Below are 121,896 nucleotides of genomic sequence, written 5' to 3'. Positions count from 1 at the left end.
TTGGTGTTCGTTGAATCCTGCACAGGACCTCTAATGCTATGGCCGCTCCCACTTGTCGCTTTGGTGGAGGTATTAAAATAAATTATTCGCATTTAATGAGATATCCTCAAAAGATTGAAAAAGAAATATAATTGCCATTTTCCTATTCGGATAAATTAGACCAGAGCAACAAATAACCATTTGGGGAATAACCACTTGGGGAAACCTATTAACAAAATCTACATCAGCAAATGCATCCCTCGGAATACGTTACAGTTACTAACTAACATTGGGGAGGGGCTCGAAATATTTATAAATTTGGACATCTCAACTGGCCGACCAAGGCTTGAAGTAAATATGTTGTGTCTACTTGCCTCCTTTTGACTGTTACATACAACCTCAAACCAACCCAGGATATTGCTACAAATGTGGAACTCAAAACAAATACAAGTAGAACTAAGTTTTAGAAATAAATTTAAAAAATGTTGTTTCCTTATTTCTTAACTCGAACTGCACCAAATCGAAAATGTTTAGAAAAACTGTAGTAAGAAATCTAAGATTTTTGTGAGCTAAGAAATAATTATCTGTTTATTTTTTAAAATTTGTTTAAGGCCCCAGATTGACGGTGCCAAATAAATGATGAGGTTCTATTGCAGTGTATTCACATAAAGTTAAATAAAATCAACTTTTGCGCGAAACTTATTTGAATATCCATTCTCGGTTTTAATATCGGAGTGAAATCAATTCAAATATTACAACTGATAATATTAATAACATATTGGAATTCAAATCCCTTAAAATACTGCTATTGCTATTGTAATTTGGCCTTCAAATTTGAACTGCAAATTCCGAACAAATTAAATACATAGTTCTAATTTAATTGTGTGGTGAGATTTTTATAACGCTATCCGTTACAATATGTATGTTATCGCGCCAGATAAGCTTTCGATTTATTCCAATTGGATAAGCGTGCCCGTTATCGGTTCATCTGCCCAAGGACTTAACGGGACAAGAGTAATATCGAGTGATTAATGCTCTGCTCAGTCACCGTTTTGAACTAGTTCCGATTCGCTTTTGTACCTGCTGCTAACAAAAAACGTCACTCAAGACCAAGCCACCAACTGTGAACCCACCACCACCCATCATTTGAGAGCGTAACGGTAACGGCTCTCTCTCGAATGGGGCACGGGCACACAGCATCACGCGGAGAGCAAGAAAACAGTGCGAGAAAATCCCTCTGTTTCTAGTTGTGTGTCCGACTACGCCACGAATAAAACTAAACCAAAATCTGTTTAAGGTATGAATCGTGGAAAAAAGTCGAAAAAAACAGAAACAGTTTGGCATACATTTGACGAGTAATTGCACTGATTTGTGCTACAGTACCGTTATTAACTAAAGTAGACAGGAGAAGAAAACGTTTAGCGCCTCAATGCAGCATCCCTTGGGACTGCATTAGTTTCGTTACTCCCCGTTTATTGTAATGGTCAGGTATCAGTGCACGTCTCAAATGGCAGCAGACCTTGGATAATCCAAGTGCATTTCGAAGCTGAGTCGCGTAATTGAGCCAAGGTCACGCGAATCCAACTTCGTGCCACATGCGACTCGAAAAATGTGGACAGTTGAGATGCATACCGCCCAGTTCTTATAAGAAATAAGAAATAATCACCAATAGGCGATTCAGGTTCTCATTTATTTATTTGTTTCAATGCATTTCTCTCCTGATGTCTGTGTGATGTGAAGAAATGTACTATATATACATATGTACATATGTATGTACTATATATCCATGTGTCGTGATAAAGTAATTATTGACATTGCTATCGCCAAAGTCACTCCGAAGCAATTGTTATCCCATATCCTTGAAGTCTGTCTGCTGCAGCGTGCTGAACATGATGAGTGTAAACATTGTGTTGTGTGTTGTTTGTTTGTAAAAGCTCATTTCTGTTGTTTGCCTGAGGCTGTGGATGAGAGAGATGTTTGAAATTTTTCGCAATATTAAAAATGCTGACTGACACAGCCATAGACACAGCCATAGACACAGCCATAGACACAGACAGAGACAGAGACTCAAGCAGACTTGTTACTCGACAGGCCCAGCCCAGTCCAGTCCAGCTCAGTCCAGCCCAGCCCACTCTGCATAATTGAGCGTGTGTGTTTTCAGCGTGAGGAGCAGGCACAGTCATGTCATGGGAGAGCATCGCATCTAAAGACCTGCTAAGGTAATTCTCTGAAAATTCTCCTGGTCCATTTAGCTAATCAGTAATCGAAATTTACAGTAGCATTCCACCTAGTCACAATCTGTCTGCCACACATCTGTTGGCTTCTCCGGATGGGTCGCGCTATTTGCTGGAAAATTCAAATGGTCAGTATTTGTGTGGGTATGCGGAGATATCGTCTATTTGAATTTTATTTATAGATTTTTGTCAACTAGATGAGAGCTATTCGCGAATCGCAGGCTATGGTTCCAGTCCGGAGGGAGGTTCATTGTGGGCACGACAGAGTCTATTACGTCCAGGCAACTCGGTGATTAGCTGCTTCTGGGCTTGCCAACGCAGCTTGCGTCAGTATATGGCCAAACGAAAGGTGTGTAGCTCCCAATCATCTACCATTCCCCACTCCTTAGGGACTCAAGCACTGAATTCGTTGACAGATCGAGCGGGGCTTGCGTCTGTATGAGCAACATAATCAAACCGCAGCCGTGCGCACCTGGCGCAGTGCTCTGGGCACCTGTAGGCGGGAGGATTGCTTTCAGCTGCTGGGCTATTTGTATCAGGCACACATGGACTGGGGAAAGTACCGGGAGGCCATCGAATTTGGACACCAGCAGTTAGGCATATCCGAGGAGCTGGACTCTCCAACCATGCGAGCCGAAACCTATTTGAATCTGAGTCGAGCACATGCCAGTCTGGGTGGCTTGGAGCGGGCTCTGAGCTATGCCCGGCATTCGCTATATAATGAGTGTGGCACCAAGTGCCGTACTGGAGGTTTGGTACATTTGACCGTGGCACGCGTGTACCTAGAGATGGGCGGCTTCTCAAGAGCTTTGGAAGGTCTGCAGGGTGCCCATAAAATAGCCACTGCCATTGGGGATCCCTCGCTGGAACTGCAGGTCTATGTGGCCCTTTCAGAGCTATTTGGACGTCTGCAAGATAATGACAAGAGCGCCACCTATGCCTCGAAAGCCTACGATCTATCTAGATCATTGCAATTGGGCGATCTAAACTCTTGTCACCATCGGGCTGCACTGCTTCGCATGGCGGCCTCGCTGCGCAAACAGGGTGATCTGGGGGATGCCCACGACTACTGTATGGAGGCAACTAGACTGTCGCTAATATCCGGTGATCAAGCAACCTATACTCGGTGCATTCGCGTCATGGGCGACATATACCGCAAGAAAATGGATATCGATGTAAGCACTTTGGAGCATTCCCCTTAGTTCTTAGCCCAATACGACAAATATTAAACTCTTATTTAATCGGCGCTATAGCGCGCTTTTAGGCAATACGAGCAAGCGATGGGCACCTCAGCTTCTTTGGGTGATCGCATGGCACAAATGGAGGCAATGGATGGAGCCGCACGTTGTTTGGAGGCGCTACGTCTTCAGCAGAAGATTTGCAATTGCAGACCCCTGGAGTTTAACACCCGTTTGCTGGAGGTCGCCAGCTCTATAGGTGCCAAGGTATAGTGCACCAGATGTAGTTGTGGTAGCCAGGCATGAATATGTCCCTGCCTTATTTCAGCTATTGGTCCGTAAGATACGCAGCCGATTGGCGCTGATCTACCGTGCCCTAGGCGATGAGGATCAGTACAACACGCACTTTCGCTTGGCAAACCAAACTGATGCGGCCCTGGGCTTAAACTGCGGCGCCTGTGGAGAGCTCTTTGGCTTGCAGCCGGATTCATTGGAAGCGCTACCATGCGCCCACATTCTCCATGCGAGGTAGAGTTCGACGGAATGAAGGAGAAATCCCTCTCTCTCTCTCTCTCTCTCTCTCTCAAGTTTATACATTATTTATGTATCCTTTATCTATCGGATCTCCAATTGTATAGATGTGCCCATGACATAATGCGACGGCGGGACAAGAACACACCGACACGCTCTTGTCCGGCCTGCAATAAGGTGCTCAGCTCCCGACTACACTTGTGCGGAACGGGTGGTGCCAATGCTGAGAACGAGAGCACTGATGGAGGCAGCGCAGCGACCGTAACGCTCAATGCCAATGGGCTGGCAGTTGAGGGATTCCTGGGTCTGCATAATGAAGCACTTTTGCCGCTACCAGTACGTGGCAATGAGTCGGCCGTATTCTGCAATGGTTTGAATAACAAGTCCATGCCCAGCATTGAGAGTACGACGCTACTGCTGACAGCCAACAACTCCCCAAAGGCTGTCTATCGAAGCAACCTGTCCCTCGCATCGTTGAGCATGCGTGCGTCCAGTCTGACCATCGACAGTGATCGCAACGCCACATCCTCCGTCTGAGGCGGCAGGGAGGCGCATAGAGCCTTGGACCACAACCGCCCAATATAGAGGCTAGCAGCAATTTACATCAGCGCACACACACACAGACACACTAACACACACACTAACACACACAACTTTCCTGCCCGCTCTAGCAGTTGATTCTTTGTTGTTCGATCGTTCCTGGCATAGCAAACAGAAACTGAGAATTCCCACATATGCATTTTGTCAAAACATTTGGCCAGTCGCTAGTGGAGCGCATGCGCACCAGCTCGTGAGTATTGTGATTATATCGATCCAATAGATAAATTATAGCTAGATAGCTTACACATAGTCGGATGCATCACAAATGCACATTAAAGTTAACAATGAACTCATCTCTTCCAAAAGTGTTTCCTGAGTGAAAGCGAACTCCTTTTAGACAATGGCTCTAGGTACCAGATTGCAGGGCATTTGCAGAGCAATATATAGTACCTACAGCAATTGTTTGAGATATTATAGTTTTTCAAGGCGACGACATAGCTTATTTAAATCTTGCAACGTACTCGTATGTAGATTCAACGAACCTCGTTAAAAACCTTGATAATGAAGTGAATAGTGTACCTTAATCGAAGTAAGATGCTAGGATGGTCTATTGAAAGAATATACTTATAAAAAAAAAAAAACATAGCAGAAATAGAGAAAAACACAGACATGCTGTTAAAATATTGAAATTCCATACAACATATAGAAGATATACATGATATATATGTATGTATATATATATATAGTATATATATACACACGAACATACACAAATACCTTTAGACTCGATATTAAAGCGAACAATTCAGAAAATAGAACAGAGAAATACAAATGAAACCAAAAGAAACTCAAGAAATATCGAGTTACTATTTATGACATACGAGAAACCCATTTTAAATGTTACTGCTAGACGATGCTTACGATGTCGATCATAAAGCTGTTATTAAATTAAGATACATACAAGTACTTATATGCTATACACAAATTTGAAAGCGTCAGAGTCGCAAGTGAGTTAATACGAGATATATAATATTTTACTTCAAACTAGCACTGCAAATTTTTAAGCACAGTTTCCATTAAACTGATTATTAATATTAAATCTACTATGTACATGAATATTGAAAAATGAAATGATACACGGCATAATCAAGCACTGTTTAGTTATAATACAAGAAAAAGATATAGTATGGTATAAAGAGATTAGAGGAGAGTGTATGTGTACTAGTCGTGTGTAGATCGCGTGTAGGCGTAGAAAGCCAAGCTGTACAAAACAAAAGTAGGATAGGCACTATATGTAGATGAAGAAGAAGGAATGCATCGATCTCGTTAACTCAACCGATCGGCCGCATTTAATGGATCGACGTCGTTTTGACTTTGCGCGCAATTTGTACATACTACGTTATCCCATCGCAGCTTTTAATTGGCAGTGAAGCTTTTAATTGGGCGAGGGTATCCCAGAAGGATATAATGTATATCGTATATCGTATATTCTACTGATCTGCCAAACTAACGACTAATGCAATGGGCACCTGTAACTGGCCCCCAAGTCATGTAATTGTAATAGAATGTCAATCACTGATCAAATCAAATGTAACTGCTATAAATTTGTTGTTAATAAAGAGTCGTTGGAAATCTGAACTAGCAAATGGAACCTGATAGAACAATTTATATATTACACTATTATACAGTTGGCCCCTAACAACTCGACTCGCTAGATGAAGTTGTTGTGGCCAAGAGTGACGCAGTAACCGGGTGTTTATATACTCGCATACTCGTATATTCTTCTGTGGGGCTTGTGTAATTGTTGTGGTGTTTTGGAAGCTCCAGAGGTAGGCGCATGCGTCCTATCAGTATGCTAACTAAATTTGTGTCATATCTTACTCTAAACAGTATGCAACATTAATGCACACACACACACACACACACATATATATATACATATGTACATGGAAATACGTCAAGTCGAGGTGAAAGCAAGGGGGTAGTACAAGTAGAAACAAGTGATTAGGGGTTAGTGGTTACAGTTGCAGCGTTTTCTTGTTCATTGTGGCGAGTGAACTTTCATGGAGAGCGAGCCCAACAGAGAGGTAGGCACGGTGAGAGAGACAGAGAGGGAGAGAGGGAGAGAGAGAGCCAAGGAAAAGGAGAGCGAAAGCCACTATGAGGGTGAAAATGAGAGCGCAAATGAGAGCAGGGTGTTTGAGAAAACCACCAAGGGTTGCGTTGCTCAGATGTTGCCACACTTGTGAAGCTCGTATGCCTGGCTTTAACGGTAATACAAGCAGTTGCTTCCGAATATACCAGCCAGCTGAACATATCGTCGGGAATACGCAATCATAGGTATACATATGTACATACATATATGTTTTTGTTTATTCAACGATATCGGCGCTTCGACGACGCTAGTTAACCAGCCTTTTGGCCCAAAATGTGTGGCAGCTTTCACTAACAATTGGCAATTGAAAACAGTCCGATTGGCAACCACGTAACGGGCAATCTTTGAGGGGTGGATGGATGGATGTACAAGTATATGGATGTGGATGGGTACTGTGTATGACGTTGACGACGTTGGAGAACGAGAACAAGAACGAGAACGAGCACGAGCCCCGAGAACATTGCTGATGGCGCTGGTTCAGCTCGTGTGTATGTGGCTGTTCATTTCAGTTTAAATTGGTTATATTCTGCGTGAGGCCGTAACTTCACGGAACGCGAACGCGGGCGCTCACATAACACATAACAAAGTTTTCACCACACACACACACACACACTCACAAGCAAACAAACCTACACACACACACACACACACACAGAGAGACATACACCAACGCATACGGACATACGAGCAGACGAACAGACGGACAGACGAACACCAACCACACCAATACAATAACACGTACGCGTGCACCACAGTGGCGTGCATGTGTACACGTATACACATATACCCGTGCATACAAAATTTTCCAACAATTTCATTTTGGCCACTTTGCGCTGTTAAAGAGCAAATTGGCAAAAGGCACCCACGGCAGGCACCACAACCAAAAAAACTCGTCGCTCGGTGGTCGTCTCGCTAAATCGCAGTAATCGCAATAGTCGCAATAATCGTAATAATCGTAATAATCGTTGAATTCCCTAAAACTCCTAAAATCGCTAACCCCCCAAATCGCTAATGTCGCCAATGTCGCTAATATCGCAAAAATCGCGCAAAGTTTGATGGAAAACAAAATTCAGTGGCATACAATTGTGCGAAAATTGAAACGAAATCAAACCGTAAAAGTTAATCAACATTTTAAGCAATTGAAGAAAAGAAGCCCGAGCTCCCCAGTTGCCTTAATTGTGAGGAGCTGCCGTGCCAGTGCGCGAACCGAACGAACGTCATCATCATAGCCATTGCCAACATCATAATCAACATCTCTATCATTATCATCAGCAATAGCAATAGCAGCAGTATCATTGTGTCGTGTTGGAGGGCTAGAAAAAATGTAGCCAAGAGCCCGAAGACTCCTTCAAGGTAATTCAAAGTGTTTTTTTTTCTTTGGTTTCAAATGTTTTTGTGAAATGCAATTTTAAAAATCAGCGCAAATGTTTAACAAACAACAATAACAAAAAAATGTAAAAATATTTTTATGGTGCAACTGACAACGACAACGACAACGACGACAACGGCGACAACGACGGCAGCAACGACGATGAACGAGCAACCCCAAGCAACCCTCTTTTTTTTTTTACATACGTAGTATAAAAACATAAACACGCACACGGACACGGACACTACATAACAAATGTGCCTGTATTTGTGTGTGTGTGTGTGTGTATGTGCATGTGTGTGTGTGCGAGTGTGTGGGCGCACGTATGTAGGTGTAGTAGGTACAGTGAGCTAGCCTATGAAGGCTGCCGCCACAGGACAATGCCGACAGAGGAGCGCGCTCCACTTGCCTCACGGCAAACACACGCGAGTGACCGTTGCCTTACCTTTGAATGCTCACCACTAGCGGCCGTTGGTGGGAGCGAGATGGATAGCCTGAGCACTGGCTGTAGGAAAGCAACCATCAACCCTTAAAGGGCCACAACGGGGGCATATATAGCGAAACGTCGGCGACAACGGCAACGGCAACAGCAACCAACGGCCAAAAACAACAACGAACTCGGGCGGCTGACAACAAATAAGAAATACACACATTCTGCATACACGCACACACACACGCACACACACACACACGCATACTGAGACCCACACATGCACATATATACAAGTAGGAAGTGTAAAAGCTAGGCAAACCAGATAAAACGGAAGAGCTGTGAGCAGCAAGACAGAGCAAAAGAAAAACAAGTTTTTTGTTTTATTTTTAAGTGCAACCCAACATTGCAAATAGCCAGAACTGACAAATAACAGTTAGTTTAATGTTTATGTGAGTGAAAACAAAATCTTTTAACCCCAACACATACGCACATTTTGGCAGCACTGCTCTGGAGTCCTGAACAGAAACTTTCAGTTAAATTTTGCGTGATGGATGGCCACCGGATGGCGAGGGGTGGAAAGTTTGTGGAGTGGGGCATAGGATCCCTTTGCCGTGGACGAACTAATCCCTAATATGCCGGCAAGGAAAACTATATTTGTTTTAATGGGCAGTTAGGACAATGCTTCCTTTTGTGAGGGGCCTACTAACCCCAAAAGAAAACGTCTCTTAAATATCTCGCTGTTAAATTCACGGTGTCTGTCAGTGCCGATTTACAAAAGAACGGGGGTAGAAAGTGAACTAAAGGGTTGTCCAGAACAGGTGAGTGTCAAGAGGTAGCAGGGTTTGTTTTGGAAATCTGATATTCAAATAAGTTTAAAACGGGTTTTAGGGCATCGAGAGAACGCGAACTTCACCACAGGATCTAAGGAGTTGGGCTATTGTCAATTTTATTTTAAAACACGTCTTTTATTTACCTCCATTTTTGCAACATTGCTCATTGGCTTTTGTATTTCTGTTTTAGTTTACCGCTTAGCTGGTAGCTGGAGCTGTTCACCTGTTACCTGAGGCACACGCCACACCACTTAGCTACAGAGGAATGGAATCAATAAACGAGATAATCGATCCTCAAACATTTAGCCGGCAATTGGTAGACGAGACGAGTGAATTAATTGCCGTTGGTCACGGGCACGGGCACAGTCACCAGGACGAGGGATCGCCGATATCGGCGAGCGGCGGTAACCAGGTGCACGAAGTGATCGTTGATGAACACGATGTCGCCGTCGCACAGACTTTGATTGCAGCTACAGGTGACAGTCGCTTAGGAGGGGACGAGGAGCCTAGTTCCGTAGTGATGGTGATTGACGGCATGGGCCACAGCGGTGTGCAGACAACCTATCAGATTGTGCCTCAACATCTACAGCTGCAGGGAAGGCCGTTGTCAATGCCGTTGCGTCAGCAACGCCACGATCGTCTAAACACCAGCAGTCCAGTGGACTTTGTGGGCACCGATATTACGTTGGATGCACTGTCCAATACAAACGGCAACGGACCACAAATAGTCGCCGTCAAGCAGGAGCATAAGTTGGTCATCGTACATCAGAACGATGGCCTGACAAGCGGTGCCAGCCTCGGCAACCGACGAGTCAACCACTCACTGGACATGGCAAACGTTAGCGTAAGCGTCATGGATGAGCTTTCGTCAGATGGCGTGGAGGTCACCCTGAACCAGCACCACCAGCATCAACAGTTGCTTGAACAGCAGCAGCAGCAATATAATCATCGGCATGTCCAGTCCTCGGATATGCTCCACCACCAGCGTCTGCAGGAGCATGTGCCACTCTCGCGACGTGGCGGACAACTGGTGCACCACATACACGCTGGGGGTCACCATGGAAATCTGCACAGTGAAGCGTTGTCGGTGATTGTGCAGTCGCAGGAGGACGACGACGATGAAGATGATGACGACGATGATCGCGACTCTGCCGGCCATTTACTTAGTCCGGCTCTGGGCGTCGGGGGTAACTCGCTGGAGCACAGCACCTATCAGACTCTGACCTCAGTTAACGAGCGCATATCGCCGCCTGGTTTTAGTCCCACGTCGTACGCAACGCTCACGCCCATTCAGCCGCTTCCGCCCATATCGACCATGTCAGATAAGTTCGCATATACCGGTCACATCTCGGTAGGCAGTGCTACCTCATCGGGCAGTGTCACAGGTGGCAGCGGCAGCAGCGGGGGAGGTGGTGGTAGCAACGACTGCGGTCCTTTTACTGGCCTGCCTATGCCAGTGCATCATCAGAGTTCCCTGAGTGGCCTAAGCTTAAGCGGTCTTGGCGGTGTGCAGTCGCCGTACTCCTCCTACGATAAGCTGCCTTCGATGATTTCACCACCACCACACAACTACGCTAGTTCGCCATCGCATACGCTATCCGGGATGGTTGTCTCGTGCGACTTGCATGGATCATCCGTGTCGGTGCCGTCGCCAGGTGGTTGTGGGGCCCTTTCTCCGCAGTCGGAGCTGCATTCACCTCAGCTGAATGGTCGAAAATCGGATGGAGGTCATGGATTGCAAACGGTGCCCCTGCAAAAGCAGGTGATCTGTCTAAGCCCGCCGGGTGCCATCAGCGACGGCGTCGTGGTCTCCGACTATGAGTCTAGCTACAGTGGACATCAGCATGATCACGATCACGATCTCATAATGGCCACGTCCTCATCCAGCTCGACGGGCGGTCGCAACTCAAATTTGCGACTTCAGCACAGTCCCACGCTCAGTCCGCACTCGGTGTCCGCCGGTTCTGTGGTCTCTATGTCCCTGCATTCGCCTGGCGGCTGCAGTATCTCAACAAGCCATCCCACATCGGTCGTTACGCTGCCGCACATTAATGGATCAGTGACCCAATTGACAGGCGATTTGCCTGGCCTGCATCGAGATGCGGTTGTTGTGTCTTTGACGCCGACACCACCGCCTGGCGATGCATCGACAGCTCTCGGCATGAGCGACATGATTGTGGGAAACAACAACCACAACAACGTGACGAACTCAGATCAGCAACAACGTCAACAAGTGCTTCACAATCACAAAGGTGGACACCAAATCAACAGCGCATGCAATCCCAATAACGGCCTTCATCTAGCTAATATAGCAACTAGTAATAATCTAAATGTGTGCAATATACAACAACAACAACACCAGCAGCAGTTGCAGCAGCAGCAGCAGCAACAGCAGCAGCAACAGCAGCAACAACAGCATCAACAACAAAATGGATTCTCAAGCAATGGACAACAAAAATTAAACTCACCCAAGTCCCAAGGGTCCGGGTTGGGAACAACAACAAACAATAACAGTAACGGCAACACAACGGCTTCATCGAGTGGTGGTGGTGGTCGCTCCGGTGGCGCAGGCTCAGGTGGTGCAGGCACCGTCAGCGACATGGAGGAGATCAACACCAAAGAGCTGGCGCAGCGCATTTCGGCCGAGCTGAAGCGCTACAGCATACCACAAGCGATTTTCGCCCAACGTGTCCTCTGCCGCTCCCAAGGTACGCTCTCCGATCTACTACGCAATCCTAAGCCCTGGTCAAAGCTCAAGTCAGGACGCGAGACCTTCCGACGCATGTTTAAGTGGCTGCAAGAACCGGAATTCCAGCGAATGTCTGCGTTACGCATGGCTGCGGCTCAGATACCCCAACGCAGTGGAGCTGTGACTGGTGCCACCGGCTCAACTGGTGCCCAGGTAACGGCCACATCGGCTGGTGCATCCTCAGTAGGCGGCGGCGTTGGCAGCAGCGGAAGCGCCAATTCTTCAGGCGGTGTAGTGCCGAGCATGTCTGGAAATGGTGAGATTACTATAACCATTTTTCGAATGAAAACCTTTGAGCCTTCGCCTAAATTGGGGGATTATTGTAAAGAACCGCCCTAAGTATTTAGCTTAAAACTCCAATATTTTGTCTTAATTGTTGAAAGTAAGGGACTTAAGAGGCGTCCATAAGTCGCTTAAAGTGCGTTAAGGAAGTGAACGGAAAAATACAATTTCAAGTGAAATTTAAATATCACAGAAAGCAGATAGGCCATTGTTATATTTTTTGACTATATAAATTGACTAACACCGTACTTAAACTTTGGTAATGAAAAGGACTCTACTGTAAAAGTGATCTAAAGCTACGGTTAAGTTGTAAAAAGAAAGATCATGTCTTCTGTGATGGTTAACTAAATCCTAGAGCACATTGTCAAGCTTAGGTCCGGGTGTGTAAGTAAGGGTGTTCTCGACGACGGATTCTTAATACACGCCATATTACTTGTAAATAAATACGTATTTGGGAGTTTAAGAGTGTGAGGCTTTTTTTTTTGCGAGAGCTGAAAATAAATTTATTTAAAGTATTACCCGACTTCTTAACTAGCTTCCTTCTCCATTCCAGGCATATTAGCCAGTGCTGCCGGTGTGCCTAACTGCCGACGCAAAGAGGAGCCGCATATAGAACAAATGCCACAGCCTAAGAAGCCGCGTTTGGTCTTCACCGATCTGCAGCGGCGCACACTGCAAGCCATTTTCAAGGTAGGACCCAGTCCCTTAGAGTCTTGCTAAGCAGCTAAGCTTAATTGTTTTGCACCCCTCCCCTTCAGGAAACAAAGAGGCCTTCAAAGGAGATGCAAGTGACAATTGCACGTCAGCTGGGACTGGAGCCCACCACGGTGGGCAACTTCTTTATGAATGCGCGTCGCCGTTCGATGGACAAGTGGCGTGACGATGACTCGAAAAATGCGCAACACGCTCATCGGCAGCATCAACAGCAGGAGCAAAGCAATAGTTCAGGTCAGGTACACTATGGAAGCGGTGGAGGCGGAACGCTGCACACGACGGCGCTCTCCCCACTGGGCAATCAACAGTCGTTGGACTTTGACGACGATCAGGGCGACATGGATCTGGAGCTGGAGCACAATGATTTTGACTTGGTTGATGAGCACGATGATGGTGATGATCACGATGACATGTTGTGACAGCATCAAGGACCAAGTCAAGCCCATCCACAGCCCCTAAGCAACAAGCAGATCCAAGGTCGCACCCGCAACAGCAATCGCAACCATTCGGAATTAGCATCGCCATCCAGTCCCGGTCCCGTTACCGTTCCCAGTTGCAGGCAGCGACAGTCGCAGCGTTGCTCGACTCTCAAGCAGGAGCAACCATCCACGGACAAGGATCACATTGTGATGACAAATTTGATTCTGAAGCAGGAGCAAGACGCAATTGGCAACGAGGTGGCAGAGCAGGAGCGATCCTTGCTGGTGGCCAAGAGCAGCTCCAGCCCAGCCTGGAATTTCGGAACTCTGCGGGACGACGATGAGACCGATGGCCAGGACCATGCCGCCTACAGCTTCGAGACCAACTCCAATGACTGCTTCGTTGTCCAGCAGACCGATATTTGCATCGACGGCCTTGGCGTAGACGATTGCATTGAGTACTTGAATGGGGAGGTGGAGGTGGATGACCTGAAGGTCATGATAGTTTGCTAGATCGACCGATTGTTCCGAGATGCCTCTATCAAGGCTCTGTAAGAAACTATATCACATCTGCACATGCATAGAAAAAACCAAAACAAAAACAAAAACAAACTCACTGAGGCTAAACAGCAATTAATAAAATGTATGTACTTATAGATATATATGTCTCTGTATGTGAAAGCGAGTGTGTGCGTGTGTGTGTGTGTGTGTGTGTGATTGTGTGTGTTAGTAGCTAATTTTAATGAGCTGCCTTCAGTGGTTTGACCTTGGGCAGAAACTCACACTCACACACACACACACACACACACACACACACACATGCACACACACATGTGCACATGGAAGGCCACTTGGACATGAATTATGCAAATAAGAAAAACAAAAAATTATAATAATCTAGTCAAAAACAAAACAAAAAGAAAAAGTACACACATATATATATATATATATTTAAATTCATATAAATTTATATATATATATATGTATATGTACATGTCTAGTCAATGAGCGCCTCTCAGCTAAATAAAATACATATAAATAATAATATTAATATTTGCAGTATCATTTGAAATGAAAATATATGTAACTGTATATATAAAACAAAGATTAAAAACCAAAACAAATAACGATGTGGTATTTTACAAAAACAAAGCAAACAAAAGGCGAGCAAACATAAATGGCCAGTGTGATGATGAACTCGATGATTATGATTATGAATGCAATTATGATTATATTGAGGACGTATGCATGTATGTTTTCAACACACACACCCTCACTCTCACACACACACACACACACTCACACACAGAATGTATGTCTTACATACATACCTAAGCATACGAAATAATATACATATGCGAATCTATATATAAATGATATATAAATGATACTGATATCTCTCACTTGGCATAGAAGCGAAATAACAAGACAAAACAAAACAAAACAAAAGAAAACAAAAGAAGAATTAGTGGAAGAGGAACTAAAGAAAACCCAGAAAATTAAACCAAAAACGTAAACACGCGTAAAATGTATTTATTATATGAAACCTAGTTATGTACTATGTAACAGTTATGGAATACTCATATGTATGGAAGATCTGTGCCGTTTGCGGTGGTGGCCGAGGCAATCGGAGGGGCAGGTGGAGGCTGCCATCGGAACGCACAGATGTATGCTAATGCTAGTCAATTTAGTTTAAATGAAATTAACACAAACACAAAACCGCAATGAGAAACAAACAAAATGGAGTAAGCAAGAAACTAAATAAAAAATATATATATATGCAAGCTGGCAAACACAGACACACACGCACAAATACATGCACATGCAACTACCTACACATCCATAGTGATGCTACATGCTAATTGATATATGTATGTATACCCACATATGTATGTTTGCATACTATACACACATACATACAAGTATGTGCATTCAAATACCCCCTCACATATGTATGTACCTTTCTACTGCATATGTATGTATGTATTTTTGTGGCGCTGGGCTGAAAAACAAAAGAAATTTAAATCAAATAATACATACTATAAAGAGAGTAATAATTAATGGAAATGGAAATGTTAGTTCCGCCGCCTTTGTACGCCTAAGCCCGAGCCCGAGCCCAAGCCCACGTCCCCGCCCCTTCCAAGGATCCATTCCAAAGTCGCATATGTATGTATGTATGTATGAATGTATAGTATGTGTATATGTACATAGTTTGTATGTATGTATGTTCATCCACACACCCACACCCACACCCACACACACTCACACACATGTGCCTGTGTTTGTTCGTGAGTACGTGTATTGCTTTCACGTACATATGTATGTATGTGTACATATGTATATGCGATGATGCTGAATGCTGGCGAATATGGATATATATGTACATACCATATGCATGTACATACATATGTAGGTACATACATATGTATGTATGTGCATATGTACATATATTGCCCACAGCTCGCAACACACCCGCAGCTATTAATAGCAATGAAGAGCATAAATTTCGTAGATTCATTCAGAAAATAAATATGTATAAAATAAATAAAGTTAATGCAAAATAATTACAAATCCATCACAATTTTCATTCAAACACAGCATTTGTGTCTTAAGGGGGTAAAGAGCCAATATTGTTTAAGCATTTTATTGCAAGTCTAGCCACTTCCTCTGTGCGCAAAGATTATTAACAAATTCTAAGGCGCTCGACCGTTTTTGTTTTTTTTTAATTTTTAAAATAATGGAAGATGGTCCGATTGGCAATTGAAAAAGCAAATATGTGCAATATATCTTCTTCCAAACACTCTTAGAAGGCTGTCCTCAAAGGTTCTCAATTTTCAATTCGCTGCAATATTACCAAATATCCTTTACCATCAATAATTTTGGATTAGCAAGAAATGATGTGCCCATCAATTGTATAAATAATCACACAATCTTCAAGTTTTAACAAAGAACAAGCTAAGTAATCTCCAAAACTGAAGAGTAGATTAATACTACAACCAAATCAATACAATTATTGATGATACAATTAATTCCCAGGCAATCTAAAAAACTATTGAGACGACACTGAACACTGTTTTATTCAGCCTGACTTATCTCCGATATTTTAAAATTGTTGATTTATTTTTTAGATTAAACTAAATCTAAGGTAAACTATAGTTTAAACATATCTGTATATACAAATTTCAATAATAGCTTTTTAAAATCACTCCCCGATCCCAAATTGCGAACCAACTCAAGCCCCTACACTCAAACAGGCGGATAGACCCATAGACTACTTTCTCCTGTGCATGAGAAATATTTATGAAAAGAAACTAACGCGCTGATTAAAAAATGCCTTTACGATATCATTTTATTTCTAATTAACGTATTTTGGCGTTTTCTGGAGTATCGCGTTACATATACACAGTATATTATGGATCGAGAACAGTGGGATTAGTGCTGATTAGCAAATAGATCACTACTTCTATTACTATTCTACAATTATGGGCTAATTATAGCCGAGGCTGTAGAATTGAAAACGCCTTGAGCGGCGTCCCTCTGTTACAGAACCAAAACAACAATAAATTTGCGAGAGAGCGAGACGGGGCGATAGAGAAGGATGGCTGATATGCTGCTCTATTATGCGATCTCGCTCATTTGCCATAAATAGCAACTGCCATTATTTATGTGTTTTCTTGTTGAGGGAACTGAAGAAAAATGCTGTCGGAGTTTTTACATTCAACTTGTTTAATGGAAGAATTTACATTCGTGTACATTCGCCTTAACATTGAATAGAATAGTATATAAGTAGGTATTATTTTACATACACTTGCTTAATTGCATTTAATACAGAGTACAGCGTACAGATTACAGGATATAGAGCTGCAACTATAAAACTTATGGGGATATCAATTATTTATACATAGCCCGTGATCGGCAGTCAGCTTTCGATTTTCGTTCTCTATGTCAAGTTGCCATTGCGTAATAAATTGTATTTTAAGATCCATCTGATTATCTATCGGGAGTGATGACGTGATATATATTGGAATAGCATGTGTCCTTCAGTGAAAAACAAACAAACAAAAAAAAATATAGAAGTATATATATATATATAGTAGAACAATAAAGGAAAGGAAACACATCTAATAAGCTAATTACAAATCTTATTCGGAGAGACAGCCCTAATGCTAGATGTTTTCGATGCGTTGATCTGATCTATTGCGCTACTTTGTGCAGGCCAAGGCGATGCTTATTTGTTAACGAAGAAAGCTGGATTGGGCGATAGGTTGGGCGGCATGGCGTTCATATTTCCAGCGCCCTGCTGTTGCTGCTGGCTCCTGGTGTTTGTCGCATAAAGCTGCTGCTGGAAGCTGTGGTATTGTTGAGCATACTTCAGGTCGTTGGATGAGGGTCCAACAAAGGGCTTATAGTTCGGATTGGCATTGTTGCCAACCCCCACGCCTCCGCCGACACCTCCTCCTCCACCACCGCCGCCGCCGCCAGGGCCAACGGCAGCGCCGCCTGGCGGACCACTGTTGCCCACACCAGCCATGACATTGTTGTTATTCGGTCCCATAACTGACTGGCCCATGTCGCCGGGCAGCATGACGGGGCCGCCAGTTGCTGGACTATTGCCTGGAAGAACAACATTGCCGCCAACGCCACCTCCGCCGGGCGCATTCTGACACATGCCCGCGGGCATGCCCTTCAGGTGTTGCGGCTTCTGTTGCGCTTGCTGTTGCTGCTGTTGTTGTGACGCGGGAAACATGGGACCGACACTATTGCAAGGTCCGCCTGCATTGTTGAACATGGCAGTGGGATCGTTGCAGTCTAGGCCATCTGGCGTGCCCGGAAACTGGGGCTGCTGTCGATTAACAATGTTGCCTCCAGGCGCCTGAAGGCGCGCCCCCAACCCGCGCATACCATGCGGACGCATGCCACGTATCATGGGCGGCTGTCCGATCCCCAAGCCATCATGGCCGGGCATCAGACCGCCTTCATCGTCCAGGCCAGGCAGTTGATTGCAGTTCTGAAAGAAGTTCATCCCATTGCCATTGCCGCCCGCATTGTTTGGCATGCCGCCCGGTTGGTTGGCCATCTTCAGCTGCTGCTCACTGGGCGAGTTCATGTTGATGGGTCCGACGCCGACCATCATACCCAGATCATTGCCCATAGGTGGACCACCGCCGCCGGCCATTTGTGGATTGGCGTAGCGCTGCAAGAACTCCAGACTGGGTGGCATACGAACATTGCTGCCATTGTTGTTATTCTGGGGCCGCACTGGCATGTATTGTATGGTGTTTGGTGTGCTCGCCTTCACCTGGATGTTTGGATTGAAATTGGGCCCAAAGTTGACGGGCATGCGACTCATCATACGTGCTGGCGGCATAATGCCATGAAAATTGGGATTGGGACCACCGGGTCCGTCGCGTATAACCCCATTGGCAGCCGCATTAAAGCCACCGCCAGCACCACACATCTTGGGGTTGAGCATTCGTTGTCCCATGGAGTTCATGAGTGGATTTATCGGATGACAGCTGTTGGAGCCAGCACCCACTCCTCCATGATTCATGTGCTCCATGCTGCCACCGTCAATACCCGCCATCATGCCATGCTCAACGCCCTGGCCAATGTTCATGTCCCCAGGACCCATCATGTTCATCCCGCCGGCGGGACTTCCCACGCCAGACACACAGCTCGTCAACTGCTGCGACATTTGCGCCAGCGACGATATCGGATCGAAGTTCTGTGCCATTTTATTCTGAGGCGGGCGATTGCTGCTGTTCGGATTCAATGGCATGTTGTCGGAGCGACGAGCGAATTGTACGGGTCCGCCGGGACCTGAATTCTGACGCTAAAAGAAATCACAAATTAACATTAATTACGCTGAAGCGGATGATGGGCTATATCGGACTCACCTCCAGCGCATTGTTAGAGCCGGGTCCCTTATAGGCATTCATGGCAGTGTTTGTATTGCTTTGCATGTGGGTATTGAAGTTTAGGCCGGGACTGGAGGCCGGAAAACGGGGCTCCATATTGTTGGGCTCAATGAGATGACTTCCTGTATTGCCCGGTGAACGTGGTCGCTGTGGACTCGGTCGCGTGCCCTTCATATCACCTGGTAAATAAAATAAAATAGTAAAATTAAATACTTAAACATACATAGTCTTATGTCGTCTGATATTGCATATAGAATGTACGTCTCCGACTAAACAATTTAAGTACTATTTAAGGGACACTTGGAATTAATTTTCAAACCGTTCAAAAATTAGTTGTTATTCTAAATTGAGCTTTAAATTAAATAATTAGTTCTCGAAAATGTTTAAACAAATGTTGATACATTTTAGTTAGAAATAATAAACAAAAACATATTGCGTTCGTATTCCACACATTCACATTTTATCGTAATTTATATTCAAATTGTTGTTTACTTTCAATACAAATGCCTTCTAAAGTGATGTTTGTAATATACGATGCTATTGTGTGGAATTGAAATTGGAAACCCTTTCTTATTCATCTCAATTGATTTTCGGGATTGGCAACCAATTGTGTTTCCGCAAAATTCGGTCGAATTCCGAACGCGGTTATCGAATATGGTATTCAATTCAACAATTTCATTGGAAATTAAAAACTTACCAGCACTCGAAGCCTGACTGAAGGAGTCCAATTCCTTGGGCGACAAATGCGAAAGTGGTGTGCTGGGATTGCTGTTTAGGTGATTCATGACATTCCCCGTGTTTCCTGCGCCAGGACCAGCGCCGCCGCCGCTACGCTGTCGATTGGAGGGCGAGCCGGCATCAGATTGGAAACAGTTTTTGGATGCCGCTAGAGCATTCATAGCGCCTGCCGCGCTTGTCGCTGTGTTGCCGGCCGCAGATGTGTTCGTTGCTGTGGCCTCCATGCTGGGTGAGTTCGATGGTATGCCCAGAGCGCCGCCGGTGGTGCGTGGTGATGGCAGCGATAAATTGTTGGGACTGGAGGGGTTCGGCGATTGGGTAGCAATCGGCACTGATGCCGAACGCTGGGTGGGATGGTAGGGTGGCGGTGGTCCCTGTACATTATTGCGCAAGGATTGCTGTTGCTGATTTGCAGGACCTCCGCCCATTGGCGGTGGTGGTACAGCCCCGCCAGAGCCCGGACCAGCCATTCCTGAGGGTCGACAGCCACCCGGCTTGTTGCCTTTTAAGCGTTCCTCGAAGAATTGATGCTGGATCTTAGACCATTCCATTTGAGCCATGCCCACCTGCGGCATACCGTCCGGATTGGGCACGTTTTTGTTCATATCGCCACCGGGACCACCACCACCAATGACGCCACAATTTGTGCTACCAAAGGCGCCCATGATTTCTGGCGAGTTCGTCATTAGATTGCCGCCAGGTCCACCGCCACCGGGACACTGAATGTTGTTGCCGACGATGTTGGCGACATTAACGTTCATTACGCCGCCAGGTCCGCACTGCAGGCCGCCGGGAGCATTGACAGGACCACCGCCGCATCCCGATTTAGGGCCACTATTGCAGGGCATACCGGGTCCCATATCGGACATGACATCGCCCGGCAGGAGGACATCTTCGCCCAACGTTGCCGGCACATGTTCAGACTTCTGTGAATTCTGAGCCAATAGATTCGACTGCATCTGACGCATTTGCGGATTCAAGGCGGGGTTAACCATTGTGGGTCCAGGTCCGCCGGGACCTCCGCCTCCCATGCTCATGATCATGTTTGGTGGCAAATTACCGGCCATAGCCTGCTCGTTAGTCAATTTGCCGAGCTGATTGCCAGCACCGGGCATTTGACCGCCACTGTCGTTCTCCGGAAACAGAAACTGATTCATCTTTTTGATTTTCGCCAATTGCTCCTCTCGATGCTGCCGCTGTTGTGGTGTTAGATTCTCATCGGGCACCTTGACGCCCTGGAGAGATATGATGTTGCTCTCATTACTCAGATCGCCGCACTTGCCCAGGCCGCCTACAATGCTGTCGACACCGCCCTCCAGCAGCTTCAAGGCCTGCGATTCAGTTGGGTTCCCCTCCATATTGTTTCGACTGCCAGTCTCCCAACACATAAGTTCGCTCTCATTGACCAAAGAATCAGAATTGTCGCCGCCGAAATTGCCGGGCATGGCGCCTCGCAATCCCGTTGCCTTGTTACTATTTTCGGCTTGGTTGAAGTGAGCCTTGGGTCCACCTTGTTTTTGCTGCTGCGGCTGCTGTTGCAACATTTTTGATACCACACTGGGTCCTCCTCCTCCCGCGCCGCCACCTCCCGGCATCCAAGGCTGACCGCCACTTCCGGGCATATTGCAAATACCAAGCGAGTTCTGTCGCTGCAGTTTGTTCATTTTCATTGGATTCTTCATAAAGAAATCTTCAAGAAAACTTTTTGTTGCCGGCTGAGTGCAATGATAGGCAATAATGGTCTGAAACTGGCCGCTTAGTACAGACTCGGCGCCCTTGTTGGCCAATTGCGTGGAGAACACGAAGATATGATTTTGCTGTTGCATATAATCCAGGCAGTTGCCCAAAGGACCACCGGCATTGCCGCCAATGAAATTTCCGCCAACTGGTGGCACATTAAGACCCCCAATGCCAATACCTCCTGGGCCGACTCCGCCGCCGCCACCACCACTACCAGCTGGACCGCCGCTGACAGTGCTACCAGGTCCACCACCAGCTCCCCCCGTTCCACTGCCTGGTCCACTGTTTGACGATTCGTTGATGTTATCGGCGCTCAAAGGATTGCAGCCGGCAATATCATCCAAGGCGGATGATGTCTTTTCAGTATTGTTGTTGTTATTATTGTTGTGTGTCCCACTGCCGCCACCACCGCCATTGTTAGGATTCAGCTCCATTTTGACTAGAATTAATGGAAATATAATTTTATAGAGCATCGTTAGGAGGCCTGTTTCGATTTGCTTCACTTACCAGGGGTAACGGATCGATCCTGGACACTGCCTGGTGGGCCACCAATAGATCCAAAGCCCACCGGTGACATGTTTGGTGAAAGATTTTCCTCTTTCTTTAAATTCACGAAGCTGCCAAGTATGTCTGTGGGCTCTTCCTTGACGGTCACATTGGCTAGCGTGCCGGCAACTGCGCCTTTCACATTGCTACCACCATTGCCCCCGGCACCACTTCCACTACCACCGTTACCGCCGCTACTGCTGCTGCTGCTGTTACTTTTGTCTGTTGAGATACCCGGCTGCGATTTGCCTGCAACAGGATGAAGGATACCGATTTCAGAGAATGTATTGAATTGCTTCATTTTACAATGCTCACCACCATCCTCCTCTTTTATGTTGATTTTCTTTTTCTTATCATCCTGCAGCAAGTCACAGCTGGACGTACCTCCTCCCTCGACAATTTGAGCAATGCTGGCCGAGACATTGCTGCTATTGGAGTGATCGCTTGTGTTGTTCGGTGAGCCAGCGAGGCAGGAATTGATGCTCCCGCTGGAGTTTTGTCGCAGCATGTTGGGTGTGCTGCCCGTGGCGGACGGAACACCTTCAGCAGAGGCACCGCTGGCATTGCTGGCATTGTTGCTACCGCTGCCACTTCCACTTCCGCCATTGTTGTGACTGGCGCCGTTTTTATTGCCGCTGCCGCCACCAACGCTGGTGCCAGCGCTTGCATCGTCCGACATTGTTTGATTGCTTGCGTTTTCTGCACATTTCAAATCGACATTGCATCACAAATTGAATAATTGCAGCAAACAATTTGTGATTTAGACTTACCTGGCGAGAGGGTCGAGTAGGGCTCGCCCTTTACCGTTTTGAGACCACTGCTGCTGCCCGTGGGTGAAGAGCCAAGGGCCGCTGCCGCATTGCTTGACATGGTTGCGCCCACATCAGCGTTTTGCTGCTGGCTGCCGGTGGTGCCGCTGACTGTGCCTGGCGTTGTGGTCGACAGCATTCTGGGCTCACCTACACCTACAGCGACAGCCCCGAAGTTATGCGTGCACAGACGACCACATGGAATTGTAGGGAATTGCAGTTGTGTTCAGGATCAGAATCAGGGCTTTGGCTTTGACTTTGTAAAACTACAACAGACTATTATAATTGAGGCGAGTGTATCGCCGCAAAAGCTGGTAGTGAGTTTTGTTTAAACAATAGCTTCTTCTTCTGCTTCACACACACACACACGAACAACATCCGTGCATACGTCTGAAGTTGGAATCGGAATTTAGCGTGAACGTGATGAACTCTCTCTGAAAAGCGAAAAAGCAAAGGCTATTAGCGAGCATCCCGACGCGAGCGACGATTTTAAAGCAATGCGGCCAATTCTGCGTTTTTTGCTGGGGCTTTAGGTTAGTTTATTTACTGTTTTAATACACTTGTGCACACACTATTGATATTGCTATTGCTTTTCAATTGTATCAAACAGATTTAGACTCGAACTCATGTGTGTGTATGTATATGTACACAAACATTCAGTTCGACTATTTTCTGTATACATAGACTCATACATACACATATACACACACGCACAAACATGGCACAATTGGTAAAGTGTGAGTATGAATAATGCAGACACAGGCACAATTAGTTAGTGATCAATACTTGATTAATTAATTAATTAATTAATTTACTTTGCCGAAAATATTTGATATTGATATTGTTTAATTGTATACGTAAAATGCAGGGATGTAAAAAGTCATCGATGTTGTTATCGATATTTGTTGGCTGTAGATTGGAACTTCTACTATTCGATAAGTCTCAACAGCACTCAAAGCTGGCACACTCATTTAATGCATATGACCACCCTACAACACGTATTGGCGTTGCCAGCTCAACTACAACCGCTGCTATTTCAGCTGAGTTGGCACTGACTGCCCCAATCAACATCAAAAACCTTTCAGAAATTGTGCCTGCAGTCCAAACTTAATTCACGAGGAAGTAAATGGCGTTCACCAATATTGTGAAGCGCTCGGTGGGCGCCGGAGTGCACATTTTCAAGGCACAGTCGGCAGCGGCAGCTGGCACCAGCGTTCTGAGGTAATTTGCATTCTCGGGCCACTTTACTTCGCTTACATAATTCGCTCACCCAGGCGCATTTATTGTTGCAACTTAGCTTATGAATGGTATGCTTACTTGGTGTATATACTATATCTTATTTCAGCACCCATCAGCAGAAGCGTGGTGCTGCAAAATGGTATCCCGATCCCGAATTCATGAAGCAGTTCAGCGGCGCTGTAATGTATCCCGATGAAGTCACTTCTTTGTGGAAAGTGCCACCATGGAACAGTGAGCTTTAATTTACAATAACAATTAACTCGGTACATTGCAAACCCTACTTTGTTTTTACTTTCAATAACTTCAATTAGGCAAAGTCGTGCCCGTGGAGAAATCGGTTCGCAATCTGACGCTCAACTTTGGACCGCAACATCCCGCCGCTCACGGCGTGCTTCGCCTGGTGTTGGAACTGGACGGCGAGACGGTGATGCGCGCCGATCCGCACATCGGCTTGCTGCATCGCGGTACTGAGAAGCTCATCGAGTACAAGACCTATACGCAGGCGTTGCCCTATTTTGATCGCCTCGACTATGTGTCCATGATGTGCAATGAGCAGTGCTACTCCCTGGCTGTGGAGAAGCTGCTAAACATCGATGTGCCACTGCGCGCTAAGTACATAAGAAGTAAGTGTTTGGGGTTCATAAAATGTGAAATGGAACTCTAAGGCTTGCCCGCTTGCAGCACTTTTTGCGGAGATCACGCGCATTCTTAACCACATCATGGCTGTGGGCACCCATGCGCTCGATATTGGCGCACTCACGCCCTTCTTCTGGCTGTTCGAGGAGCGCGAGAAGATGATGGAGTTCTACGAGCGCGTGTCTGGCGCACGTATGCATGCCGCCTATATTAGACCCGGCGGTGTGTCGTTGGATATGCCGATAGGCCTGATGGACGACATATATGAGTTTTCGTCCAAGTTTGCTGAGCGTCTGGACGAGGTGGAGGATGTGCTGACCACAAATCGCATCTGGGTGCAGCGTACAGAGGATATCGGCATTGTTACTGCCGAGGAGGCATTGAATTATGGCTTCAGCGGTGTCATGCTACGCGGCTCTGGTATCAAATGGGATTTGCGCAAGCAACAGCCCTACGATGCCTACGACCGAGTTGAGTTTGATGTGCCTATCGGCACCAAGGGCGATTGCTACGACCGATATTTGTGCCGTGTGGAGGAGATGCGTCAATCGCTGCGCATTATTGATCAATGCTTGAACCAAATGCCCGCCGGTGACATTAAAACCGATGACAACAAGGTGTCGACGCCATCCCGCGCCGAGATGAAGACATCGATGGAGGCGCTCATTCATCACTTCAAGTTGTTCACCCAGGGCTTCCAAGTGCCGCCGGGTGCTACCTACACGGCCATTGAGGCGCCCAAGGGTGAATTTGGCGTCTATTTGGTGTCGGACGGTTCCAGTCGTCCCTACCGCTGCAAGATTAAAGCGCCTGGCTTTGCGCACTTGGCTGCTCTCGAGAAAATTGGCAAACAGCACATGTTGGCCGATGTGGTCGCCATTATTGGTACTCTGGATGTTGTTTTCGGCGAGATCGATCGATAGGCGGACCCCTAATATATATATATACATATATAAGCGAATCCCTTCTGGCATCAAATGTATGACGTTTCTAAAGTTGTTAATGCGAAAAGGCTATTAAAGAAACATAATTACCTTCATTGAAGCGAAAACAACAATAACCATCTCTCAGGACTATTGTTTGCAACAGTAAGTAACGCCATTGTGTATGTAAAGCATTCATATATACATAAATAAGTAAATATGATGCATGGTACGTATTGTTTGTTTTTTGTTTTTTTTTTTTCGGTTTAATAAACTCGTTTAATTGTTTTTGCTTAATGCTCTTCTCCATTTACATATACAAATGTATGCTAGATACTGTGTACAATGTAATGTTTTGTCTGTATATGTGCTATATATCTTGATATATGTATATATATATCTATATATTTATGTATGTGGAGTAATTGCTTGTCATTTCCAACTATGTATGTTACCTATATCCGAGCCCCCTCTATTCATTCTCCAAACTCCTCGTCCCACTCGGCATTTATCTCTAATGCTCTCTCCAACATCAACCGTTTCTCCAACAACCCACCCCAAAATCCAATTAGGTTCTACACACACACACACACACACACACACACAGGCGCACACACCAACACCGACACACGCACACAGACACAGACACAAATGGACTCAGGAGAGAAGGGATTCAACTACTGAGCTGTAAAATATTATTGCACTCTATGTTGTTTGTAATTATTTAAGTATGTATGTGTGTATGTGTCTGTGTGTGTGTGCGTGCGTGCGTACATATGTACATGTGTATGCTTTTATACAAGTCCGAATATTGTTTACGTAACCCTACCTACCTACCCAGGTAAGCAGATCATCATCACTTGAACGCCACACTTGTCTGCAAATTGAAGGTTCAATTCTAAAGCCCCCACCCCACTATATACTCGTAAGTATGTATGTGTGTGTGTTGGTATTTAACATGCATACACACATATGTATTTATGTATATATGTGTGTGTGTATGCATGCATGGTGTGTGTAGACTCGTCTTCCTGAATTCTACAGAGTTGTCGTCTCTTCTTCTTACACAAGTTACATAATTGTTTGTTCTTCTTATTTTTGTTTTCGTTTTGTTTTGTTGTTGTCCTTTAATTTGACTATTCCTTAAACTTAGAGTATGTTGTTGCTTTTGACTGTGGAAGGCGGAATGGGGAGGGGGAATTGGTGGTCTATTATTGGAGGGAGGGAGGGAGGGTAAACAACCATGAGATTTTGGGAGGCGTTTGCTCGAACCCTTAATGGCCACTTGGGACAGGGGATAGGGGAGTGGAGCTGGGACTGGGGCTGGGACTTGGGGTTGATGTGATTGCGAAAGAAGAAACGGAGCCAGAATCCATCCTTCTATGCATCATTATTAGCAGCAGCCGCTCGGTAATTAAACTCCAGGGCTTATGGGCGCTGCATTTAAAACTAGTTTACATATCTTATGTATGCTTATAAGTATATAAAAAAAATTTGACAAAAAAAATATTTATATATTATTTATATATTTATATGGCGTTTATCGCAAGTCAATTTAGCGAATCTCGAACCCCTCTAACAACTATCTATCGCATATTTCTGTGACCCTTCCGCGCCTCTCACGGCCCGCCCAACTCACACGCAAACACACACAGACACACACACACAGGACACCCATCCCACCGACTGGGGTCTCCCTTCTCACCGTCTCCATGTTCCATCTTCCATCTTGGCTCTCTCAGCTCTTTGCTCTTTGCTCTTCCCTCGACCCTCAACTAGGCTCGCTCTACCCTCAAAGTTACTAACTATCTAAATATTTATTTCGCTATGGCTATGGCATTGGTGCGTGAATGGCACAAAAATTGCAACGATCGCAATGGATCCGAACCGAGCGTTTCTGTCACTTCCTGTTCCTATTTATCTGGTCACTGATATCTTGTATAAGCACTGGAAGGGGGGAGGGATTGCTCGTACGCTTGGTGGTTATGGTTATGTCTTAAGATCAGGGAGTCGAACCGAAACTGAAACCGACACGAACCATCTCCCAATTCTCTAAACATAGCTCAAAAGTTGTTCTTGCTCGTACTACTATTGTTGTTGGGTCCGATTCGGTAAGATTTAGTTTCGTTTCGGTTTGATTCCCTGCTTGCAAAAAAAAAAAAAAAATCATCTTATTGCATCCAGCGAACGAGTCCCAGCGACTATTTTTGCTTTTTCTTATAGTTTTTGTTTTGTTTTCTTTCTTTCTTTTGTTTTTGGGGAAAATTAAACGTAAGTAATGGCACTTCAACTGAAACTTAAGGGACTATACACGGATTCTAGCCTAAGTTGTCGTATTTACACCGCCGCTGTCGCCGCCCACGGATTGGAGAATGATGGTGATGATGATTATGATGATGATTGGACAACTCTCAGGCGACGCACTCCTGCTCCTGCTGCTGCTGCTGCTGCTCCTGCTGCTGGCTAGCCTGGCTCAGCCTCTGTCTCTGTCTCTATCTCTGTCTCTGCATCCGCCACTGCCCCCGTCCCTTGTGGGTCCATCCGTCCTTCGACGTTCGTCGTGCGTGCGTACATCCTGTTGAGCCTCTGAGTTGGTTGGATGACCACCACTTCTATGCAACAAACGCGATCGCTATGGCACTGATTTTTTTGTTTCTCTTATTATTGTTGTTGCTGTTGTTTTGCTTTTGCTTTTGTTGTTGTTGCTGTTGTTGTTGTTGCTGCTGCTGCTATAACTTGTCTATGGGCGGGCGACTGCAACGCTCCCCCACCCCCACCTCAATCGTCATCGCCGCGCAGCGAGTTCATCTCCATTTCCTCGGAGGAGAATCCCGACGGCGACAGGCTCTCCGGAGGATAATAATACCCGCTGCTCGCCCCCGGACCATTATGCGTGGGCGTGCCGCCATCGAGCAGTACGCCGCATTCGTCTCCATGCACGCCCGCTGCCGCCGCAGCCGCCGCTACTGCCGCCTGTGTCATATCCTGCAAATGGTAGGCGGCCGCAGCGGCGGCTGCCGCTGCCTGGACGCTGCCATCTCCGGCACAGGCATCGCCGGAGGCATTGGGGGGACCGCTGCCCCGACACCACAGCTGCCGCATCTCGGCCCGCCGATTGCGCATCAGGATTTTGTACTCGGATATGCGCATCTTCTTGCCGTCCACAATGCAAGTACGTTTGGGGCGCGGGCGATAGCGATAGTCCGGATGCTGTTCCATGTGGAGTTTGGAAAGACGCGACTGCTCCTCGTAGTAGGGCTGCTTGTCGGCATTCGACATGGCCTTCCAGCGGGCGCCCAGTATCTTCGATATATTCGAGTTGTGCATGTCGGGGCAGGCCTTCAATATTTTGCGACGCTCGTCCTTGGCCCACACCATGAATGCATTCATGGGCCGCTTGATGTGCGGCTTGCTGTGCCCATGGCCATGACCATGGCCGTGTCGTTGGGGCTGGGTCGGTGGCGCTGTTCCAAGCTGTGGCTGAGCATGACACTCCGGATCCAGCACAGCCGATCGTTCCGAGCTCGTGCCACAGCTGTTTATCGAGTCGCGACTCATGCGAGCTGCCCTGGCACTGGCCCCTCCAATCCCACCTCCAACGCCCGTCGCCGACAATGTGGGACTGGGATCGCCGCCACCTGTCGCGTGCCACAGTCGACCCTGCAAAGAAATCAAAAGAAATATATAAACATGAATCTTGGCATCAACATAAATGCATGAAAACAAAGGAACTGATCCAAATATTCTCGAATGTAACTCCAGACTGGTATAGCCATAGAATTGGTTGCCAGCGAAATAGGAAACAAAACAGATAATAGATAATAATAGAAGCTTCAATTGCAGCTTGCCTACAAAAAAGTTGATGGGTCTTCCCCACAGATTAATCCTGAATCTACGCTCAATTAGTCTTATAATTATTTAGAATTCTTTTTTATACCCTGCACCCAAAGGGTAAGAGGGTATACTAGTTTTGTGCGAGAGTGTACATGTAACACATAGAAAGTGCACATATGCTTGATCAGGGTGACCAGATGAGTCGATATAGCCATGTTCGTCTGTCCGTCTGTCTGTCCATCTGTCTGTATGAACGCAAAGATCTCAGAAAGTATAAGAGCTAGAATAACCAAACTTGGTATGTAGATTCTCCTAAGCCCGAGAAAGGGCAAGTGTGTTCATTTTTTCCAATGCACTCCTCCACTCCCCCTCTATTCACGATTTTCTCTAACTCACCTAATTCTTGGAATTTTTATATAAAATTCGGTAGTCACATCCAGTTAGTGATTATGTGTACGTAAATTGAGTTTCATAATGATTGATAGAAAGGAAGTTATAGCCATAAATATAATCTCTGCCCAAGCTCTGCAGCTGTTGTTGACATAATTCTGTACTTCACACATATCTTTCCACTTATGTATGTATGTTTTGAATAATTTTTATTTAATTAATTAATTTTTTTTTAATTCAAAATTTTTTCTTATTTTTTTTGGGGGTGTGTACAAGGTATTTAAGAGTTGAGCCAGTAAGACTCTACTATTCCTTTCTTGTTTTATCAATTTCAAGAATGCGGCCCATCAAGCAAGTTTTCAGCATTTTCCAAACATCTATTCGATCGGAGGGAATCACTCGAAGGAAGGTTTAGAAAAATTGTTTTATATCAGCTGTGGCTCCTAGGATTGCAAATGTGTATGTAGACATAATCTGTTGTTTCTAATTACACTTTATATGCTCGCACATAACTGAGTTTAAATAGGAATGCGTGGATTTATTTTCAAGCAGACACTCCTTCCTTCAAGGTTCACTAACACAGTTTGTCCAAACCGAACCAAGCTCGACTCGACCTATTGAAATGTACTTGTAGTTCCATTCATTTCATTATTCTTGAACAAATCTAGAGCTTAGAATGTTTCAGTATTATCTTTGGTCTTAGGCTGTTTTCTTTTTAGAATCATGCTGAGCTGTTCAACAATATTTGAAATGATTATACAAATAATGAAAAAATGGCTTCTGAAATTAAAATAAAAATCTCCAACGAATGTTCCTATTTATACTTATGTATCACTTATGTACCAGTAAATGGGATAACCACTCCCGAGTTTCATAAACAGAAGCTTTGTTGAGTTCCCTTTGATTTATGATCAAAACTGTATTCAAATATACTAGTACTTATTTTTTAAAATATTAATTAATATACTATAGTCCATTCACTAAAACTGGAAGGCTAAATTGTTTTGATTTGTAGTTTTGTAACATAACCCCATATCCAGAACGAAGAATGTTGGACCAGATGCTTAAGACACATACTAATTGTGAAGAAGAGTAGGGCATGGAGGAGTAAAGTTTTTGAAGGATATAAGGCTTCCGTGCGCACGGAGATAGTTTTTAATCTCGTTTTAAATGTTGCTTGCTGTTTAAGCAAAAAATAAAAATTAAATGAGGCAATAAAAATAAAATGAGAAAGTAATATTTAACCACCACACGGTCCATTTATAGATGTATTCAAAACAAAAATTTTAAAAACCCATAACACTAGCTTCGGTTCTGATAAAGTAGATCCCAGAGAAGCAATCCACAGTATTTGATGGTAATTTTCTATCCAAATGGAATGAACATCTCTCATTTATTTTTAAAATAAAATGTAAACATACTATATAACGATAATAACTGGGGTTAGAAGTAAAAACCTTCCTAAAACCTCATCTGTTCTAAATTGCTGGACTTGGTAATAATTAGTCAGATGTATCCCTAAGTATTTAGCTTAGGGTTTGGATGTCTATAGCCGGACATATTCTCAGCAATCTCGTTAGCAAGCTCTCAGTGTAAAAAAAGTTTAAGGTGCTTCAGACTTAGTTTTTGGGAATATTTGAATTCTTAGCAGGGATCTCTCAATTAAATCTGAACTATAAATTTGCTCTATAAATGGTTTTAATGATAAGAAAATAAAAACGACTTACCCGGGACTGTAAGTAAGTGGCCTCGACATCCGGAAATATGGGAGACGACTGATGTTGGCCAACTGGAGCTGCTTGGGCCATTTGTTGCCAATTTAGCGGCGGGCTGGGGACAACAGGGGTTAGACGCTCCCTTTCCCGCTCCCGCTCCCGTTCCCTTTCTCGCTCCCGCTGCTCACGAATGCTGGCGCTGCTTGGCGAGGATTCGGGTGAGCCCTTGGGCTTCGATAGATTGAGAGGGGCATCCATATCAGAGTCCTGCACCTCCGATCTATTGGCTCTGCAATGCTGGTGGTCGGCTGGTGAAGAAGGATAATTGATCGAATTCTCCTCTGGGCTAAGATTCTGTGCCGGAGCCGCGGCCCGTGCCTGCGGGGAATCGGGGGGCGTGTTGTGGCTATACTTAATGGCGTCGCTGTTGCCAGGGTTCGGCGATTGCGACTCCGGTCGCGCCTCCCCAATGTCGAGGGCAGGCAGGGAGGCGACCACCGCCTCCGCGATGGCTGGCGCAGCGCCTGGTGATGAAATCGGCATTTTGTTGTTGTTGCTGGCGGCAACGGCCGCCGCAGCCAGAGCCGCTTGAATGTGCGCCGCCGCGACCGCCGCCGTTGGCCACATCGGCTGCATGGCCGCCAGCTTGTGGGCGTGATGATGCTGCTGATGCACGTGGGCGGGCATCATGTGCGGATGCAGTGTAGCCAGCTGCTGCGCGGGCGCCGGCGGGCGCAGAAAAGCGGGCAGGAATGGCACCAGACCGCCTGTACTCGCCGCCGCGGCCGCCGCCTGCTGCTGCTGCTGCTGATGATGGGACTGAGGGAAGCGACTGGCGTTAAACTGGGCGCTCAGCTGATGGTGCAGCTCCTGCAGGCAACTCTCCTGCTGCATCCGTTGCACGTTCTGCAGATGTTGCTGCTGTTGAATATTCGACTCGATGTCTGTCATATTCTCGAATTGTGTCTGCAAGGAGAATCGGAGAGTTCCGAAGGCAAGTTTCAGTTATAGATCAACGAAAATAATATGCGGTCTCAGGCGAGAAAGCCTATTGGTGCAATAATTTAATTGCTTTGCCATTTTGGCAAACCATTTCTCTTTTAAAACGAACCATTAAAGTGAACCCAATGACCAGTTTTCAAAACATACATACATACATAAGAATAAATCAAGAAATAAAATAAAAAGACACTTCGGATTGATGGTTTCAAGTCTTAAGCTTTTATTTGAATAATAAAAAAATAAGTTTAAATTTAATTAGTAAGTAAGCAGGAACAATCATATAGAAGACCAGCTTAAAGTCCCTCACGATCCATTTGAGAAACGTTCGTAGTAATACTTAGTATAGAAATTGTATAATTAATTGGTCCCTAATAGGACAGGCTCGACTCACAATAGGAGGGTATCCTTGCTTACAAGATGGGCCGAACTTCTCGCCGTAAATGGAACACTAATATTCGAATATTAAGCACTATTTAGAAAAAAAGTATTTCACTGCCAAGCGTGTAGTTTATATTTATATTTTTAAAATATTCATTGGGTCCGACAATGCGACAATAATCGGTATATCTGTATAATGTATTGTATATTCGTATGCACTCGGCACTGCTTGCAATTTTATTGATAGATTTTCAAATAAATTAATACTGAGATGCACTTTGATATTCAAGTTCATTAGAGGCGAAATGGACTAGTATTATTATTTAATTTGATTTTTATTTTGTTGTTGTAAATTCATTATTGATGCTTAACGGATTTTAAGACACTTGTGTAGATAAGTCTCTGCCTTGGTGTTCACGAATTTGGCACAAAAACATGTCCGATTTTCTCGGTTCTTTATGGATGGGTCAATTTCTCGAGTTTGAATTTTATTCGCAACTTTTTGAATTCACTGTGACTGATACATATGTGTATGAGTAGTGTGTACACATAAACTCGTATATAGGCATATCCACTGGATTAGTAGCACTTTTGGGCAACTTGAAGAGTTGGCTAATTGGACCGTCTTCCATTTGGTAAGGCAATTAGTTCACCACGCGCTCACCTCCAGCATTGTCAGCAGTCGCGCCATCACAACGAAAATGCGAAACTGCGGAATCCCAGAAACTGTGAGTGCGCCAGCGCCCAGATACCGGAGTGAAGTCCGAAGCCAAAAACCGAAACCGAGACCGAAATACAGAAACCGAAACTGTCAATTGTGTTGTCGCCTTCGCGAGTCACTGAGCAGCTCTGCCCGCGATTGGCTGGAGAGGCGTCTTTGTTGTTGTTCTTGTTGCCGTCGCGTGCGCTGCTTGGCGCCTTTTGTCTTGCGTTTGTTGCGTTTGTTTCCCAACTCCTCAACGTCGTTTACAGCACTACCCAGGTCCTAGAGTCAAAGGAAATGGCCAAGTTGCCAAGAAGCGGGCGAACGGGGGGTCAGCAGCTTTGAAGGTACGTCCCCGTTTGTCTGCGTCGTCGTCGCCGTCGTCGTCTGTCCGGCAAAGAGTTTGTATCTTTATTGCTGTTACTGCTGTTGTTGTTGTTGATGTTGTCGCCCCACTGCTCCCCATACGCATTTCACAGTGAGCACTAAACTTTTGTACTCACTGTTCGCATCAAAGCGTCGCGCAGTACTGACTACGCGACCGAAGGCTAAGCAGCATCCAAGTCTCTGCCACCGTTAACAACTTGTGCCGCCAACTGAAGAGCAAACTGAAAATCTAATATTTCGAACATTGCGCATTGCCGAAAGAGAGCGCGCAGCATTCTCGTTCCCATATCTTTGCTCTCGAAGCGCACTCGCCGCTTGATTGCGTCTCGCCTCGCTTCGCCTCCTCTCACCACTTCACTCCACTGCTCGGCGTTGCGCTCTCTTCACATTACGACGTCAGTCTGTGTGTCTGGCTGTCTGTCCAAACGCACCCATCGAGGAGGTCTAGGAATCGCAATCAGCAGCAGCGACGGCGACGACGACGGCAGCGGTGTTCGTTGTGATGTGGGCGTGCGTTCAATTGTTCTACTGTGCCGCTCACTCGTTCACTCGTTGGTTGGCTGGCTCTTTCTTTCTATTGTTTCGGTATCCAATACACACTCAACCTTGCAAACGTACATCCATACATATGCACGTTCGTACGAGGCATATTGTTGCACGAGTTATTGTCTCTCTCTCTCCATGGGCATGCCTCTGTGTGTGTATGTAATGTTGGGGCGCATTTGTATGTATGTATGTATGTATATAAAACGGCAACAAAAGCAAAAACAAAAACCTTTTCTGCTCGTCCAAAAATCGATAGATGGCGAAAGCAACGGCAACGGCAACAGCAACAGCTACGTCAGCGCAGCAAAAACAACAGCAACAAAAACAACGACGACTACGAACAAAGGGGCATTGTATAATATGAAGCTCCTCCCCTTATCGTTCTGGTGCTGCTGCTGCTGCTGCTGCGATGATGCTACAACAAGAATAATAACAACAACAGCAACAGTAGAAACGTAGACGACGACGGTGGTGAATGCCTCGTTTGTCTCAGCCAATTGTCTCGTCAATTATTTGCGCTGGGAACGCGCCATGCCGGCCATTGTTAGGGCTCGTTTTGCCGTGTTGTGTTTCGGTTGGCGGACGGGCAGCAAACCGGAACGTATGTATATAAGAGAGCACACACACACACACACACATACCTACGCACATAGACTGCTCACATGTCGTCTCTCTATCTCCATGCCACGGCCAAGAACCTTATTCATATACATACATGTACATACATACAAGTATGTATATATACGTACATATATGATGTATGCATGTGTAGTATAGTATATAGTACATGCCCAATATGTATGCATATGCAGTTACAAGTACATATGTACATACATACATACATACATATGTACTTATGTATGTTTTAATGGTATGTATGTATGCCTGTACTGTATGCCCAATGTACAGTAGGCCCAAGTTGGTTTTACAAGGTGCCACCCACGCAATCAACGAAGGCGACAATGATTATCAAGGTAAAAAAAAACATTTGTAGATACATATGTACATGCATATACATATATCAAAAATGCCCTTTGTCTTACATTCGGTCGATATAGACATGCACATACATATGTACATACACACGTATATGTACATACATAGACGTGTTTTGAATAGCGCATAATGCGCAAAACGAATGCGATTACATAGGCAAGCTTGTAAGCTTGTAAGCTCAGCCAGAGCATCAATTAGACACAAAGCAAGCAACAACAATGCCGACAAAATTCCTTTAAAAAAAAAACCTCCCAGATATTTCTTCTCACTTTATGTCAATGTCAAAAATTGCTCTTAAATTGTTACATTTTACCAATATCGAGCTCTGCAGCAGTCCGTCTGTTCGCCACTCATGCATTTGTGTTAAATAAATATGTGCACACACGCATGTGTACATACATAATGAATTGCAAACTGAATGGGAAAATATTAACATTTTTAAATATTTTATTAATTCGATTTCTGTCATTGGATAGACAAATGCGCACACTGACACACACTCATATTAACATTTGCGTTTGATTTAAAGAATTTTATGCTATTTTAATCATGTATATTTAAATTTATTAAAGCAGCAATTAGTAGAGGCAATAACTCATTTGAACAATGATTTAAAGCTGAATTCGTTAAATGGGCGCAACTTGTAATCAGGTACAAAGTATACATATAATCGTATATCACGTTTCGTTTATGTTTTTAATTTTAAATAAATGATCCTGCCAGATGAATGAATAGCACAGACATGTTTTAAGAAACGTCTTTAAATATATACATGCATAGTAGTCTGTGGAACTTTTCAAATATGAACTACACCTGTCATTTATTCTTAATCATGGCTAAGCCATGTCCGATTGGTTGCAATCGAAAGTAAGCCAAGGCAGTAATTCTGAAGAATTATATTTGAATTACATGAAAATATAGTAAAATGTTCCTCGTATTTTTTTTAACGTTACACATAAATGAACTAAATTTCGAGTGAACTTATGTAAGTATATAGAATATTTTTAGAACATATTTCTGTTTCCATTTAAAACTGGTTGATATTTTTAAAGACAGAGCTCATGTTTTTGTTTGCTCATCATTTTATAATAGTCTTGGGCTATCTTTTTTCAACTTTAATTTATTACAGCGCGAATAAGCTCACCAATCAACTTAATTAATCATTAATCCGTGAGAAACCTCGAGCTCAAAATAATATATTTCAATGAATTGAATTCACTTTTTCGAACCTTTAAGAATGGATTTTGGGAACCGGGGCACATCGGCTTTTGGTCAGTCAGTTATCTAAAACAAAACACCTATTTGAGGGAGAGAGCTTTCTAGAATTCTGAGAGATCATGACTTAAGAAAACAATTATTCCGATCAGGCCGATTAATGATGATACGGAACTGTCCCACAACTTGCCACAGCTGCCAATGTCTTCCATAATTGCTCGCTAAGTTAACATCATCACGGAGCATGCCCAACCCAACAGTGAAGAGGCTCTCATCTTGGCCTGCTTGTGCCTGCATCTGCATGTCGTTAGGTGCGACAGGGCCATATTATTTCTGCCCCATGAACAGATTTAATTATGCACCAACGGAATAGTGGCGTTGTGGACGCCCGCCTCGCAAACAACTGCATTTGGGCGATCTGCCGGCCTTTCACTTTTCCAAAAGACCTGATTCTCCTGTTGGCCAAAATCCACCTTCTGTAGATGGAATGAAGGCAATATCGCATAGGCAGTTGGTCAGGAATTTTTCCTCTAATGAAAATGAATGTGGAGAATGTGGAAAATATTGTATTTGTAGTATTGTGTGCGTGCTGCACGGTTCGTGCTCTGGAACCCAACATCAGCAGCAACCCCATCGCCGCGGCAACGATGGCAACGACAAATACATACCAACGAATTCATGTTCATTTTTGTCTCATTTTCAATTTAAAATTAAATATTATTTACACAGTATTTGACATGTCTCGACCAATTTATTTAAATATGTAGATATGTACATACATACATCTACTACTTATAGTATAGTACATATATGCATGTGTATGTCGATTTGCTTATTCCGCACTTAAAACAACAAGAATAAATAAGGAAGACGCCGAAAATACATTCCAAAAGTCGAAAATATTTAAAATAGAAATGCAAAGATTAATGGCAAAGCAAATATTCCTAATCGTGAAAACTCATAATAAAATGTTGTCTTCCATTCTGTTTGAATTTGTCGTTCAGATTTTTATGATGCACATTATCGGTCAAACGTACTTGTCGACTGGCCCCTCACATTTTACGACTTAATGCCCACGGATTAAGTCTTGTGGCCGGCCATCCCATATGTGACGTCTCAGATCTTTGAGGATTTTCGGCGCGTATTACTTGGCCATTAAAATGATACATCCAGTTTGCTAGAATTCCCCATCAGTGGATATATTTTGAGTGCACTTCGTCAGACACCGGTCCAGCGCGCATTTCAAATAATGCGCCATAAAATTAAACACCCGAATAGTCCGAATGAGTCAAAATACAACAGCCTAGCTTCAGCTGGATGGGTGCTATTGGATTTTGAATTAAAAAACTTCACTTCACTTCAGTCATAAATCAAATGATGTCGATTTCAAAACAATAGCGGTAGGCTCATCGTTCTTCGTTAAAACGAAAAGATGGGCGGCATTGAAAAATATTGTCATTAATTACTTCAATTTAGAATACTCCACAGATACTACTCAAATAAAAACAAGCAATGACAGTCGAGCAAGGCCGACAGTAAAATACCCTGTTCACCCAAAACGGGCTCTCTCCAAAGAAGAGCAAGCAGTTTGGGGCGAAGTATTGGAGTAAAATTATTTCGCTAATAACTTTATTTAAAATCAACTGATTATTTTAATTCAGTAGCGGGGAAAAGGGTATTGCCTTTGGAGCTAGGAAAGTCTACATAGCAAGTTTGGTCAGTCGTTTTCAAAATGCAGGCGTACATCCAGCCGGACGGACATGCCTACTTCGTCTTCTTTATGGAGTCTGCTTCCCTCTGGCTGTTACATAATGTTCAGAAGTCGAACACACTCTTTTTACCCTTTGGATAGGGGGTATTATAAACCGAAGAATAGCATAGTGTGTCTGTTAACACGTACATATGTCTAATATCTAATAAAACCTCGTACTCATCACTTAAAAATGAATTGGGAATGGGCTGGAAGGTAAGTAATATAAAAAAAATATTTAAGATGTTGTAACCTTAAGATGTTGTAAACTTAAATGCTATCACAAATATCCATAGCAAAGTCACATATACCTTAAGTACGCTTTGACCGAGGGTTCAAAGGGTATGAACTAGATAAAGACTAACTTTTTACGTTTCTTAATGATTAAGCTCATTAAGCTCTTTAACAAATAGCTCTGAATCGTTCAGCTTAGAAATAGTGGTTCATGTACATACATACTATATGTTTATCAAAAGCAAACAGTTTATATTTATGAGACGTAGCCCTAGACTGGGGAATTCCTATCACATTTAAGAATGACGCACATGTAGGAAAATAACTGAGGAATGTCAAGTACAACTTGCGACAAACTTAAGCCTAGTCGGTGTACAATTTCGTATGCCATTTCTTTCCCAATATATAAGACAAATAAATACATACTTAACTACTTATTAAAGTATTGTCGAAGAGATCGTATTGAACCCGCATGGAGCAAAATTATTATTACAATTTCGGTCGAAAATTGGCACTTTAACTGGCTTTGTCATCATATTTTTGGTGTAGAAACGAATTAGAACGATTTTTATCTTTCCTATGTGGCTTGGAATGCTTTAGTTGACTTATTGTTCATCTTTTTTAAAAAAAAAATTTCGACACTGCTTGGTAAGATGTCCAATTTCGGAGTCGAATCGGTGGCCATCTCGTGTTCGTAGTTGCATCAGTAATGGGACATGATGGCATGTGCGATTAGTTGCGTATATAGTATATAGTAGTTGAATAGGGAGGATTATGGGAGGATTAAATTGGCGCGGACATAAACTAAATATGCATATATATACATAAATATACGCATGTACTTCTATTTGTACACACACACATACATGTATAATATATACATACAAACATATAGCACATAATTATTTATTTTTTTGATGTTATTGCAACTCTGAGAGCGAGTTAATGGCAGGGGGGAGACGCATTTAAATGAATACGCCAGAGATGTTCTCTCTACAGTGTGTGCGTGTGTGTGTGTGTGTGTTTGTTTATTTGTTTGCGGGAGTATGGGATTGTGGAGTGCGGGCTGGGGTCCGGAATGGGATGGGATGGGATGGGATGGGGGTGTGCCCTTACCTTTGTTTGGCATATTGATTATACGCGTGTTTATCTTTCAGAGTAAATCGCAAATTACATAGACGAATTTGATGTGATTTTATTTGTTTAACTTGTTAATTTCGGTTATGGCATCAAAAGCAGCAACAACGAGTAGAAAATTACGCTGACATGGTTGATGGCGCGGTTGGTGTGGCGCGGTGGCTCGGTGGCGGACAGGGTGGTTGGGCATCATGGCGAAAAAGATCAAAGGACAATTTCCTGATTGTTTTATTCCGTTATTTTATTTTGTTTGCGTTGTGTTGTGCTTCTGTCTTCTTTTTGTTGTTTTTGTTGTCGCTGCCGTATTTGTTGTTGTTTTATGGGCGTGTTGTCTTTGCCTATTTATTCCTCATCGTTTACTTTGTCAGCCGCCGACGTCCCTTGCCATTGCTTCCGACTTCCATTCCCACTCCCATCTCCATCTCCGTTCTCATCTTCTGTATAGCCAGACTTATTTGTTTGTTTATTTGTTTGTTTATTTTCATTATTAAATCGTACTTCATTTGTATATTCCATTCCGTTTCGTGCCGCCCAAAGCAGATAGCATGATGCCTTTTAACCCCACACATCCCATAGACCATCATCAAGCCATCAAACCATCATCCCACAGATATAACGATGCAGTCTCGAGCTCGGTTCGAGACCGAAAACTAACTTCTACAAGTATGTACAAGCCTATCGACCATGTTGCTGCAGCGACTGGCTGAAAGAACTTGCAACTTGCTGAAGAAATCAGTACGAGTTGCTACTTCAAAGGATCTTTGCTAATTGATTAAGTGCTCAGGTCGTTGTATTATCATCGCAGGCGCATTCTCTCGCCGATCCCGCCAGTAATTACCGCTATATGTCGCATTCATTTCAAAGTGCGCAATACACGGTGGTTGCTGTTGTTGTTAGTCGTGGCTAAGTGGTGGTGAAGGTGGTGAAGGTGGTGGTAGCGGTGGTGGTTGGTGCTAAACGAGGTGTATGTCAATTAATCCCTGCGAGAACGCCTCGTACGAGATTTATCAGCAAAGCGCTTTGAGTGCGACCTTCTGTTGCAATTACATACAAATACAATGAAATTGAAATGCAAATGCAAATGGGAACCAGCTGCCACAGTTGTCATTCAGTCGTCACGGCGGGGCAGGGGCTTAGAGTGTCGTTCAGCGAGTGGGGCAAGCTTGGCCTTGAAAAAGGCACTCGTATCACCTGTTCGATATCGCCATTTTTATGTTTTTCAAAATATTTAATAGAAGTATTGCACACTTAACTCTAAATTCTAATAATAAATTGTAGCCAGAGAATAAAAATCTGCTAGATATGGTTCGAAAACACCCAATGAGACGGGTCTTCCCATTTTACAAAGCACAGATTTCCACTGTCGGTCCCACATTCAAGATGCTCCCCAGCCTCCCTAGATGCTTACATCTGCATCACATCATTGATGCGTCAAAGTTGTTGAAAAGCTTGATACTATACGTTTTTTGATAAGCAATACTTTGATATACTTCGTAAAATAACAGAGTTTAATACTTATATATGTAGATTGATGGTTTAATGCCATCGCAAGAGTGTTTCAAGTCGTATTTCGATATCAAAATATTCAATAATTGCAGAAAACATGGGGGACAGCTAAAATTAATTCTATATGTGAACACGATTTTCTTTAAACTTCATATTATAAACCCCACTATAACTAATGTGAATAGCAATATTAAGGCCTGTGTTCCTTTGGCCCTTACCTAAAATGCCTAAATATTGTTGATTGTTAATTGTAATAATAAGTGCTAATAAATTGTATGTAAATCATATTGTTTGCAATAAACCTGTGCTATTTGCTATTGATAAGAAAAGAAATACTTTCACACGGACACATGGACATGACTATGGCGAATCGTTTCGTCATATTCTTTGGTCTGTAACAAGGCGATAGCTCCGTCTAATGTCTTTTATTTGAAATAAAGGGTACAGTATTGTAAACAAACATATATGTATGCACTTATTACTTTACATTGTATTTCTTTCGGGCAATTTGATTTTGCTCATTAATATTTAAAGGTGTTGTAAACTGAATCTATATCTGCTTAATACACATATTTTAAATACGAAGAGTCACACAATTCAAGTGTTGGGGACATTTTAAAAATGTGCGGCATTTCGCACATTGACTGAACACTAATTGTCCGGATTATCGAGGCTATAGCACTTATCGTATGTGTATACATATGTATGCACTTGTAATTTCCAGAAATTGGTTCTTTGGCTTCTCAGACATCATTGTTTCGGCAACGAAAACATCATCAGTATTATTTATTTATTGATGGCCTTTTAATTCGCATCTAGATAAAGTGTAGAAATATTTATACAATTTTTAAATCTGTATTTCTAAAGCTGTCCGTACAAGAGAACTGTGCTATTTATATAAAAAACTACGTTTTAGTGCCGAACCTGAGCTGATCTGAAGGGCAATTCTTTATTCATGCTATTCACCTATGGAATCAACTACTTCTAGATTTAAAAAAAATTAGTACAGCATCGCAATTTAATTAAATTTGTTCGTAAAAAAATAAGTAACTAACAATTTAAAATGTTTGAAGTATAAAATAATCCATTAAATTAAATTCTAAACTTTATAAAATAGGTAAAGTTGTTTAATCAAATAGTTTTAAATGTTATTTAATTGTTTTTCAAAGAAAATTGTGTGTTTTTGCGACTAGTGATTTCATTTATAAATAATAATAAATAAAAAAAAAGCTATAAAGTCAGTAAAAGATCAGTATCAGTATCAGATCAGATTTTTAGACAATATCTTGAAGTCTTAAGTTGTTAAATAGAAGCATATAGGTATGTATATGTACTCGTATGTATGTACATATAGTACTCGGTGTTGAATTTTGGCCAAATCCCAGAAATTTGTGAGGGTCTTGCAATGCGATCGTGTTTGCTTGAGGATGCTGCGACAATCGCATTAACTGTTGTTTGTGCTCCTTCGGCTTAAACGTGGGTGGGCGGGGCGGAAAGGGGAGGTGTTGTTGTAGCTGTAGGTGCGCCATCTCACCCACTTGAAACAGTAGCAGTATCAGCAGCAGCAGCAGAGACAGCAACAGTGGCAGCGCGCACCTCATTAACGCTTCGAATGGCAACACAATGACAACATTCTGAAGTGGACATTCAAGCAGCCCAGAGCTCTGGGATTGGGATTGGGGCAGATGCAGAGACAGAGGCAGAGTCTTTGTTGTTGTTGTGGCGATGCTTTTATTTGTTTACATGATGATAAAGCATCGCTCGCTGCCGCTGCCGCTGTCGTTGCTGTTGCAACTGCCGAGACTCATTTGTTATTCATTGACGAGTGGGCCAAGCACCAAGGCAGTCGCAAAGTGTGCCTGAATGAGAATGTAAAAGTTGTGGCGGTCTCACAGCTCCTCCCCCTCCCCCTGTCTGTCCTCACACATCTGCTTGCTCTACCCATTGCTCATTCGCACAATGAATGAGCTCGTACATGCGAAATGTCAGTGACACACACACACACACACACACACACACACACACTCATGTACATGCATCCACAAATATGTGTATAGCAACGCCTGAGAACACATGTATCCATTTAGCCCTTCCCACCCACAAACCGTTTCACAAACTCTCACCGTTTCACTTGCATTTGTATGCGAATGTGTGTATGTGTGTGTGCGTGTGTGTGTGTGTGTGTGTGTGTGTTTGCCTCGCATATTCATCCTTTTGACGCCGAGTCGTGGATCATTTCCGTGCGATTCGAACACGGAACTCAACTGGGAGGACGCACTGGGGTTGTAACATTGCCAAAGGAGTTGCTTGTCGTTCGTTCTAGTTCCTCGTTCTTATAGTCGCGTTTTAAGACCCAAGTGCTCTGCGTTCGCTTCGCTGCAATTTCCTTTTATTATTATTGTTATTGTCGTTTGTCGTTTGTCGTTTGTCGCTCGTCGTTTGTCGTCGCCTGGTGGCCTCAAGAAGAGTAAGAAGAAGAAGAAGACAGCGCAGAAAAAAGAACACGTGTAACAGCAACGATGATATAAATACATAAATAACATTAGACAAGAGCGGGTTGCTCACATATCAGCCCAGGAACGATGCAAAGTATGGGACTGAATTGTGGTATCTTTATGATAAAGTCAGCGGCGATTGTACTACCAATTTAAAAGGAATGTCTTACGACCATTTTGAAATTTCTAGTCTCACAAAAGCCTCATGATAAATAATGAATGCGATTTTCAGATCACACTTAGTCAGCGGAGGATTGAAGTTCGCTTTGAAAGGAAAAGGTTGCAACGATTTTCCAAATTCTAGTCTCACAAAAGCTCGCACCATTTTCATCTAGGAACCATAAAAAGTATAGTAAATTAAATAAATCAAAGTGTGTCTGTCAATATAAAATCAAACTAACCTACAGAGTTCTTCAAGGAGAAATCAAATTGAGCATACTTAGTACTATATATAACGTACATTAAAACGTAATCGAATTTAATGCCATTCTCACTAATAAAAAATACTATTTTCCAAATAAATGTTAAATTCTTTAATTTCTTTAGAAACTTAATCCCAAATCAAAGGTTAATCAAAATAACAAACAAAGTCGAATCGCTTTTAACGCTGGTGCTGCTGATCGACAAAATAAAGAGCTTAATTTCTTATGAAGATCAGCAGAATCGGTTCCTCTGATTAAGCAAATTATATTACCTCTTTGTTAGAAACAAGTTTTAGATCTAGTATTGATTATTAATTTGGGATTAATGTAAAAAACTCTTAAGAATAAAATAGCAAATACTTTCCAGTGATTGCCTTATTTGTTTACCCATTGTGGGTTGTTCCAGACTATACCAAGATGTATGGTATGTCTATCAAATCCAAGAATAATGTTGTTAATCTTTTCTTTAATTTGGGGTAGACGATGATCAAGATTTTTGGAAATGAAATAAATTTAAATTGAACAAGAATTTGCACTTGTAATTACGAGTTGACGGTATTTTGTCATAATTTTCTAGCAAATTAGAATAATCAAAAAAATCTCTTTCTCTATATTCTCAAATATACAAAAGATATGGTAATATATATTTAGCGATATAGGTTAGCGATTTATGAAATTGAATAGGAAAATATTTGAACAAGTTAGACATGTGTGGCTTTGTTCAATAATAGATCTAGTAATTGCATGATAATTAATTGTAGGATCGACCCACCTTAACTGCTGGGAAAGTGTGCCTCTGCTATGTGCGTGTGTGTGTGTGTGTGTGTGAGTGTTTGAGTGTGTGTGTATGTACCATACATAGTAATAATCCCCCACCACTCACCTAATCAACAATCGCATCTTGCCAAAGCGCATGGTAAAAGCGCAAATAATTGGGTGCTAGTCGTGAGGAGCGGGAGGCGGGAATTGGGGTTGCGGGTGGCGGGTGGCGAGAAGCGGAAAGCGGGTGTCACATTTTCCAAGTACTCGCCCCCGCTACCGGACAGCAGACGACTTCAAAGCAACTTTTAGCTGGCGCGCCTGAGGATGCGCTCTTCAATGTCTGCCCGACTGCGACTGTTCGCCTGCTCCCTCTGCTCCCTCTGTTTCCTCTGCTTCCACTCTGCCCACTCTTTCTCAACCTGGGCATGTCGCTCCGCTTGCTCGATGATGGAGCAAAGAGCGACACTTTCCGTAACGCTTGGAACGCGCTCCAACACACACACACACACACACACACACGCTCTCATAGAGTCACAGAAAAGAACATGCATATGAAAGAATGTGTGAATGTACAATACTTCTGCGGCTACGGTTGAAGGCCCTTTAGCGAAGGCATTGAATATTTATAACGCTCGGTTTACTTCAATTTTTAGGCTTTGACAAATTCCCACATAAATACAAGCATATACTATACGTATGTACGAGTATGCATGTGTATGTGCATGTGCGAGTACCTGTGCGTTTGATACGATGTGTGCTAATGCAGGGGCTCTGGGATGCAGGGGTGCTGGGATGCAGGGGTGCAGCGGGCGGTAATTGTGCGGCAGCCAGAGGGGAGGGAAGGGAGGGGCGGGGGTGTTACGCATTCCAGATGCCGAATATTCGGCAAGCATTATGCGGAACATAAACTATATAGGTATAGAAGGGGCTGCGACAAAGCCTGGCCCAAGGCCTTCCTCTAGTCTCTCGCTTCAGCCCATCATTAGGTCTAAAAATGTAGATATATGTATGGAGTTGACCAACACATCTAAATCGTGTTGAGCTATTCCCATTCTATTAAGTTATTCATATTTCTGTTTGTTTTTAAGTAAAAAATACATTTCTCATATCCATTGATTTGGGGATGTTGTCGAATAGTCGAATGTACAAGTATTCTGTAATATGTGAAACGTAAATTTTGAAAACGATTTCCTCAGTATTTGAACCCTGAAATTGCACACTCCCCTTGAAACCAAACAGCAACATTGTTGCAGAACAAATTGAATTATGCCGAACAATAATTTAAAATCCAATAAACACATTTGCAGCCGGAAATAATCTGACTGCCTGAAAGCAATTAGATCGAGCAACAATTTAATAAATTTGCAAAACTGATTTCAAGGTGGCATGGTTTGTTGGCGATTGTACAAAAATGCTTCGAATATGTATTCAAAAACGAAATACTCTAAAGTATGGGAAGTATAAGAGCAAATATTAGCTTGTTCGAACAAAAGTAATCAATCAACATGATGCGGCTAATCGAATCCCCTTACCCCTTACAGCAGACAGGGAAGAGCTCCTCTTAGGCCGAAATTCTTTGAAAACTATTGCATTCGACGACATCAATCAAGTTTTTTAACCAAAATACTAAAAGATCAATTGTTAAATTGAAAAAAGGAAGTTACAACTGACGAGTAAGAAAGAATATTACCATTAAGGGTTGCAAGAAAATAACTAAACAAACAAATCTGATCGGTACAACACTACCAGTAAAATGTGGCATAAATGCCAATAATGGTAACACTAATGGATGGTGGGGCGACTGAAAGGAACCAGATTTGAATCTCGATGTCACATTTTCCAGGCATGATCGTGATCCTGATTACTCAACAGGTAAGTTTGTACTTTAACAATTGTAATAATTTATGTCGAAAATGGATTTCCTAAACACCAATTTTGCCAGATACCATTCGGATAAATAATAGTGAGTTATTAAGCATGTTTTCGGCCTATTTTATTCCTACTTATATGCATTTAGAAATGCCTATTAATGGGTTCCTTCAAATATCATCGAATGAAAAACGACATACAAATGGCATCAGTATAATAATTTTTTACATCAAAGAGATATTTAGTCTAAAGAACTGGGGTGGCTTTATACTCGTACTGCCCAGATTCTGAGCTAAAGCGGTCTTCTGCAATATCTTCCACGCGGGAGTATTTGTCACAAGGAATGCAATGGATGATATTTTTGTGAGCAGACAGGCAGCCAAATATCCTGGCGGGCAAGGACCATCAACACGGACCACAAAACATTGTGTTTCTCTTGCACTTGCGTTAGAATTTAATATTCTTTTGTAAACGAAAAAAGGAATAATCCTAACATTTTCACATTGCTTTCTTGAATCGATTGGCTTTTCATTTAAAAGGAACAGTTTTACCATCACATTGATATTAATCATTTCGTAATGTCAATAAGTAGTTTTCCTTATAGTCAGCATTAGCTAGAACATTAAACTGAAATACACCAAATTCTGTTTTTACACGGTTTTGATTTAACACGGCTTGAAAACGAACAATTTTATATATGTATGGTTACACGGCCTTATTGCATTTAGCACGATTTATTTTGCATATGATAAAAGTCTTTTTTTACACGAACCAATCTACACGATTTGGATATAACACGGCTTGAAAATGAGAGATTTCATATACAAGTATATTTTTGCACCTACCCATTTACCGTGTAAAAACAGAATTGGGCGTATGGAAATATTCCCTAGCTGCCAACATTCTCCCATTTCAGTCATGGGTCATGTTTAGAGGAGCTGGCTCTGCTATGGTCCAACAATATTTCTGTCATTGTTGCCGAATTGACAGATCGCCGATTGTCGTTGGTCGGTCTTTCGTTTGTCTGTTTGTCTGATGCTGAGCTTCCATCAATCTATTCAGCAAGTTGCCTTGCCAGCAGTTCCACACTCTCATCCTGCCTTGCACACAGCCATGTGTGTGAGTGTGTGGGAGTGTGTGTGTCCGTATTGTTATCAGGTTGTCAAAATCATGGAATTGGCAACCGCCAACATTTTGTTACGATTGTCATTAAAATTCATTGGCACGCCCGGCCGTGCGCATTGTCGCGACCTCAGCGAAATCCGATAAGGCGAACGCAACAGAGATTTCGAGTACACCAACAACAACAACAACAACAACAACGTGAACATGAACAACAACAACAACAACAACATGAACACCAACACTACTACTACAAGCACCACCCCCATCCCAGCGACCACAGATGACGGCTGAAGAAGTTGCGACGACGACAACTTTGGCAGTCGATTCCCAAATGACAGTCGATGCGGCTACTGCTGCTGCTACTGCTACTGCTGCTGCTGCTGCTGTCGCCTAAAGCGGTAACGTAAACCGTTAATATTACAACAATCCCCGAGGTAGACGCAAATCCGTTCAAAGGCGGCTGCAAATTACACCGATGACACGCTGTGTCATCGCTTCATTGACTTGCTCGAGTGGCGGTGCGTCGGACTGGATGGGTCTGGTGGGGCAAGGGGGCAAGGGGTGGGGGAGGCACGGAAATGAATGAGTGCTGCTGCTGGTTGGGGTCCCTGGCTTCTGCTTCTGCTTCGGCTTCTCCCTGACTTATATAGCTTATACTTGTATAGCGGGCGTCCTTCGCGCTGATGACGCTGCCAAAAAAAAGTTTTCGTTTCCAACACAGAATTTCTTTCAATTTCGATGAATAATTTCGCATTGTTACTGTTACTGCTTTTGTTGTTTTGTTACTTTGAAGCTGCTGCCTCTGCCGCCTCTCCCGCCCCTGCCCAGCCGGTGCCATTTTGCGTTCGCGTTATTAAAAAATAAATTACATAAACAGTTTGCTGGATACTTCGAAAACAGCTGAGATTTCTCTAAGAGATAAGCAGATTAAAAGCAAAAGAAAAATGCAAAACCGCCACTTTTCTTTTTACATGTAATTTTTTTTTTTTGTATTATAATTATTTATGTATGTATGTATATACAATTTTTGCTTTGTTGGTGTCGCTGTCATTGTCGTTTTCGTTGTCGTAGTCGTAGTCGTAGTCGTTGTTTCGCCCTTCCAGAGAACCTGGAGTAGATTTGTCGCGATGTTAATTTTAGGGTTGGGGTGAAATCCGATGACATTCCTGATTATTGATCAGCAGACTGTGCAAACAATTATAAACACTACTCGAACGCACATGCACATGCACTGGAACTGCAATCAGATCTACTTCGACTAATCTGTAGCTTACCGGAAATAAGGCGAACGAAAATATTACGTCCACCTATGTCATAATTTCATCAGATCCATCAAATGGAAATGCAAAATGTCGATTAGGCGCACACCATTGTTTTGAGCTCGCAACAAAATAAAACTTAAGGTCGCTATAGATCGGAACAGCACTATTCGTTGCTTAGATCTTATAGAGAATGCATTTTAGAAAATTTGAATTATTTGATTTATGTTGCAAGCTATCGTTTCTTCTTATATTTCTTCTGGGGAAAACATGATTTTGGATTCAACATGATGGGCCAGTTCTGGTAATTTGATAGACATTCTTCTGTAGACAAGCCATTAAATAACATACGAGGTCTGTTCAAAGGAAAAGGCGAAGGAGTTCTTGCCAACAGATCGTACGGCTAATAAGGAATACTACAAGGAAGTTATGTTATGAGTTAAGTTATCAATGCTTGTAATCATGCCTCCCTGCGACTTTTTCCTATTCCCAAAACTGAACAGACCCATTGATGAGATAATGCTGATGACCATACCGAATAGCGCATTTCAGAAGTGCTTCAAAGATTGGAAGAAGCGCTGGCATAAGTGTATTATATCTGAGGGGCATTACTTTGAATGGGATCATTGATGAATAAATGCATAGTTTTCAAAAATAATTCAACACCTTAGTCGAAACTTTTCTTTTGAACAGGCCATGTACTATGCATAGAAATCAAAGTCTTCCCATTAGGCCGATTCAAGTGCGAATTCAGATCATTTAAAGACATTACTATTACATTTGAATTTCGGATAAGGTTTAATTTGGTCAACCAACCCGTCGCCGTGCTTCTCACGCCTGCCGCATAAGCGACATCGTTTAAAACGCGAAATTCTGTTATTTTTCAAATTGATTTATTAATTCATTAATTCTCTTTGGAGCAATCAGCGCGCTGCTCTGTCGGCCCATATAAAAAGAAATGGGCCAATACGGTTCAGCACAACAATCAAATGGGGCCGGGAAGGAGGCAGGAGAGCAGGAGAGTTGTGGCTGTTGTTTAATTAATGCGAAAATTGTACAAATTGTGCTCGTTGCCGATGCTGTCATTTAAAACATATAAAAACATATATACATATATAGTATATGTATGTATTTGTATTTGTTTTTGTATATGTACGTACTATGCTGGTACTTGCAATATATGTATTTCCCCCCCATTTGTATTCCCATTTTGCATATTCCCCTTTGTTATCAACGCCAACGAAAAGGCCCTCAAACGAAATAAAATAAAATAATGAAATGTAATATAAAACTGATTATTCAGATTCTCATTTCCATTCAGGCTCAAAGTGGCGTGAAATTCAAATGAGTTCAACTCAATTATAATAATAAAATGGTCGTTTTTGTTTTTGTTGTTGGTTGTTGTTGTTGTTTTTGCTTTTGCTTTTGTTGCGTCGTTTGTCGCAGAAATGTTCTCCTCGTACTCGTACACTGTCGTCTGTTACACTCACCTACAAACGCCCACCTCGAGACGGGACGGGACGAGACGAGACGAGGCGGGTAATACATTTTTCTTCTGAATTTTTGATTCTAAATTAAGAATGTTCTTAAGCGAAGCTTGATTAAAATTGAGAGGAGAATCGTTCCTTAATAATAAGACTAATCAGATATAATTATGAAGTGCAATCCGGATAATGGATAGTCTTGGACTGGCTGGCCACTTGCCTTCCTTGAAAGTTGCAGCCGTTGCCGGTTGGATCTGGAACTGCAACAGTTTGGGAAACGATTGACTTCTGTGGCCTCAGCACGTGCAGCTTGTTGAGCATTGTGGCTTGGTCAAGGGCTGGGGTTGTGGTCGTGGTAGTGGTAGTTGGGTCGCTCGCACGCTCTGAACCCTTTCGAGGCAGACGACGCGACGTCGCGACGTCGTTGTCGCACTTCAGAAGGCGCGCTTCGAAAACAACGAAACAACGGCTCTAAAGGCAGCAGTGCCTTAGAGAGCGGACCAGCGATCCACTCGACATTGCCTTAATTCTAATTATGATGCTCACACTACCCGAACCAAACAACGAACCACCCATCCATCCATCCATCCATCCACTCATACACCCATCCACTAGAGCAGCGGCAATCAGCCGGGCCGGGCCGGGCCGGGCCCACCCGCCTGGCCTAACGTCAAGTGCAAACGCTTCGCGGGCTTCAGTCGCGACATGGCTATATGGCGACATGTGAGGTGTGGCCCAAGCGCAATTGTTGTTGTTTTTGCTGCTTTGGCTGTTGCTGTAGCTGTTGCTGGCCCACTGGACCGCCCAGCGTGCTCAAGGTAATTGTTTTTCTTTCTTTGGCTGACTTTTCGTATTTTGCCCTTACGGGGCAAAGAGCTGAGATGCTGGGATGCTGGGACGCTGGGACGGAAAGCTAGGCCTAGTCGGAGGCCGGTAACGGCATCCTGCGTCCGCGACCACGGCGGCGTCAATTCAATTACAAGTCATTCCACGTACGCGCTGCCTGATGCCACACGCACGACGAAAGCTTCCACATGTCGTCCTCATCGTCGTCGTTGGCTCGTGACAGTGACTATGACTGTGGGATTGTGATTGTGATTGTGATTCTGTGACTGGGGGGCAGTGGCTGGCACTGAGGATGGTCAGGGGGCAGGAAATTCAGGCACAAATTGGGGAAATTGAAATTTGAATTGAAAACATCATTTGTACAAATTATTACAGCTTGTGTATATGAGTGTGTGTGTGTGTGTGTGTGTCTATGTGTGTAGCCGGACGAAAACAAAGACGGGCTTTGTAACAACCCTCCGCTCCGCTCTGCTCCGCTCCCCACCCCACCCCTGCCCGGCCCTGCTCTGGTCTGCTCTGGTCTGATCTGCCCCTCCCACAGTTCGAGTACAACAAGGAGAACAAGAGTAGCTGCAGATTTCGATCACATATTAGTCTCGCTGATAGCAAATTGTCGTCCTGTTGCCAATGGTAGCGTACGCCCCACTCCCCCCTCCTCCCTCTCCCCATTCCATCCCCATTCCATCCCCATGCACACCCACACCTACTCGACCCACACATTGTGTCGAAGAATGGGACAAGAGAGCTGCTCATTCATATTTCGAAACAATGGCAGCTCTAATGATGGGAAAAAGAGCCGGCGCGTCGCCTTTAGTCCGGGGGCAGGAGATGATTAAATCTGGGACAACAAAGGGCAAAATAGCATTCAAATTAGAAGCTCATTGTCGCACGTTATTGTTGATGTTGTTGTTTTTGTTGTTTTTGTTGCCAAAGCAGCCAAAGCAGCGCCCAAATCTAAGCCTCTGAGGCTACGGCGACGGATATCTTTTTGTTCCCAGCCAGACAATGGTGACACAAATGACGACAGTGTCCGGATTGAGCAGCCCATGTCCCATGTCCCATGGCCCATGGCCCACAACGGAATAAGTATATGGCACGTCAACACGTATGACGCCGATAGCCCGAGCCATGCACATAGATTGAAAGTTCTACTGGAACTGATGGCCAAATGGCAATGATACGTATAATAATGATCATCAATCGGCATCATCAATCTTCATCCATTACGACGCGCGCCAGACGCGTAAAAATAAATGCACAATAATTCCTTGGGCAAAAACTTTTTCCGGCCCCCATTGGGCGAAATTTAGCGGCTATTCAGCGTCTGTCAACTGACAAGCCTTGCAGGCAGACGGGCAGACAGGCAGGCGGGCAGACGGGCAGACAGGCAGGCGGGCTGACAGACAGACAGACAACAGGCCCAACTGGCAATTCTGGCATCTAAGGGGTGCAACCCTTAGTGTCGTGCACTTGCCCAATGCCAAGGAGCTAAACCAATATCAGGAGCAAGACCAAGACTCGACACCAATTTCAAGTGGACATCAAATCAAGTCAGCCAACAGGTGCCTCAAGTTGCACGAACCTTCGACGCGATGTCACGATGCCGTGAATTAATTGCTCGGGAATTGCTTCTGTTTGCATTGGAAATCCCAAACCAGGCCCACATAATCCGCGTATTTAAATTGTAATCTGTTGGATCTGTTGTCACGAACAGCAGGGAGTGGGGCGGCGGGCGGTAGTTGGGGGAGTATGTATATGGGGATGGGGTGGGGTCCCATGTTGCGCCTCATTTGGCCGCTTCCATTTTACCGATTTCCATGCTCTGCGATCTGTGTCAGAATTATGTCACTATAAATTTTATTCATGTCTAAATATAACATTTATGATTTCCACATGAAATAATTTATAAAAAGTCAAAAATTTTTGACAAAATATCCAAGTTTTTCTAGAACAAAGACCAAAACAAAAATAGACGATGGCAATGAATAGACAAACATACATACATACAAGTAGTACCGAGTGGGGGAGTGGGAGACTGTGAGAGAGGGAGAGGCAGAGGCAGAGGGAGAGAGGAAGCTGACGGGTGGGCATGTTGAAGAAGAAAAACAACAACGGAAGAACGACAACAACGACAACAATAAAAACATACGCCTGCAAGCTGCAAGCTAATTCCGAATGGAGCCAACAGGCAGTGGAGTCCATAGAGCATATATTGTTCCCTCTTCTCTTCTCTCCTCTCCTCTTCTCTTCTCTTCTCTCCTCACCACACCTCACAGCCCCTCCACCTATATGAGCGGCCATGTAAACATTTTGTCTTTGCCACTATCCTTAAATAGACAAGCACACACACACACACATACACATACACAAATGCTGACACGCATGCACAGGCACACGCACGTCGATTGCCATGCGTTGGCGCTCCATGGTGTGGCGGCAAGGTACCGGGGCTAGGGAGCGGGTGGATGCCATGAAGTGCGTGCGAGTAAGGAGCTCTCTCCAGCCAGAAGCTCATATGCAAATGCATAAAGTGCCTGAAAATGTGTTTGTTCCATCATCAACATTATCGTCATCGTCATCGTCATCATCATTAACAACGGGCGGACCTGATGGGGACAGATGGGGTTCATGTGGCAGGAGCGGCAAGAGCGGCAGGGATGCGGTTGAGGGCCATGCAATGCATATTTGCGGTAAACGGGAGGCTGGAGCAGTTACATTGCCCGATTTGCCACAGATTTGTTTGCCATTTTAGGAGTCATTAGCTGCGCAAAGGGCCCTCGTAACACCCTCAAACCCAACAAACCCCTAACCAACAACAACAACAACAACAACAGAGGCATCAAGGCTGCCCAAATTGTTGGCAATTAACGCGATGCCTCCGGTTTCCCATTGGTTTCGATCAATGGCTGTGGGTACTGCTTGCGATACTGGGCGCTTGTTGAATGAAATAATAATGGTTAGAGGAGCTGTTCACAGTAGTTCTGGAAGCCCCGCTCGGAAGTGGTTGCGTGTGTCCACTTATACATACATGTGTAGAGGCGCATGTGCCACATACCACAGATCGCAACAGTATTGACTAATTAACCGGCTACTGGTCAACAGTCGGCAGCGGTGTGCCTCTCTAATCCCGTCCGTCCAAGTCATCAAACTTCGCTCGTTTCCCTAAAATAATACCCAACATCTCACTCATCTGAGTGTGTGTGTGTGTGTGTCGCGCTCTTTTTACTGCTGCGTTCCTCATTATTACTTTCTGCAACATGTTTTATATATATTTATAAATACATACATACATACATATATACATATGCATTAATGTACTCCTGTCCGTGTGTGTGTGTGTGTCTGTGTTTGTGTTTTTATCGTACACTTGCAAAGGCATAAAGTTATTATCCAGGGCTTTAAAAACCATTCGCTCATAATTGCAATTAGGCAGGCGTAAGGAACACAAGGAACGTGCCGCCACTCCAGCAACAACAGCAACAACAACAACAAGAACAAGAACAGCAACAACAACAGTGGCACGTTGACACCCTTAAGAACCCGTTGTAATGATTCTGTTTCTGATGCTGACGCTGATGCTGACTGACCTCCAACCCCTGATTCCCGCCACTAACACTAAACCACTAACGCCACAGTCGTTGTGCCACAGACATGTTTGGGATTTTCGGAGAAAAACTTCTACAAATTACCGCTACTAAGTCTTAAGACTCTTATTGTTTTGTGACAGTAGCCCTAGCTGCAGTTCCAGCTGCTTTAATACCTGCACTCAGAAAAACTTGACTTAACAAATCAGGGCCTTCTTTTCATACCCTGTACCCGTAGGGCAAAAGGGGTATATGTATTAGGTTTGTGCAAAGTATGTAACAATCAGAAGGAAGCATCTACGACCCCATAAAGTATATACTTGTATGTATATTCTGAGTCAGCATGACGAGAGAAATCGATCTAGACATGCCCGTCCGTCCGTCTGTGCGCCTGTTTGGATGAACGCCTGGATTTCGGAAACGGCTGAGTGTACATAAACCAAACTTGGTATGCAGTCCACATTTCAAAAGCTACATTAACCCAACTTGGCACACATAATTTATATAAAATTATCTACTTTTTTTCATCAAAACAGGTTAATTCTAAGAAAAGTTATTAGTGAACACAGCTCCAGCATCAAGCTCGCTCTTCTTCTTCCTTTTGCTTCTGCTAGAGGCGCATATACCTCAGTGTCGGGAGTTTGTCTGGGTACAGGGTATTTCACTGTCGACTGTAGCGGTCTCTCTTGTTAATGTATGTAATAGTTTCGGGATGGTCAGAAGTCGCTCGATTTTAGAAATAACAGCAAGACATAGACCCCTTTTCCCCAACTCTAAATAAAATAATAAATACGACCGTTCGAATTGTGCAAAACAGTCCAGATTGCAGGGAAAGAAATGTTCTCTTGCATTAATCGTTGAATACAAAATTTGTCCAAGGAAATTACAAGTTATTGCCAGGAAACTACAGAACTTTTGTAGACTTTGGATATTTGAAAAATATATAAAGTGCTAGTTAGTTAATTCTGAAATGATTAAATGCTAATTTTATAGGATTTTCATACATTTTCATCTCCATGAAATAAAAAGTGAAAAACTCAAACATTAATGATCAGGCAACGATAAGCAATATCTATGTCAAGATTTCCTTTACTTATAAGCATTAATAATAAGTAACAAACATTTGATTTCTTTCCTCACCTTCTATTGAGAATTTAAAATTAATAATTAAATACCTTCACAAAGCTCAGATTTATGATCAAATTTAAATCTTACTCTTTAAGTAATATATAGTAAATACTAGATAACAAATACTGTTTAAGTTAATGTCCTTAATTCGTGCTTCAAAAAACTACACATGTTTCCTGTTTAATTTCCTTTTTTAATTACTTGTTCATACTGTTTCATTGATTGTAATAGCTTGAGATCCTGGTAGTCATAGCCCTTCAAACCCTGTTAGCTGTAAGTTTCTAACTTTAAGCTGGCGTTAAATAAATAAATAAATAAACAAACATTTGACGAATTTGTCGAATTCACTACATTTTCATAAACTAAAGGAATTAATCAAATTCGATTGCAGTTCGTATGAAAAAAGTTCGATCACATCTCTCATATACAATGCAGAAAACGAAGTCAAGCCGACTTAAACAATTTTGATCAAAACGAGAAAGGGCCGGAATATTTTTAATATTTATTTGTCGACAGAGAGTGTTTACCAATTCCAATCCATGATTTTTGAGGGGTTTCCAATATATTTCGATTGTGGAATTGTCCAGACGTCAGCTGAGCTGAAGATACAAGTATAACTATGAAATATTTATTACATACGAGTAATAGTATTGCCCCTTACACACGATGTCGATTTGTTTTCCTTCGAGTGTATTGGAGAGGCATACATTGTTGCTTGTTGGTTTGTATGTATGTATGTATGTATGTAGATAGTCGGGATAGGGCGCCTAATGTGGCACTTGGGGAAAACGCTTGACTCGCTGGCTGGCAGTTATTGTAGTGCCTGTTCCATTTAGCAGCATTGTTGGCTTCTAAGAATAGGCCAGACCGCTCGCCTCCGATCACTTCAATGCCCGCCCGCGGGCAACGTTTCATCTGTTCGACAGCTAACGGCTAACGGTAAACGGGTGAATGGATGGCTGCGCTTGCCGCATTGATTCGTTGCAATATGAAAACATTTCTCACCTCATTAAGACGCCTTATAAATTTCAAGTGCCTGCCCCCAACCGTAACAACATCCCCAGGCCCGGTCCCAGTCCCAGCCCCAACCCCAACCCACTCCACAACCCATTCCCCAATACGTTCCCCAACCCCAATGGCGCGCTAGTATTGTTTATTGTTCTCAGGCGGTTGATGTTGGGGACGGGTGCGGCAGCGGCAGCGGCAGCGGCAACGTCCATGATGAGTAAGTGCCGCGTGCGACTCGCGTGTGACGATCAGTTGATGGCTATGGATGGCTGGCTGGCTGGCTGACTGGCCGACTGGCCGACTATCTGATGCGCGAAGGGTTAATGTTAATGTGCTGACAGATCCCAAGGCGCACCGCTGAGTGTATCTTTATCGACACATACTCACACATACTCCCGCACTCGTAGCCTCGACAGATTTATATGTCGAATCAATGAGTGGGTGCCGGAATGGGAGCGATAGTGGGAGCGGGAGCGGGACGTAGTTTAAGGGGTAAAGCGGCAGAGCGGCAGAGCGGCAGAGTGCGCCGAATTCGAACAACATCATAATTGCTTGTGACAGCCCATCGCATATTGGATATGTCAAAACAGGTGGGATTTTGAATGCTGCTTGTAAAATATTGAATGTTAAATGCTGGTAGTCAGATATACATACATGTATGTACATACTACACTCTACTATACAGTTTCAGAGCTACCTGAATTTTCTAGCTGTAGCTCTGGCTGTCCTCGCTCTCTGTCCCCTTGACTGGTTAGGGGGTGGGAAGAGGAGGGGAGGGGAGGGGAGGGGAAATCGGCCCAAACTCTGGAACTGGCCAAAAATAAATTGCATATACGGGTACAACTGCCTGCCCCACCACGAATGCTGAGGCTTCTAATGCATTTCATGCTGCCCTTTCTTTGATTGTGAAAGGCTTCTGACAGTTTCTAATTTTAAAACAATATCTTCTCGCCATATTCATCTTATAATCCCATGCGTGTGCGGCACGCGCACAAGTCCCCTCAAAATGCAATCACTGCACTGCCTTTGGCGAGAGGCAGCGAGGCAGTGAGCTGGCCCCCTACCCCCCTCCTTGTCAGTCGGACTGCCTGCCTGCCTGCCAGCCTGCCAGCCACCCTGCCACATAAGAGCCGCGAATCTTTTGGCAATGCTTTGGGCCCAACACGAAATATTAGAATATGAAGAGGCGTGCCATTGAACACCTACTCGCACCTACTACGAGCAGAATGAACATCGCCGATGAACGAACATCAAATGAACTCTGTCAATTAAATTTTCACATTCAAATACTAAATCTTCAAAATCAGAATGAGGATAGCTCAATCATTCGCAGGCCCGGGTCCGAGAGTCCACATCTGTGTTGTTCTCAGTGGGGCGTGGAAATAATAACATTGAAAAACGCCTACACAGTTCTCCAGAGCTCTACCAGAAACTACTCGTACTGCCACTACAATGCGTGTATTTTATTGCCGTCCATTCCGTCCCGTCCCGTCCCGTCTCGGAACCGTCCCGTCCGTCCGTCGCCTCCGTCGATCCGTTAGACAATGAACATTTTAACACTGAAATTTATGATTTTTATGACATTTATGGATGTGTTGAACAGTCCGCCGCTGTCGTCCGTATAAAATATGAACTGGGCGATCAATTTATATGAGAGATGTTTCACGTGGTAGAACAGGCAGAACAGGCCGTCGGCAGCACCACCCACACCCACACTCCGAGTGAAGGAACCAAACGGACGGATCATAAATTTTTTAGTTATGTTTATACATATACTATATACTATATATATAGTATATATATAGTTATAGTATATGAAATGCTTTGACAATATATTGTATGCAGGCCTGCGTATACGCTGGTTCCAACATCCAATACACACAGTAGTATATCAGCGTTCATATCTCATCTATGTGGGTGTGCATCAATGGCTGTGTTTATGCCTCTGCCTATTCCTATGCCTGGGCCACATATCGCTCATTATTTTCATTTGGGCTAAGGCTTTGCATTTGGAGCCTGGGACTGGCACGTGCGTAGAAGCTGTAGAGACCGGGCGGTCCCCTCTATGGCCCCAGCCCAACAAGTTACAAATGAAGATGGGTACACCGCATACGCCATACTTCCATGATAATTCCAATGGATGGCTCGGCTTTGCCAGAGGCCACAAGCACTGAACTCCAACGCATGTGCAGCATTACCATTACCCCTGATGCTGATGCTGATGCTTATCCAACGATTATGACAGAGGTAATGGCGACGATGACACCATTGGCCGGGTTCCAAAAAAGCAACGCACTGGCACGCACGGCCGATGCTGCGCCACAAAAGACAGCCAACCGGACCAAGTCGCCAGTAAATGCTCTTTCTCTCCTCCCGGTAGTTAACTCAGGCCGAGCCAATGTCCATGGACAACGACAGATATCAACTGAATTGAATCTTATCTCCTACTAACCAACAGTCAGCTATGACGAAGCTTCCAATACAAATAATCAACAAGAGATAATGCTGCAGTCAAGGAAGTCCGACAGTGAAGTACCCTTTATCCAAGCAGAGTTCCGAACTTGAGTTAAATGCGCCCATACCAGAAGCAAGAAGAAGAATAAGAGCCAACCCGCTTCTACAGCTTGTGGGCGAGTTTGTTCTTAGAACTGGCCGATTTGAATGAAATTTGAAGCAAGATAGAGAATTATATATTGATTAGCTGTGCAGCTTTGGAATTGTATACAGTATTGAATAAATTAATATTAGGAGAGTTAAACAAAGTTTGGGCTCAGCCGTTCATGAAATGGGGTCGGATATGCTTTCTTATACTAGTTACATTCTTTGCAGGAGCTTTATTTATCCTTTTTACCCCAGGAGTACAGGGTATGAAAACAATAAATGGGGGAAAGAAGTAAAGAATTAATTTTGCAGTTTATTTCAAACATCACACTAAACACCACAGCTATTCTAAAATTTTCTGGCAAAGCAAAGTTCCTAAAACTGCAACTGCAAAATTTTTGGGACTCTTGAAATTATCCTTGAAAGTTCACAGCAGTAGCTAAAGCAAAACTTTAAAAAATCAATTTATACAGCTTTTTGCTGTAGCAACATTCTTTTGACTCCCCTATCTGCTTATAATCCATAATAATTTTGAAATTGTATTTCGAGACTAATCTGAATAATCTGGTTACTTGCAAACCTGGCCAGACAAAAAAAAGTGCCACTTGGGCGAAGAATAATTAAGAGGAGCTGCTGGGAAACTTGAAGAAAAATGTGGAAATTTGCTCGCCAATCTGTGGCCCCACCCACCCAACTATATAGTGACGGCCACTTTAGGCCGCAAGTCCTGTTCTAGGGGAACATTTTCAGGGCGCTCCCATTTTTTCCAACTGTCTCCAAATGCTCCGATGAGAGCGGCAAACTTCATCGCGTAGCGGTCGCTGATGCGCCTCTGGCTGCAGTTTTCCGCTTTCGCTTCAATTTTCGTTTTCATTCATAAATTTCGTTTCAAAAATAGAACTTTCGCCTTCGCAATGCGTCCGCATGCAGCGGCCCGTCGCCCGTCGCCCGCTCGCCCTCACTTCCGCTGCTGCCGTTGGTTGCGTTCTCGTTGTCATGCCGACGCTACTGCTGCTGCTACTGCTGCTGCTACTGCAGATGCTGAAGCTGTGATGCAGATACAGATGCAGATACAGAGCAAGACATGGCGTGGCGAGGCAAGGCAGAGCAAGGTTAGCACAATTTGATTAATATTAGAATATTTGCAGGCAAATTTTTTAATGCATTTCCGGTGTGATTTGCAATTGCACATGAATCCTATGAACGGGGAGCACGGAAGCGTGGAAAGCGGACTGGGACTGGGACTGGGACTGTGACAGGGACAGGCATAGGGAGGGACTTGGGATTTGGTCACATTGGCAGGGTCGACAACCGAAGCAAGACATTTGGGACAACTTGGCCAAAAACTGTGTTGCAATTAGATGTACATACTACTCGTATACATACTCGTAGTACTTATATATGTACATACTGCGTTAGCGACGGCTAGCTACTTCGATTTATGTGCTTTGATCTGTGCCCCATGACTTCATGTGTTTGTTGTTTGTGGATGCAAGTTCAGAACCCAAATCCATTATCCGCCAAGGCGTGCTCATGAAGTATGTAAGCGATTTTGAATGCCTACAAAATATGCTGCATAAATATGTATATACTTGTATGTATGTATGTATGTATGTATGTATGTATGTATGTACATCGGTTGTACGAGTGCGAGTGTGGGTGGATGGCGATAGGGTTCTATATCCTGCCCTACACACACACACACACACACACACACACATACACACAGAGAGACGTCCTATTCACACACATCCCCATACATACAAAAATGTAAAAGAACAAGGCGCAATGCGCATTTGAGTGAGATAGCGAAATTTATTTGTTTCCTATTGGCAGCCATGCTCGTCTCGCCTCGCCGACAGACGCCCATACAAAATCAAATACACACACCCATAGCCTGCGCCACATGTACACACAAAAGCACATACATACATGCATATACACATTTACATGCATGTGTGTGTGCATGATAACTGACGTGACTGTGTGTGTGTGTGTGTGTGCAGAAGTTGGCTAAAGCTAAATGCTCATACATACACATAGATGGCGACGACAATTATATACATTTGTAGTGCCCACATTCCCAAACAGCATCCGCACACACACACACACACACACACACACACGCACACATGGTGAGCCGCGTACACCCACCCACCCACACATGCTCACCTTTTTGCTAGACTGGATTATTATTTGTATTCGCATTCGCATTCGTATTTCTGTTTACCATCTTCCTTGCTTTGTTTCTGCTTTGGTTTTTAATGTGCGCACGTGTTTGAGAATTCATATAGAGAGATGTATAGTATACAGATACACATATGTATATACTTATATATAATATACATATGAAGACATGCCTCCGAGCTTATGTTCTCGCATTCGTATGTTTGTTAATGTGTATCTCTGTGTGTGTGTGTGTGTGTGTGTGTGTGTGTGTGTGTGTGTGTGTGTGTCTACAATGCATGTAAGCCATGCTTACACGACCACAAATACCTACGAATTCAAATACAAAGCCGAAGACGAACTGCATACAAGACTGTCTGTAAACGCTGGATAGGTAAACGCAATAATAACATCCCCCCAAGCATCATCATCATCATCAGCACCATCATCATCTTCATCATCATCAGCATCGTGAGAAATTTCGACGGTTCCGATTAGTAGAACACAAGTTGGAGCAGCTTGCAGAAAAGCTCACGAGGCTCCGGAACCATTTTCTGCTCAGTTGCTTCGAGGGGTGGCAGCGTGTCGTGAGGGGAGTAGGGGAGGGGGAGCGGGGGGGGGGGTTGGCTCTAACGAAGTGTAGCAGCTGCTCATCGTGTGGCATCGCCACCAGTGGAAATTGTTGCCAACTATTAGGACAAATGATTGCTTTGATTCAATTAGGGAAGTTTCCAGATTTGGAGCGAGCAAGGCAGGACTTGGTAGGCAGGTCCTTCTGCCAGCGGAGGAGCAATGGCATCCCAGTCGTATGTGATTTTTCGACAATTAGAAGAGAGTGATAACAAATGCAACGCAAATGCAAGCTAATTGAAACGTGGAATGGCCATGGAATAGTAAGCACAGGCACGAATATATGCAGCTCTAACCAAGAAAAATTGTACAAATAACTAATTATACAAGCATGTGGTTTTATTATACCCTGTACCCGTAGGGTAAAAAGGGTATATTAGGTTTGTGCAAAGTATGTAACATGCAGAAGGAAGCATCTCCGACCCCATAAAGTATATATATTCTGAATCAGCATGACGAGAGAAATCGATCTACATATCCGTCTGTCCGTCTGTCTGGATGAACGCAAGGATCTCAGAAACTATAAAAGCTAGAATAACCAAAGTTGGCATCCAGATTCTCCTAGGTCCCAGAAAGGACGAGTTTGTTTTTTTTTTAATTTTCCACCCCTTCCGCCGCTACAGAATTTCGTCAATAGCGCCCACATTTCAAATGCTACCTAAACCAAACTTTGTACACATAATTTATATATAATTTTATTCAATTCGGTCAATTCTAAGAAAAGGTATTAGCGAAAGAAGTTTACCTGGGTACAGGGTATTTCACTGTCGGGCTTGCTCGACTGTAGCGTTCTCTCTTGTTATACTCTACATCGGTCATCGAATAAGTGATTTCTAAAGCTCCTTATGCTAGCAAGAATGTATCTTCATGAATGCGCAAAGATTTCTTGTTATACATATCCTGTACCCGACTGTTCAAAGGGTATATAAGGTTTGGCCAAAGCATAATGCAAATGTTCATATATTCTTAATCAGCATGACAAGATTATTCGATCTGGGTTATAAGCTTGTTATTAGGCGCGTTTGTGATCGATCATCACTGATTTCGCCTGCTGACTGCTGTGATTTGTGATTCGGATAAGTAAAAATGTCAATCGAAATCACAAAACACAAATCTGAAAAATATTATGATTACTTGATTTAGATTTTTCGATTTTGACACCACATAGTCAGAATTTTGCCAAGACCTTTGCGAAAATATATAAATTGGCAAAACGCACCCCAGCTGTGACTTTTTGACCAAAAATACTAAAATCAGAATATGTTATTGAAACAGTCAACATAAGCGGTCGGCGGAGGCAAATCAACAATAGATATTCAAAAATCACAAATCACAAATCGCAAATCGCGATGACCTGCTGAACGCGCCATTGTTTTAATTTCTATTCTAACTCAAGCTTTAGCATCTGCTGTACTTTTGTTCTCAGTGATTTTATTAATATTAATATTAAGAATTAAATTCTTCATTTAATTCTATGATTTTATTATCTTCTCTTCTACTAAAAAGAGGAGCAGCCCCCTTTCATTTTTGATTCCCAAATTTAATAGAAGGGCTATCTTGAATAAATGCTCTAATATTAATAACTTGACAAAAAATTGTCCCCCTTATATTAATTTCTTATTTAAATATCAAAAATTTATTAATAATTAGAATTATTTAGTCAGTTATCGTTGGGGCATTGGGAGGGCTAAATCAAACTTCTTTGCGAAAACTTATAGCATTTTCTTCTATTAATATATATAGAGAGCTTCTTCCTAGCAGCCAAGCATGTAACGCTCTTAATTGTTTTCGGATAAATGCTGGTATATCAAATGCCAAAAGGAAAAGCAAATGGATTTTCGTAGAGTTTTATTGGAACCATTAGATTAAATGAATATGACAGAAGAATAGCTGTGCTAAGCGTGTGCTTTTTTGGGCTTAAAGTTTATTTTGTAGGCAAGTAGAGTTTATTTTTCAGCAACTAGCGATCAATGTTGTACTATAAGAAATAATATTAAATAGATGAAAATAACGAACAAATTTGACAATAAACCAGCTTAAATGTTGTTAGGAGCCTGGCAATAATTTGAAAAAGAAGAAGTGTTCTTGTACTTATTTATGAGATGTTGGCCCCCAGTAGCATCGTCTACCTAATTGTTGTTCCCAATTCTTTTTTATATATAGGATTTGTTTGTTGAACAAAGTATTGTATTGTTGCATCTCAGAAGGACGATACTGTTTATCGCATCTAAGATAATATGTGGAATTTTTGAAGGAAGGCAAAACCATTGCCGTAGCTTAAGGTTATACTTGAAAATTGATAATCAGTCTCCTGCAGAGTACTTTGCCAGCATTCCCTATCTTTTGATTTTTGCAATCTTTAAGCCGAGAGGCAGTAGCTGCCGCTCAGCTTGTTGGCCAATCCGTCTTCCGTGGCATGCGAGCATGTGGCTGCAATCTTGTGTAACCAATAGTTAGAGAGGAAATAACTGATGATGATGACGAGTGCTTTTGTCCAAAGGATAATCAGCATGAAATTGACACAGTGAGCCGATCGGAGTGATTTAAAGGCTCGGTCTACGAGTCGTCTCTGAGGCAATGTGTTTTTAATGAGAGCCTTTTGGGCCGAGGCCCGTGTGCCGTTTTGTGTACTTAGAGCGACGATAACATCGAATTGACGCTGTCAAATGTGTGACGCTCCGATTGTCTTTGTCACTATGTGCCACGCAACCCCTGCCACAGTGGGTAACCCCCCAACCATACAATAGCTTGGTCGCTCGACCGCCCCGGTGGAAATGCAGATTTTCAGGTTTTCACCTCCACCATCGGTACGGCATTTGCTGCTGATGCTGCTCAGCATATGCGGCAGATAAACATCACATTAGCGTGATTCCGAGCCGATTAGCTTAGCTGAGCCGTGTACCCGTGACATCACGCAGAAGTTGCGCACTCATCATCACCCGGCCGGAATTCATTTTGACGATCTGCTGTTTCATCATTGGAACCATTTTTGCTGCCACTAAGCGCTAATGGGCAACAACGGCAACAGATTGAAGTTGCAAGATGGAACTGGCCCATGCGTAACAGTAACAGTAAGAGTGCCATTAGCATTAACTAACTGGTGATGTGGTCATATACACAAGTATAACGATAGACTTGCGGTAAGATATTGAATACGAGTATTGGATACAAGTAAGTGCGATGGAGTCTGCTAGCATTTTAACTACTAAGTACGTATTGGGTCCGGGCCGAGCTGGCGAGCTGTTGTTTAAATTTTAATTTGGCTCATCGCATTCTTCTCAATGGTTTTTCTTGTTGTTCCATTCTTTCCATTCTTCTTCTTCTTTTTTGGCCGAAGAATAGGAGCAGCCAACCACAAAGCCCGGCCGCCTTGATAGGCAGTGACCAACAGCAAGCGGCGAGTGGGAGTTCTCTGGGAGCGCTCTCAGAAAATTCTGTCCCACTTGCGCGCTCAGCGGGCGCCAAAGCCGAAGCGAGACGGACACTGAAACGTCGTCGCAGTGAGCGAAGCGGTCGGTCTGGAGGCGAGGCGAGGCGAGGTGATGGATGGTAGGGAGAGGGGAGGGGGGACGGGGGAAGCTGTGAAGGGAGAGGATACGTAAAAGTAGAAAGAAAAGCTTATTGTTCGGCGCTTGAATGCCAAACGTAGCACAAAAGCGATTCAAAAGGAATTTAAGCATGGCACACAAAAGCTGAAAAGAGAGTACAGAGGAGCAGAATGGAATAGAATACACACACACACACATATATATATATGTATATACACACTGGCACACAGACACTCACAATGAAGAAAAGCGGAAAATAAAGGAAAGCAGCATAATAAAACTTTGTGAGCACAAAGCCGGGCCATTGCAAAATGAATGTAATGAATAGAAAACATGAGAATGAAATATGTAATAAAAAGTAAAGAAGAAAGACATTAGTACACACACACACACACACACACCCAACAAAGCTCATCCCCCTTCTGCTTACCCACATACACACACACCCACATATACATGTATATTGTACATACATACAAGTACATATGTATGTATGTCTTTGTGGGGAAGTACACACAATAGTTGGGGCTGATAGTTGCTTCTGCAACAATATGCACAAAAGAGAGTCTGAGTTGGAGGCTGAGTTGAAGTCGAAGCCGAACAGAGACGCCGAATCTAAAGAATGAAATACCCGAGTAGTCGGGACTCTTGTCGGTGCCGCCCCTGTTTAAGTAACGGTGGGTGTACGAGCATACATACATACATACATACATACATACATACATACATACATATGTATGTACCGAGTATAGTATGTGCCTGAAAAACTTAACCTGACTCACTAGCAAAATCAGAATGCCAAGTCTAATACGAGCAGCATTTGGCGAAGTATTGCAAGGCTATGGCTTCGTTTTGAAGTCGAACATCAGTCGAGAATCAACGCAACGCATTGCCGGATCCTGCTGCGGTGGCTGCTGTCTGGTGCCTGGTTGCTGGTTGCTGGTTGCTCGTTGCTGGCATTGTTTACGTGACTACTCAGCAAAGTTTTTATATGCTAATTCGCAAATTGTCACCTGAAAGGAGCGTTCCATCAAGTGTGTGGCGGCCTGATGCGTGACCCGATGCTCTGCGCTGCATGTCAAATGAGTGTAGAGCACTCAAAAGGCGAACGTTTCAAAAAGCATTCAAACACCCAACCACCCAACCACCCAGCCACCCACTCGCCCAACCATAATACCAACCAACCTTTATGACGGACGAAACGCCCAAATTAAGGCGAATTCAATTTCATTTACATATCTGACAAAGCGCAGCGGCCTTCAGTCCGCACTCCAGTAACCCGGCAGTAACCCCCGTCCGGGGCTCTATAGCCGTGCCATTGTCAGCATTGGAAACACTTTGACAATTGCCGCCCATAGCCTAATGCATAAATAATAAATAGGCCCATTTGCCTTCGTTTGTTTTGCACAATTTTCGGTTGAACTTCACTAATTTTGGGTCGTCGGTTACAATGCCCGTAACAGGGCGGGCGGTAAGCGCTTTGAGGGGTAACCTTAGGTGGATGGATGAGCGCTCTCAAGCGGAGCGTAGCGCTGCGCTTTGTTATTCCCTTTCTTCAATGAAGGGAAACGAGGGAATCGCTATTTTGCTTCTTAATTTACAGAGTCATTTCGATAGATGTATGTACATATGTATATGTACAAGTAGGTATGTAGGTCGTAAGATTTACCTGATTGAGCAGTCGACTTCGTATGAGTTGCAATTGTCGTATCATCTCGGAGACGGTGCGCTCCTTATCGTGCGTTCCCGAATTTCGCTCATCCAGATTTGTGCCCATTGCCAGAGATCGTTGCACTATTGGCAATGCAGCGTATTCCCTGAAAGAAGTTGAACGAGAGTGGAGAAATAGAAATCATTGTCAGTTAGGACAATTGAGATATAGAGAGAGATCCCGTTACAATATCTAGCCACAACAATGTACATCAGGCAACCATTCAATCAAACAATTCGAACCTGGACCTCAAATGCGCCAGTCAATGCGATCTGTTTTCGAAATCATTTAACAAATTGAATTGGCTTCCGCACATGGACCTTTTACGATGCACCCGCACCCGCACCCGCACTCGTACACGCACAAGCACAAGCACACCCACAGATACCCACAGACAACCGCACACAGACACACACAGGCGCACACAGACACAGACACAGACACAGCCACACTCATAGAGAACTTGTGCCGTTATGTTCTTTTGCCGAAGAGCCCCACCCCTGGCCAATACCTTTCGCCAATGGCTGCCTTCTGATTGGCACTCCCGAAACTGTGGGCAGCATTTATTTTGTTTACGTGCATGGCCGAGGTGGAGGAGCAATTGGGGGAGGGGGTGGGGGTGCTGGTGCGGTAGGTGGTGTAGGATGGGGTGGCCATTGCCGCCCTGGCCAATTTTACATTCGCCGAGTGGTTTGTTGCTCTTTAGTAGCTACTTTGCGATTTCAAATGCCGAACAAGGCAGCAAGGTGGTGCGGGGACTATGTATTGGCGTTCTGCGGTCGTACTCTGACGCTCTAACTATATTCGCCATTTCCGTTCGTGATATTCAATTATTCAGTAACAATCTAAAAGCGTAAACTGAAATTTGAGCAGCGAACCAAGCGGGCGGACGACTGACGGACGACCAGTCGGACGGACCGGATGGGGAAGAGGGACGGAACGTGCCACGGCATCATTCGATAAAATGACGATGCCTTTGCCGCAAAATTATTTGTTAGTTTTGGGCGGTGTGCATTTTTAATGGAATTAGATTCGCTAATTTACAAAAGGAAGCCAAGTATAATCCGGACAACTTCGGCGACGTGGATCCGTTCCGAACTTTCTGCCCGTCAAAACGCTGTAAGCCGAATGAGCTCATGCATACTTATGTACAAGTAGGAGGTGCTGTGGCAGCCATTGAGGCGGACGTATTGAAAACTCGGCGTGCATGGGTCAGTGAGGAAATATGGCAAATAGAGTAATGGCTATCAAACTTTCTCGCTAACTAAATTCGAAGGGGAAAAGAACGTCAGTTTCCTATCATTGAGATATCCTTAGGCACCCATATGGTTAGCTATATTGGACTTAAGATACTCTTAAGATCGATTAGATGAGAGTATGCACATATGTAAGGCAGATGGCGGCTTACCCGATTGAAACATTTGGCTTAAGCATAGCTCCGTGCGACCACAACGCTGACTCACTATAGTCCTCCGACAGGGGCAGAGGGGCCGTAGAAGAAGACACTGCTGTCGCTAGAAATGGTAGCTCGGGCGCCAATCCATCGGGGGTGGAAAGGGAATTTCTGCGCAGCTTGTGGGCCAAACGTTTCACAAGCACCTCATCGCCTGCTGCAGACTGGTCCATATAGTTTGAACACTGCTGTTGGCCCTCCGATTCGGATATGTGTTCTCGCTTCATCTCGTTGCTGTAGTCATTGCTGTGTGTCGTGAAGAGTCCCTCATCGTTTCTGGCCGCTGTCACTGCTGTGCCAAATTGTTGCCCTGCTATGGTTGTCTCTTCTGGAGAGATCACAGGTTTCAGTTCTCTTGATATGGACCACTGCGCACCAGCATCTGCGGTATCTTGTCCACTGCTACAGCAGGAGTGCATGTCCTGGGTTGGCATTTTCGTACAACCGTTGCTCAGACGACCCTTCGTCGTCTTCTTTATGCGCTTTTTCGTAGGCGACTGCGATGATAGAGCATGGCGTACAGACTGTAAGGGATATACAAGTACGGGCTTTAGAAAACTATTCGCCTCTATGGACATTTTTCGGCTTACCTGGCCCACGCTGCCAACCTCCGACTCGGAAGTGGAAGTGGCTCTGGGACTGGCACTTTTTGCATCAGTGTCTGGGTCTGTATTCTCGCTATCACTTGCCGAAACGGGACCAACGGGACCCTCTCTGCCAATGACAAGACCAGTCGCAGATCCATACGTTAGCTCGCACTCTATAGTAGTCCTTGTCGCGCTATATCCGCTGCCATCGCTCTCATTGTTGTTGTTATTTAGAAATTGTTGCTGCATCTTTCCAGGCGACAGGGCGCCTTCGTTGAGCTGATGTCCGGTGGTCCCCAAAACGCCCGCCTCTAGACCTTGAAAGCTGTTTGCATCGATATCAAATTTGTTGGGCGGTGATTTGCGTTTTCCCGACATGCTGAAACATTCGGAGGGTTGAGATGAGCATTCAAAAGAAACGTGAACAACAAATAACATCAACATCAATATCAGCATCATCGCTTCAACAAAAGCACGGACTATGCCAACAGTCGCCGTCTAACGTACTTGCTATAAGCTACATCCTACTCGTCAAATACACAAATATATACCAGTCCGAAATGCCGAACTTGTTTCCGCAACTTTACAAATATTTTCCGTCATTTGCAGCTGATTTGGGAGTCAAAAGCCACCGGAACTAACGGCAAATGCCATACACACAAGAAGCTGTTAAGTAGGCGTAAAGCACTTGAGTGCCACAGGCCGGCTATGGACTATGGCAAGAAGCGAGCCGGTCGCATGGGCCGCATGGCTAGCTTTTGTGTTCAGGCACACCATTGAGCGTCGAACATCGAACGCAACCTTCAAGGGTCGACTAACGCGCGAAAAACCAATAAAGCGTGCAAATCTGCGCTCCAGGGGCGATTCAGTCAAGGAAACAGGACAGAGAAAATAAGCAACAAACAAGTGAAAGCACTGCCGTACAGAGTACTCAACTATGGGATACTGTGCGGCAATCTTTCGTAGAATTAATAACGGCACTAAGTACGAGCTACGAGTACAGTACAAAGCCAGGGACAACGGACTTTTAAAAACCAACAATTAGAAAGAACCCTTTAATGGGCAATTGGAATATTAAGTTATTTCTTGTGACTCTAACCCATGTTTGAATCCACAAATGATTGTGCGATTGTATGTTCGCCTAAACTCTTAAATCTATTGGTCTGCAATACTATCAGCACCCGGAACATTTAATGTGAAAAGTTAAACCTATTTGGGGAAGGATGCTATAATTTGGAGCTCATTTAAAACTCTTGACTAATAGGTATATATAGCTAGCTACCTGTTCATTACTTGAACTAACTGAGCTAAGACTGAAATAAATAATGATAGAAGTGTGTGTGCCCTAATAGAAACAAAAACTAAATTAATTCTAAAACAAGTGGAGAAGCTAAAGTCGGGTGTCCCTTGGTCTTATAGTTTCTGAGATATATACGAACGGAAAATCCTCATTATCGGCGAAGAGGGGGGGAAATTAAAAAAATTAAACAAGCTTGCACAGCGCATCTTTGTGCAAAATTTGGTGTCTCTAGCTCCTATAGTCTCTGAGATGCAGGTGTTCATACGGACAGACATGTTATGCTGATCAAGAATATACTTGTATATGCTTTGTGGGGTCTTGTACATTTCATGTACAGAGTATAAAAAATGTCCTTTTGTGGAAATGTGGAATGTGCAGCTCACAAGAAACAAAAGTGCATGATGATTAGGAAACAATACACCATCTTAATGTCTGTTAATAGATGAAAAGAGAAATATAAAAGTCATTATGCACTTCATATCACTGGGAAATTGACAATTTACACACACAGTTAGTTATGTTGTAGGCTGAATGCGTGTCGGGGCTGTAGACATGAATGTCAGGAGGGCCAAACAACTGCTGGCTTTTCGGAGCCACACTAACCAAACTGATCGCGCGTTTATATTTAGCACCCACTTTTCCCGTACTTCCGTTAGCGCGAGGCTCGGCACTTGATCTCATTGCCTTGCGGCCTCAGCCTTAGCTTCTACTTCTGCTTCTACTTCTACTTCTGTCTCTGCCTCTTACACTACTTCTTCATCTACTCTGCTTCTGCGATTCTCCTTGAGAATGGGCGCGCGTTGGATTGAGTGCGAGTCATGACAGTGCAGTATATATATATATATATACACACACACACACACACACACATACACACATACATACATAAGTATGAATGAAGAAACATTTTTGTTTTTCTTAATGAAATGACAAATTATTAACAGAGGAACTCCACGAGGCACGCTCCGCGGTATTTTTGGCACGCACGCAAAAGGCCGGCGACCGAGACTGCGGTGCGCTCTTTCTCTTTCTCTCTCCCCCTCTCTCTCTCGCTCTCCCTCTCTCTCTCTCTCTCTCGTACTCCCTAAGCGGAAGTCGCAATTTGTTTAGAGATTTAAACAGCCCCCAGCATTGAAATTGGCAGCTAAACAGCAACAACAACAACAGCAGAAGCAGCAGCAGCAGCGGTAGAAATATATGGCTTGGGGACCAGCGGATCATTTGATCCTCAACGAGCTGCTGTTAATCATGCTGAACATTTTTCGACCGAATAGTGATGTCCGATACGAATTGATGTTTCAAATTCCAGAACTCAAAAACAATTTTGCAAACACTGACAGTTTCTATTTGGTGAGCTCTGATTTAAAATGTTCAGCATTCCCCAGTTCATTTAGATACGTTTGATTGACACTTTTGAGAGTTCGGTATACAATTTTACATTATATCACAGTATTTTACAATCTAGACATTTCGGAGATAATTGCAGCAAAATATGACTTCGGGATTATTTATTGGTCCACAACTACATGCTTAATAATCATGCTTTACATTTTTCGGCCGAATAGTGATTTGATGTTCAAAAGTCTGGAGCTCTTATTCTTTAATACCATTTTTTCAGATACTACCAGTCTGCTTAAATTTTACCTGATATTTGTGAGCCTGATTTCTAATTATTTCCTTTCATTAGGCATGTTAGGAGAATGATATTCTTGAAAGATCAGTAAGAGCTTTCATATTATATTTTTCTCGAAACTCCGATTTCTCATGAATAGGTATTGACAAATTGTAAAAATCCACACATTTAAAATTAATAGTTTGCAGTACTTGAATGATCGGTAAGTCCATCCAGATGTAAACATTTACACTCAATTAAAGCTGTAAAAATATGTTTCGTTCATATGATATAAAGCTGAAATACTTATATTATGCTTCGTTTTTTTACAACATATCATTCAAACACTTGACTGTGGCAGAAGGAATCCAATAAATTAAGGAGTTGGTGGGTTGCATGGTTCAGTAAAGTTATCCTGCCCGTTGGCTCTGGTAGAGCGCGTATGAGACAATGTTGCAGTCCTCTGGGTAGTGAAGTGCTGGTGTGGGGTGGCAACCCTTTTTGTTTGTGTGACTTTTTGTTGTTGTTTTCTTTATTTTTTTATTGGAGCGCACACACAGACATGACAAGATGCAATACAAAAACAACAAATGATTGTTTTTCCGATTCGCTTTGAACTGAAAATTTTATTTATAATGATGACTTCCGCTGCGCGACTAACAGACACACACACCAATACACACATGCACTCGTGCAGTGGCTCACACGCACACACACACACACACACACACACATGCGAGTCTGCCGACAGGCAATTCAAATATTGACTTGTACACTTACAAATAGCTTCCGCAAATTCACTTCAATGGATTCCTTTTTGTCGGTTTGTGGTTGTTGTTGTCGTTGATGCCGCTGCGGCAGTTGTTGCTGTTGTTGTTGTTGTTATATATCACAAAATGTTGGAAAATATGAAAGCACACAAACACACGCACACACAGTGCAAAGGCGAAAATACGAAATAAATAAATAAATTAGTTACGCTGAATGCTTAAACACACAAACATGCACAAACACACACACAAAAACCCGATGAGCAGAGCACCCCAACCGCCTACACTGGCCTATAACCCAGCGAACCGAGCCCCCCGCCTCGCCTCGCCACTCCCCACCCCCCTCTACCCTACCATCTCTTGAGCATCCTTGCCAGTGCGCCTAAGGCGGCAAATGATGCCCGGCCGCATGCCAATGTCGATGCCGAAGATGCTGCCGAGTTTTCCGACTATATACATATGTATGTATATATATGTATATACTCGTACATTGTGTGTGTGTGTTGTGTGCTGAGCGTTTGGGAAAATGCCAAAGTATTGAATGGCTAAGCGCCAGCCGAACATCTCTTGACACACACACACACACACACACACACACACACACACACACGCGCACAACACTTTCCTGCTTGTTTCGTTCATTTCAGATGATTTTCATTATTTGCCGTTTTTTGCGCCATTTATCATCCGCTGTCGAACCAAGTGCCTACAATTTGTCCGCTCTACGCCCAAACCACAATATACGAGTACTCGCACATACATACATACATACATACATACATACATACAATGCAATACACACATACATACGAAAGTGTAAAGCACATTTGCTTGTACGGTAGCTGTTGGTTGTTGGATGGGGCGGTCAGGGGTTGGGCAGACCTCAAGCCTCAGCAGTCACAGCGGCACGCGCCCAGCCTATTGCCCAATATCCACGAGAGCTCCAGAGTTCAATTCAAAACTTCAGTAATATATACATGGTCGTATATATAAAAAAAAAAGACGAACACCTCCCCCACATTCTCACACCCTCTCCAGCCACGGTAAAAGATCGAAAGGCAGAAAAGTCAGGCAGCAGCGTGGCCTTCAGTGCTTCACCCCTTGCCAGCGATAGCGACTCAAAATATTCCCACTAAGTTGAATTGCATACAATAACTAAATATGTGCGCATGCATGCGAGTGTGTGTGAGTGCGTGTGAGTGTGGGTGTGGGTACTCATGAGTGTATTCATATGTGGCTTGCCGCAACAAGCACGTGTTTCTGTCCGTGTCCGTGTCTGTGTCTGTGTGTTTGTGTTTGTGTGTGTGTTTGTAGCTGAAGGTAAGTACAATAAATATTATTCTTTCCTTTTTAAACATTACAAAAAAAAAGAGGAAGTAAAATACAACACAGAAAACAAGAAGAAAAACACATAAAGAATTCGGCGGGGTTTGGGTCGCAATAATGAATTTTCAATTGAATTCCTCACTCGTCTCGTCACGGAGGCAATGTTGAAGGATGGCAGCAGGACCCAGGCCAGGCCAGGCCAGGACAAGAGCTCAAGTCCAATCCCATTGACTGTTCGCATTGTTTACGAGCCGTCGGCAATGGCTTTGGTGGCGGCGGCTCGCGCACGTGCTGGCATTAAAAATGAAGAGCCCACGGCACTGGCTACAAAATTGTGGGTGGGAGGTAATGGAGGTCGGACAAATATGAGGGCCGCCCGATTACCACTTTGCAAATTGGCAGGCTGCGAGAATGGACAGCGGAGCCTTAAAAGCTGACCCGAAGCTTGTTCCCAAGCTGGCTCCTTAAAACATTTGCCACAGTTCCACAAAGTGAAGTGATTTTGAAACTCACACGGGCCAGCCAATCAATGAAATGATTCACAAGTTAAAAACATAGATTGATCACATGAATACCATTCAAATATTTCCCATAAATCCAAACCTTATCAAGGGAGTCAGTGAAATGATGCATCAGCTAAAAAAGTGAATCGTTCCAAAGAAGTTAAAACAGCTTCTCAGCTAAAATGCACGTTTTAAAAAAAAAATTTGTAATTCACACGGGTCAGGCAATCAATGAAATGATTCACAATTTGAAAACATAGATTTATAACGTGAATACCATTCTAAGGCTTATTCAAATATTTGCCATACATCCAAAGCTTATGTGACTCTTCATTCACACTATCAGGGGAGTCAGTGAGATGATTCATCAACTAAAAAAGCGTATCGTTCCAAAGAAATGAAAACAGCTAAAGTGTACGTATTAAAACAAATATTAAAAAAAACAGACCTGGTGAGTTGTGGAATGAAGTAGGCTCCTTAAAATATTTGTCACAGCTCGAAACCGGAAACAATTTGCTAACTCACACAGGCAATAAGTAAATCGTGCAGAGAATTCCTTTTAAAATCTAATCTGAATCAATGTAAATCGAGCTAAGCAGCTACATACTTGTATATATGCAGAACAGTCAGAATATATATTCAAGTTGGGAAAAACCATTAATTATTTGGTATCTGCGTACACGTACGGGTACTCAAATGTTTCGGTGGGCATGTCTATGCCATAAAAAGCTCAATCAAGCCATAGAACTGAAACAACTTTGTATGAAACATATCACAGATTCGTTTCTAATGGGATACCTGTCGGGTCCAATATTTATTTCACTCTGTGAACTCGCCTTCCATAAGTACTTACTCGTATGTATGTTACGTTTGAGTAGTTGTTGTTGGCAAGTTGTAATCACTTCAAGTTGGTTAGCAAAAAACATAAGTTAGATAAGACAAAAGTGGAAAAGCTGCAGCTTGCGATGGGACCGGGCAATACGTAGGTATGTGTATGTATGTGTATATGCAAGCCCGAATGATCGTATGGTCGAGAGAAGAGGTCTTCCTTCTTCACATGCAGCAAGCGCAAGGCAAATGATATTTCATCCAGAAGCGTGAATTGGGTGCTTTCGAGGGCAAGGGGGGGACTTGGGAACATACAAACAAGAGGAGGACAAACAGACACAACAGACAACAAATGCTGTGTGTGTACACAAAACAGGATAAAACAAAAACAAAACCATAACATCAAGACGAAACAAGCCTAGCGACATTAACAGCAGCAGAAACCACAGCAACCACACGGCCTGGCCACAGAATCGAGACCCAAACCAGTATTGCCAATATCGATGGCAAAACGAACCCAAAATACTCTCAAAAGGGCCTAAATCCTTTTTACAACCATTAATAATAATAATTAATAATATAATATCTTCGTTTATGTTATGATCGTTTAGAAATACCACACCATCCTTTGTAAGATAGGGCACAGAGTCTTTGATTGTATTGTAGACAAAAGGTGATTATACGAATGTAATTCCCGATTTAGACCGGAAACTATGTCTTGTATATCAGGTATTTTAGAATAGGACTTATAAGTGACATGATTAGTTTATCCTTAACTACCGCAATTCTTGGAATATGTTTGAAATTACATCCCGTTAGTGCTTAACTGTCCACATGTTACGTTTCATCAAGATAGGCCAATTTTAAAGTGAGGGAAGTATTTTCATAAGATGTAGCTGAAGTTGAAAAAGTCTACTGTCTATAATGAAACTGATAAGCGATTTTAAATGACAATTTATTGGGTCTATAATTCAAAGGAACTGATCTAAGCTTCTAACACGTCTTAAAAGAAGGCAGCCCGCTAACTTATTAAGATATGATTTTAATTTTTAGCATTCTTTTTTTTTTTTTAAGGCCGATTCCTTGCTTAAATATATTTTTAAAAAAAAGAAGAAAAAAAGTCTTTAATTCTATTATTCAAAGGAACTGTTCTAAGCTTCTAACACGGCTTAAAAGAAGGCAGCCCGCTAACTTTTTAGGATAAGATTGGAATTTTCATTAACTTTTAGCATTCTATTTTTTGTACACTTGTTAATATATAAATATATTAAAAAAAAAAACAAAGTTCGTAAAAGCAAGTGTTCGAAAGAGTCTGTATAGCCAAAGCTTCAGTTTTGTGAGCTCGTTTCAAAACAGTAAGGACTTGTGAATGGGCAGGGTATTTGCAGTCAAAGAGAGATCGAGCGAAATTAACACAATGCGAACACTTAAATGAAAAATGCATAATAAAACAACAAACGCTAATGATAGGCAAAGCGAGCGGTAGGATAGAGGGGGGGGGGGGGGGGGGGGAGGACCAATGTGCGTTCGTTCGGTCGTTCGTTCTTTCGTTTGTTTGTTCGTTGGTTCGTTTGGCCGGTTAGCCGGTTGGATGTGGATATGGATGTGGATATGGATGTATAGGTGGATGTGAATGTGAATGGCAACATTGCACGCGCTTCCACCTTGCGCGGAACCACTTTGACAACGGGGCACACAATTCCGGATCGGGTCGGACAAGCGCAAGTTGTTTGGGGCTATGATGAACGGCGATCGGGCAAAAGTAATGCCAACAACAACAAAAAAAACAATGCAGCTCATTCCAGAAACTACAGCAAGAACCAACACCAATACCAAGCTAATCAATCGGCGTATGTGTGTGTATGTATTTATACATATATTATGTGTGAGTGTGTGAGTCCCTCTGGAACGTAAAACGAATGAAATGCGCGCATATTTGTTGATCCCTGAGGTGAGCTCATCATATAACAAGGAATATGCAAGGAATCTATAAATAATAGAAGAATATATATAGAAACCTATCCAATAATCAGGCGGAGTTAAGGATACTAGACTGTGATAAGAAATACATTTTCAAGCTACGATCAGACAGAAAAATAGTTTGCACACAAACTAAAAGTTTGTCATCAAGCTAATGGTATTTCCAGCCAATTGTAATAATAATGCTATGGAAGTATGAAGGGAATCTACCATAAATCCTATTTTTATTGGTCTACTATAATAAATTGATGAATATGAGTGGAAATTATATTGAATTATACCTTGTACATGAAATATACAAGGGTTTCCAAATTCTCAATAATTTTATACTAAATTCCATATATTCGTGAAACTACAATTCATAAAACTAAAACCTCTGAGGCGGATAATTTATTTTAGAAAGCTTTCGAGCGTTTATAACAAACGCTTGTTTTTCAAACCAGCACCTGCTAATGAATATGGAAAAGCCATCTAAAGCTATAGATATAACAATCTCCGAACTGTTTCGTCACTCCATGCAAGAATTTAAATAAGTGTATACGTACCATGAAAGGAAAGAGGGGAATTTGTTAAGTGAATAGACGACGGGGCTACGAACATAATTATGAGTTAAACAAAAAAAAAAGAGAAACTTATGCACCCAAAATTCATTTGTATACATTGTAATGTCACTGTGGTACACATTTGGAGCATCACCTTACAGCACCCGCACCCCCTCCACCACCCCCCTCGCGAACCACCCACGCGCATTCATGTGCCTATGACAAAGTCAGAAATTGCCCTTCTGCGTCGCACAATAATCGCACTGTTTGTTGTTGTTCTTGCGTCACAATAGAATCGCTTGGATGATGGGCAATGGTTGGAATACAAAAAGCTAACGACGACAACAACAACAACAAGAACAAACACACAGGGTGGGCCAAAGCAATGGACTGCACACATAAAAGGCCAACTGCGCGTTTTGTTTGCGGCCTTCGCCGCCGAGTGGGCCGCTCAACAAATTCGAAATGCGAAGAAGTGTAATGCAAAAATGAACAAACATAAATAGGCATAAATAATGGACAGGCGGCGGCGGCGTCGGCAGCGTCGACGGCACAGGCCGAATGACCCCAGCATCAGCAGCATTAAGGTAGAAGGCAGTGACGACTGCAGAGGACGGACCAACGAAAACTGTCGGATCACTCACAGGGCATTGCGACAGACCGACCCCGCGCTCGAAGCAGCGCGGGTGAATGATTACCAATTGAGGGCTGCCCTGCTGCCTCTCCCAGCTCTGACGACGACAGCGTCCAGCATCAACAGCAGCAGCGCACGGACGACCTTTTGTTTGCGGCCTTTTGACCAAACAAGTGCGCCGCCAACAACGGACAAAGCGCACTAACTACAACAACAGTCACACAATCACAAAAGCTCTCTTTGAACTGCGATTTACGAGTTTCTAGAATGGAAGAATTGGGTGGTGACCAGTAATAGCAACAGCTCCAGCCCCAGACCCAGACCCAGCTCCCGCCTCACGCCTCACTCCCAAGCTCCTGCCTCTACCTCTGCCCCAGTCTTCATACCTCGCAAGCTTAGAGATGCATTGCACCGTAACCTTTATGCAAATGGAACATATGTCCCATGTTTGAACAATTGAGGCACCTGCTCTAACCCCACGCTGCGGTCAGTCACTTGCAAGGCAGGACCAAGTCATTGATGTCCGATCCGATCCTTTGGCTAGCAAAAAAGCCCCAACACTTAAAGAACGGACGTCAAATACTTTGCATGCCTTTAATTTGATTAAAAAGTTCCAAGTAACTAAAAAAAAAAACACCATTATTCTTGAGCTTCTTCAAGGAAATGTTGCTTTTAAAAACATACAAATATAAGTACAAGTATATCATTAAATAAAGCAATTTTAATAAAGATAATAAATGCAAAGCATGAAAGAAATGCCAAAATTAATATTTTAATCTTTTTGTGAATCAAATATTAATAATTACATTTTCCGATTTCGCCAGAAATGCCATATTTTATCGTACATATATAGTATGTACGCATGAGACTGAGACCCACATAAGGGCTAAGCATACTACAAAAGCAGTTCTAGCATTCTTCCTCAAGCGTTTTCGCTTTAATTCGTGCACATAAACAAGCTTAAAATCCACTGCGGAGTCCCTTATGTAGGTATTTCATTTTATACCAAAACTGCTTTCATATACATACATATACATCTAATTCTGTTTTTAAACGGTCTTTTTTTAAACGATTTTGATGTAACACGGTTTGAAAATGAAAAATTTCATATATATCAATGTCTTTTTTTACACTGTTGTTTCTGGAATTAGGACCTAAAATAATAATTGACTGCAGAGTGATGCCCGAAAGAAGCTGGATTTCGTTTGCATAGTGCTTTTTGTGCATCTAAATCGTAGTATACTTTATATATGTATATATGAAGGACAATCAAAATCGTATTTGCCAAATCAAATTGGAAAAGTGCGCCTCTACAATTAGGCATACCAAGCGAACAGCTGTGTTATTGTACCGTTAGAGAAGCGCAGCCATCTTGATTGTCTGCAATTTCTTTCTGCGTAATTGCGTCCCATATTCATATGTGAAGGATGCCTGTGAGTGAGAGTGAGAGCGCATCATATGCATTTACTCACTTGGTTTCTCTGTCTACAGCTGAAGGCGATCTACTACTGACGTCACTATTTCTTGTACTTCCTCGAATAACAACAACCTGCAGTGTCAGAGTTAAATTAATTTTCAAGTACGGTAAGTCTTTTTAGCAGTTTGGAGTTACGTTTGTTTAATAAGCCGTATTCATTGCGGAATCATTTTTCCGTGGAAAACTCTCGTTAATTTTTCTTGTTATATTTTAATTCGAATAGAAGACACCAATGCACAAGGCAGACACATAAAACTAAACTGAACACAACTCAGGTTATTAAAATGTTTACAACTTAACCAAATATCTTTTATGAATTAACATCATCGTCGTCTTCACACACATACATATATATATATATATAGTATTTATGTACTAATAATTATTAACAAAATAACTTCCCACAAGAATATATTCATTAAAAATGTGATTTCAGTTCTGAACAATGTTTGTTTTGTGTTTTTTGAGTAAAACAAAAGTTTTTTGTTTCTAAATTTGAAAACGCAATACAGTGAATTAATTTAACAATTCAAATTTTCTTCAGAAATATCGGAAAGGAGCCTCACAAGGCTGGTTGTCGGACTATTCTTGCCTTATAAAATAAAAGTGTTAGCTCATTCACTAGAATTACGCAGAATTAATAATAATAATAGTTTATTATTGCCCCCTTTTTATTTATTTATTACTTAACATCGGTCCTTTGAATCGGACTGATTTTATGCAAGCCTTGGTTGATGCTTACAATATTTATTTATTTCTGAAGAACTGATTACGAAGTTACGGCACTATTTACATATTTTATGGAAAACAGGATAGATAACCTTTTTTCCCAAATGCTGATTTTGTTGCTTTTAATGACAGTTCTGCAATATATGTAAATACGTATATATACGATTGTATTCACTTAACTTTATAAATATAATCATTCCAGAGAAGAAAAACAATATATATGATATACTTGTAAATTCGCAGTAAAACACTATAAAATGTTTGCTCTTTGAAGCGAATTCTTCGTCCAGTGGTTGCATTCTTGACTTATGTGCAGTGGCAGGGAGTCGACTTGGCAGCCCCATCATTTACGGCGATGATTATTACACTTGTCACGCCTCATTGTGTGCGTGTTTATGGCCCACCAGCCACATAAAGCAGACCACTAGACCACCAGACACACCAGACACACCAGCGCCCACATCGAGACATCGACATCCATGTGCACTTCCCGCACCATGCGAGTGCGCCTTAGACCCGCAAAAGCATTGTATTATGTATACTTAACCATTTGTATCTACTTAGCAGAAGGTCGCACTCAAATCTGCAATGTAATGTTCCTGCTTACAAAGTCTTTGTGGGCTTTTGCGCGCATCGCCATTGTCATAGATGTGGCCTGTGGCGGGGTCAAAAGACGTGGCGCTGTGTCAGACTTGACGCGCCTCATGATAATGCCATATTGATTTTTATTTTATTTTTTGCCGGAGTCAAAGCCGCTCGCTCGGCAGGAGAGTGCACACCGTCAACGCCGTCTAATCCGCTTAAGGGCACACACACACACACATATGAGAACTTCTTCCATCACCTCATCAGCGGCCTGGCCCCGGGCTGCTCATGCCTCACACCCTGAACGCGTCGTCGCCTTAGCAGGCCACACTAACGCGCTATTAAGCAGCGTATCCCAAATCGTCAAAGCGCTGTCAAACGCATTATCGAACAATATCGAACAATATCGAACAATACCAAAGCAATTCGCCCTGTTCATTTTTTTCCTTCTTTTTTTCGCTGTCATAAGTCTGAGCTATTTTGCCAATCAAGTGCGCCCCACACCATCCGAAAAAGGGAACCCACTACTACCATTATAAGTAGTACTGCCATCAGTCTTGCTAGCCAAGAGCTCGGGATGAGCGTGAAACACCTGTGTTTCAAGTACCGAGCAACTTGTGGCTATTCAAGTCGATAATTAAACACATTTCAGCAGCACGTGCTATTGGGAAATAAGGGTTCCTGCGAGATCTCTTAAGTTCTTCTCACAAATTCTTCGATTGTATTTACGACAAATATGGGCTGTAGTATCTGGAAACTTTCAGTATCTGAGTGCTAGTAATGGACATCTTTCGATTAGGCTGCTTTGGTGACATGGAAACAGCGGGAGTTCAGACTCTAATATGTCACCAGAACAGTCGGTAGCAGACAGAAGAAATTATGAGCCCCTTCAGTATGAGGGGCTTATTATACGGAACAATCTAACAAACAAGAGAGCTAAGAGCATTCCAAATTCTGAAGCTTAAGTGTAATATGGCAATATTTACCAAAAACTACTTGTATATGACAAGTATTTCATTTATGTATAGAATAAAGGAGATGGGAATACATGGAAAAAAGGGAAAATATCGTCAATTTTGTCCCCAATTATTATACGACACTTCTACTCCCTCTTCATGCATGCAATCAGAAAATGGAAAGTAAAGGATATCGTGTTTACAGATACTAGCTGAGATATCCACTGCAAATCGATATTTAACTTCATCGTTAGCGAGAGCTGGTCTGGTGGCACGCCCACTCCTGTCCATACACTCTCCAGCTCAGACGTCTAAATACACTCGAGATCGTTTTGTTTTATTTACCCGATGCGTATTTGATTGTCTGTTTCGGCAGGGTAATGGTCACGGCCACAGCTGACAACTTTAGCAGCAGAATTTTTATGGAAACCCATCTAAATGCATATGTAAGTGTGTGTGTGTGTGTGTGTGTGTGCGTGCGTATGTGTTGTCCTTCCGGCTGGCTGTGCTCTTGAATTACTCGAAATGTGACCACTTGACCAATCAATGAATATTATATGTGTGTTGTATTTGGCAATATGCTGAATGTCGCCGAAGCGTCGCCCCCGCACTGAATTATGTGTCCATTGCGGCAGTGGACTCGGTTACATTTCTTCTCCATTGAGCCGCACGCATAAGTAAGTTGGTGTCTGGGACTGGTGTTCGGGTTGGGGTATCAGTCCAAACCCGAGCCAGAGCCAGAGCCGGAGCCGGAGCTCGGCAGTGACCCATTACATCCCCGCTCATTGTTAGGCAAACGGCAAGCAATGAAGGTCCCGTGGGAATCTCGATGCAGCTGACATTAGTGACGGCACGTCCGCTCACTACCCCCCGCGCAAAGGGCTGCGATTGTCCTCATGGCTTCGGTTTGCAATTTAATTCCCGCCATAAAATCCCAGTTCAATACGGAAAAACAACGAGCAGTTCACAGAGCCATAACATAGCCTTAGAATTGGGCATTGGGAACGCAATCTGACGTCCCGAATAAGACCATGCGGCTTATGGCATCCTTGACAGTGCGAACATTAAGAACACATACTACTTATATATGTATATGTACATACACATATATATATTCATATAGACATTTGACCGTCCGCGACACTCACACACAAACGCACACAGATACGCAAATGAGAAGAGGAGCAAAGTAATAAAGAAGCGCAGTACAGGCTCGATATCGTGGGCATCTGTATCTAGCATTTAGAAATTTTGCAGACAATATTTGATTCAACATTTTCCGAATCACAAACAATAATACTCTTGCAAATAATTTGACAACGAATCTGAAAAAATAGCGATTATTTATTTACTCAGTTACAAGAGTTCATTTAACTACGAGTAGTAAATAAATATTATCCAAAGATGCTCTCAATAAAGCACAAATGAGAGAAGTTATCCAATCGTTTTCTAAATATGTAGAGCATAGGCCACGCACAATCCTTTTCGAGTATTCTGCTCCGGTTATAATACTTTTTACTTTTTGATCTCAAGTGAGCTCTCTCTTTACTCACTTAAATCTTCTATTTTAAACTACTTCCGGCAGAATCACTGATCACCACAGCATCGCTTTCCGGACTGGCTAATAAACCTTCTCCCAACGGGTCAGCGATTCTCCACCTTTAGCTCTTAATTATTTTATTATTTTTTATTTATTTTTACTTGTTTTTTTAATTTAATTTAACTTTATTTTTTATTGCTATTTTTTCGTCTCCATTTCTTTTTATTAGGTCTCTGACTACTCTCGTCTGTGAATCGGGGCATAGCTGGCCGTTTGGCAAATAAAATTCCCCCACCGAGTTGGATTCGTTATTAGAAATTTCTGTTATTTCTATAGGCTTTGCTTTTCTCTAGTTTTATCTAGTTTAAGTTTTGTATTGCTTTGATGTTTTTCACATCGACGGCTCGATAAAATAAATTAAATAAATAAGTAAATTGGTTAATGGTTAAATGATTCCACAACCGTCAAATGAGGCAAACTTTTCTTTTAACAAAACTGCATATTTATTAAATTAATTGGGCCTGTCTTCAATGTTGAAAATTAAAAAAAACAAAAAACAATGAAGCGATTTCGATCAGTATAGCGAAGGTCCACTGTGGACTATCATAGAATGCACAAAAGTCGGGCGAACGCGGCCAGGCTGTTGCAAAGGAAGTCAACCACACCACGAAGACAAAAGATCTCGAAACGTTTGATGATTCGAGACAGAAGACAATGAGATGATGACACAACATCTGAACTACATCTGGGCACCATATGCACAGCCTGCAGCATTGCTCTGTCCCTGTATGTTTGTGTCCGACTATCTGTCCCTATGTCTTCAATGTTGTTTCTGTTGTTGTTGTTGCTGTTCCTCTTGCTGTTGGCATTGTGAGCACGTCATGCAAGAGTTTTGGTTTTGTCTTGTGCTATATCGCGAATTGCACCTCAAGTTCACAAAAGTATTAATGATCGCAAGAAACTCTTCCTCCGACCCAACGACGATCTGAGCACTAATGTTGATCACACCGATCTGAAAGATTCTCTGAGGTAATCTGTTTTAGTCATCGTTTGGAATTGTATTCAAAACAACGCATACTTCCAATGTTGACCACAACGTTGGACGAACACACACACACACACACATATATATATATACATATGTATATCTTTATACCATATGGGTACTTCTATAAAAATGGTGCAATGTGGCGCAACGAATTTTGAATGCGCTATAGAATCAGTTGTGTCCACGAATATAAACAAAATACCAGGTTTGTTTCATAATGAGCACCAAAAGTAAAATAATTTAAGTCGTAATGGGAGTTGTTTAAAGCTGCAATATATACTTGTATGTACTACAAGTATACATATGTGCATATTTTTCAGTTAGGAATTCTGATTCTGCCCGTCTCTTGTTGTAGTCACAAAGTTATTTTGAAGATTAAATAAAGACAGAGAGGCAATTCGTCTATTTTGCTTCTTACTCAACAATTAATCATACTTATTCTACAACACTAAACCCATTGGGGATTTACTTTTTAGATCGAATTTATCTCTTTTGTACACATTGCTTAGACTTTACAGGTAGTGCGAGCCTTGGGAACCGTCGAGTTTCAATAAGTTTCTTTAGAGACTTCCGCAGTCACAATCTCATAATGCTCATGGAAGCGAAGAGTATTTAGACCAGCAATCGAGTGCCCACATGTATGTGTGTGTGTGTGTGTGTGAGTATGTATGTGTGTGTTTGCTCTTCTCAATGGGCAAATACGAAATGCGCTGAAAGCTGCCAACTTAGTTGTTGTAGCAGCTCTGTGAGAGATTGCTAGCTCTGGGACGCAGGTGCCAGCGAGTGGAGGGGGAAGGGTAGGAGGCCCAAGATGCAGTCGCAATCGGTCTATGTAGACCGACCCGGCATCAACTCCTCAAGTTGCCCCGTATTGGCGGCATTGGCGGCACTGGCCGGGATCTGCCGCATCGAGCAAGTGGTGCGTACAGGTACATGCAGATGCAAAGTCCCCGCCCGCCCCCTTTTCGCCTACCCGCCTTGAGCATCCCCTCAAGCGTCACCAGCGCCGCGGCGCTACTCAACAGGCAACCACACCAACCAACCAAGCGACCAACCGACCGACCGACCGACCGACCAACCGACCGAACGGGCCGGTGAGCGTGTGACGATCGGCGAGTAGATTGAGACAAGGACCGCGTTTGCTGCTGCTGCTGGTGGTGGTGGTGCTGGTGGTGCTGCTGCTGCCGTTGCGCAAAGTGGTTTTGCCTCTCGTTGCGGCAATGCATCATGTTGCGTTGGTTGCAAGGCGAGCGCGAGCGCGAACGTGGCCGGTGTTGGGATCGAAGATGGGATGGTTGGTGAATGGAGAAGGGGACGGGGACGGCTCACTAAGTCGTTGACTCGCAGGTTTTTTTTTCGTTTGTTTCATTTTGTCTTGTTCGTTGCGCTGTCATGTTAGTGTTTTTGTTGCTTTGTTTTAAGTTTTTTTGCACCCTACACCTATAAAATGCATCGCAAAAGGAAGGGTATCTCAATTAAATACAAGCGTAGGTGTTTCAGCATCCGACTTAATCAGTCATCTATTAAATTTGTAAACTATTTCAAAATGTGAAAAATGTGTGTCTCAAAAGGGGGATAAGCTGGACTATCTCAATGGTATACCATTGATATTCATTCAAATGCCTGGGTAGGGTAACCTAAGGTCGAGCATCGCACCCCAGTCTCACATATATTAGCTGTGTGGTTTGGTTTGGTTTGGTTTCGGTCATTTGGTATTCCATGCCAACAACAGCAACAACAACAAGTGCTTTAATAGCAATAACAACAACAGCAACAGCAACAACCAGCCAAGCAGACAAATAAAAATGGACAAAAAATGGACAAGCATTGAGAGAGCGCGAAATATGAGACGATCGCAATGATACGACGGGTAGCGGACCCCGAAAGCTGTGCAGATTTGTAATATATAGTACATAGATCGAAAGACAAAACTTCCAAATGATTTGTAAGCCGGCCGTGTTGTGTCGATTGCCAAGCTGCCTTTACCCCAAATCTATTGAAATAGCAATGCAAACGATCCCGAAACAGGTGTGTGGAGCACTAGATATTGTCTGATGTATGTGTGTATAATGGCTCGTCTTGAAAAGCTGGGAATGATTTCGTTTTCACTAAACTGTGGCATCAGGCAGCGAAAATACATAATACAAATGGAAACAAATGTGGGCGCCGAATGGAATGACATTATCAGATCAGTAGAAATAAAATCATATTCGGGATCCGATCGCGATCCATCAATACCAGTACCATATAATTACACTATGTGTCCAGTATGGAATTGGAAAATGTCTGCTCACAACGTATGTATGTGTTTGTGCATACAAGTACGTGTATAGTCAACCCCATTCAGACGCATTGATTAGTCGATTGATCGAGGGGTTGCCGAACCGCTTTATCTGCGGTAATTGACACGCTGAACTTCTCGTCACATTTCAAATCCCGATGTGCGAACTGTTTGCGATAGTCAGGCGTACTCATACGCATACTCGCATCCATAACCATGCCCCATACCCCATGCCCATGCCCATGCCCATGCCCATGCCCATGCCCATGCCCATACCCATACCCACTCCCGAATCTGTATTGCATACTCGTATACTATGCAATCGTAATGGGACTGTGCATGTCAGTGCCATTTGGCAACCAATTCGTTGTGCCTTGCGTTTCGGCAAAACAAAAACAAACAGATCTATTGTTAGTTAGTGAGATCAACGATGGAGTTCTTTCAAAACCGCCAACGCCCCACGCCCCCATAGCCCCGTACCCCAGATCCATGTCGCTTGCCACTTCCCACTCGCCTGACAACAATGCATCTTTTGTTCTCGCCTCGTCTCTCAGTATTTTGCGGTATTTCAGTTTGGCATAGCGCCCATGTAGAATTGTTTGCTATACCAGAGGTACTACACAGCTGAGTATATACACATACATACATATATGGAACAACAGAATGGGGGCGGGGGACTTGAAGTGTCGAGCAATAAGGTTCTGTCTGCAGAAATACTAATTTTCGAGAAGTCATTTTCGAATCTATTTTTATAATCTTCCTCTTATGAATCGAGTCAGTTTGAATGGACATTTCTTAATGTAGGTTGCCCTAAAAGTACATATACTTGTATGTACATATGTAGTATCTTTGTATGCTATTCACAAATCATAACTGATTATCACCAATGTGGTCCTCCATTGATAAGCTTCTACATCTTATGTGAAACTGGTACTACTTCGAAGCTAAGCAGGCTAATTTCGCAAGCCATAGATCGAATTGTTAAGCCTCGTTATATATAATCTATTTAGCTTTACTATAAATAAGTGATAAACAGCTACAGGGAGTTTTACAATGCAGCAAAAAGTAAATGGATATAAAAATATTCCCTGCGGAAGGACAACAACAAGTACCAGAAGGATGCTAAGGATCTAGCAAAAAAGGAATATTATACTAACGATCCTGCTCGCAATTCGCAATCCCTAAAAGATTAGATAACAAAAAGAACAGCAATACTGAACTGCCCTGAAAGTCTGAGGAAGACATTACCAGCGCCAGCGGATGATCGGTTTCCGGGGTTCGCCCTACCCTACCAACCGTATAGAAGGAGCTGCCAAGACGTGGAACAACTAAAGATAGCCCATCTATTCCCATTTGGGAGGACAGAGACTGCGGTAATTGGGAATCGATTATTCCTAAGCAAGGTACATCGGATCACATCGATGGGAAGAATTATCTGTGGACCAAAACGAAACGTACCAGCCGACCATCGAAGCTGGAGAGGCTTTAAAGAGAATAATTACTAAAACTCATAGGACCTGGAAGCTACCATTTGGGTTGGAAACAGCTCTGTGAAGAGCACTTTGATAATGTTGGCAAATCTTTCATAAGTTGGCTTACCCCCAATTGGCTTTATTCCGTTTGTAATATTTATTCATTGCGTTTGTCTTTATTTATTTTTATTTTTTTCCTAACAAAACTTTATTGATCGAACTCGATGTAATACAACCACACTACCAACTGCACTATAGTACATACATTATCGTCTAGCTGTGTGTGTGTGTGTGTGTGTGTGTAAATATGAATTTGGCTGTAAATGCAATGGCTTGCACAAATTGCGAACTCGAATTCGAGTTTCTTTCTGCCACTGCCACTGCTGCAACGCTGACTTGGCCGTCGTAGTCATAGTCGTAGTCGTAGTCGTAGTCGTCCACTTGCTTCATTGTGCGCCTGGTGCGGAATGAAATGGGAACAGGTTGATTGTTTAATGCGCGTTAAGTTGGCTCTCTGGCTAAATGGCCGAGTTCTGGCTGGCAACAATCATTTCTGGCTATCCAACCATCCACTCTGGAGTATGTGTCCATAGTGTAGAGGTGCTGTTGGTGCTCCTGCTCCTCCTGCTGCTGCTGCTGCTGCTGATGCTGCTGATGGTGATGCTGCTGCCATGACAAGCAATAGCACGCAATGCCATTTGCGACAAATCTGGTTCCTTGCTTCAAATCTAAACTCATCTGCATAACTTTGATAACAGACGGTCAGACAGATAGGCAGGCAGAAAGGCAGGCAGAAAGGCAGGCAGGCAGGCAGGCAGCAAGGCAACAAGGCAGCCTGGCAACGGGCAGCAGGAGGAGGGCAGGTAAACCAAGCAGGCAGTCGGACATTTGGGGCAGACGCACTTGGACAGACGACGCACATGGAGCAGAAATCGAACATCGACCGCGCGCAATGTCTCGCGAATGATAAACGCTCCTTGGCTCGAGCTGCTTCGCATGGTATATGAAACACTGGGCGAGGCAGGCGGGGCACGGCTGCTAGCCAGAAACAGGAAACAACAATGTTGTACGAAAGATTTGATTTCTTGTATTCGCATTCGCATTCACATTCGTTTGGGCTTACGTTTGCGTTCGCAGTCGCATTCGCAGTCGCAGTCGCATTCGCATTCACCTGTTGTTATTTTCAGTGTATTTATTTTTGCTTGACGGCGCACCGCTGCAGCAGAGGCAATAACAACAGCAACAACAACTGCAATAATAACAACAACAACAAGAGCCACAACAACACCAACAACAACGACAACTAGTTTTCCATGTTTCGCATCGCGCGCATTCGCATTCCGCGTCCGTCGTCCATCGTTCCCGCTATCGTCCCGTCCATCGTTCCGTCCCGTCCATCGTTCCGTCTGTCGCTCGTCGTGCGCCGCCGTTGCGATTGCGTATGTCAAGAGCCGTATGGCGCGCTTTATCTATTTATTTCAAAACTCGTTTTCGAAGCTTTTCTCAATAGACTTACACACACACACACACACACATGCAGAGACTTGCAATACACACACACACACACACACACACATTAATACAAACACACATTTATAGGCGCTGGCGTTATTAACATTTACGCATAGGAAAATGAAGCTCCATATTCAGACGCAAACTAATTTATTAGCCGTTACAACAAAGGCATCCACATAGACATGCAGACATACATATGTACCTATTTAAACACATACTTACATACATATATATACATACATATTTACAGGATATTATTATTCCTTATTGTATGTACATGTAGATGCTATTCCTTCTTGTCGCCGAAATTGTTGCGATTGGAAAAGTCGGAATTGCAACACACACGCACAAATACACACACACATACACACACAAACACACCCACACAGACAGAATTGTAGGCACGGTTAGCTGAACTAACACCCGCAGCGAGATTAGCAAACAGTCGGACCGAGGCTTTGTTTGCATTTTCCACTCAGCACGCCCAAAGCAAGCAGAAGCCAAGTGCGTGCAGCAGGGGCGGGGGCTGGGGCACAGGCAGGGACAGCAGCAAGTGCGGGGGGCAAGGACAGGGCTGGGCGGCAACCACACCTGTCGAAGATCGTTCGCACATTGGAGCCAACAGAAAGTCAAGAAGCAACTGCATTGAATGCTAAAAACTTCCTTGGACCAACAATTAAATGAAGATGACAGAGATTCCCAAAAATGTTTGCGCGATAACGCCTTCCCAGCTATGCTCGTTTTCATTCATAGCGCCGTTAATTATATTTTTCATAGATAGTTTCCACGAAAATATGTACATTATATTGATGACATTATGATCTATATAGTAGTCTTTTTCTGAGCCGAATGGTGGAATGTCCCCCTTGATTGATACGAAGCTTAAAAAATACATTTTAATATGGAATTGAAATCAGCACTTGCATACAATTTCAAAAGGATGTCTCTTAAAGGCCATACAAAGCGCACTAAACTACAGCTAATTCTGTTTTTACATTAAATTAAAAATTGCATATATATTTGTTCACAGATAAGGAGCCAATTACATATTTTTGCATACGATTAATGTCTTTTTTGCACAGTTGTTTCTGGAACCAATCTACCGTGTAAAAACAGAATTAGGTGTATTATTATTAGTCTAGGTTTGCTAGCTGGTTAAAATACTACACTATACTATGCTATATGCTTAATTGAGTTCAACACATATCGAATGTTAATTCTTATCACTGTTGCGTAGTTTCCATAATTGCCTTGGGGTACATTTTAGTTACAATTTATTCCAAAATGGCAGTTCATACGAGTATATACTTTACTGAATATAGCAACGAAATAACTTTATGCCCATCTATTGCTTTCGCGAGGAATATCTTTGGAATTGGGGAACTTTTCCAATCCCTAGCAATGCAAAGAAACAAAGTGTAGTTTGATTCACTGGAGTCATTTGACACATTTGTAATAGACAAGATGACATGTCGGAGCCAGTTTTGAAAAACAACAAAGCAACATCATAGCAATACAAATATTAAAACACGGTGAAAACCCGTATATGTATATATTTATGTAAATTATTAATTGTATAAAGTTCCTCAGTGCCTTGGCTTTCGTGTGCGAAGCTATATTTTAGGACTTTGCTTACAGCTAATTAAGTTCTAAAGAAAACAATTTGTCGGACGAAGTTTCTAAATTATAGCAGTTGTAATACAACGTCATAATCTCTCTCTTGGCCTCCTTCGACTAAGGAGAACATGAAATCTATTTGTGATGACGAATGCACGGACGGACATATCGACTCATCTAGTAATCCTTTAGGTATACAACACTACTGCTATTTTTTCTGTTTGCTTACGTTATTTGCATAAATACATACTATATATCCAAAGAGGCTTAGGAGGGAAATACGCTCACATTTATTAATACATTTGATTTTCTATTATTCTCGTTATTATTCTCTAATTTCGATTTGGAGTGATCCATTATAATTGGAAATCGTAGTCGCAACAACAAATTCTTCAATGTATATGGAACTTGTTTTTAGCCATCAATAATCTTCTAAGAAAAAGTACCCATTGGATAATTAAGAAGGCAAGGTTTTTGAAGCCCCAAATTCCAAATCCCATTGCCGTATCCACCGTTTTTCCATTACGACCATTCAAGGCATCTATAAAATAAGTGCGATAATTTTGATTGCGCAAATGACAGAAGAAAAAAAATTATTTTCTTTTTAATTTCGCTTGTTGTTTCGGTTGTTGTTGTTGTTGTTGTCCAGCAGCTCGGCAGAACTGGATAAAAACCTGTCATTCTTCCCGTCGCGCATGGTTAAATGTGTACAAGTATATGTATATACGTATGTATGTATTATTGCATGTGTGTGTGTGTGTGTGTGTGTGTGTGGACAGAAATCTGCATGCGCTCGTGTGAATAGGCTCTGGTTTTGGTAGATGCAAGCAATATTATGGCAATAGGGGTGACAGGGGCGATAGGGGCGATGGCGATGGCGATGTCTCGTTTGCCTGCTTACTGGACATGCAATAGTAGATTTGCGGGTACCTGCCGCAACTTGGGGCAGGCACACACACACACACACACATACACAGACGATCGCGCCAGCAGAGCAGAGCAACGCACAAGGACCCGTGCATCCACATTAAACAAAGGTGATAAAGTGGGTTTGTTATTAAACTTGAACCAGCTTAGGGATCCTTAATGTAAGAAATTCCACCTTCTCTCCAACATGTCTAAGCACGACACCAATACAGACTGCAAACCTATGAAGCGAATATCCAGAAAACCCAGTATTCGAATAGAGACAAGCGCTTATTGCATTGTTCTGATAACATGAACTTCCAAGATTGGCAGGCAAATAATTTGTACACAAACAACAATTTGTCAATTATTCAAGTGGGCCAATAAATATCGACTTTTTGTTTAAACTAGCGTTTAACATGAACTAAAAGATATTTGTGTGCAAATTATTTGTCTGTCTGATCTTTGATGATGACAATTAGATATTATAATTGATTATAATTGTGGCAGAAACTCAATATATTTTAATCAAATTTGGAATTGAAAAACGTTAAAAACTTAAGAGTCAATATAGTCGTACAATATACGGATGATTTCTTATCCAAATGCTACTTTTTGGTTTGTAAAAACTGTTGACTGTATAGTATGATTAATTCATGGAGTTTGAGGAGACAAAATTAATCCATCACAGTTAATCGGCGCTTAAAACAACAAAAATCAGCCAAAATTTCATATCCCAAATGCATTTCTAGCTGTCCTACAATATACAATTGACTCAGTTCATCGAGTTCGTCGACAAAGTACTTTTTAAATTATAGTATATGATAGATATCTGGACTATCCACCTGAGAAATCAATGCACATATAGTTCTAATTAAAGCAAAAAGATTTGAAGAGCAAGATAGGTATTCTGAGTCATCAGATCAACTTAATTTGAATGGTACTTCTAAGTGAAAATAGCTTTGAAAATAAATTTAAATACAACAATGTCTTACATGAGTTCATTAATAAGATTTGCACCCTCTTGTCATTCATTCGAATAACTTTTTATGGGTTTTGTGTTTACACACAGCTCGAGCATCGTTCCTCGAACATTATACGAGTGCAATAACAATTTTGGATGGATCTTCTGCTGTGTTTTCGGATATAAGTATGTACATGAACTTCTCTAGTATTCAAGAATCGGTATTAATGTAGTCCTAAGCCATTTGACTAATCCCTACATTTGATTGCACAAAACTACATACAATTGTTATGGGCTGTCACAGACTTATTCCCCCTAACCCCCACCTCATCATCGCCAGGGTGCATAGCTTAATGACAATTTGGCTAAGACTTGCTTGCTTGGAAAGCAGTGGAAACAACAATGCGGCTTTTATGTGTCTGTGCCTGTGCCAGTGCCAGTGCCTGCCAGCTCGTCCAACTGTCGCTGTTGCTGTTGCCGATGCCGTTGCCGTTGCTGCCACTGCCACTGCCGCTACTAATGTTTGCTTCAACTTGTTTTGTCTTCGATGACGTCTGCGTCGTCGTCTGGTCGTCGTCGCAGTCGTCGGCGTCGTCGTAAATAAGTGCAACAATTGCGCAATTGTTTTTCTTGATTTTTGGCCTTTGTGTTGCTGCCGCCGTTTCGGTCACTCACTTGCCCAGTCCCAGTCACCCCAGTCCCTCAACCACTCCCCTCCCCGCCCCCTGTACACCCCTGCGGGACGACCCAAAAGCAACTGTTACTGTTGCTGTTTCCATTTTGTTGCTGACTGACTCTGTTGTTGTTATTGCGGCGCTGCAGAGAGACGCAGCTTTGGCGTTTTGCCGCCAGTGCAAAGTCTAGCCTCCATCTAGTGGCTCTTTAAAGTGCAAGTGTGTGTGTGTGTGTGTGTGTGTGTGTAAGTGAGTATGTTAGCGAATTCTCAAAGACGGTGCGACTTCTTTCTTTTGCATCAGCATCAGCATCAGGCGGCAACAGGCAACAGGCTACAGCATTCGGCATTCGGCATCAGCTTTAGCTTTAGCTTTAGCATCACCATCACCCCCTCGTTTGTTTGAATGTGTTTGCGTCATTGTTTCGCATTGATTGTCTCTTTGATGTACCCGTGGCCTTTATTATGAGCGCGCTTTACAACAAACGCAAGACACGAGGCAGCTGCTGCATCTGCCGACATCGGAGCACATCCAAGCCCATCCGAGCATCGAAGCATCTTAGCATGCTCAGGAGCTCAGAATTTATGGCGTTCCATGGGTGACACTCTTGAACAAACAATCGACAAGCGGCCAACTAACAAATAATTTGACAGGTGGACCCCTAGCAGCAACATCATTAAAGTTAAAGACATTAGCATCCGATGGATGTGCAGATGTGGAAATGTGAATGTGAATGTGCATGTGCATGTGTGGATGTGTCCATAGATGGGCCATGGATGGTGATGGGCAAAGGCAGGCCCAACTCAAAGACAGTAGAGTATACATATGTATGTAGGAGCAACAGAAACGGAGACGGGCAGGCAGCAGGAACACAAAGAATTTGATGCGAAATGATACCAAAAACTGGTAACGGACAAACACCCCAAACCCAAACCCAAACCCAAATCAAACAGAAATACAACAACCATAACAACAACGAATTGCAAATCAAAATAAAAAATAATAATAAAAGAAAAAAACAGCACGCATGCACGCACACACACACACACAACAACAACTATGCAGACAGACTCAAACACACTCACGCACACTGCACTGGTTACAGTTAGAGTTACATTCGCAGTCGCGGTCGCAGTCGACGCAGTCGGCAATATCGGGTGCGATTGCAATTACAACAAACCAGTCCTGCCGTCAACAGTATGATCTGAGCCGAGATGCTGCTTCAGTTGTTATTGTTGTTGTTGTTATTGTTGCTACTTTTGCTGTTACTGTTGTTGTTGGTGCCAGTTCCCAAAGAGCTGCTCGCGTGGCAAATGCACCTGTCGCAGCCACCGCTTGTGCGCACAAGTCAACAACCGAGAACAGGTCCCCGTGCCACACGAGAGAGGCAACGTGAAAGAGAGAGAGAGACAGAGAGCAGCAGGAGAGCGGGAGAGAGAGAGAGAGAGGGCGAGCAAGAGCAGACAACAACAACTTTGGCTGCTGCTGGGGGCTTTGGCTTTGCCGGTCTGCGGTCTGCACACACTCTTTGCAATTGCCAAATGGACAAGCCAGAAGACAGCAGACGGAAGAAAGAAGACGGGCAGACAGACAGAAGACAGTCGACAGTCTTTCACACAGAGATCGTTCGACCAAAGTTCCACTTGGCGATTCATTTGAACATGCTCGTACTTCTCATATTTAGTCCACACATATGAGTTGCAGGTGCATTGCAATAATAATTTCCATGCATGCCTAGACGCAAACTGGTTCATAAATGGCTTTTGTCAAAGTGGGAATATTCAAAGCAGGCAATTTTCGAGACATGTGTAGATTTGAAAACCAGAGATATTAAAAATATTTGCAGGTAAATTATTTCAAGCATTATTCAAGCTAAATTAAACCAACTATCTTTTCAATTGTCTGCAAGACAGTCTATGTCCAAAAAACAGTATCCACTGGACCAAGCCTAAGCGATAAAGTTCCGTTTGATGATTCTCACCAGTCCCATAAATGTTCTTTTAATCATAAATGATCAGCTCTTTCGTTCCTAAGGGATATGCGTAATATTTATGGATAAAGATTTATTAAGACCAAATGATAAAAACAAAAGCCTTGAGTGATCGATCAGTTGTTTCATTTCTCGGGCATAGAAATCGACTGGCACCTGTGTTGGCAACGTATGCCAAATATTTCTAGATAAAGATTTATTAAGCTCTCATGGGCTTTGGTTTGTTTATTTGAAATGTAATCAAAAAATGTTTGCGGAAGAAAGCATTAAATTTTCTGAGCTTCGACAATGTGTCTGTCTTCTCGGCATGCCTATAGAGTGCGAGTGTGTGTGTGTGTGTGTGTGTGTGTGTGTATACATGGGATGCATTGCGACTAAACACGAAACTCTTCTCAGCTGTCATTTGTGAGGTATTACATAAATCACGCACTCACACGCACACATGCTCGCACAACACACTCCACTCGTCTTCTTTTCCACAACAAAACCACACACACACATATATACGGGTGTACACGCATATATCATTCTGTAACTCTACAATAGAACATTTTTGCCATCCTTTGAGCTCTGCTCGCCTGCCTGAACTCTCTCACGCACACACACAAACAGAGAGAGGCCAAAACTTGGATGTCATGGATGGGAGCGGTGGGGCCAGCATAGAAGTTGGGAGGCATGCAAATGGACTGTGACTGTGGTACTCACCTCTAAGATCTGGGTCTGCACCTGGATCTCGATGTCGATGTTGATCTCTCGTTATTCCATGGTTTGTTGCAGTTAAAAGCTTGAATCTGTTGACTAGGTTTTGTTTGTGGCTCAAAGTGTGTTTTACCAACGATATCTACTTATTATATGGCACTGTAGAATTTCTATTTTGATTTCGGCTGAACGTATATATGCAGTATGTGTGTGTTTTTTCCTTTATCGTTTCATTTCACTTGCTTGTTTGTTGTTAAGTTAGCCTGTTGGATGGATGATCGATCACAATTAACCGACTAACTCGCTATCTCAGGACGCGAACAACCGACTAGACTTGCGAGCGTGCGAATGGGTGTGTATGTGTGTTTGAATAGTCACTCGTCAGAGCCTTAGACTCGATCTGTCACCACTTTTCGGGGATGTCACTCTCTACACATACACATGTACATGCACATGTGTATGCATGTATGCACAGCAATTGGAGTAGCAATAATAACAAAAAACAACAACAACAAAAAGAAAAAATGCGTCAGCACTTGAAGCGTGCTCCAAAAAAAAAACAAAAAAAAAATGTTGCCTGGGCCAGCGATCAGCAATAAATTCCAGACTTGCCGTCCGTAGACGCTACAAATATTCAAATATTCGATTTAGTTTTTGTATGTGATAAGTGTTTGACCTTCAGGTTCAAATTTAGTTCGAGAGCTATAGCGGAGCTATAGACAGAGGCGTATATGTTCGTAATCATTCATAATCAGCACCGTAACTGAGTTTTAAAGTGTTCGACTTTAAGTCGAAATAGTCGGGGAATATCATGGGTATTCGGGATACAAGCACAAACACAATCACAATCACACACCCAAAGACAGAGACAGTGAGAGAAAGAGAGAGTTTGTGTGTGTGTGTAGCACTACTAATTAAGGAATTGGCACGGCCGGCAAGCCCAGATTAATCAGCCCATTCAGCTTTTCTCGTCGCACACTATCGCAACTAAGCCCCGTTACAACCGGCTAAAGAGCCGACGATTGCCAATTGCTGATATTGTCTTTGTCTACAAGAACCGTAGTAGTTTAGTTCTTTTTGAACTTTTGTGTTTTTGAGTTTTTGTGTTTGAGATCGATTCAAAATTGTCGGAACACACGCGGCACGGCCAGCCAGAAATTGGCAGAAAACAGAAAAGAATTGAGACGACGGCGACGCGTGTTTTCAAGTACCACCACCACCACCACCACTGCGTGGCAATGTCCAATTGTCACTGACGACGACTCCGTCGCGGCTGCTGAGACTGAGACTAAGGCTGAGGCACTTGCAATGTGGGCTGTTGTTGTTGCTGCTTCGGCTGCTGCGAGTGCAAGAGGCAACCTTACGCACGCTGTGAGATGCTCTTCGACAACGACAATAACAACAACAACAACAACGGCAAACACTACTAAAACAACGACAACATTTTTCTGATACATTCGGGCAAATGCGACTGCGACTGCGACTGTGGCCGCCGGCAGCGTGTGTTTTCGGTCTCGTTGTCGGCAACGGACTAGCAGCGCAGCATCATCATCGTCGTCTCTTTGCTGCTCTTTGCTCTTTGGGCAGCACGAAGAGAGTGCGCCGGGCGGCAGAGCGCAGGCCGTTCGCTCGCAAACAAACGAACGTCCAATGGGGTGCTAGCTGTCGCTATCGACAGCCAATTGCGGTATTAGCGAAAGCTCAACGCCACGCCCCTTAAAATGCTGCGACAGTATTGCAATACGATCCCATCCATCACCTTAACTGGCTTTAGGAGTTTTAACCAGAGCAGATGCTGTGCCAGTTACCACCTTGGCAGGCGCATGTCTAGCTCATCGCTGAGCACACGGATGTTTTAGCGGGTCGCGACGAGCTAGGACAATAGCTAGATGGACTTTGTTTCTTTGATGCACTGTGGGAATTCGAAATACAAATCAGGTTGTCTCCCCAAAAGAAGATTAAACTGACGCATAATTGCTCCGGGAACAACTATTTTTCTCTTCTTTACGGAAAAGCCAACGACTGTTTACTCTTTTTGGTCCTAAGCTGTGGCCAATGCGAGAAATTTTCTTCTTTTTTTCTATCTTTCTTTACTAAACTTTTTGTTCATACTATTGTAGTACATTGTAGTTGTACAGAACTCTTAATGAAGATATACAAGTATAACTATTCATTTTGTCAAATGAGTAACTAAAATTCCAATGAAGCTTATAGAAACTAATGGTGTTGCACATATTCTTTATACGCAGCCAATAACAACATTAAGCAATCGCCTCTCTTTTGGGCTTTTAAATTTATTTGTATACCCTGTACCCAAAGGGAAGAAGGGTATACTAGTTTCGTTGGAATGTGTGTAACACACAGAAGGCGGCTTAGCACACCCTCCAAAGTATATTTTCTTGATCAGTATGACAAGCCGAGTCGATATTGCCATCTCCGTCCGTCTGTCTGTGTGTCTGTATAAACGCAAGCATATTGGAAAGTACAAGTAGAAGAGATAGAATAACCAAACTTGATATCTGAAGTCTCCTAAGCCCGAAAAGAACGAGCTTATATTTGTTTTATCCCCACCCCCCGCTACTATTGATTTTCCATAAATCCCATAATCTTGGTTTTTTTTTTTTTTTTTTTTTTTTACTAAAATTCGACAATTACATCTAGTTAGTGTTTATCCTCCATCATGTTTCATCATGATACGTCAATTGTTGAGAAGTTATAGACAAAAATTTAATCTCTGTCAAAGATCTGCCAGCTGCTGTTGCTTTGACTCTGCACTGCACACATCCAGGCACATAGGCATGGGTGTACGCAGGGTGGGCGGGGGAACGGCCCCCATATGAAGTCGACCACACATTCATTATTGTGGCGCACTATATCGCCTTAAAGTGGAACTGAGTTGGATTTGTTAAAGTATTTTTTATTAATCATTTTTTAAATGCATCGTGCATTATTTAATCAACATTGTAATAATTTGGCCCCCCTTTGGCAAAAGCTGCGTACGCCCTTGCTCGTAGGCATAAACACAATCTCGGTGTAAAGGCATTCTATGGAAACTTTACAGTATATATGTCCCAACTTTTGTAAGTATGTATTGAATATTTATTATTTTATTTTAAATGAATTTTGAATCTTTATTATTTTATTTTAAATGAATGAGTGGGTACAGGGAATTTAAGAGTTCAGCTTACCGAACTCGAGCATTCCATTCTTGTTTAAGTTCCAGACTATCAATATGCAGTATCTAAATATTTACCCTAAGCTTATAATCAACTGTATAGTTGCTCGCCCTAGGATCATTATTCGATTCTCGCCAGGAACAAGCCAACAGAGAAATATTTGTTGAAAATTCCTATACATTATTTCATATAAAATATGTGATATGACAAATAATTCATATAAAGAAAATAAAATAATCAGGTTTTCTATCACCTGTTGCCGTTCGATTGAGACGAATATGTTCCACTCTGCAAATTGATTTCTATAATAGAGTCATAATTAGATAGAAGCAGCCAATAAATAAAACAAATTCTGATGGGCGGAAATCTTTTCCTTGTCTCTCAAACTACCTATTTTATACTGTCCACTCGATCAGACGTGATCAGCTTTTGGAAAGCAATAATTGGTAAGCAATAATTGGTAAGCAATAATCTATATTAACAATAAACCTGATGAATTTTAATTATGAAGAAGATAAGATTGATCTTTTACCAAAAATGTCATTTCTCAGATTGGTTTAGAACTAATTGTCTATACAAATAATCATCTAAGTAATTTTTTATGCAATCTCCACTTTGGTTGCACCAATTGGAGATGATTTTGTGTAAATAAGAGCTGATTTAATGAATATTGCACTTTACAGTTCAGTTGAATTCAAATTAAAATTAGGAGGTGAGGTACGTTACATTTATTCTCGGTCCAAGTCGAAGCTGAACGCAAGGGAACGAACTCTACAGATCAGCATCGATGCCGATGGCCGATTAATGTCAAAATTGTACAAATAGTGTTATTGTGTTTTAATAACTAGAATTAGAGTAAGAGACGCGGATGCTGCTGTTCAAGCTGCCAACGTCAGCTCACATTTTGGACTCGCGCTGCAATCTTTGGCCATATGCTCGAGAAATGAGATTCCACGAGTCCATGAATCGGTCCATGCACATGGATATGCATTTCTGTGGAAGGGAAAAGCGCGTTCAATGTTTATCAACGGCAGCAGATGTATTACGGTTGTACTCACCTGCTCCGAGGAGTCCAGAGAGGTTCCAGGCTTCCCAACGCACTTTTTAAAGCACTTTTCAGTCATTTTCTGCAAGGTCAATGGGACCACGTTTGCGGCAGTTAGATAACGAGAAGCGAATGGAGAACGATGACGATACTCACTGTGAGGAGCTCCTGGGCGTTGGCAACCTGAATCTGTTGCTTCACCTGCTCCATCAGTTCACCTTTTTCCACACTCGTCATGCCGGCCATTGTTAATTATTTTAACAATTTTGTGTACAACTATACCGCTTCGACTACAATGTGCAAGAGACCTTTGGTGGGCCAGCTGGTTGGCAATGTAATGCTGTTGCCACCTGTTCGAGAAAAGATGCCAGCTATTTTCGATCTGGCCAACCCAAACTGTTATCGAATAACTATACGCGAACTTATCGATATCGCAGTTGACCGATAGATGGCAAATGCTAAAAACAATCTAATGGCGGTGCATTTAAAACAATCGATGCAATGAAAATACATTGATTGTGGTAACTTTTAGCTACCACGAGGTGAAGTGCTGCATGGTGAATAGCTCAGATAGTTCGGCTTCAAACCACAATATTTATTGGAAAACTACCAACGGTTTTAAAGTTGACTACGAAAGCTGAGCTTTTTACGAAACCATCCTTGTTATGAACAGCTTTAGTGCAACTTTTAACACAGAGTCGATTTATGCAGGAGGTGTATAACATGGATAATTTAATAAGAAAAGCGCCATCCGCCATTTTTAAAATATGTTGGTTTTAATACAAAAAGGCGAGCTTCTTGACTTTTCTCTCCTTCTGCGTGTAGGTTTAGCGAAGTTTTTAAAGTCTATTGCTAGCTAATAAATAAGGTATTACTCAGCTAGTCTGCTACGAGCTTTTTGAGCTGTTCCAATGCAATCGTCCTTATTGCATACAGCTGTTCTAGCTTATCTTTTATTACGCAATTTCTCTCATCAGATTCAAAAATTTAACGCGCACAATGGAATGGATTTGTTATGCTTCTGTACATTTTCTTGGCACTTCTTTCTAAGTACTTTACATTTTAAAATTATGCATAAAAGCTATGAGTTCCAAGCTAGCTGGATTTCATAGTTCTTTTAATGCACTTCCCCATTATTTTGGCCTTTTCTAGCACTGCTTACACTTTTAGCAGAGCTTTAACAAGTGGTGTTCCTGCAACTCGAACGATAAGCTTTCCCCAAATAGGGTCGGACGCAAGAGCAGTCAGAAGACAGGCACAGAACACCCCAAATAGTCGAAGACCGAGTGGAAGCGATAAAACAAACACGATTTCATTAGACTTCAACCCAAACTCGAGTGTTTAATAAAAGTATTTAAATAATTAAAATTAAAATTCTGCAGCACCTTTAAAAGCAGAAAGCTGTCTTTAAAAAAGAAAATCTTTAATCATTAAAAGTCGAAAGGTTCACATTTTCTTCTTAGAGTACAGAATCATTGGCAATTAGGCAAGATATTCGGCAGTTTCAGCAATATTACAAAAAGAAGAAAATTGGTTGATTTCGTTTTAACTTTCAAAAAGAAATGACAATCATATTTATTCTTTACAAACTATTTGTTGAATATTTGTTTATAATTTTTAGCCTTATATTTGACTTTGGTATGTCAAGGTAAGTCTAAAATGGCTTGAAAAATGTTACAAAAGCACGTTTCCTTATCTTCCGATAGCCCTTTGCAATGCTTGTTCCAAATATTATATACTCTTTCACCTGCCCTGAGCTCAAAGGAAACATCAGGAGTTACTTTACAAATCCAAATCAAAAAGTTGAACCAGCGCAGAAGATCTAGTTCAACAGATGGGAAACAAGTTCGGGTAATGCGCATAACAGCTCCATAAGGAGTACACAAAGCCTGTGTGTTTCTGAAATAACATTACACTTCGATGCGAGTGGAATGCGTCTAGTATTGTGAAATACTATAGAAAAACTACTGTGCTTCTAATCGTACGTTGTTATCGTACGTATGTTATCGGAAAACAAATGCTCCTGAATAAACTGTAAATAAATGTAAGGTTTTTTTTAAATTTCCATAAAAAAAAATAATTTTGTAACTAAATTAAATTAAGCTGAATTAAATTAGAAATAAATATGTAATGACTTGCGCAATAACTTAAAAGTAATCTTGTACTTGTAACGCTAGGATTAGAAAATAAAATAAATAAATAAATACATTTTACGGCCGTTTGGCGCCAGAGCTAAGGAGCATTCTTTACAGCAGTTGAAGTCCGGTATCGGCGTCTTAGCGAATTGGTGGCGTACGCTTCGTCGACAATATCTAAAATCTGCAGAACATCAAGTCATCTTTGTACACAAAAAACCGCCGATTTATGATGCGTGCCTGTAAAACATGGACCTCGCATTACTTTTGCAATGGCATTGGACCTTTGCCAGGGCTGAGTGTAGCTCAGGAACTAGTTTGTTTGGCCAGCGGAATCCTTAAGCGGAAATGCGAGACACAGCTTCGCTTACCAACACTATTCGGCTTCAACGATAGGTAACTAATCGATTTTCTTTGCTACAGCAGACCCAGCCTTTTCACATCACATAGCTTTGCGATTTGTACACTTTTCAATGATACATACTTACGGGAACATCTGCTGAGAAAAAAAAGACAATACTTTCAAACCTATCCTCAATAAGACCTTAAGCTGTCCCACTCATGGCACTCATAGTTGCTTTTATTAACACCCCTGCAAGTGCTGGCATTATTCTATGAATTCTTCAGTGTCTTCAGTCGCATCGAAACTATAAATTTTATTCGTGAAATATTGCTTAATGCCGGTAAACGTGGATATACCAATTATTGAGACTAAATTAAATATGTACACAAATATTCGTCCTAAATACAAAAATAACCATATTTTGAATCCCAGCAGTTGAGAATCATTCAGTATTCGTTGATATAGGATTTCATTCATAACTAATATCGATGACAATGATCCATCATCTATCGAGATATTAAAAACAAAGAGAGGGCTTTTGGGGGTTAATTTTATTTTTGAACTCTTCTTTCCTGTTCCAACGTACTTATCAAGGAGCTTACCTTATCAAAAAAAAATTAATTAATTAATTAAAAAATAACATCTAGCATCTAAGTACATTACATTTTTAGGGAATGGCATACATACATACATACTAAGTCGTACGCAGGGGAGGATGTTAAGGAGGGGAGGGGCCCCCCGTTTCAAACTAATGATTTAACACTTTAGCTAAGCACTACACTTGGCAGTAGCAGCTCAATATTATATAATAGGGTTATTCTCGGCCTCGATTCTTTTCAGAAATCAATCAGCTGATTATTTTGGTAATTTCTTTTTCTCGTATTTTTGCAAATGGTCGAAATAGTCGAATGAACCAAAGTGGGGAATGTGCCTCGTAATTTTATCATTTGCACGATAACGAAATAGTCAAAAGTTTCTATAGGCTCTCTAGATCTTCCCTGGAACTAGATCCACACTCAATAAAAGTTCCGTCTGGTTCGTTCGGGGTCTACCATAACAATATTTAAAGACTTTATTTTAATATTTATTAAAACGTACATAATCCAACGTTATCCTCTTTGACTGGATGGGTTGGTGATATTACCGGGTGGGATCAGAGTGGTTTCTTCTTTTTTCGTTTGCGTGTGTTTGTGTGGAAGTATGGGGGTGTGAGGGTGTGGGGGTGTGGGGCGTTACTAATGGGAGGACGACTGATGCGATACCAGCTCAATGGGCGGGGGCGGTGTAATGGACTTGGCGCGCGTCGCCTCCAAGTTGGCACGACGAGCGGCTGCGGCAGCCATGTAGGTGCCATAGTAACGACTCAATATGTGCGGATCCATGTGATTGAGCTCGACATGAGTCTTGGGTATGGCCATGGGCATGGCCATGGCAAGGGGTGGTGGTGTCGAGGAGTTAGTCAATTGGGCGCCTACATGCGCTCCGATGGGACACTCCTCCAGCGAATTAGAATCATGTTGGCTGCTACTGCTGCCGCCCAATGAGCGCGCATAGGTGGCCGAGGGCTGACCGCCGACTGCTGACCCGTCCAGCAGGGGCGAGACAGAGAAATGATGATGGTGGTGGTGATGGGGCTCCTGCTCCTCGTTGTCCGCATCGAATGAAGAGCGTCTGGCATCGCTTAGGTACGAAATATTGTCGTCTGCCGCAGTAAAAACCTGCTGGATAACCTGTTGTGTACTCAGATGGTGCTCCCGACGCGGATGTTGTCGCTGAAGGGGCTGCTCTTCCGGCTCCTGCTCTTCGGCATCCACGTCTTCGTCGACATCATCAACCACATCGATGTCCACGTCACCGTCTACATCGGCATCAGCTCCCGGAGACTCCTCAAGATCCACGACCACCTCACGATGAATGGTCTGCTGCTTTTGCACCTGCACCTTGGTGATGACCGTATGCTGGGTCTGGGTGGTGGTGCGTGTGGCTGCGGGTGCATCGGAGAGTGTCAACTCGGCGGCCTTGTCCTCCACAATGTCGACAATCTGCACATCGGGAGCGAGAAGGGAGGCCACGTCGAACTGTCGCTTACGGGTCTGTGAGTAGAGATTCGCAATGGTGGTCGTTGTCGTCGAGTTAATATAAGCTATGTGCTGGTGCTGCGATTGTTGGATGGCCGGCTCGAGGCGTTGGGGCAGCTGTTGCTCCGATGGCTGATGGTGGACCTGGTCGCGTTGCACGGCCGCATATTGGGGCTGTAGACTGGACGCAACTGCCACACTGCGTCCAAAGAACTGGCCGATGTAGTGATGATGGTACGGATAATTGAGAGCGGCCAGCTGCATGGAAGCCTGCGCAGTGGGTGGCGGCGTCGTCAGATCCAAAGGCGGAGGACTGGGGGAATCAGTGCTGGCATCATCCACGGACAGGCCCATATGCTTGCGCACTTTCCGCTGCGCTTTCCGCCGCCGGAAATCACCCTTGCGGAAGTCGTCCATATTCGCCGGATGAATTGCCCAGTAGTGGCCCTTTCCATTGGCACTTCGGCCCGACTTAATGAAGCAATCGTTAAGGGAGAGATTGTGCCTAATCGAGTTTCGCCAGCCCGGACCACGGGTGCGAAAGTACGGATAGTTATCCAATATATACTGATAAATGTCCGACAGCACAAGCTTCAGATCCGTCGAGCTTAGAATCGCCATGGCTATCAGGCCGATATAGCTATGCTGTGGCTTCGGCTCCTCGGGCTGGAAGATGCGCTGCGATTGGGGAAAGAGCGAGATGGTCGAGAGCGTCGCCATCCGATTTCCCCCCGCACCATGGGCCCCATAGGGATGCACCCAAGGCGCCATCGAACCGGCGGCACTCGCATATTGTGGACACCGCAGACGCTCTATATTCAGCGCATAGTTGTAGAGTTGCAGGCGATACTGCTCCAGAGCCATTGTGGCCTGCGAGTGCGATGGCCGAGAGCTCGGATTGGGGGCGCCACCAGTGTTGCCACCGCCACAATTGGCCGAACCACCGCCGGGATAAATGCCAGCCATCAGTTGCGGCTTCGGCGCTCGCTCCTGTCCCGGTGACGATGGCCGCGATGAGGCCAAGTCAGTGTTAGCCATTTGCATTTGCCTTTGGTCCGAACTTGCAAGCTTTCCTACTCACAGCTCTCCAATTTCATCCTTTGTTTCCCCGCACGTCTTTAGCTCCGAACTAATGGCACCTGTAAAGATAAACACAATGAGAATTCTTTTACCACAAAAGATGGTCTACATAGGTGGAATCTCTTTTTAATCGAATCCAAGTGGAACCAACACACATCAGCCTTTCTTTTATATTTATTCATTTTTAAATTATTATTAATTATTAAAAGGTTTATAATAAAAAGCAATTGACGGCTTTATGACCGATTAGGACAGCCGTTAACTGGACAAGAAGATTGTGTATTAAATTGGTATTTAAAGAGGTCTTAGTCGGTCGAATTTCCGGTAACAACTAAGCATGAAAAGTTCATCTGTCATCTCAAGATGTTTTCCAAACCATTCTGCAGAACTGACGCATTGGTTGGGAAGTGCTTAATTTTTAGGATCAAAAAAGATCATCTTGCATACATACTATTAACTCAATTTCCTCCTCTTTAAGTGGCAATATCCAGTCTGTTATTGGGCTTAAACTATAGATAAATAGCAAACCACCAAATACTCTATATATCTTTCTTCTTATATACTTATTCCTAAAGTTGAGACCACAATTGAGTGTTCGCTATGGGAAAGAGCCAGTTAGTTGGAGGTTCTTTCTATAGTAACACAGCTTTTAAGTGACAACCTTTGAAACTTGCTTTATTTCCCGTGTATTTCATAGCACAATTAAACCATATCTCCGACATCTATAAGTTTATAAGTATGTTAAATTGTTGCTCAGTCAGTTAAAGTACAATTACATGTAGAGCTCGAATTTCGGATATTATTTTAAAAGCTAATAAATCAAGCGTACATATTTAGAACTGACATATCAGAGCTATTCGTATTGCGATATCTGCGGATATTACAATGAGAAATCCATCAGCGGATCATAACGGGACTTCTCAAAGGACACTGTTGACGGTTCCAAGTCAAGGTGAAAAGAAGGATCGAGAATATATTATATTTCTCTCTCTCGCTCTCTCTCTCTCTCTCTCTCTCTCTTTCTCTTGTTAAAAAATTTACTTTATTTCCAGAAGCTCTCTTTAAGTACCTTTTTTATAAATCGATCACTATTGTGATACAGTTTAATCAACACAACAAAAAGAACTATAAGCTATTGAACAGTGCAAGGCTCTCACTTAACTAACAAGTTAATTGTTGGACCTAGGCTTACCAAACTACCGGAAAAATGATGGACCGTTCGAAACCGACCAAATTTGAGAAAAAATGCAAAATCCGAAACTCATTTGATGGGCCTTATCTTTGCTTATAGCTAAGCACTTTACAGTTTTGGACTGGCCCTGAAGACCTAGGCAATGAAAATCCTTAGATCGTTGCATTCTTGTAAGCAAAGCAGCTGTATAAAGAATTATATTATATTCCCTGCCGAACGGATATAATAGATCCAGAAGATCCAAGTGAGCAGAACTCTACTCTTAAAGTACTATATGCTTAGGCTTTGAAATGTAAATTCCAAAGAAGTTTGTTCCATCCGAAAATTATATCTCAGCATAGATCTATTTGTCTTTATTGAAGCAACATTATATTCATAACATATTTTTACATTTGGAAATTTGGGGTCCAACTTCAACAGACAAATTTTCAAATAATGGACGCGATAGAATTCTTGCAATCTCATCCACTAGAAAAAAATACATCATTTTACTCAATTAAATGAATTAAGATTAAAGAAACTCTATTATAAATAAAATATTCTCCATATGAAAGGTCTGAAAAGCGTATTTGTACATCAAAGCCCGTCACTCATCAATTCGATTTATTAGTAAAAATAACTCTGTATATTTTATAAAGTTGTTTTTTTTTTATCAAATAGCTAGCACTAGTAAGTGAAATATTTGTTGTCAACAATGAAGCCGAATCTTCAAAGTTTGAAATAGCATTTGTCTTGGAGGTTTTCGGATAGTTGAAATTTTATTGTGAGGCACAAAGGTATTTTGATTTCGCGCTCACAAATAAAATAGCTGATCGTATGATCACCAGCGTATTGGAGCCTTTATTTAATATTAATGCTATTTTGTTAGTTTCCATTTAAGATTTTCGTAATGTACATTTTTAGCTTCGTGTCAGCCATCAAACCTTTACTAATTTAGCAAATGCAAAAAATTCGTTGATGGAAAAAGGAACCCTTCAGTTTCATTTCCACATTTGTTTTAAGATTCTTCAAAGGAAGACCACTTCCACATGGCTGGGTGGCGTAAATTCAAATATTTTCTTCATAGAGTACTTCAATAAAAAGGCGATCACCGAACTTTAAAAGAGGCGGTTGAAACTAGATACTTATCGATCGCTCGAGTTTTGCCAAAAAATTAAGCCTGAACATTGCAAAACAATAGATCCAGAAAAGTGGCTAAAATATTGACTGCCATTCGTAAAATAAAATAAATTTAGTTTTGTGTAACACAAAATAATAATACTTTTAAAGTGTGGTTCGTGCTACGAATGCTATAATAGTTTACATAATCAATAATGAACAATTATTTAAAATATTCCAAACAATTGGCACATCAAGTTTTCAAATCCTACAAATCGATGTTAATTTAAACGTTCTTCTTTTTATTAAAAGCATAAAACTAGAACAAAGCATGACCTTTTTGTAGAAATTAGGCCGTACATTAGGAGTCAAAAGCGTAGCAACGAATATTTGAAAATTCTACAAAAAAATGTTACCATTAAATAAGACTAGATGCCAAATGCAATTATCCCTATTAATTCCAATAAATATATGTCAAAAGTACGTCTATTTTTTAAGCACTTATTAACCAACATTAATATTGAACTATTCATCTCAAATTATTTCGCTCAAGAACTTATTAGAACGGGTATCTATTTGTATATATATTGTATATTTTATGGTACAATTGGTCTTAACTTTTCGCTTACACTCAAGCAACTCAATTACTTTTTGCAACAAAGTGCGGCCATAATTGGATAAATTAGATCATGAGTTTATTTCATATACTTTTCCATTATTGATAATAAATGTTCACATAGTCCTTTTCCCTCTTTTTGCCTCTTTTCCCTCCTTTTCCCCAAAAGCAAGAGGCTGAATGATGTACATATTCGAAGAATAGCATTGATAATAAGCTATATACTGAACATACAAAAATCTATTATCATTTTCGCACTTTTCTACTTCAGAAGAATTTAGAAGTAATGTCGGTATTTCAAAGTTCTGAAACAAATGACAGAACTGCGGATCTTCTGATTTAAAAGTAAATAATGCCGATCTAACGGAATGTTGGCAAAATTTGATGCGAAATCGCCACTAAAATGAAGTGCTGGTGGTGCTCGTGGTGGTGGTGGTGGTGTGGGAAGGGGAGTGATGGGTGGGGGTGGAGGCGGAAATCGTATGGGATCGTTCACCGATGTGGATGGTTCTTGGGCATGATTGGGCATGTGGCTGAGTGCAGTTGAAGAGCGGGCACAAACATAAGAGAAAGACGGTTCGACAGCAGACAGCAGACGCGCTCTGGATAAGTGGACGGACCAGAAATGGGGCTAGGCACTGGCCATACCCATACCCATAGCCATAGCCATAGCCCATCACCACACTGATACCCATGCAGATGCCCAGCGTTCAGTTGAGCTGAGTTCAGTTGGCCTGGGCATGCTGTGGGGTCCCGCCAGACCCAATGCGATGTGTTGATCTTCGGCATTTATGTTAATGAGAGCTCCACTTCACGTCACTTCCAGAGTGCTGGCCGTGTTTCTCGTTTTCAGGCTTGATATAATAAAAACACTCTTCAGTTTTCGAGTATCGTTGGCTCACTGGCTGACTGGCCGACTCGCTGGCTTTCTGGCTTGCTGGCTTGCTGGTTTGCTGGGTCGTTGGATCGGATCTCTATGGTCTCTATGGCCGGCTGCCTTAGTGTGCATTTAATGGGTGAGTTGTTGTGCTTAAGGCCAACATCGGTAGAGGTGTGGCAAATGTTTTCTTTTTATTATTTTTATGCTAATCGCACTTATTGCCACTCGCACTTGTTTGTCGACGACTATTGTCCATATCTATGTACATACATACATACATACATACATACATTTATAAGCATGTATGTATGTATGTATGCATGTGTGTACGCATTCTCTTCAAGCTGCCGGACATCGCACTTGGCCACTTGGCCGTTCAGCCAGCCATGGAGAAATAGAAATCGCCCGAGCTTCGAGCTTGCAGCAAATGCGAATAGATACAAAGATACTCGTACGGCCACAGACAGAGCGCGAGTGCAGCTTGTAAGCAGAAATGTTGAGCAGCTATTTGTGATATGGCCAAGAAGAGGCTTTAGTCATTAGGCATTTCTATGTGCTTTACCACGGGCAAGAGTCGACCAACATTCTACTCTAATAATCACTTCCGTATGGGAAAACACATTTTCAGCTTAATTGTAAATGGTCAATCTAAAGAAAAACCCCAGTCGAAGCAAAGTCCAATTCGTTACCAAGGGCAAATGATTTGTACACCAACTTTCAGACGCTTAGCACAAAGTTCATTTCCTTTAGCTATAAGTGTTCGGGATTTACTTTACTTTACTTTAGACATCCAAATAAGTGGCACATTGATTTGTGTTATTTACGAGTGGGCTTTAAGACGTAAATCCCATGTCTTTTAACATAGAATTCTAATTGCTTTTAGATGAAAAAAACATTGTAATCATGAAAATTGTAACAGTACTTCAGAACTTCAGTAACAAAGTTGTGCAACTATTAGAAAAGTGTACAGGTTCAGGCTGAATTAAAACAGGCATTGTAAAAAGTAATTGAAGCCGCAATTTTCATTTAAATCAGGTATTCTCTTACGATATTGAAATATGGATGTTATGGTCCAGCAGCATTGAATATGGTTTCTGTTATATCCATGTAGGGTAATAATTATAAAATATAGCAATTCAATCTCAAACTCTGAATGAAAAACTTGTGAGATATATACAGATATATACTGTGTATCAAAATAGACCTCAAAATAGACCTCAAGTGTGTCCATTCCCCGATTAACAGCCACCTTTAAGATCGGGTTATCAATTCGTTTTTTTCTCACCCCCAAAACGACAAAAAGATGAGTAATTATGTGCAATAAAGGGGTACATTTTCCATCTTTAAAAAAGAAGTCGTAGAAAAATTAATGACTGAAAAGAGGGCTTCTTAATTAAAATTGAACAAAAAATAGTTGAGACCCCCGCAGATATTGGAAGTAAAGTTCCAGTTGGGGCACTTGATTTTGGTTTACAATCAATTCAATGTAGGGGAATTCTTAGCCAGTACGCATATAGAGACTTCAGAGGAATACGGTCTAAGTTCCAACACCCCTTCCTTCCGACGTAGGCGAAAGAGCAATTGATTCTACCTGAGCTTGGCGCCCTCTGCGGCGTCGTTTGCCAGATTTGACAGTTTCAAGTTGTCCGCCCATTTCATAATACATATTCCAGGCGATATTTGCTCCAATTGTACGATAAATTGTGAAATTGTAAAATTTGCAAGTTAAGTTATGTATGCATGTAGCTACACTTTTTGGCAATTAGTAGTGCCTTTGACCTCTCTGACGCACCTTTTGTTATGTCACTTAATTGAACGGAAAAAAAATTGTATATATATATGCACTCTTCGACTCCAGTATTGATGAAATCGTATTGATTAAATGATGCGTTGAGCGCGCGCGTCTCTTTCGGCAAGAATCTGCGGACTCGGGAGTATCACTGATCGATTACTGAGATATACGAGTACATAATTACCGCCGCCACCGAAAGTGTTGCGGACTTGGCGCGAACAATGCGATAAATGACGGGTGCGCGTTTATACGTTGAACTTGTCGCCGTCGCCGTCGATATTGATGTTGATGTTGCGGCAGCGGCAGCGTAACTCGAACTGTGCCAGCCGTTTAGACTTAGTCTGGGTGAGTAAGCGGAATTTGCTGGCAAAGTGGCCAAGCGAGCGCGCACTGTATGCGTGTGGCGGTATGATGAGTAATGGTAATGGCAATGGCAATGGTAATGGGTAATGGTAATGGACAGCGGTAGTGACGGCGGCTGCTGCTGCACCCGCCAACACAATGGAAAACACAACGCACGCATCTGCGTCGTCTGTAGTGGTTGCCCTACCTTTGCTGCGCTGTGATTGGTCGAGCACGACGGCATGGCCGCAGCTGGCAAACTCACCATCCGCCCTCGACCAATAAGAGGCGAGCGACTACAAACAGCGACGTTTTCGCTTCTACAGACGCGGCACTGCCATTGATGTTGCTGTTTTGTTGCCTCTTCCGATATCCTGCAGCTTTGCGCAGCGCAGCAATTGCTGTTTCTTTCTCTCCCTGCTTTCGCTCCATGCTGAGTCGCGTGATAAGCACAGACACACAGCATTTGTCTTGCTCGCACCCATTGCGCGCCAAGGGGCCCAAACACATGTTCTAGAAGTCCGCAACACAAACACCTATGGGATCTGCATTGTTTTAGTATATTATCAATTAAATATAACACAGCAAAATCATATTGTTCGACTTGAAGCGCACGGCCCTGGCAGCGCCAGCCGAGAAAAATACACATGTAGGCAGCTAGCAGCTACGAGTGTACATGTTTGCACATTTCTAAGGCTTCTCACCCCCTAGCCATCACGCAACAAACCCTGGTGGCTCGCAACATTTAAAGTTGATTTTTTCTTTCTTTCTTATATTCTCTTCGCTTTTCCATTCCTTCATTCGTGTGTTCGTTTTTTATTCATTTTACCATGGCCCTGTCCTGGAGGCTAATTAATGGAAGCGCTGTCGGGCCACCGGTCCGCTGCTCTTATCGGAATTATGTCTCTATTAACATGATGCCGAGTCGTACTCATAATGCCCCTACGCAATAATAAATAATCCCAGGTGCAAAAGGAATATGAAATGCGTTGGAAAAAAGTGTATGGAAAATATGTGTAACTGTGTGTCGGCACATTTAATCTATGTAGTATAATCTTTAAAGAGACTGATCGGTTAGCAACCAGAATTGTTTTAACATGAGTAAATCCTAGAATTTTTGAAGTTTTCAAACCAGTGCCATAGGGTGGCAAGGCACTAAGTAGTTCTAATATATTTTAAGTCATAAAACCCCATACATCTTTAATCCAGTTTTTAAGCAATCTGTTGGAAAAAAACAGTCCCAGTTTCGCGTCTAATTAAAGTAACGAAAAGAAAAGAAGAAGAGAGAGATAAAAATTGCATAATCTACTAAACGTACTCTCGAAAGACCTGCTTCCATATGCGTCGATATGTCAAAAAAAAAAAACATCTATCAAATGAATCTGCATACTTGTGCTGTTGTTTAAGGATATTTATTTTTGCTGTATTGTAACGTTGTCCACAGCGGCTTTGTGCACACACACACACACACAGGGGCACACACACACACACACACACACAAAGGCATGTTCATACAATTGTGTGAACCCTATCAAAAGCAAAACAGCGGTCGATGGGCGTGGCTAACTGCAATGTTGCGCGGAAATCGCAACCCGCCAAGCCTCAATTGCTTTGAAAATCTGGCTTGGTTGGATGATTGTTTTTCGCTGGTATAGGTTATCGTTGGGTTATTTTAAGCGGATTGCCGGGAGATACGCAAATGAATAATTACATTTTTAAAGGAACATCCAGTTGTTAATTTCCAATATGATGAGTACATGGTAAGTTTATTGAAGGGATGTAATCCCTAGCTCTATTGATGTATTCATAATATTCGTAGCTTGATCTGGCTTCAAATCGGAAATCTTCTAAAATTTGTGTATACGAAAGTCAATCGGGAACTTGCTATAAATCGCCTCGAATTTGGAGAACAACTATTACATTGCTTGTTTGGCTTGAAAAATAACATTCTACATAAATGTCCTGATTAGATGTCTGAAATTTTCCAAAGATGCATTTTAAAGCAAGTCCGAAAATTGAACCCGAAAAGTATGAGCAGCATTAATTGAAAATGCTCACTTAAAAAGTAGAGAACATTTTTAATGGTCGAGCCCCTTCATTACTTTTCGAAAAGATTCAGAAATATAACCTTTATTTCTAAGCAGATTAATTATTAATTTGTTTGAGGAATCGAAGCATTACATTTTAATCCTGTGCGTAGCAATTGCCAGAAAGTCCCATTAAGTTGTTGAAATTTGTAAAACCAGCATTATGTTTAACGACACATACTTCTACCTTACCATTGTTAAAAGAGCTTCTTCTTTATGTCGTTCAAGAATTGTGCATTTTCAAGAATCTTCAGACATCAAGTTCTGGAAATTGAAGTCAAACAACTTTGTGGCCAAGACGAGGAATGCATTAAAGCGACTTAGGTGTGCAAATGGTCAAAATTGATGAATCAAACTCAACCTTACTTTTGGGAAAATCCTAATCTTGTCGACTCTTGGACAAACATTACACCTTCTTCGTCCGCTTCGTCTCTGCCACTACAATAAAGAAACACACACTTGAAACGAAACAAAGACAACGCTGCCAGCCAGCAGAGGAAAATATTTCGGAAGCCGATTGCCAACAATGCGATTAAGAATTTGGAATTAATCCGTTTTGCTGCACGGTCCTTTGTTTACCTAGGGCCACAACCATATTTTCGCATTAACATACAACAGCGTTCGGCAATGGCAATGGCAATGGCAATAGCTATGGCTAAGAATTTTTCTCTTATCATTATTATTATTTGTTTTCAGCACTTAGTCTTGAGTGCCTATTTTTCTTTCGAAAATATTTGAGAGTTGCAAAACAATGGCACACATACTCGTAGGTACGAGCAAGGTAGGAATACTACGATCTTGAGACACTTCTGGGGAAACGAGGAACCGGAAGCCAAAGGAAAGCCACTTATGTGTCGTTTTGGCTGCAATTAACGTGTAAATGCAGGGCGTCAACAGTATACATACACATTCATATCTACATATGTATGTGTGTATGTATGTATGTGTGTATGTATGTATGTATGTGTGTGTGTGTATGTGTGTATGAGTACCTACATATGCATGTATTCCAGGGATGGGATCAATATATTTATATCAAAGTATATATATTCCTGATCAGGATGTCCGTCTGTCTGTCTGTATGAACGCAAGCTTCTCAGAAACTATAAAAGCTAGAATAACCAAGCTTGGTATCCAGATTCTCCTAAGTCCGAGAAAGTACGAGTTCGAGTTTTTTTTCGATATTTATATTTAATTAAATTAATTCATAAATTAATTTAATTTTTTAATTTTTCTTTTTTGTGGAGAGTACAGGGTATTTTATTGTCGGGCTTGCTCGACTGTAGCGCTCTATCTGGTTTTACATATATAATTTATGCGTATATAATTATTATGTTGGTTCATATAATGTTCACGAAAAACCTGTTGATTCGATATGTTTGGATCCTTTGGCAAAGATCTTCTTTCTTAGTTGCAGTTTCAAAAATATGTATATATCTTTATGCCTAATAAACGAATTGATAGTGAATATCGCCATACACTAAGTATAAGTAAGTACCAGCAAATCGGTTTAAGCGAGCTTAAATTTTGTACTGCTCATAATCTTTTCCGTTCATAAACCTTTAGTTCTTTAAATAAAAGCTTATAACGTGCTTCTTTTTATTATGGACATGGATTGCAGCAATATGTGAAAGTTCTACATTCGATTTCTAACTCTAACTAATAATATTTAAAACCACTTTTAAACAACTTAACTGCTTAATCATTTGAATTTTTTTAATATCCACCCAGCTTCAAGGGCGTTGGAAGGGGGCAGCTAAAAAATTATCATCGTCTGCGCTGTCTTTTACAACAAAACTTCATTCCTCCATGGTTGGTCGGGAACTATACTATAACTGTTTCCGTATTTATTTAGTTATTCATTAGAAAACATTTTTACTAATTTCGCATTTGATTATCGATGATCACCATTCCCCTAAGTGATGCAAAACAATCAACTTGAAACTTGGTTCCCATATGTGTAGATATAAGTTTTGGATACAAGAACAGTTTTAAAATCACACAAAGCTACGATAGCTGTGCTCTAATTGTGATATGTTTTTGACCATTTACTGATTATAGTATGCATAATATACGAGTGTATTAGTGTCTGTCAAAAAGAAACCTCGGTGCAAAGTTTCAACAAAATAGGATCATATTTGTAAAACATGTGGTCCGAGATTCTTCCTGTTTTCGATAAGAAACGGGTTGACTAAAGCTTAAAAATTCCGCAGCTAATCCGCCGTTCGGGGGGACCCTAACATTAAATTTGTTTACAATTTTCTTCATAAAAAGATAGGCCTAAGCCTAAAAAGCATTATAACTAAAAATGAGTGGCTTATTTCTTTGGTTGAGAGAGGGGCCAAAATATACAATTATTTAGTGTGTGTATTTTACAAAAATTCAAAACCTAGGCATATCTTGGTTATTCATACCTGTCGTGCCTTTTCAAAAATAAATTTGTGAACACATTTGAGCCCTATTTATTAATTAGTTGAGAGTCTATTCTTTTTATTGCGAAAGCTAATCGAATTGAATCATCTGTACAAAGTGCTTGCCATTTTTCAAATTGAAAGACAAATTCTTTGAACATAATACGATATTCTGGTATTGTTCCTTGAGAGACCTCCATAGGGCGGTTTGATTGGCCAGCACACATCCTTAAACGCTTAATTGTTTTCACACATTTTAACACCTACGGAGTGCCTAAGCCATTGTTGAAGAGCAGCAAATGTCTTTTAATCGCGATGAATGCAACACCACGGCCACCACCAACACCTGCATTCCTATTCAGCCAAAAATCGTCGATTTGTGGCTACAGATACCGGTTTAATTTTTCGTTCTTCACACATTTTCGGCCAAAGAATCGAGTTATCCCACAGATGCGGGCCAATGATAAGACAATGCAAGGTCACGGAGGAGTCTGAGACCAAGTTTCTGCTTGTGTTTGTATTTGTATTTGAGTTTGAGTTTGAATTCGAGTCTGTGGCTCTGTCTGCCATTGAATGTTCGAAGTCATCGTCGAGGCGTGCCAATCGACACCACAAACGGATCGTCCGATAGTCCATTCAATGCTCGCCGTTATCTCCGGCCCAGCATCGGGCTCAAATGAATCTCTTTAAGTGTGTGAGCAGCCATGAAGTCAATAGCGATCAGAGCGCATTTAAGCTGCAATATTCAATAGATTTCTGTTCATCAACCATCATCTGTGCACCACCACCATTAACACCACCACGACCACGACCAACACCAGCACCAGCACCGCCCGTTTCCTTTTCCATATTGTCAGCCAGAGTTAATCGGTGAATCGGTGAGTATATCTATATCTGTTTTACTTCGCTGCATTGTATCGAAAATGAATCAAATAGATACGCTCATATAGTACACAACTTGTTATTATTGGCAACACAAACAGACGCAATAGACGTAGCGAGTGTGAGAGAGATAGACGGACGAGGTGAAGTTAGGCGGGGTTGGGAGAGGGAGTGGGAGTGGGAGTGCAGGTGCAAGCGGGGGTGGTGAGTGGTGAGTTTTGGGTGAGGCTTGACGGCACTCAACACGCAACATTCGGCATTCAGAGCTCTGGATGGAAAGGAGGGGGATTAAAAGCGAATTGGATGAGAAGTCAATGCGTCAGACGAGCATTGCTCCATAATCGGCACAAAATACAAGTACGTGTGCGTGAGCGGGATGGGGGGAGGGGGTGTGTGCTGGACGGGCCTCAGTCTGTGTGCCGCACCTCCAGTACTCTTCTTTTAATATCTTACTCACAGCGGGCTTCTGTGCGGCTTCCTCCCCATGGACCTTGTTATTATGTGTAAACGGATTATGTTTTACTCGGCATACCGGGCAACCACTGAACCACTGGCTTAATAACAACAATAATAATAATTATGCTTATGCGCAAGGACTTTTTCTTTCTTTTGTTGTTGTTGTTGTTGTTGTTGTCGTTGTCGTTGCATCCTTCTGCACACAAACAGACTCTGTGTCCATTACAATTATCAGTTTTGTCGGCTCTTGGTGCCATGAAGACATACATATGTGTGCATTGGCATCATTGCCTTGAAGACTCTTTCAAAGTCCTCTCACAGGACTATAGTTCCGTTCCGTTCCGTTTGGGCCAGACCATGCTGGACCAGGCTAGACATGCTCGAACTCACACACTCGCACACACACCCACACACCCTGCGCCCGCGTCAAATTTTATTTCATTAGTGTCCCCTTTTGTCGTGCTGCGCTGATACGCCTTATTGTTGGTGTTATCCTTGCATGGCTGGCGTTGTTGCTCTTGTTGTTACTCCTGTTGTTGCTGTTGAAATAACAAATTTTGTGGTTGCTTCCTGTTGTGTGCGTGTGCGTGTGCCATGGGATTAGCCGGTCCCCATGCTGCTTGTTATGTTTAAATACCGTTTAACAATTTCCCGTCGGCAAGTTTTGCACTTTTCTTCCTCTTTCTTTCTTTTTCGCGTTCGTCGTAGCCAGCATTAAAAAGAACAGAGCAGAACAGAACAGAACAGAACAGAACAAATGAGCAAGTTAACTATGATGACTACCCTTTCCTCCACCCCCCCCAACTCCGTTCTCTCCGCTCGCATCCCCATCATCATCCCGTCTGCTCATCTTACGCCTGTTTTGAATGAGACAACTCCTTGGGGATTGGTGATTTTCGAACAATTTGCGCGCATTAAATTCGTAAGGCCGTACAACTGAGTTCCTTAGGCAACGGCGAGTCAGGGGGAAAAAAGAAGAAGAAAAAACAAACTTCTAGATACGGTATTCAATCGCCTCTTTCAGCTTCTCCCCTTGCCTCACCATAAAGGCTGTAGCATCAACCATAATTGTATTGTTGCCTTTCAGCATCGATGCGTGCCAAAAAGTATTACAAGAACTCAGAATAAGCTCTGCTTCACTATCTTCAAAGCCAATACTCGTAGCATTTTTGAAGCAATATTTCGATCTAACGTGCAATTCGCAAACTCGTGTGAACTGAATCCCAACCGATTTTCCATTCACCATCGCCTGGAAATTGTACTATTAATACAAGTATTTAAATTCGAAAAAATAAAATCATGTGGAAATTGATTAATTTACTCAGTTAGAAGAATTGTAATGATGTGTTCCAATCTGTCCCATTAGCAAAAGACTTCCATAGTACAATAGATCGAATTCGGGGCAGGAATGTAATAATCATTGCTCTTTTATGTACCACAAACAAAGGATCATAAATAAAGAGCTCGCTAAAATAGACTTGAGATGGAATCCAATTCTTAATTAGCTATACATATTTGTATATAGTATGAAGGATAGGAATCTTTATAAAGACATTGAATTCATTTCGATTTAGATTTTAATTGCAGTTTTCTAAATGGTATCCGTTTTATTTGTTCATCGAGTGGAGAAGCAAAATGTTAAAAAGGCTACTAACTTTGTGCGAACAAAAGGAGGCGTGACAGACCCCCCCAAAGCATATATATTCTTGATTAGTATGACAAGACGAGTCGATATAGACTTGCCCGTCCGTCTGTCTGGAGAAACCAAACCTGGTTGCCGGGGTCTCCTATTTTAGATACATCCCCCGCACTGGCCCGCTATTATATGGTTCCATATCCATAACTTCTGTAATTCTTGGCAGACAGACAGAGATGTCGATTCGTCTCGCCATGCTGATTAAT

General features: G+C 42.6%; 7 protein-coding genes across 10 annotated transcripts; 3 read left to right on the top strand and 4 right to left on the bottom strand.

Annotated features, from left to right (window-relative positions):
* Positions 1-1,235: 1,235 nt before the first annotated feature.
* On the top strand, positions 1,236-5,381 carry LOC115627868 (43 kDa receptor-associated protein of the synapse homolog). 2 transcript variants are annotated; one of them, XM_030523751.1, is made up of 8 exons: positions 1,236-1,276; positions 2,071-2,198; positions 2,256-2,341; positions 2,411-2,562; positions 2,630-3,388; positions 3,467-3,658; positions 3,720-3,919; positions 4,030-5,381. In XM_030523751.1, the coding sequence occupies exons 2-8, from the start codon at positions 2,161-2,163 to the stop codon at positions 4,457-4,459; spliced, it is 1,857 nt and encodes a 618-aa protein (XP_030379611.1). In that variant the 5' UTR covers positions 1,236-1,276; positions 2,071-2,160; the 3' UTR covers positions 4,460-5,381. The 2 variants fall into 2 exon arrangements, with proteins under 2 accessions (XP_030379611.1, XP_030379610.1); XM_030523750.1 differs by having other exon boundaries at positions 2,396-2,562.
* Positions 5,382-7,043: 1,662 nt separating this feature from the next.
* LOC115627726 (homeobox protein onecut) lies at positions 7,044-13,438 on the top strand. 3 transcript variants are annotated; one of them, XM_030523480.1, is made up of 4 exons: positions 7,044-7,105; positions 9,440-12,254; positions 12,834-12,970; positions 13,039-13,438. In XM_030523480.1, the coding sequence occupies exons 2-4, from the start codon at positions 9,515-9,517 to the stop codon at positions 13,411-13,413; spliced, it is 3,252 nt and encodes a 1,083-aa protein (XP_030379340.1). In that variant the 5' UTR covers positions 7,044-7,105; positions 9,440-9,514; the 3' UTR covers positions 13,414-13,438. The 3 variants fall into 3 exon arrangements, with proteins under 3 accessions (XP_030379340.1, XP_030379338.1, XP_030379339.1); XM_030523478.1 differs by lacking the exon at positions 7,044-7,105 and adding an exon at positions 7,168-7,970; XM_030523479.1 differs by lacking the exon at positions 7,044-7,105 and adding an exon at positions 8,841-8,868.
* Positions 13,439-17,137: 3,699 nt separating this feature from the next.
* LOC115627979 (protein BCL9 homolog) lies at positions 17,138-23,968 on the bottom strand. The gene is made up of 8 exons (XM_030523875.1): positions 23,861-23,968; positions 23,126-23,598; positions 22,671-23,054; positions 22,317-22,604; positions 20,029-22,248; positions 19,311-19,510; positions 17,923-19,246; positions 17,138-17,868 (listed from the first exon to the last, which is right to left on the bottom strand). Exons 2-8 carry the CDS (start codon positions 23,301-23,303, stop codon positions 17,642-17,644), a joined length of 4,821 nt encoding a protein of 1,606 aa, XP_030379735.1. The 5' UTR covers positions 23,304-23,598; positions 23,861-23,968; the 3' UTR covers positions 17,138-17,641.
* A 235-nt stretch (positions 23,969-24,203) lies between these two features.
* On the top strand, positions 24,204-26,083 carry LOC115627777 (NADH-ubiquinone oxidoreductase 49 kDa subunit). Its single transcript, XM_030523586.1, has 4 exons — positions 24,204-24,385; positions 24,510-24,634; positions 24,715-25,026; positions 25,085-26,083. The coding sequence occupies exons 1-4, from the start codon at positions 24,291-24,293 to the stop codon at positions 25,960-25,962; spliced, it is 1,410 nt and encodes a 469-aa protein (XP_030379446.1). The 5' UTR covers positions 24,204-24,290; the 3' UTR covers positions 25,963-26,083.
* Positions 26,084-28,740: 2,657 nt separating this feature from the next.
* LOC115627978 (transcription factor SOX-6) lies at positions 28,741-99,856 on the bottom strand. Its single transcript, XM_030523874.1, has 7 exons — positions 99,824-99,856; positions 98,388-98,644; positions 70,437-70,812; positions 69,802-70,370; positions 68,352-68,499; positions 31,914-32,867; positions 28,741-29,622 (listed from the first exon to the last, which is right to left on the bottom strand). The coding sequence occupies exons 3-7, from the start codon at positions 70,809-70,811 to the stop codon at positions 28,741-28,743; spliced, it is 2,928 nt and encodes a 975-aa protein (XP_030379734.1). The 5' UTR covers position 70,812; positions 98,388-98,644; positions 99,824-99,856.
* A 2,339-nt stretch (positions 99,857-102,195) lies between these two features.
* On the bottom strand, positions 102,196-102,909 carry LOC115627884 (mitochondrial import inner membrane translocase subunit Tim13). Its single transcript, XM_030523770.1, has 3 exons — positions 102,759-102,909; positions 102,616-102,684; positions 102,196-102,550 (listed from the first exon to the last, which is right to left on the bottom strand). The coding sequence occupies exons 1-3, from the start codon at positions 102,846-102,848 to the stop codon at positions 102,455-102,457; spliced, it is 255 nt and encodes an 84-aa protein (XP_030379630.1). The 5' UTR covers positions 102,849-102,909; the 3' UTR covers positions 102,196-102,454.
* Positions 102,910-106,315: 3,406 nt separating this feature from the next.
* On the bottom strand, positions 106,316-108,196 carry LOC115627977. Its single transcript, XM_030523873.1, has 2 exons — positions 106,685-108,196; positions 106,316-106,645 (listed from the first exon to the last, which is right to left on the bottom strand). Exons 1-2 carry the CDS (start codon positions 108,194-108,196, stop codon positions 106,316-106,318), a joined length of 1,842 nt encoding a protein of 613 aa, XP_030379733.1.
* Positions 108,197-121,896: the final 13,700 nt, after the last annotated feature.

This window comes from Scaptodrosophila lebanonensis, unplaced genomic scaffold, assembly GCF_003285725.1.
Source record: "Scaptodrosophila lebanonensis strain 11010-0011.00,11010-0021.00 unplaced genomic scaffold, SlebRS2 tig00000098-arrow-pilon, whole genome shotgun sequence".
Taxonomy (NCBI): domain Eukaryota; kingdom Metazoa; phylum Arthropoda; class Insecta; order Diptera; family Drosophilidae; genus Scaptodrosophila; species Scaptodrosophila lebanonensis.
This window is presented reverse-complemented; position numbering and strand designations above follow the sequence as displayed.

Bases quoted from the DNA above. Each gene is read 5' to 3' on its own strand.
- LOC115627977 (XM_030523873.1), bottom strand. From the start codon at position 108,196: ATGGCTAACACTGACTTGGCCTCATCGCGGCCATCGTCACCGGGACAG. The intron at 106,646-106,684 runs GTCTCGCCCCTG...GTCGGCGGTCAG, and splicing joins ACCACCATCATCATTTCTCT to CCCTCGGCCACCTATGCGCG.
- LOC115627777 (XM_030523586.1), top strand. From the start codon at position 24,291: ATGGCGTTCACCAATATTGTGAAGCGCTCGGTGGGCGCCGGAGTGCAC. The intron at 24,386-24,509 runs GTAATTTGCATT...ATCTTATTTCAG, and splicing joins GCTGGCACCAGCGTTCTGAG to CACCCATCAGCAGAAGCGTG. The intron at 25,027-25,084 runs GTAAGTGTTTGG...GCCCGCTTGCAG, and splicing joins GCGCGCTAAGTACATAAGAA to CACTTTTTGCGGAGATCACG.
- LOC115627884 (XM_030523770.1), bottom strand. From the start codon at position 102,848: ATGGCCGGCATGACGAGTGTGGAAAAAGGTGAACTGATGGAGCAGGTG. The intron at 102,685-102,758 runs GTGAGTATCGTC...TTGACCTTGCAG, and splicing joins ACGCCCAGGAGCTCCTCACA to AAAATGACTGAAAAGTGCTT. The intron at 102,551-102,615 runs GTGAGTACAACC...TCCCTTCCACAG, and splicing joins CTCTGGACTCCTCGGAGCAG to AAATGCATATCCATGTGCAT.
- LOC115627978 (XM_030523874.1), bottom strand. From the start codon at position 70,811: ATGTCGGGAAAACGCAAATCACCGCCCAACAAATTTGATATCGATGCA. The intron at 70,371-70,436 runs GTAAGCCGAAAA...TATCCCTTACAG, and splicing joins AGGTTGGCAGCGTGGGCCAG to TCTGTACGCCATGCTCTATC. The intron at 32,868-68,351 runs GTAAATCTTACG...TTCTCCTTGCAG, and splicing joins GAAGTCGACTGCTCAATCAG to ACACAATTCGAGAATATGAC.
- LOC115627868 (XM_030523750.1), top strand. From the start codon at position 2,161: ATGTCATGGGAGAGCATCGCATCTAAAGACCTGCTAAG. The intron at 2,342-2,395 runs GTCAGTATTTGT...TTTTATTTATAG, and splicing joins TTTGCTGGAAAATTCAAATG to ATTTTTGTCAACTAGATGAG. The intron at 2,563-2,629 runs GTGTGTAGCTCC...ATTCGTTGACAG, and splicing joins AGTATATGGCCAAACGAAAG to ATCGAGCGGGGCTTGCGTCT.
- LOC115627979 (XM_030523875.1), bottom strand. From the start codon at position 23,303: ATGCTGTCGACCACAACGCCAGGCACAGTCAGCGGCACCACCGGCAGC. The intron at 23,055-23,125 runs GTAAGTCTAAAT...TGAAATGTGCAG, and splicing joins CTACTCGACCCTCTCGCCAG to AAAACGCAAGCAATCAAACA. The intron at 22,605-22,670 runs GTGAGCATTGTA...ATCCTGTTGCAG, and splicing joins CATAAAAGAGGAGGATGGTG to GCAAATCGCAGCCGGGTATC.
- LOC115627726 (XM_030523480.1), top strand. From the start codon at position 9,515: ATGGAATCAATAAACGAGATAATCGATCCTCAAACATTTAGCCGGCAA. The intron at 12,255-12,833 runs GTGAGATTACTA...TCTCCATTCCAG, and splicing joins GCCGAGCATGTCTGGAAATG to GCATATTAGCCAGTGCTGCC. The intron at 12,971-13,038 runs GTAGGACCCAGT...CCTCCCCTTCAG, and splicing joins CACTGCAAGCCATTTTCAAG to GAAACAAAGAGGCCTTCAAA.